This window comes from Hyperolius riggenbachi, chromosome 7 (assembly GCF_040937935.1).
Source record: "Hyperolius riggenbachi isolate aHypRig1 chromosome 7, aHypRig1.pri, whole genome shotgun sequence".
NCBI classification, from domain to species: domain Eukaryota; kingdom Metazoa; phylum Chordata; class Amphibia; order Anura; family Hyperoliidae; genus Hyperolius; species Hyperolius riggenbachi.
The window spans coordinates 237,385,587-237,507,482 of record NC_090652.1 but is presented as its reverse complement, the minus strand read 5'-3'; the positions used below and the strand labels follow the sequence as shown (position 1 = coordinate 237,507,482).

Genomic DNA, 121,896 nt, shown 5'->3' with positions numbered 1-121,896 from the left:
GCGGAAAACTAACACTGCACATCACTCTGAACACACCATCCCCACTGTCAAATATGGTGATGGTAGCATCATGCTCTGCGGGTTCTTCTCTTCAGCAGGGACAGGGAAGCTGGTCAGAGTTGATGGGAAGATGGATGGAGTCAAATACAGGGCAATCTTGGAAGAAAACCTCTTGGAGTCTGCAAAAGACTTGAGACTGGGGCGGAGGTTCACCTTCCAGCAGGGCAACGACCCTAAACATAAATCCAGGGCAACAATGGAATGGTTTAAAACAAAACGTATCCATGTGTTAGAATGGCCCAGTCAAAGTCCAGATCTAAATCCAATCAAGAATCTGTGGCAAGATCTGAAAAGTGCTGTTCACAAATGCTGTCCATCTAATCTGACTGAGCTGGAGCTGTTTTGCAAAGAAGAATCGGCAAGGATTTCAGCTCTTGATGTGCAAAGCTGGTAGAGACATACCCTAAAAGACTGGCAGCTGTAATTGCAGCAAAAGGTGGTTCTACAAAGTATTGACTCCGGGGGCTGAATAATTACGCACACCCCACTTTGCAGTAATTTTTTTTTCAAAATGTATGGAATCATGTATGATTTTCGTTCCACTTCTCACGTGTACACCACTTTGTATTGGTCTTTCATGTGGAATTCTAATAGAATTGATTCAGGTTTGTGGCAGTAATGTGACAAAATGTGGAAAACTTTCGGGGGCCGAATACTTTTGCAAACCACTGTATTTCAACCCCAATGACTACTGGCCACTGTATTACGCTATTTTTAGAAGTAAATGTCAAATGAACTTACCTAGCTGGCTGATGTCTGTGATTAACGGATGATTCAGATGCGTTAGTGTCAGTTAATACCAATTTGTTTGCCTTGTACGCTAGACAGCAAAGCTATTTGTCAAAACATCTGGGTATGCTAATAGTGGTAAGCTTGATATATATTAGCAGGATACTACTGAGCCTTCTCACTCTGTGAATTGTCGTGATCAAATATTAATGGTCCATCAGTAATGCTCAGAGGACGCTTATATTGCATTTGTGAGTACACCAACAGTAATGTACAGTTGATCTATCTGCTCCCCCCCCCCCCTCCTCTACATCCCAGGGCACTGGGCCATTCAAGGCTAGTGCTGCATTTTCAATTAGGCTCTGAGTGAATCCCTGGCATGTGCTGAAGCAAAACTGGTGCACAATTAGCTCATTGTTCCTTTGGCTTTGTGTGGAGAGGATCTGAAGGACTGGTGGGGAAAAAAACCTGAAGCCAGTTACAAGAACTGCTATTGATGTGGATTAAGGGAGTTGCTTATTTCATGCAGCAGCACTTGATAACAGTGAAACTACAGCTATCGTCAAATAGCGTGGAGACTCGCTTTAAAGGCGCGTGCCAGCAGCAAAACCTTTGGACTTCTTGGCTGTATTGGGGGTGTCTTTTTTTTTTTCCCGGCTGCTGTTAACGCAACATGGAACCAAACAGTCCCAAAAAGATACAATTTTCTGTTCCGTTATTTCAGAGCCAGCTGGACCCAGAAGCTTCAGAACAGGTAAAAAAAATCCCTAATTTTTTTTTAATATTTATTTTTATTTAGGAGTAAATAACACACACAAAAAAACATTGTGCTTACTGTAAATAACATTTTGTAGAACTCTACTACACTATGGTGATTTGTGTGCATTTATGTTTAATTCTACTCTTTTTATTTTGGAAGATTTTTGCGATTATAGGACACATGAGGATGCCAACCAGGTTGTTTATTAATAGAACTGTTTCCCTTTAGGGTTCTTTAACATTCTATCAGTTTCTACCAGTTGTAACTGAAAGGACAACTGATGAGCAGTCAGGTGTCTGTTTACCCATGGCCTCTTTCACACGATTTGCTTAAAATCTGAAGCCTTTCTCAATGTATTTGTATGGAAAAAGAAAATGCAACGCATTAAAAAGCATTGAGTGTAAAAGAGCTCTTAGGCTGCCCATTGACATGGCCATTTACAGGAATATAGGGTGCGAAAAATTGTTTCAAACATAAGAAGTGTATTCTTACTGGAGAATGTTCAAAAACTACTTGTAGGATAGTTAATGGTAAGATGATGCTGCAGGACTAGGAAAGGATTATGGGGATCATATAGGATCTTTTAAATGTTTCAAAATGGATACATGGGCGTAAAAAAAAATGTTCTTTGATCAAGAGAAATTCCGGTTCTACTTTTTCTGGTAATGTTAGTTTTAAAAGATGATTTTACGGAAGATATGATGGATAATCTTTCTCAAGCAGGCCACACATGTAACAATGTGATGGCCAAAATCTTACCAACATGTATGTAGTACGAGGCCACTCTTAATGAATCTATTGGAATTCTGTTTAATTGCTTCATCTTTATGGTACACATCATATGCTGTTTAGTAGGTGTAAATGTGGTTTACATTTCAGTCACTTCAAATCTGTTTCAGCTTTTTGTGAAATATGTGGTAGACATTTGAACAAATAGAATTACATTTAATAGAATGCCTAGACATAATCATATATTTTTCTTCTTTTTCTTTTCTTTGCACCATGCAGTGTAATTGTAAATGAATTGGGCTTTGAATAAGGTTCAAATCTGTCACGTTAAAAATGTTTTATCCTTAAAATGTTTTCCGCTGCAAGCATTTAACATCTCTCTGAATCCATGTGTCTAGCTAATTATCATTGGAATAAGTCAGAAATAATTGAAGAAACAGGTTGCTTGGTTAACAGCTCAAGAGATAATGTTATCTTTAAAAACAATAGAATAGTTGAGCTCTCCCTGTGAAGCTACGTACACACATGCGATAACCGTCTGCCAAAAGGGCAGATAATGACTGTTTCAGCCGACAATTGTTATGTGTGTACAGCAACAGCTGATCAATCTTGCACAGGCATCATTGAGGAACCATCCTGTCGGATCTTTAATGACCCTTCATGTCCGAGCATGATCGATCGCAATGCTATTTTCAACCCACAATGACATCTGAAGCCAATCTGTCCTCTACCGATTGTCATGCCTCCGCCCCTCTCTATAGCAATAGAACACACAGTTAGCCCAAGAGATTGTTTCCCGATAAGCGACAATTCTCGCATGTGTGTACTTAGCTTAAGAGACCAACACAAAGGGAGGTATAAAACACCTTCTAAAGTTTTCGAGCTGTTACATTCAACAATTAAAAGTTTTACCAATGTTTTCAAACAAGTGATAAAACTAGAACAGTAAATAATAAGAAATGGGTTGCAATGGCTTCACTTGGGATACATGCTTATTTAACAGATCTTAGAGTATCTCCATCAAAATCATTGGGTAACTTGAGAGCTTTAAAGCCCTCCACATACAAAGAATAAATGCCAAATGTGCAATTATAATCTATCTGCCTTTGAGAACACCAGTGTAGTAACATTGTTATTCTGTAATGCATCCATCTTCCATAGCACTGTACAGATTGCAAACACATACACGGATCATGTCAATTACAATACAAACATCCATCAATACAAGAAAATAATGCAAAGTATACAAAGAACCTCTAACAATACCAGCACATGTATCTGTAGAACCAGTACAGCAAAGGCCCGAATAGTAGAGTTGGAAATTTGAGATAAAGTGTGGAAAGAAAAAAGCTGTAACAGAAAAGGCAGAAGGTTCTTAGAAAGCGGGTGTAGGAGGAGAAAGAGAAAGATGAGTATAGATGTCTGAAGAGTCACTAGGACAGACTGTATGCTTGTTTTAAAAGATGCATTTTGAAGGTACACTTATAGGATTCAAGGTTTGAACTAAGACAGACTTGCTGAAGAAGAGACAAACCACAAAAATCCAATTCAAATTTGTGCTATTCTGTTAACATGAATGTTCAGCAAAGCCAAGCATTTTCTTGAAAGGGTAACTGCTCTCACAAAGGCCAGTTATCCAAAATACCTCCCTTTGCCTCCTGAATGACCCAAAATCCCACTATCTGTTTCCACCTCATCTTTACATGCAAGAACGTGGGGTCATGTGATCTGAAAAGCAAAGGATTTTTTTTTTATATACTGTATATCAAGCCACATGGTGGCACCGCTGAGCAGAAAACAGATCACCTTTCAACTAATTTCAATGGAAGGGAGGTCTATTTGTTACTACAAAGTAGACCTAGCAGCCAGGATAGAATGTTAGTTCTGGATGCAAACTAAGGAAGGCCTGGCAGTTCTGATCACCAGTTCTGATCATCGGCCACCAAGACCTGCAGATGTGGAAAAGAAGAGAGCAGGTACTAGCAGGCAGGGAGGGGGTGTTACTGAGAGTGACATTTCTGATAACCGAACTTTATATGTTAAATTATCTTTTAATGTGTAAAAAGTAGGAAGATGTGATTTTCAAACAATTTTTTGTCAACAGTCAACTCTTCATCCAGACGGTGTTTGTCAGTACATGTTAATTAATGGGCTTGTTCACATTTAAATGCTGCATGCGGGAAAAAAAACTTGCTACATGCACCATTTTCCTGCACACAACAGTCGTTATGCCTTTGACAATCATTATCTATGTTGTTTAACCATGCGCTTTCGAACAAAGTAAAAAAAAAGCATGTGCATGATTTCTGCATGTCATAAGTGTGAACCTTCATCACTGCATGCAATGCACGACATAAGTGTGAACCCTCATACTGCATGTGTGAGGAATACAGTGGCAGCTTTTTCTTACACCAATCCAAATAATATATAATTAATAATACAGCACGCTGGGGGAGGGGACTAGAACACGACACAGGAAAAGTCATTGGTGGCGAGGAGGGATTGCAATATGTATCTATGACTATAGCTATGTATAGACATCGGATGGTTTACTAACAAAGCATGATCCAACCAAAAGGAATAAGGGCCCTTTTACACTTAATCAGTTGCACTTAGTTAAAACTGAAAGAAAACTGATTTTCAAAGTAATGCCCATGTTTTTCTAAGGCACGGTTCACACTTTTTAACTGAAATCTTTTTCACAATGCACTGCTATGGAAAAAACACATACCAGCACATACTAATGCTTACCAACTGATTAAGTGTAAGTATCAGAGTTACATGAAACACAACGTGACTCACAAGTGAACTCCTCCTGACGCTGTCCTCTTGTTCATTGCTGAACAGCGTCAGTTGGGTGTATTCGGTTGTTCCAAATCGGCTATGCCGAATTTGATCACCAACACTACATATGAGCATACATGCCTTAAACAGCTAAATATTCAGCTCATACCTATAAAAAAGGAGCCCCTCTCTGCAACAGAATACAAAAGCGATCTACCACAAATATCCATTTAGAGTGCTCTCTTTTCTGTCAAATAGGGTCTGTCCAAAAATCCTAAAAATCTCTTTTATGCCTGATAAAGTTGGGGTGCTCCCCTGGGAAATGCGTCGCAATAAAGTTTTTAAACACAGACTTTGCATAGCATTGCGGCTAACACCGCCTTGCTTTGCTAGCTGTTTTTATCTCCTACTACACTCATGGCCAGGGAATCGGGCTTGTACCGGCTGAGCGCAGAAAACGTTTACACGCACCGTGTTCCAAATAACCACCGTGGAATCCTGGCCGGATCACCATCCAAGACCGTGAGGATATCCATGCAAAGGAGGTCCTAGGGATAAGAGGGACGCAAGCGGAACAGCTGGCAAACCTATATAGGGTTCTCCAGCCTCGACAACCAGGTGAAACCTTTCCTATAGGGCCTAGAGCCCTCACCTACTAGTATCACAGTGTGCGCTTTTTCTCCGTTTTGACTCCAAAAATCCTAAATGCGACCAAAACCACTATCTTGAAAGTCCCAAAACTAGATAATAAGGACTCAATTAAGTAAGATCCAGAAACCCTTTATTTGAGTAAAATGATGCGAACGTTCCATCATTTTTGGATGTGGCAAAATATGGGAGCCTCTAGAATTCCCCAGTCCAACTGAAGTGGAAATTTGAGTTAGATGTCTTAATTATGTCTACTCTGGTGTTGGTGCGTGTTACCCTGTCTTTTTTAAACTGCAGAAATCTGAGTTTTCAATATCCAGGTCTGATCTTCATAGCACACAGTTGTGGAAATGTGTTATGGCTCAAACACAGTAGATTTTTGAAGACCTCCAAAAAATAGGTATTGGTGGTCATTCCACTGAAAAAAAGCATAACAAGAAAGGGTTATACTCTGGGAACAGGACTCTAGGCTGATGGTTTAAGGCACCAAATTACGGTACTCTCTTGCGCTGGTGAATGTTAGTGTTTATGAGTCCTTCATCAGGAGAACACCGAACAATGGTGTACTTGGCATGGTTGCATAATGAACCCCATTGCTATCAACAAAAAAAACATTATTTTCCTGATAGAGTTAGCTAATACTTATGTGGATAATCAAGAATATCATGTGGATTGATTAATTAATAGCAGAGCTTTCTGGCCTAAATAAAAAAAAAAATTGATGGGCCAAAGACAATACTGCATTCCAGCATAAAACATGACAGGGCCAGTATCATGGCTTGCATGCTCAGGGCTATGGATCAGAACCTTATGGGACTCTGCATTTTGAATTGTATCAACACATTCTTCAAGAAAATTTCATAGTCTCCATCGGAGAAGCACACCTCAACAGAAACCGTTATGCAGGAAACGTTAAGCACTGGTCTAGCTACCAAGGAAATGTTAAAGAAGATGAAACCGTATGTTTTGGAGTGACTGAGCCTGACTGTAATCCTACAGAAATGTTGTGGAAATACCTGAATTGAGAAAGTAATGCAATGAAGTCCTTAATATCCCTAGGCTAAAGCGGTTCACTAAAGAGGAATGGGCAAAAATGCTGTACTGATTAATCACTCTTGGAAACCGTAGTTATGGTTATTCTTGCCCAAAAAGGGCACACCAGTTGCTGACAGCAAAGGCTTACACACTCTTGACATACACAGATCTGGAAGCTTAGATCCTTTTCCTCTTAAACAAACATAATGTTTTGAACATATTTCTTAAGTGAAGTTATTATTCAGCTTTCGGTCTTGCATAGAAAACAAACCTTGTTTTAGGCATATTCATGATGAAATAATGAAAAATAAAATGTTCTGACATTTTCTAACACCACTGTCTTTGCGTGTTTGCGTGCTTGCTTCTTTCTACATGCCAAAGACATAGTTTGTCTAGACCAGGGCTGCCCAACAGGTCGATCTCAATCTACCGGTAGATCGCGACCGCCTTCTCGGTAGATCGCGGCCTCATGGCCGCGTCTCATTAAATGTTGAGGCCGGCAGCTGTAGAACATGGCCGCTTGGCCGCGTCTCATCACATTTTGCTGACGGCCGCTGGCCAATAAGGATGCTGGTAGGTGAGAGGCGGCGAGGAGAGAGGGAGGAGAGAGGCGGCTCGGCTGCGACGTCATGGCTGGGGGGCGGCGTCGGGCACGTTTTAAACACTCTCGTCGCACGCTGCCCGCCGCCCCTTAACCCGCTAGAGCACTCCTGGACACACAGCCGCCGGAGGGCATGTTACTCGCATGCTGCCCGCTGCCCCTTAGCCCGCCAGAGCGCTCTTGAACCCGCAGTCGCCAGTGGGCACTTTACTCGCACGCTGCCCTGGACCCTCAGCTGCCGGATTGAGGTACTACCTCCTATACTGCAGGCACATATACCTGGCTAACCTATACTGCAGGCACATATACCTGGCTAACCTGTACTGCAGGCACATATACCTGGCTAACCTATACTGCAGGCACATATACCTGGCTAACCTATACTACAGGCACATATACCTGGCTAACCTATACTGTAGGCACATATACTTGGCTAACCTATACTGCAGGCACATATACCTGGCTAACCTGTACTGCAGGCACATATACCTGGCTAACTTATACTGCAGGCACATATACCTGGCTAACTTATACTGCAGGCACATATACTTGGCTAACCTATACTGCAGGCACATATACCTGGCTAACCTATACTGGAGCACATATACCTGGCTAACCTATACTGCAGGCACATATACCTGGCTAACTTATACTGCAGGCACAAATACCTGGCTAACTTATACTGCAGGCACATATACCTGGCTAGCCTATACTGCAGGCACATATACCTGGCTAACTTATACTGCAGGCACATATACCTGGCTAACCTATACTGCAGGCACATATACCTGGCTAACCTATACTGCAGGCACATATACCTGGCTAACCTATACTGCAGGCACATATACCTGGCTAACCTATACTGCAGGCACATATACCTGGCTAACCTATACTGTAGGTCCAATGAAGAAAAAATTCCCGGCAGGACTCGACCCTGGAGGCTTTACAGTCAGTGCAAGAAAAGATGAGAGGAGATGTAAGGGTTAAAAATGAGATGCTCATTTTTATCATGTCAATGTTGGAATTTTGTCTGACTCACTCTTATTTCAGATTTGGAGATTTGTTTTATCTGCAGACCCAGGGTGTGCCCATGGGGGCGCCTTATGCCCCTTCAGTAGCTAATATCGTCATGTCAGATTTTGAGAATACCCATATTTTGGGAGGTGACGCCCAGGGGCGCATCCTGGGGTACTGCAGATTTATTGATGACTTATTCTTTTGTTGGAGAGGGAGTGAGGAGGAGTTGTGCCAGTTCTTTCAGTCTTTAAATCATAGGCATCCTACATTAAAGTTTAAGATGGAATACGACACCCATAGATTGCATTTCTTGGATGTCGAAATCACGAAGGGGGAGAGTGAGGTGATAACAAATTTATACAGAAAGACAACTGATAAAAACTCTTTCCTGATGGCGGAGAGCTGTCATCCCCGTCCACTTATTCGGGGGCTCCCTAAGAGTCAATTTGTAAGGGCCAGGAGGATTACCTCCACCGATGAATTATATTTAGAACAGGCACAACTGCTCACACAGGATTTCATCACCAGAGGCTATAGTGAGAAGAGATGTAAAGAAATTGCAGCAGAGGTCTTAGCACTTGATAGGAGGTCATTGAGAGAATGCAAAGTTGACACCAATGCAGAGTCAGGAGAAATAAATTTTATCACTACTTATGGGAGTGGATCTAGGTTTCTCCGGGAAGCAGTCCACAAGTTTTGGCCAGTTATAGAGAGTGACCCCCAGCTTGTCCATATCTGTAAGACTCCACCGAGATTCGTGTATAGACGTGGTAAATCAATAAAGGACCATCTAGTGCGGGCAGATATAGGCCGCACGGGTGGTAAAAAACAAAGATTTTTAGGACCAGAAAAAACAGGGACATATCCTTGTTTAGGATGCCAACATTGTAATAGTATCATAAAAGGTCCCGTTGTACACCATCCTAGCTCAGGGATTTCTATCCCACTTAAACATTATGCCACATGTGATACCAAGGGGGTGGTGTACCTTATTAAATGTCCATGTGGCCTGGCCTATGTGGGCCAGACCACACGTGAGATAAAAACTAGGCTCAATGAGCATAAAAGTAACATACAAAACCCCCCCAAGGAGAAAAAAGGTGATTTACAAACGAAAAAAGAATCCCCACTGGCGCGCCATTTTATAGAATTGCGCCATAGAGTGACACAGTTAAGATGGCAGGTGCTGGAGGTGGTGCAGAATCGTGAAGGGATGGATCATAGGAATACCCTTTTAAGAAGGGAGGCTTGCTGGATGGACAGGCTGGGGACTCAGACACCAGGGGGGTTGAACGAGGATTTTAGCCTCAGATGTTTTTTGTAATTTTATTCAATAGGGTTGCTGCGCTTTCTTCTTGTTACCCAAATTAGGGACTTGTAACTTTAAGGACTGAGCCCACCCCCAAGAGGGGAGTGTGTTATTTTGAATGTTGTATAGGGTGTAACTTTAAGGATTGTGCCCACCCCCAAGAGGGGAGTGTGTCATTTAGAATGGTAATATAAGCTTGTGAAAAGGATGTGAACTTCAGCATTTGATAAAGGGCTCTTGCCCGAAACGTCATGCTGTTGCATTGCTGTTGTACGGCTGCCATTATAATGCAATAAATACTGATATGCACTTTAAAGGGTCGAGTCCTGCCGGGAATTTTTTCTTCATTGGATCAGACAGCTGAGGCGTGATGGACCTCTAACCTGGAGAGGACTCCCCATATATATAAAAAAACATATACCAGTTAATCCAGAGGCGGGCAGATATAATACAGATTGCGATTAACCTATACTGTAGGCACATATACCTGGCTAACCTATACTGTAGGCACATATACTTGGCTAACCTATACTGCAGGCACATATACCTGGCTAACCTATACTGTAGGCACATATACCTAGCTAACCTATACTGTAGGCACATATACCTGGCTAACCTATACTGCAGGCACATATACCTGGCTAACCTATACTGTAGGCACATATACCTAGCTAACCTATACTGTAGGCACATATACCTGGCTAACCTATACTGTAGGCACATATACCTGGCTAACCTATACTGCAGGCACATATACCTGGCTAACCTATACTGTAGGCACATATACCTGGCTAACCTATACTGCAGGCACATATACCTGGCTAACCTATACTGCAGGCACATATACCTGGCTAACCTATACTGCACATATACCTGGCTAACCTATACTGAAGGTACATATACCTAGCTAACCTATACTAAAGGCACATATACCTAGCTAACCTATACGGGGGGGGGGGGGGGGAGTGATAAGCTTAGCATTTGAATCGTTGGTAGATCTCCTGGCCTTTGCGAATTTTAAAGTAGCTCGCGAGACGAAGGGGCACCCCTGGTCTAGACATAAATCGCCTTCATTTTAAAGCAGACTAAAACTCTTGCACAGAAGACAAGGAAGACAGAGAAATCAACCCTATGGGCTGGTGCACACCAAAAACCGCTAGCAGATCCGCAAAATGCTAGCAGATTTTGAAACGCTTTTTGGCCTGGTGCACACCAAATCCGCTAGCAGATCCGCAAAATGCTAGCAGATTTTGAAACGCTTTTTCTTATTTTTCTGCAGCGTTTCAGCTAGCGTTTTGCGGTTTTGTGTAGCGTTTTTGGTGTAGTAGATTTCATGTATTGTTACAGTAAAGCTGTTACTGAACAGCTACTGTAACAAAAAACGCCTGGCAAACCGCTCTGAAGTGCCGTTTTTCAGAGCGGTTTGCGTTTTTCCTATACTTAACATTGAGGCAGAAACGCATCCGCAATCCAAAATCTGCTGCAGCCCGGGAGTATGCGTTTCTGCAAAACGCCACCCGCTCTGGTGTGCACCACCCCATTGAAATGCATTACCCTAGCAGATCCGCACCCGCAAGCAGATCGCAAACCGCAGCGGAAACGCTCCGGTGTGCACTAGGCCTTTCTTCTTTTTCTGTAGCGTTTCAGCTAGCGTTTTGCGGTTTTGTGTAGGGGTTTTGGTGTAGTAGATGTCATGTATTGTTACAGTAAAGCTGTTACTGAACAGCTACTGTAACAAAAAACGCCTGACAAACCGCTCTGAAGTGCCGTTTTTCAGAGCGGTTTGCGTTTTTCCTATACTTAACATTGAGGCAGAAACGCATCTGCAATCCAAAATCTGCTGCAGCCCGGGAGTATGCGTTTCTGCAAAACGCCTCCCGCTCTGGTGTGCACCAGCCCATTGAAATACATTACCCTAGCGGATCCGCACCCGCAGGCAGATCGCAAACCGCAGCAGAAACGCTCTGGTGTGCACTAGGCCTATGTGTGTTTGCAGAGAACAGTCTATCCTTTTCCTTATCAGCAAGTCAGCTGTCTGCTGAGTTATGTGCTAATATGTAAACACATATGTGCCCCCAGCAAACCTGCAAATCTCTTTTGTTTTTAAGAATGCAATATTATTTCTCATGACAAAAACTTCCTGAAAGTTTTTCATCACAGCAGTTCAGGCATTTGCACTGAGATGATTTATAGTCTCTGATCTGACACAAAGTGTTATATTTATGTTTCATGACTTGCATATCTCCTGGAATGTGCGATTCTGACATGACTTTTAAGAAAACTAAAATGAACTATGATCTGCTAAGAAGAGTCTCTGTCATTTTAACACTTGCGGTGGAATTTTTCCATACATACTGGTTTATTTGAAAGCACTTAGTATCTTATATTCCTCCTTATTGAGGATTTATGATCTGAACTTCACACTAAACACTTAAGGAGGAAATATATCAAGCAAGGTTCTGGTAGAGCTAATATTATTTTTGTATACTGTACATCCAGCAGTTTCTTATGTATGAAAGGACTGAATTGTTTCGGTACACCTGAAGTCTTGAGCAGTTGACTGAGGTGGTCTTAGAACCATCGACAAGTTATTTATCATTGTACTGTACTTTCAACAGTTTTTAACTTGAAGTGTTAGTGCGCGTAGTCATTAGTGTGCTCGAAATTGACCTGATACTTGTCAACTCTTTTAGGATACTGGAATGTCATCATTTAGTATGCAGTACTGTATATACAGGATAAGCTTTTACTCTCTGCTTACAGAGTACCAGATTAAAGCACATCCGAACTGAAAATAAACGTATGAGATGATTAACTGTAAAAGTATGAAGTTTACAAGCAGGATGTTTAACAGTAGATGTAGTGGGTAATGGTAAATAGGACCATCTTGTAATCTTAAAGTACACTTGAACCGAGAGGGATATAGAGATTGTCATATTTCTTTCCCTTTCAACAACACCAGTTGCTTGGCATCCTTCTGATCTCTTTGTCTGAATCACACACCTGAAACGAGCATCGGGCCAATCTAGTCACACTTCAGTCAGAAGCATCTGATCTGCATGCTTTTTCAGGCTCTATAGCTAAAATCAGGGGCGTAGCAATAGGATGTGCAAAGGTTGTGGCTGCATCGAGGCCCTTGGGCCAGAGGGGCCCCGTAGGGCCCACCCTCAACTTCAGTATTAGCTTTCTATTGGTCCCGTGCTCATAATAATCACTTCTATAGATATATAAAAAGATGGGTACGGGATATCAAAAACCTAAAATATAGCCTGTCTCACCCATAAAGGGACAATTGCACATAGAAAAGGTACAGGGAGCAAAAGGCTGGTTACAAAAAGTAATACAAATGTATTAAGTAGAAAAAGCACATCAAAAGTGATCACACATTCAACCCCCCCTTAAAAACAAGCAATTGAGCCTGACCGTGAGCCTATTAGGGAACCCACAGTCCCATCAGGAGTGCACTCCTATCAGAAAAAAACAGGACTGACATGTCAGAAACACTCTTCGGGCCCAATTTAGTGCATAGCCAGATAGTAGGTAATTCCCAGGAGCAGCGTTTTTCTTCTGTACAACGTATAGAAACTCCCACCCGTGTGCTGCAATGAACAGCACGCCTCTGTGTAAAATACACTTACGCCCTCATTACAGACACATTTATATATAGTGCCAAACCTCAACCCCTCATGCACATAAACCCCTTTTGTATGGGGCACCAGAGAACTCACGTATGCCAGGTTTGACCGCGATGCGGGTGTCACCAGCTAGGAGGAACCAACCGCTCTATTCCTGCGGCGTATCCAGAGTGCTTGGACCGGCCAGTATAGCTGCCATAGAGCGGCCACTTCGGCGTCTGGTGTGCGGAAGAGGGGGAGGAAGAGTGGCGGAGGCACGGGGAATGTTAGTGCGGCTAAGCTTCCGGGTATGACCTCACGTGACGTGTTTCGTCACTAACACGTGACTTCCTCAGACGTGACGTCAGCGTGGTTGCGTCCTTATATAGCCATAGCAACCACGCTGCAGGCTTGGATAATTGCCAAGAGGAACTTAGTTTAAAAACAAATCACAGACACGCCTTTACCTTAGCGACAGTCCAGAGATGCAATGAGGATAAAGGTGTCACAAGAACACTTTTAAGTTCAAGTCCTTGTTTAAGCCCTGTGGGGACAAACTACCACAACAGTCATATATGAATTTAGACTCTTTCAATAAAAGCTGTTTATCATAATCACCCCGCCGGGGGCTGATATTTAATTTACATATCCCCATGAAGCGTAGCCCAGATATATATTTCCGTTATGCACAGTTCTAAAGTGCTGGGATAACGGATTGAGTTTTTTCTTATCAATAGTGGTACTTTTGATATTGGCTATATGCTCTCCAATACGTGTATTTAACGATCTGTATGTTTTCCCAATATAGATTAGGTCACATGGACATCTGATATGGTAAATTACTCTGGTAGATGTGCAAGATATATAATCAGGGCTGCTCAAATCCGGATCCGGGAGACATCTGGATAGTTTTATCCAGATATCTCCCAGTTACCTGTGCAGGGTGGGCGGGGGTCAATCTCACCTGTCTGACATCATCTTCGGTCTGTCCCTCGGCGCCTCCCACGATGCGGTCCAAGCGGCAGTCAAGTGATTACAAAAACTTCCTCCTTCCGGGTTGAAGGAGGAAGTGTTTGTAATCACGTGACGCACGTGGAGCACATCGTGGGAGGCGCTGAGGGACGGACAAAGAAGACGTCAGACAGGTAAGATTGACACCCCCGCCCACCCTGCACAGGTTTACTGGGAGATATTCGGATAGCAATTATCCGGGTATCTCCCATCCCCGGATTTGAGCAGCCCTATATATAATCATTAATGGAGAAAGTTTTTGATTGATCGTGGTTAAAAAATCGGTTACCACTCTGTACGTATCTACATACATCACAGTCTAAACACTTGTGCATCCCGCTATTGAATTTCTTTTTGGGGATATAACATTTACCTGCTCCGTTGTTTCATCGTGTCTCCCCTTCTCCCTAGCAGCCACATGCTCTGTGCTGCCATCCTCCAGCTCCCAATGCATGTCACATGATCGGGAGCTGGATATGAGCCCTGATATTAACCATCATTTTACATTTCTGTAAAACAACAAAAAATATTTATAATATTAGTTTTGATTTTTATTCTATCTTTTATGCTCTTTTATTACTGCTAGATCAGAAAAAGAAGGCCTACACCAGCATCTCTGGTTATAATGAATGAACAGCCACCACCAGGTAGGTAAAATTAATTCATACGACTCCTGCATTTTTGCAATCTTAAAGACCACTACAATACAAACATGAATGTACTGTACAACTAAGGAAGGGATTAAGCCTGTTACACTCACTAGATGGTTCTCGACCAAAGTGGCTGTATGAGGCCATCTCTGCCAAGAATCTACTGTATGCACAATGGTTTCAACACTCTCTGCTGTGTCACCGAGATATCTGGAGTGCTGTATCATGGCAAGTGTTCCCCTACTCCTCCTGTGAGCTCTTCTGATGGACAGTTACTGAAAGAACTATGTACTTTGTGCTATGGAATAGTGCTTTATAAATACACAACAATAACTACTGTGCAAAGTTCATGGTTGGCTCTCCAGTTTACTTATGCAAGCTTATCATAATCTAAAAAAAGACATGAGGACACTTCCAGGGCCTACTATTTTAGTGATGCTTCTGAACAATGATTAATGTTTATCTAGTTGATAAAACCATGCTGATATTCTGTCTAAAGTTGGCCATACATCTCTTGACATGGCGGCCAATCGACCATCCAATTCGCGTGCCATGTAATATACTGGCGCTTTATAAATCAATAATAATAATAATTATTGAATCAGATGAAAATCTGTGCCGCCAAGAGCACACCGGATCCATGATTCGAGGCCGAAATTGACTGCATGTATCAATCAGACATGATGAAAAATCTTGGGTCAACATGCTGTTATCATTGATAACGGCGTACGATAATAGCAAAGAATGAACTTGGCTGAATCCTCCGCCCATGTCCCCCCAAATGTTACTTGGACCTCCTAGTGCCTGTGCATTAATACTTTACCAGTCAGGCCATAACCAGGTGGCACACCAATGAGGAAGAAGAGTGTGGACACAGTAGGGGACAGCTGACAGATAAAGTATTACAAATCTAACATTTCAGGGGATGAGGCCGGGGGAACGGAGGCAATGTCACGAGGCCAATTCCCAAAAGATTTCATAATGAAACCAATTGGGAATCCGCCTGCAGTTTATAGATGCCAACAAATCTCTCTCCAATCTGTCTCTAGGTCCATCGGCCACCAAAATCGCTAGATGTATGGGTACCTTTAGTAGGTGCCTTTTGCTGTTTTGTTATAGCATTTAGATATTCAAGTTCCAGATTCATGTATTTTTATTTTTTGCACTGGTAACTTCTGTATTGTTATAGAACCAGTGCTACTCACTCACATATGTACAATTGTATGAATTTTAGCTCTACAATACAGATTTTACACTAACTATATCGGCTGTGACGTATCTACTGGCCATGTAACAATGTTAATGTTGCTGTTCAACCTCCCCTTCCTGATTCACTATCAAATCATTGTGCACCTAAGCAATCATGGTCATTAATTGGCTGTGCTTTAGAGGAGTAAAGCCTCATCACCACTATACTCACTGCTGTGTGCATTTCATTATTGCAACACCCTGCTGCATGCATTTTTTGTCCATAACGCAGCCAGGCCTGGATTTGCATCCCATGAGCCTATAGGCACGGATCTCCCGGCACCCTAGACTCCACCCTTCATGAACCTACAAACACCCACCAAACTGCACCGCAACCGCAAGTGTGCTGGCTGGCCCAGCTGTCACTTCTCCCTTACTTCCCTTTCCTGGTGTAGGTGCCATTTAGTATTAGGTGGCCAAAGGTTCTCTCAGTATTAAGTAGCTAGAGGTGACCCAAAGTATTAGGTAGCTAGAGGTTCTCCAGTTGAAGGTAGATCTCATCAGTGGAATGCTGAGAGTCAGATGAGTAGCCTCTCATTTAAACTTGACTTGGGCCTCTGCACAGGGAAGAAGAGAGGGAGGCACTCAGGGAGAGGAGTGAGCCACCTTTCCATCATCAGGCGCCTGTAGGCATGTGCCTACAGTGCCTTATGGTGAATCCAGCCCTGAACGCTGTGTTATCTCATTCAGTATTACCTAATAGGATGAGCACTGCCTGTGGGGACAAGCTTAAAGGAAACCAGAGCTCCTGTAATAAAAAGTTTTATACATACCTGGGGCTTCCTCCAGCCCCATAAGTTCGGATCGCTAACATGCCGCTGTCCTCCACCTTCTGCAGCGCGCTGGTACCGGGTCCCGTCACTTCAGCCAGTCGGGGCCAGTCTACGCAGAAGTGCACCCTCTATGTATCTCTCCAGTGGCTGCTGGAGAGATACGCAAAGAGCCCACTTCTCTTACGTCAAACTGGCCGCGACTGACAAAAGTGACGGGATCTGGTACCGGAGCTGCAGAAGGTGGAGGACAGCGGCGTGGTAGCGATCCGAACTTATGGGGCTGGAGGAAGCCCCAGGTGCATATAAAACATTTTTGCACCTGGGGCTCCTATTTACAGGAGCTCTGGTACCCTTTAAGCCACTGTCTTCTCGGACAGCCTATAGTCATATAGCCAGTAACTGTGCACTATGCCTCAGATCAAGTAAATAAGTTGTGCTATCAGCTTAACTTTGCTCCTTGTATGTAATAGTATTGGTGGTTCTTATAGTCTGCTATGGTATTGCCATGCATGGTTTGCATGGTCGCAGTTAGTGATACTCATCCGGATTCCGGATACCCGAACTACCCAGATTATCCGAAGCCACTGCTGCTGCTACCTATTATGCCCAAAACACAATTGCTGTGTAATTTTTTTTGGAGGTGTCTGGGATGAAAACTGTGATGTCCCAGTTGTGCGCTGGATTTTGGACACAATGTGGGCTGCACGACTGCTGTCTGGAACCTGAATGTTAATTTACAGCCATTTTTTTTGTATTATACCTCCCCACACAAACAATTACTGTTTTTCTTTAAAAAAACAAAAACATGATGCTTCATGCATCATTTACTATAAAAGACGTTTTGGAAGAAATTTAAAGGCCACTTCCGGTTTTCAATTCGGATATCCGGATACACTCGGATTTACCCGGATAATGGGTTCGGATATCCGGATCTATTCGGATTTCCGAATGATTCGAATTCGGATATCCAAATTTATCCAGATAGTTTACTATCCGGATCTGGATCAACCCGGATAATAAAAAGGGGTATCCGAATAGCACTAGTCGCAGTTTCTATATTAGCATTAGAGATCATATAAAATACCGTTGGTGGTAACAACAATCTGTAATAGCATTTTTGGTCACATTTAGTATAACGGTGTAAATATAATGGCCCAAATGGTCACAGTGTCTGTCTTTTTGTCCCTCCGCCCTGCAGCTTCTGGAAACTTGCATGTAAATCAACCAACAGCACTTGATTAGATGTAGATGTGTGGGGTGTTTGCAGTGCGTAAGTCAGGTACTCACAGTGGCAGAGCCTGCAGGGAAGCTGTTAGATCATGTCTCCGCATGCCTCCTGAATACCCTGACTGGATAGGCTCCTGTAACTCCACTACAGGAAGGGACTTCACCAATCAGAGGATTGCACCTTAAAGATACTGCTACTTCCATCAGTATACACAGGGGGCCTCCTGCAGGCCAACACAGCTTTCCTCCAGGCTCAGTCCTGCATGTACTGTACTATATTATTCTTTAGTGATGCTGTACAGCTGGACTGTACTGTGGTGATAGACTGTTCAGTAACATGATAGTAATTTCATAATGATGGAGATTTTATGTTAAATGTATGGAAATGTATGCATTTCCCAATTGGACCAATCGAAAATCTTAATCTTTGGACTTTACTACTGTTGACTTATGCTGGGTAACCTTAGGAGGCACTCTGTTATCTCACCTGGGACTTTTTCACCTTTATGGCTTGCCGTCAAAATCATAACATGCAGCATTTCATTGTTCCAATTCTGAGCTTTGTAAATTTGCATCAAGTCAAAATTACTAGCCTCAAGTTGCCCATCTCTGGTAGTTATAGGTCTCTTTGGTTATAGGTCTCAATGCTCGTGCAATTTGAAAGACCGTAATGACAGAACAAAATGGATCAACTCGTTCAAAGTCCCCCACGTGTACTGATCTTTAACCTGTTGCCGACTGCTCCACGCCAATTGGCGTGAGCAGTGCGGCAGCCCCAGGACCGCTCCACGCCCATTGGCGTGAACGGCTGTCTATGTGGCTAGCAGGAGATTGCGCGCAGGCTGTGCGCGCATCTCCTGCTCGGGGATGGAGCTCCGCCACGCCTTCAGTCTCCGAGCGGCGATTGCCACTCGGGAGACTTATTACTAATTACTTTGTACAGCGATGTGATCTATAGCAGCGCTGTACTGGGGACAGCTGTGTGACACGGCTGTCCCCCTGGGACACTGGGAAGCGATCCGCTGTGATAGGCTGAAGCCTATCACAGCCGATTGCGCTAATAGGCTGGCGGGGGAGGGAGGGTTATAAAGTTAATTTAAAAAAGCAGCATTTTATTAAAAAATAATATAAATAAATATTTATAAAAAAACAAACAAACCCTGGGGGTGGGGCGATCAGAACCCACCAACAGAGGGCTTGGTTGGTGGGGAGAAAAGAAAGGGGGGGGGGGGGTAATCACTTGTGTGCTGTGTTGTACGGCCCTGCAGCTTGGCCTTAAAGCTGAAGTGGCGTATTTAACTAAAAATGGCCTGGTCATTAGGGGGGAGGGGGGTTAACCAGGCGGTCTTCAAGTGGTTAAAGTGGAATAAACTTTGACATAACATTTAATTAAAATTTGCTTTCCTACTTTTTATTAACCATTCAGTTACCATATTTGCTTTTGTGCGCAAGTAATATTGCCTATTTACAAATTACAAGGTCCTAAAGTACAGTTTATCTGCTCTGAAAGCTGACATTGCATTTTATTTACAGATTTTAATATATAAATACAGCAGCTATCTAGTGAAAATGTTTCATCTGTCTCTGCTTGTCAGCACAGTGCAGTTCCGGTTCAGTTCTGTGACTGGTTGTAACTAATTGTAACAAAAGAGGAAGGTAAACAAAAGAAATTGTTATCACCTCTTCGGATCACAAGCTGAAGAAGCTTTCCACTACAGGATAAATTTCTGAACTTAACTGTTTGAATGCAGTTTTGCTACAGTTTTTTTTGTGATAGTAGGTTTAAAGGGAACCAAAACTGAGAAGGATATGGATTTTTCCTTTCAAAATAATACCAGTTGCCTGACTCTCCTGCTGATCCTGTGTCTCTAATACTTTTACCCACAGCCCCTGAACAAGCATGCAGATCAGGTGCTCTGACTGAAGTCCGACTGGATTAGCTGCATGCTTGTTTCAGGTGTGTTATTCAGGTCCAGTCAAAAATGGCGCGTATGAAAAATGGTGCATGGTGATGCCGCTGTTTGTTTTGCCGCTTATCGTTATTTAACAATAAGCTATAAAAATTATTAAACGTTATTTAGCTATAAAAAAATGATAAGTTCTTCTCTGTGTTGCCTGCTGGTAATCTCATTTTTCATCTGTGCGCCATAATTAAACATTGATAGCACTAAATAACGTTACGGCTATGTTTTCAATGCAGCGCCATTTTTAAACATCGGTGCTGTGGGCCATTTTTCTCTGATCCCATGTGATTCAGCCACTACAGCCAAAGAGATCAGCAGCACTGACAAGCAACTGGTATTGTTTAAAAGGAAACAGCCATATGCCTCCTAGTTTTATGTTCCCTTTAACCTCCCTGGCGGTAAGCCCGAGCTGAGGTCGGGCTATGCCGCCGGGAGGCACCGCTCAGGCCCCGCTGGGCCGATTTGCATAATTTTTTTCTTGTTACACGCAGCTAGCACTTTGCTAGGTGCGTGTAACCTCCGATCGCTGCCGCTACCCGCCGATTTTGCCGCTATCCATCGCGCCGCAGCCGCCCCCCCCCCCCCCCAGACCCCGTGCGCTGCCTGGCCAATCAGTGCCAGGCAGCGCTGTGGGGTGGATCGGATTCCCCTTTGACGTCACGACGTCGATGACGTCGGTGACGTCATCCCGCCCCGTCGCCATGGATCTCTTGATCTCCAATCGCCGAAGGCGATCGTAGGGGCTGGGGGGATGCCGCTGAGCAGCGGCTATCATGAAAAAAATAAAAATAAAAAAAAACGTATTTGCTGCCCCCTGGCGGATTTTAATAAACCGCCAGGGAGGTTAAGGCTGTAAATAATCTTTTAGAGCAAAGAAGAAATGTTGAGTTTCAGACCACTTTAAACAATCTTTCTGCTAAAGTCTATGGAGCTTCCCCCTGAATCCTTCTTAGATTTACAATTCTGACATTCATAATCTTCTTGCGGTCTATTGCTGTTGTCCACATCCCATCGGTAAACATTTAGTAAAAAGATTGTGGAAACTTTGTTCATCTGTACTTTCCAGAGATTCAGTCTTGCAATGGATACTTGGCTTTAGCGGTCTTGAAACTTATTGTCAACATATTTTTGCAAATTCAACTAATGCACAGCTCCAACCAAATAATATCGGTTTCAATTTATTAGAAGATTAAAAAGCTCTTCAGGTTTTTATTGCAATTCTTAAAGGAAGCATCAGCCAAAATAATCTTCCCCCCGATCTACTTACCTGGGGCTTGCTCCAGCCCCTTGCTGCTGATACATCCAGTGCTGCAGCTTTGCTCCCAGCCGCCGACCCAGGTTCCCCGCCGGTGCAGAGGCCAACCTTGAGGTTGTCCTCTACTGTGCTCTTGCGCGAGCGCCGCTGTCAATCAAGTCCACATAGTCCGGATTGTACTGCGTCCGCCGGAGGCTGGAAGCAGGCCAGCGGCGCAGGACATATCAGCAGCAAAGGGTTTTAGGAAGCTCCAGGTAAGTAGATCGGGGAGAAGCTTATTTTGGCTGATGCTTCCTTTAAAGATGTTCTCTGGGGGGGTGTTGAAAATAAAAACAGACACTACCACCCCCCTGCAGCTGTAATGTCCCACGCCATCCTCCAACGATCTGGCATTCCCCACCGCCAGCCCGAGTCAAACGCGGCATCTCATCCAACTGCGGCTGTGAGGCCGTTGCCGTCATTGGAGGCTTACTGCGCAGGTGCAGTACAAGAAAACTTCATACCGTGCCTGCGCAGTAAGCTCCCGGTGACACAAGCAGGAGCGCGGATTATTCATCTTGTTAGACGAATAATTGCCCGGTGCCCGCGGCGGGGAACGGGTGATCGGAGGAGGACAGCACGGGACATGACAACTACAGGGGGCTGATAGAAGCCCCGGGTAATTGTCAGATTTTATTATTTTGCCCAGCAGTGAGCTAGATGGCAATAAGGAACACTTTGGCCTCAATTCACTAAGCATTACAGCATTCAGTAATGCAGAAAACAGATGATTTTACCAATCACCTGGCCAGATGCCAATTTGCTAAACATATTACCGCACTGAAAAGAAAAATTACCAACTAATGAGGTAAATTACTGACTTGTGCGTTAAATACCTCAAGAAATGTCAAGAACTCACCTTCAGCCACTTTAAAAGTGCCCTCAGCTCTCAACCCTCCGATACATATTGAGTGAGGTACCAGGCAGGGTTGCCCTCTGTCCCCGGCCCTATTCGCCCTGGTAATGGAGCCTTTAGCTAACACCATCCGATGCTCAATAGATATACAAGGCATAAAAATAGGACACCATAATTATAAAACTAGTCTTTTTGCAGACAATGTCGTTCTTACCCTCTCATCCCCACACACGTCCATCCCATCCCTATTATCTCTCATCAAATCATTTTCTATTATCTCTGGCCTCAAACTAAACCTAGATAAATCCGAATTACTATGCCCAAATATCCCCCAAACCACTTCTGAATCCCTTGCCAGTTCCCTAGGTCTTCAGCTCCGTACCACCTACATCAAGTACTTGGGTATTAACCTAACAAAGGACCCCTCCCAAAGTATAACTACCCTTCTTCTATACAGAAATTACAATCAGACCTAACTGAATGGTCCAAGTTTCCTTTATCTCTCACAGGTAGGATCCACTCTGTAAAAATTAATATACTACCAAGAATAAAGTACCTCTTCCGTGTTCTACCCATCCCAGTATGTATGACAGACATACACAACCTACAAAAGGCATGTCATAAATTTATTTGGGCAGGCAGGAGACCTAAATTCAAGCAATCAATCAATCCTAACTAGCCCCAGAGTGGAAGGCGGGCTCAACTCTCCCAAACTCACACTATATTATTATTCCTTGGACCAATTAGCTGGTATTAACGCATATTCACTAGCTCCACTCTGGGTACAGTTGGAATCTGATCTTTTAGAACCAGCCTCTCTGAGAGCACTTATGTGGAGTTCATTGAACTCTAAAAAACAGCCGCTGAAAGCCTCCCCTGTTACCAACCATGACCATCTGGGCCAGATATAGATTCTCACTACAGTTACAATCAGAATTATGCTTAATGAAGGATATCTTCCAAAACTCTGATTTCCCGCCAGGTCTCAACCCTTGTACCTTAAAATGGTGGACAGAACGGGGGCTCACTAAAGTGGGTAATTTTCTCTCAGCATTTCGTATCCTAACTCTACCCCAATTCAGGGAAACCCGCCATCTCCCCTCAATGGAATTTTTTTGCTCATGGCAAATATTCCATTTTCTTTCTACCTTCAAATCCCGTGACTCCAACATTGGCTACACTTGGTTTGAGACCTGGTGCAAATCCAAACCCCTAGAGGGAGGCCTTATTTCCATTGTATACCAATCCCTCCTCCCTCCCCCCTCCAGTGAACACAAAACTCATGGGTTTATCAGGAGATGGGAGGAAGACATTGGCTCTACCCTCTCAGCCTCTAGGTGGAATAACTGCTGCCTCACCCTCATCAAGGGAAGTCTACAATACTCAACACTTGAAACCTCAGTTCAAGTTCTATACAGAGCCTATTTTACACCTCTTCGCCTCTCCCAGATGGATTCATCACTTGGTCGTAGATTTTGCTGCTCCTAGAGGCAGGGCTAATAGACACAGCCCTGCCTCTCAGCGCCGTCTATCAGCGGCGGATCTCCGCCTCTCCCCGAACCCCTCTCAGTGAAGGAAGAGGGAGAGGGGTGGGCGAGAGGCGGAGATACGCGCTGACAGACGCGTGAGAGGTAGGGCTGCGGCCATTAGCCATGCCTCACCAGGAAGAGATCCCTGGCGAGGATGGAGGGGATTTGGGGGGTAAGGGACCCCCGTTGTGCGGCGCGATAGCGGCGGTTTAGCAGGGGCACACATGCCCCTGCTGAATATAAGAGAAGAAGCAAGTTTTATACTCGCTTCAGATTCTCTTTAAGTCCGGGAGTGCTGGGGAAGGAGACATTTTATAAGACTTTTCTGCATCCCTTTATATGTGAACATCTGTATGGTTTTATACAGAAGAACCCTCTCCTGTTGGCTGCAGCATATCTAACAGGATGCCGCACTAGACAAAAAAAACCCCATCCAAATAGACGTACAGTTTCTTGCTTGACCGCTAACCTACTCCACAGCTGGTAAGTGAGATTTACCCAGTAGGGCTTAGCGAATTGAAGCATGTTTGTTCGGTAAGTTACCAAACTTCTACCTCATGCTGAAAATCTTAGTGAATTTGGAAAATAAAGTGTAAAATACCGAATGCAGTATATTTTCGACCAAATTATTTTACCAAATTGCCCTTCGTGAATTGAGGTCATTATGTTTTCCATTTCGTTTTACAAAGTGGGGCAATAGCAGAGGTCACTATGTTTATTATGCCATTGTAAACTAATACCAAAAAGCAGGGCCAGATTCAGCATAAGGCATTGTAGGCATGTGCCTACAGGCGCCTGATGATGGAAAGGCGGCTCAATCCCCTCCTCGAGCGCCTCCTTCCCTATGCAGAATACCGAGCGAAGTGTAAATGCAAGGTTACTCAACCTGCTCTCAATATTTCACTGATGAGATCTCCCTTCTTTCGGGGGCACCACTACTTACTTAATACTGATGGTACCTCTGGCTCCCTAATACTAAGGGGCACCTGTAGCTACCTATGATGGGTAAGGGAAAAGTGACAGCTGGGCCAGCCAGCACACTTGCGGTGCAGTTTAGCGGGGGTTTGTAGGTTCATGGCGGGGCAACTCTAAGGTGGCAGGACATCTGTGCCTATAGGCTCCTGTGAGGTAAATCCTGGCCTGCCAAAAAGATTTGACAAGGCTTTAAGGACAGAATGAACTTGTAGAGCAATGTGAATGACTCACAGTCACAAGACAGAAATGCAAATGCCACTAGAAATCATATTGTTCATTTCTTTGTGTAACCTCCCCTGAGCTTTAGCAAAACACAAATGACATTGTAAAATCGTTTTTTGTTTTTTTTTCTTTAACTAACACTATGTCTAAAGCTGTCCAGGATGGACTAAATGGCCCGTCTGACCTGTTTGCTGTAAAAGATTTATATAAAAGTACAACAATGGAAAGACAGTTCTGACAGGTCATTTCAAACAAAGACAAAGGGTGTGCAGGCATCGCATGACACAACAAAGACGCTGGGTGGACTAGAGCCAAAATTTTCTGCCATGCTTAACAGCTTTGTGTCAGCCTAATATTACATTCGCTTCCTGCACAGGATGCAATCAGATCCTTGATATCAGTTCTGGGATAGTTTTTTAGTGTATGTCCTGACAGTTGTTGTCTCCATACTCATGTGACCATCATTGCTATTTGCCAAGAAGTCCACCACCACTGCATAAACTGATATGCTTTAGAATAAACAAGTAATAACTATACAGCACAATATAGTTCAAACTCGATTTCAAATATGTTAAGTTGGTTCAGGGGCGTTGAAATCACTGCCCTACCTCCTGCAAAACTTTAGATTGGATAGGACACTAGACTATGACTATGGCAGCCCACAGAGTGTAGTAGGTCCTTATGTAAACTGCTAGGAGTACCAGGAATGTAACTCGAAATCACAGGCCCCCCCTGAGCTTTCTGCACAGGTAAACCGAGAACCAACGTTATTCAGTTGGCTAGTGCAAACTTGAAGGTGTTTTCCTCATGCACCTAAAAACAGACAGCAGTGAAGCACTGCAGGCATTTCCTCTACCAATTACATTAGCTTCTGTGATAAAACATGCATGTTTTCACACATACAGACACACATGGTGTACAGAAAACTCATACATAAAATTGACAGGGGAGTGTGTTCCATAGTGATGCTCGGATAGTACTTTTTAAAATCCGAATTGACCCCAATCCGGATACCTAGATATCCGGATCCGGCTCGGATATCCGAATCCGGCCTTTTAGATATCCGCGTGAACGCGGATATCCGGTCGCATTATCCGCGGATATCTGGCCTATTCGGATATCTGGATAGAAAAACCGGAAGTGCCCTTTAAATAGCTTTAAAAGGGGTTTTGAGGGTAAATGAGGCATGTATCATCATTATTTTGCAAAGGGAAGCACTAATTGATGATGTGGGGACTTCGAATCCCCCCCCCCTCCCCCCCCCCCCCAAAAAATGACTGTCAATTAACATTAGGCCTAGATTCCAGGCAGCGGTCGTGCAGCCCACATTGTGTCTCCAAAGTCCAACCGCACAACTGGGACATGACAGTTTTCAGTCAAGACACCTCCAAAAATTGATGCTGCAATTTTGTTTTGGGTTAAATATAGGTGGTATCAGTGTCCTGTTGCACCCTGTCCTGGCGGTGGGAGCTGCACAGGCAGCAGGAGCAGGGCAATGCAGCAGCAGCAGGTGTAACGTGTGCCAGCCAGGAGCATGACGGACGTGGTACGTGACAAGTGTCACGTGACAAGTGCAGAGTGACAGACAGCAGAGGAGAAGACACTAACTGGTGCACACTAACACATTAATGAATTAACAATAGTGGAGTGATAGTGAAGGGGTTAATTACTGAGCTTATCACTGTGTACAGCCCTTGGCCCAGCAGCAGCACTGCAGCTGTGCAGCACACACTCTAACTGTCACACTATGAGACATCAGTCAAGCTAATTAACGATTACTATAGAGTAGTGAAGGGGTTAATCAATGAACAGCTTTAGGTTTATAACTGTGTACAGGCAGCCCCTGCTAGGCCACCAGCACTGCAGCATGTCTCTCAGGAAGCATTCAGCAAGCCATAACGATCTGTCTCATCATGGCAGCCCTCCTTATTATACAAGGGGGGCTGGCCAGTGTTCCTTTCTGTGATTGGGTGCCAGGGCTTAGGCTAGGAGGCCTCTGATTGGCTCAATGAGGTCAGGTGGGGCTGGCCAGGGTTCCCATCTGTGATTGGTTGCTAGGGCGTCTGCTGGGAGCCCTCTGATTGGCTCCAGGACGTCATCACCTTAGTTACAGTATTTTGGATCCGGATATCCGCGGATATCCGCAGATATCCGGGTCGTGCGTCAAACTATCCGCAGATAGCTATCCGGATATCTATAGCTATCCGGGATCCGGAGTCTGACCTGGATAGCGTAAAAAATGCTCGGATATCCGGGTTACTCGGATATCCGGGATCTAGATGAGCATCACTAGTGTTCCCAGCCTCAGCTTATTACACTTACTCTGTCCATCTCTGATGAAACAGAATTGACTCTGCAGACTTCTCCAGCATCACCACAGTACAGAGCACTTGGGGAGGGGTAGAGCGGTTGGGGGCTGGGCGTTGTAGTATACAACGTGCCCAGACTCCTCAAGCATCACTACCTTACACAGCACTTGGGGAGGGGTAGAGAGGCAGGGGGTATAACAGCACCGTACACAAGACCTTGCTGATCACTAAATTGACGCTGTCTACAAATCTTTGCCTGCAAAACTTTGTATGATTCCTTATCATTGGCTGAGCAGATGCAGTCATTAGAACAATTGTGCAGAGAACAGAAAGTTTTTTTCTCTCAATGCCCTTAGTTGTCAGTCTCTCAGGGCAGGGAAAAGAAACTTCTCCCCCCACGAGCCCCCTGCTGCTTCTGGGCCACCCTGCGGCTGCATCCCTTGCAGGGTCTATTGCTATAATGCTTTTCCCCTGATGTTGGTTTTATCTACAGACATGGCCTCAATTCACTAAGCTTATCTCCTGTCTTTAATAACTCTTCTAGAGTTGTTACCATGGTGATAAGGCATGTAGTATTCAGGAAACATTTTACCTCAGGCAAACCTAAAGTTAACTCTTCTGTCTTTAAATTAACTCTCCAATCCTTAAAATAACTCCAGAGTTAAAGACAGGCTGTTAATTAACTGCATGTGAAAATAACTACAGAGGAGGTAAATTAACTACAGAGGAGGTAAATTAACTACAGGAGAGGTAACTTAAGGAATGAAGAGATAAGATAACTCTCTTACTGTGTGGAGGTAAGTTTTCTCTTGCTTTATTATCTCTAGCATGATCTTAGTGAATTGAGGCCAATGACACATCAATAATGCAGCCTGGATAGGAGTGCAATGACTATTGTATATATTAGTTTACTGAAGAGTGCAGATGATTGATCACTCCGCAGTTGCAATGCTTCAGTCTTTGTGCAGTGCAGCTAACTAATGCCTGTTCTTCTCTTTTGGAAGAACATGTCCTTTACTAAAGTCACACTTTTTGGCTGATTTACAGATCCATAGAAATGCTTATATTTATCCATTATACATATGGGATATAGTTATATTATTGTTATGTCCAATCCATTACATTTTTCCCTTGCTTATTCTCAACTGCTAATATATAGGGATGTTTGGAATTGTTCAATCCTGAAACTTGAGTTTGCATTGTGAAATTGGAAAATTGGAAAATTGTAATTTATTGTGATTTTTATGATTATGGGTAGTGCGAATTTGTGTAAAAATATTCACAATAGGTTACAATTTCACCTTTTCTCATGTAAATTTTGCATATACTTTTCACATTCCTGTTCCTTGAGCATGCGCAGTAGATATTTCTTTGCTATTCATGAAATGCAGAAAAATTTAATTTTGAGTAACGTCTGGAATTTACACACCGTTATTCTATTAATTGTGACAGCCGGCGTCTGTGCACGTCGTTTACAACTGGGATCCACTGCATTCCACATTGAGATGAATGGCAGTGCAAATCTCATTGCATTTTATCATCAGTTGCGTTTATCGATCACATTTTCCAAGATGCTGTGTGTAGCTTCCAGTGTTGGCTGAGTTCACGATTTTGCTTCCCCTGGGGATAAAAGCATGATGCAAAGACGAATTGATAGGAAGCTATGTCCAAACACTTTTCTGCTCAGTGGCAGAAAAGCATTTGACATCGGCAAAACAAGCTACTGGCAGCTGGCCGTAGAAAAATGGTGAAATGGCACAGCATGGTGATGAAAGGTACATATAGCTTTATAAACACACTGGGAAGTGTGTGCAAAGGGTTAAATACTGGTTAAATGCACAGGGAGGAACTACAGCTGCTGTGCTGGCCACAAAGATGTTATTTCTTTCAGCACAGAGAGGAGCTGGGTGGAGTCAGGTGATCTGCTCTGTGCTGGAGAATAAACTTCTACTCTGCTGGCAAGAGGGAACTACAGGAACCAGAGACACAGTTATTTTAAATATAATCATTGCAAAAAGTACAAATGTGTATTGCAAAAACAATGCATTTTTAAATAATGTATGTGATTTTAAGGCTATTTATTCTATTAAAATATATAAATTATTCTATTCATGTTATTTGTAGTGAAGTATTTTAAGGATTAAATATATTATTGTATATATGTGTATAAGGGTGTTTGTGCAGTGGGGATGGTTAGGGTTAGGCACCACCAAGGGCATGGATAGGGTTAGGCACCACCAGGTGGGTGGTTAGGCACCACCAGGGGGGTGGTTAGGGTTAGGCACCACCATAGGGGGGTTAGAGTTCAGCACCACCAGGGGAGTGGTTAAGGCTGGGCACCACCGGGCGGGAGGGGGGGGGGTTAGGGTTGGGCACCACCAGGGGGGTTTTAGGGTTAGGTACCACCAGGGGAGTGTTTAGGGTTAGCCACCGCCAGGAGGGTGGTTAGGGTTAGGTACCACGAGGGGGTAGTTAGGATTAGGCACCACAAGAGGGGTTTTAGGGTTAGGCACTCCCAGGGGGGGTCTAGGGGTCAGGGATAGGTAGCGGGAGGGTTCTGTGTGAGAGTAGGGTTAGATATAGTTACAGTACAATATTTGTAATATATACAATTTATTAAATTATGTATATTCACAGTATGTAATATTATGTAAATTAAGGGGGGGGGTCTAGGGGTTAGGGATAGGGAGAGATCTGTGTGAGAGTACAGTTAGGTATAGTTGCAGTAAAATACCTGTAATATCTACAATTGTATTACTATGCTTAATACAAGTGTAAATATTGTTTTTTGTTATAGACGGTATTTTGCCTTTTCATTTCTGTTTATTCAACATATTTAGCACTTGATTTTCGTTTATAAGCTATAAAAGAAAAATATTGTTTTAGATAAAAACGTATAATTTCGGCTATATCCTGCGCCCTTTTTCCCAGGCGCCCTTTTTGTATGTACTTGGCAGGGTCAACCCGTGTTCTCAGGAAAAGTGCACCTAAGCAGGACCCAACATTGGCACAGGCCACACACTGTTACATGGTTAGCTTGGTTGAAAGACATTCGCCCATCAATTTCAATGCGGGAAAAATAAAAGGTCACCCACACATATCCCAGGTGATCCAGAGGAATGCAAAAAACTCTTATAAGGCTTGGGCCAATGAGACTTAAAAGGGGAAAAATCCCTTCCAATCCAACTCCAGGTGGCAGTCAGATAAATCCCTGGATCAACTCTTCCGGGAATTACTCAGTAATTATAGCCATGGATGCCCTTCAATGCAAGGAAAGCACCCTAGCTATCTTTAAATACGGATATAGAATTTGTTACAACTACTTTCCGTGGTAAGATATTCCAGATTTCAACCACTCTTACTGTAAAGGACCCCTTTCTAAATATATGGCAAAACCTTTTTCTTCCATACGCAGATGATGTCCCCTTGTCCTTTGCACAAGCCTAAAGGCAAAAAACGCATCTGGCAATCTTTTGTATTGCCCTCTGATAGATTTGTATGTTTTGTTTATTAGGTTGCCTCTCAGTTGTCTTTTTACTGGTAGGTGAGACCTTCCATCCCTGAAGGTCTCACCTAATTAACCCCTGATTAATTTAGTTGCCTGTCTTTCTACCTGTTCCAGTATGTCAAAGTCCTTTCTATAGTGTTGTGCCCAAAATTGCATCCCAAACCCTAGATGAGGCATCACAAGTGAATTATACAGAGGGGGTATGAGGGGCCGGGACCAGGTTCTCTAGCATCTTAAGCACAGATTCCAAAGTGAGCCCCCCTCAATTGTGTCCACCCCAATATAGTTAACCAGATGTTCCCCCAGTATTAGGTAGGCCCCTTCCCAGTATAGCTAGCCAGATGTGCCTGCAGCAGCCCCCCTCCCTAGTAATATCTGACCATATGTGCCCCCAGTATTCAGTATCCCCCTTCACAGTATAGATAGCCAGATATATCCCCTTAGGTAGCCTCCTCCCCACTATAGATAGCCAGATGTACTCAAGTGGCCCAACTCCCCAGTATAACTATCCAGATGTGCCTCTGGTAGTCCCCCCTCCTTTAGTATATCTAGCCAGATATGCCCTAAGTATTAGGTAATCTTCCCTGTACAGATAGCCAGATATGCTCCCAGTATTAGGTGGCCTCCTCCCCAGTATAGATAGCCAAATTTGCCCCATTAACCCCCTCCCCAGTATAGAAGGTTAGATGTGCCCTAAGTATTAGGTGGCCTCCTCACCAGTATAGCTAGCCAGAAGTGCCCCAAGTACTAGGTATCCCCCTTCCCAGTATAGATAGCCAGATATGCCCCCAGTATTAGGTAACCCCCTCCCCAGTATAGATACCCAGATATGCCCCTAGTATTAGGTCCTCAATGCTTTGCACCCAGATGCTGTTGGTGCATCTTGAGCCTCTGCCTTGTAGTATACTAGCATCTAGTGATTTTATTTCTTTTTTTGAAAGAAGAAAACTGAAGTTAGTGGGATATGGAAGGTCCTCAAAAATGATTTTATGATACTTGGAGATAAACTTAAAGCAAGGGGTATTGGGTGAGTAAAACACAAGAGGTCTGGGAGCCCAATCTGGTGCAATACGTTAGTTGGTATGGGAAGGTTGAGTAAATGCAACAAATTTTATACTTACAAGAGTACCGTCCCCACTCGGTCTCTGTTCTTGGTCGCTGCTCCAAAAAATAGATCTATCGGAAAAAATCCCGATATAGATCTTCCCCTAGGGCAAGGGGTTAGGGTAAGGTTGTAGAGAGAGTAGGAGGCGCCCGGTAGAACGGAAATAATATATTCACTCTATATGGTAGATGCCACATTCAATAGAAAATTGTTTAGTAGAAAAATGGTGTGATCCTACCTTCTAGCTGTCCCCTTTCGGGAAATAGACAAACTGGGATTTTTTTTGGCTTTAGTATATCGATTTTATTTTGCACAAGACAACGCGTTTCACGGTCAAAACCGCTTCCTCAGGTCAGTGGTAGTGCCTTTGTAGGATAGCTTCCAACCAAGTATCCGGGCGCCCCAAATTTAAAGGAATGACCTCCAAGGTAGTGTTCTCTGAAATACTGCCAGTGCCACGTGCTACATCTGATAGACAGAGGGAGCTTAGGGAGTTAAATAAGTGGCTGAGAAATCGGTGTAGGAAGGAGGGGTTTGGGTTCCTGGAGAACTGGGCAGACTTTGCAGTCGGCTAAAGGTTCTACAGCAGGGATGGGCTGCACCTTTATGGGGAGAGTGCAGCTGCATTGGGGGAGAAGATGGCTAAACGGTTGGAGGAGATTTTAAACTAGGATCTGGGGGGAGGCGGGAGGGTAAAGTCTCAATATGTAGACAAGATAAAGTAAAAAGACAGTGGGAGCCTAACATTATGGTGGGTGGAGAGGTGGGTGGAGACAGTGTAAAGAGTAAGGAGGTTGGTAAAACTTCAAGTAGCCCATTTCATGTTACCAAAATTGGAAAATGTGGTGGTAAAGACATAAAGTGCATGGTAACCAATGCTAGGAGCATTGCAAATAAAATGGACGAACTGGAGTTCATTCTGATTGACAAAGGCTATAACATTGTGGGAATAACCGAGACATGGATGGATGAAAGCCATGACTGGATAGCGGATTTAGAGGAATTTAATGTGTTTAGGAAGGATAGAACAGGGAAAAAAGGTGGAGGGGTTTGTCTCTTTGTTAAGAATTCTTTTACAGCTATCCTGAATAATGAGATGGAGAAAGATTGTGAAGATATGGAGTTTGTTTGGGTAAATATTCATGGTGGAAATAAAAGTTGCCAATTGCTTATTGGGGTATGCTACAAGCCACCACATATTCATGAAGCTGCAGAACTGCAATTACTACAGCAGATTGAAAAAGCTGCAATTAAAAATGAGGTCATAGTTATGGGTGACTTCAACTTTCCAGACATTGACTGGAGTATTGAGGCTACCCATTCTGGTAAAAGCAGCAGATTTCTGGCATCACTACAGGACAGTTGCTTGACTCAAATGGTAACGGAACCAACTAGGGGGAATGCATTAATGGATTTGATAATTTCTAATAGACCAGATAATGTATCAAATGTGCAGGTTCAAGAACATTTGGGAGATAGTGATCACAACATGATAACGTTTGATCTGGTGACTGGTAGGCCGCGGGGCAGCGGGACCACTAAAACTATGAATTTTAGAAAAGCAAAGTTCACTTAAATTAGGCAGGCACTAAGTTTGGTGAACTGGGATAATGTACTACAAGGGGAAGACACTGAAGGGAAATGGCAAGCTTTTAAACTTATACTCAATCAATACTGTAGTATGTATATCCCATATGGAAACAAAATGTCTAGGTATAAAAAAAGGCCTCTATGGATGAATAGAAAGGTTAAAGATAAAATGAAGAGGAAAAAAAATGGGCGTAGCCACAACCTGCGGCGTGCTTCGTGGCAAAAATGGGCGTGGTCATGACCGGATGAGGGCGGAGCTAACTGGAATTTAAAGTATTAGCTAGTATAGTTGCCCCAGTATAGCTAGTAGTTTCCCCCAGTATAGCTGCCCCCAGTGAAGGTAGTATAGTTGCCCCCAGTGAAACTAGTTGCCCCCAATGAAGTTAGTATAGTTGCCTCCAGTATAGCTAGTTTAGTTGCCCCCAGTATAGCTGGTTTAGTTGCCCCAGTATAGCTGGTTTAGTTGCCCCAGTATAGCTGGTTTAGTTGCCCCAGTATAGCTAGATTAGTTGTCCCAGTATAGCTAGTTTAGTTGCCCCCAGTATAGCTAGTTTAGTTGCCCCCAGTATAGCTAGTTTAGTTGCCCCCAGTATAGCTAGTATACCTGCCCCCAGTATAGCTGCCCCCAGTATAGCTAGTTTAGTTGCCCCCAGTATAGCTAGTTTAGTTGCCCCCAGTATAGCTGCCCCCAGTATAGTTGCCCCCAGTATAGCTGGTATAGTTGCCCCCAGTATAGCTGGTATAGTTGCCCCCAGTATAGCTAGTATAGTTGCCCCCAGTATAGCTAGTATAGTTGCCCCCAGTATAGCTAGTATAGTTGCCCCCAGTATAGCTAGTATAGTTGCCCCCAGTATAGCTGGTATAGTTGCCCCCAGTATAGCTGGTATAGTTGCCCCCAGTATAGCTGGTTTAGTTGCCCCCAGTATAGCTAGTTTAGTTGCCCCCAGTATAGCTAGTATAGTTGCCCCCCAGTATAGCTAGTTTAGTTGCCCCCCAGTATAGCTAGTTTAGTTGCCCCCAGTATAGCTGCCCCCAGTATAGCTAGTATAGTTGCCCCCACTATAGCTGGTATAGTTGCCCCCAGTATAGCTAGTTTAGTTGCCCCCAGTATAGTTGCCCCCAGTATAGCTGGTATAGTTGCCCCCAGTATAGCTAGTTTAGTTGCCCCCAGTATAGCTGCCCCCAGTATAGTTGCCCCCAGTATAGCTGGTAGTTGCCCCCAGTATAGCTAGTTTAGTTGCCCCCAGTATAGCTGCCCCCAGTATAGCTGCCCCCAGTATAGCTAGTACAGTTCCCCCCCCCCCAGTAAAGATGCCCAGGAGGGGGGGAAGCAGCGCTAGAAGAAGGGGCAGTGGGGGCAGTGGTGGGGAGGGGGGAAATATCCCCCCCTCCCTCACCTGGGACCCCTCCTTCTGCCTCTCTCTCCCCCTCCAGAATAGCTGCGACAAGTGCGGGGCGGCCGGAGGAGTATAGACAATTACTCACCTAATCTCCGCGTTCCCAGCGTCATGACGTTACAGGTCTCCGCCTCCAATGCCGCCCACTGTGCTTCCGCTAATCAGGAAGCACAGTGGGCGGCATTGAAGACGGAGACCTGTGAGGTCATGATGCTGCGCTCCACGCTTGGAACGCGGAAATCAGCTGAGTAATTGTTCATACTCCTCCGGCCGCCTGGCCCTGATGGCATGTATCCTCAGATCCTAAGGGAATTAAGTTCAGTTCTAGATAAACCCCTTTATCTTATGTTTTGTGACTCTCTTTCAACTGGCAGAGTCCCAGTGGATTGGCGTACAGCCCACATTTTCCCATTATTTAAGAAGGGCAAAAAATCAGATACAGGAAATTATAGACCTGTAAGCTTAAAGGGACACTTAAGTAAAAAAAAAAACACGAAGAATCACTCGCGTCCCCAGCCTGTCAGCTCCTGTCACCGAAACAGGAAGTGGCTGCCGGCGGGGCCAGGAGGATCGGAGGGAGACGGCGAGGGCACCGGACAGCTACAGAGGGCTATTGGAAGCCCTAGGTGAGTAAAACTCATTTTTTTTGTTTGACTTAAGTGTCCCTTTAACATCAGTTGTATGCAAACTATTTGAGGGGTTACTAAGAGATACTATACATGACTTCATAGTAGAAAATAATATTATTTCTCAGCATCAACATGGGTTTACTAAAGACAGGTCCTGTTTGACTAACATGCTCAGCTTTTATGAGGTAGTGAACGCTAATGTGGATATTGGAAATGCTGTAGATGTGATATACTTGGACTTTGCAAGGGCCTTCGACACTGTTCCACACAAAAGTCTGGTGCAAAAGTTGAGGATGCAAGGACTGGGGAAGAGTCTGTGTGCATGGATAGGGAACTGGCTAATGGACAGAAAACAAAGAGTTGTGGTCAATGGATCATACTCAAAATGGGTGACTGTTAGCAGTGGGGTCCCACTAGGGTCTGTATACTGGGTCCAGTGCTCTTCAATTTATTTATTAATGACCTAGTAGATGCAGTAGTAAGCAATGTTGCAATTTTTGCAGATGATACAAAATTGTGCAGAATCATCAACTCTCAGAAAGATAGGGACATATTGCAACAGGATCTGGATAGGATGACTATATGGGCACATAAATGGCAGATTAAATTCAATGTTGAAAAATGTAAAGTCATGCATTTTGGTCGTACCAATGGTCTAGCACCATACAAAACAAATGGGATACAGTTGGGGACATCAAACTTGGAGAAAGACTTAGGAACACTCATCGACAACAAGTTAAATAATCGTACTCAATGCCAAGCCGCTGCAGCTAAAGCTAAAAAATTTGGGGATACATTAAAAGGGAAATAAAAACTCGAGATGCTAGCATAATATTGCTCCTGTTTAACTCTCTAGTAAGGCCACATCTGGAATATGGAATTCAGTTCTGGGCACCACATTACAAAAAGATATTGCAGTTTTAGAGCAGGTGCAGAGACGAGCAACAAAATTGATACGTGGGATGGAAGGTCTCACTTACCAAGAAAGGTTAGATAAACTGGGTTTATTTAGTCTAGAGAAAAGACGCCTTAGAGGGGATCTAATTAACATGTATAAATACATCAGAGGGCAATATAAAAGCTTGGTGGATGAGCTTTTTGTACCTAGGCCTTCTCAAAGGACTAGAGGACATGATCTGTGCATGGAGGAAAAACGTTTTAGACATTTATTTAGGAAAGGGTTCTTTACAGTAAGAGTGATTAAGATGTGGAATGCATTGCCACAGGAAGTAGTTATAGCAAATTTTATACCTGCATTTAAGGGGGGCTTAGATGCTTTCCTTGCGTTGAAAGACATCCATGGCTACAATTACTAGGTAATGCCCAATGATGTTGATCCAGGGATTTTATCTGATTGCCATCTGGAGTCGGGAAGATAATTTTTTCCCTTTTGGGGCTAATTGGACCATGCCTTGTAAGGGTTTTTCGCCTTCCTCTGGATCAACAGGGATATGTGAGGGAGCAGGCTGGTGTTGTACTTTGTTCTCTGGTTGAACTTGATAGACGTATGTCTTTTTTCAACCCAAATAACTATGTAACTATTTAACCCACCAATGTGCTTTTTAGGATTTGGGTGGCCACAGAGTGCTCGGATGACTGTCATTGAATATAACTGTTTATTACGTTTAGAGATCTCCTACATTTCTGTCCATGTATTGCTGTCATTTCAAGTGTTCTTGCATGTTGTGTTACATTTTTGCAGCCTACAAAGCAAATAATGTATTATGCATCATTGTATGAATTTGTAAACATCAGTGTGTAACATAGGCATTCTTCTGTATGGGGGAGAAAAATATTCTAGACACTCAGCATATGTTAGTAGATTTGAAGCTGAACCTGTGGGTGTATTGCTGCCAGTACTTCCATCCATATGAATAAACCACTGTATTGCAAAGCAGCTTTGTTAGGCTTAAGGTGCACCTGTCACAAACCTAGACATCCAAAGCGGGCGAGCTTATAATGAAATAAATTGTATTGTGAAATTTTAGAGTAAACTAAGCCTCCCCTTCCTACCAATCATTTTGTGTTCGAAAACAGGAAATTAAGGTTGTCTTGTGTATAAACTGAAGGGTCCTTAGCTCCCCCATCATTCTTCCCACCAAGATGCTGGTAGTCCTATCAGTCCCGCCACCGCTCCTGTCCCCAACCTGATGTCCCACCATGTCGGTTAAGCTATCGTTGCCTCCCTCTGCTGCCAAAATTCTGATCATATTATACTGAGGTGTGTCAGACTAATATACTAAATTGTACCTCTGACCCTTTGTATATTTGCAGTATTATTTGAATGAGGTTACCTAATATGCAGTGATTTGATTTGTTAATCAGGTTTACTATGGTAGATGTATTTAGATCATTGCCCTTAAGCGGTTAACAAGACTTTGGACTCTGTGATGTCAGTGATCAGCTGCCTTGTCAGCTGACAAGATGAAGGTGGTCCAATCAAGGGTGTGGTGATTAGGAGTATGTATTTATTCACTGTGTGACATTCAATGAATGTACACCTGAGGAAGGGGCTATGCCCCGAAACATGTCGTGTATTACTGGGATTTGATAAAACGCAAGTTTGAAAGCCAATTGAGTACCTCCTTTGTATTTACTAATTTGATATTGTGTGTGAAGTGGTGACCCGCAGAGGGATTGCGCACCGGCAACTTAGACTACCAGGTCTAATTCCACAGGAACGCGCTGCAGATTGCTTGTTGTGCCCTTGTATATTAAGGCATGTCCTTGTTTCCCTGTGAACAGTGCACAGTAGTGGAATTTTTTCTACCTCCTTCCCCCAACCGGGGGCCATATGCAATTCACTTTTTCACCTGAGTTTTCTCCTATGCGATATTTTTAAATTTGTCAATAAAATTCACTTTAAAGGGACACCTAAGACATAAAAAAAAAAGAGTTTTACTCACCTGGGGCTTCTACCAGTCCCCTTCAGCAGTCCTGTGCCCTCGCAGCCACTCACTAATCCTCTGGTCCCCCGCTGCCAGCTAGTTTCGTTTTTGCCGACAGGCCTGTCAGGACTGGCCATGCGTAGCTTTTTCCGCATTCCCGACTGTAATTAGCGCTATTGCGGGCCGCAACGCGTTGCGTTGCATAGATATGCGGCAACGCGTATTTTTGTACGCGTTGCGGCCCGCAATAGCGCTAATTACAGACGGGAATGCGGAAAAAATGGCCAGTCCTGACGGGCCTGTCGGCAAAAACGAAACTAGCTGGCAGCAGGGGACCAGAGGATTAGTGAGTGGCTGCGAGGGCACAGGACTGCTGCAGGGGACTGGTAGAAGCCCCAGGTGAGTAAAACTCTTATTTTCTGGCTTAAGGTTCACTTTAAGCCATCAGCAAGCAAGAAAATACTCAAAATAATTTTGATAGTACTTTTTCAATTCCTTTTTGGTACTTTTTTAGTTGAAAAGTGCTGGAAAGTTGTTTTAAATAGAAGATGAAAAATTAACTCCTAGGAGAAAACTCAGGTGAAAAAGTGAATTGCATATGGGCCCTGGGACGTGTACTAGATGGTACATACATTGATATAACTAACAATGGTGAAATTCTACCCATTGTGCTTCCCCCTTCGGACACTGCCTTCTGCATCTTCTCCACTCCATCATTGCTATTGGGCCCTCTAGTTCTTCTCTCTGCCTCTGTATTTCTGTCTAAGCCTGGACCCGCTCTCTATTGCTCCACTGTTACTGTGCTTTAAGTGAGGTAGGGGGGATTCACCAATAACTTGGTGGAACCAATGAAGGCTAAAATTGATTTATTCCGTTGATTGCACCGGGTGAAAGATTTTTTTGTTCGGTGGCATCAGGAGCATGTTGCCAGCAATGTTCAAGTTCAGGCTGTCTGACGCAGCAGTAGAGCTATTCTGACCTATCCTCTGGTGCTTGCTCCCATGTCTTCACTCTGCCGCCGGGGTGTCTCCCTGTCTCTTCATTTCTAGAAGCAGTGTATCACATGACAAACACTAGAGGCTAAATACTAGAGGCACCTAGTGCCTTGGTGCTCCTATAGTTTGGCCTCTAACATTTAGTGACGGCACTCAGCTCCCCGGTAGTAAAGAGACAGGAAGAAGCCCCAGCGGTATAAAGAAGACACGGGAGGAAGTGCCGGCAGATAGGTTAGAGTAGCTCTGCTGCCCCTACACTCTGCACAGCCTGAGGGGGGACATAGAGGGGAGACCCGGCAGGCAGTGTACACAGATTTTCAATTAATGTCATGCTTAAACCAGATAGCTCCCTCTCTGATCAGATAATGAGCTGAGAAGGCTCTATCTGTTGGCCACATCGACCAGTGTAGGGCCACCTTCAACTTTTAAAAGTAAGTAAGAGTGACAAAGGGTTAGGGAGGGCTACAGTGAAAACAGGACTGATCAAATACAGTAAGCTGAAATTATGAAGTTCAGTCGAAGACACAAATATTGCATACACAGCATATATGCCAGTGTTTCTTTGCTAAGTGCCTCACATCTTCCCAGTGCTTGACTAACTGTGTGATAAATCTCACCAGGGATTGCACGTTCTCTTCCTCTTTTTAGGTTTCTTCGGTACCAGCAAGTCTTCTCAATTACAATTTTTGGCTCTCTTTAAACATCGTCTCAAAGTACGATGTGTGTAGCCTCTCTGACGTAGTGTATTATTTGTCACTTATGAGAACGAAGCTTGCCTCTGTAGAGCAAATTCTTTGCAACCTTAGGAATTGCCTGTAAGGGATATTGTCCTTCAGGTGACAGGAATGATGGCTGGTGGCAATTTCGTGGACTTTAAAAACTGTAGATCACAACCTCCCTTTGACTTCATTACAATCCATAAAGTGGTATAAATGTAAAATAATGTCACATTAAGAAAACAATGTTAAGCAAAGCATCTCAAATGTAAATTCAAAGATGACCTTCTTGCTATGATATGTCTATATTTCAGACACCAATTATATCAGATGAGCAGTCTAAAAGCCTTAACACATGCCAGTTATCTTTCCTATGAGGTAGAAAGATTGCATAACACACTTTACAAAACAGAAGCGGAACCACTCGTCTGTTTGTTGGCAGTGATCCATGAATAGGCTAAAAAGCCCATTCACTGATTCACTAAAGCGGAGGTGGCAAGTATGCTAGCAAACAACACTGAATTCTTTACAAAAACTTTGGCTTTCTGCTCCAGACAAGGCCTTCAATACTCGCCAACAAGTAGTTGGTGGTGTTGCTTTATGAATTTTGTGTCATAGTAAAAATGTATTAAAAACATCAGCGCAAACACCAATAAATACTATTTTAGTTTTTTTTATTATTATTATTTGAATTGGTAGGTTATCCACTAAGCTTACAAGCCCCACCCCCTGGCCAAAGACCCATGAGACGGATTCTTCCTCAACTCAGTATTTTTTAATAAATAAAGATTACAGCTTTCACATCCCACTCACTACAAGTTTTCTTATTTGAATACTTCTGTCTGGCCAGCAAGGTCGGATTTATACTTTTTGTGCCCTTAGGCCAAGTATGTTGGGGCTTCTCTTTTATGTGAAGCAGCGCCCTCTCATTCCGTGTGCTTTCCCTCTTCCATTTGTATCATCAATGTACTGTAGATGCTTGCTTTCATGAACAGCTTCCTTGGGCATCAGTTTATTTTTTATGTGTTGCCCCCTGTTTTTAGCCTTCAGCCTTCTTTAATTTGCAGTAAACTCTCCTTCATGTCCAGGTTCTCCTTTGAGCTGCAGCCACCCAAGGCCCGGGCCTTTGTGGCCTTTCCAGAAATCCAGCCCTGTTGGCCAATATTGTGAAGCAAGCAAACCTAACAATGCATGTAACAATCTATATGCACAGATTAACCCATCTATGTACAGAATAAAAAATAAAATAAAAAAACAACATTTCATGGCTTAGGTAGGTAGGTGTGTGTGTGTGTGTGTGTGTGTGTGTGTGTTTTTAGTAGCTAGAAATCCTGCCTTGGCATTTTGATCACATGATTAAAAGCGGTTTTGTGATTGAGTCAGATTTCATGCTCTGTGGGTGTGACTGCTTCTAGTGTTTAGACTGCATCACCTCTACTGTTCAGACTGGAGGGAGACCAGCACAGACTGAGTCTGTCTGTCAAGCCTGCAACCTACAGCACTGCCAGTCATCGGAGCAGAAAGTGGCCAGTTTCTGGTTGCTTTCCTAAACGGGTCATTTAAAGTTGATTTATTTTGGAATCAGCTCTTCAAGCAGCTTCTACAGAGACATAAAAAAGCTCTGCAACCCACATGGAACTAGAAAAACATTAGTTCCTGGACTGGTACTTTAAAATGTTGAATTAAACAAAATGGAACCCAGCCAGATATTAATATTTAATGTTGTTATTTGAATTTCAGCCTAAAATGTCCACAATGCATTTCAGCAGATACTGCGCGTTTATCGTTTATGAGAATGGAAAATGCTTTCTCACTGCCAATTGATTTCCAGTTAAATCCAAAGATACTTTCATCGTGACCGCCATCATTTTTGTGCATCTCCTACATCCTCTTGACATATTAAACATTAAATTATACTTTAAAGGAGAAATCTGGGGGAAAAACAAACTACAATTGCATGAAATACAAGTCACATTAGGTTAAGGGATATTCTACAGTATGAGAATAATATAACCTTAAGCCCCGCAGCTAATGTTAGCGCAATCCCTGAAGGCCGTGGAAAAGCATTACGTTGTGTGAGTTGGTTCTGTGCCAACCTCGGGGCTTTTATCCTCTGTGTTTACCTTCCTCTTAATTTTTAATGCGTGACAGTTGAATCTGATATCTTACTGTAACTCTAAAGAAGTGGACTTCTTCTAAATACACGGAGAGGAAATATAGCGAGCCCTCGCTATGGGAAAATATATATTTTTTCTTTCTTCTTTTAACTTTTCAGTTTCATTTGTAAATATTACAGTCTTCCCCAAAAATAATCCTCCCACTTAGCATCATGTCACAGTGATAAACAGGTTTCATTAAAGTTTAGTCGGCCAAAAAATTGATGCCCCAGTTGTTTGTAAAATGTTGACATATTAAATTACATTTCAAAAACCCTCCATGTAAACTCAGCCTTCTATGTTTGTTCCACTGCAAATGGAGATCACCGTTTTATGCATGCAGGAAGGGGGAAAGAGGCGCCCAGTGTGTATAAAATACTCTAAAAACAGTTAAAACAAGAAAAATGAGGTGGCTTACCTCAAGGACGACAATTTCATACAAGATGAATTGTCTATCAGTACAAACAACAGGCAATGCATTTCGTGAGAACTCGCCCACTTCCTCGGGCCAAATAAAGTGCCGCTGCAGTCTGATAGCCTCTCACCGTTTTATGCATGCCGCTAAATGATTTTGATTTGCACCTATTTAACAAGTGTGATTTTCTGTGCATTGAGGCACCATTTTTCTGTGCGGTTGTCAAGGTTTACGCAAGGCCAGATTTATACTTTTTCTACCCCAGGCCAAGTATATTGGGACTCCACTTCCATAAGCAGCAGCTTCCTCTTCCATGTGTAACATCCATGTAGTGCAGCCTCTTTCTTTCATGTACAGCTCCCTTGGGCATCAACTTCCATTTTTATGTGTTGTTCTCCATTTGTAGCCTTCTCTTTCATGTGTAGCAACCCCTCTTTCATGTAGCCACCCAATTCCTGGGCCTTTGTGGCCTTTATAGAAATTTGGCCCTGGGTTCACATTGAGACCGCGATTCTTCAATGGGGGGGAGGAGTTTGATGTCACATAGGAAAATTGCAAGAAAATTGCATTGTGTCATGTTTGCTATGCAATTTTTTTGCACTCCCATTGACTTAACACAAACACAGGAAAAAGCAGCATGCACTCCATTTGCGTTTCATAATCACCATGCCCTGCAATCAGCGTGCATGACCGCCTTGACACTTAAGGTGTGCACACACACCAGTGATTCAAGACATTCTTGGGCGGAGCTGGACAGATGCCAAGTCAGCCGTGTAGCTGATGATGTGTTCGGTTGCTATGCCGGAGGGACGACAGAGGAGTGCGTGAAGTCATGCGACGACCAGGGGAGTGGCGTGTACAATGGAGACGGCCTTTGCTCAGGTGGATTGATCCGCGGGGCAGATTACTTGCAGGTCACCAGTCGGTGGCTACTGTACACACGCCTGGTTATCTGCTGAGGCAGTTGTTATCAGCTGCCTCAGCTGACTTTAATCAAGCGTGTGTACAGGACTTAACAGTGAGATGAGAAGGGAAGCTCAGCTGTGAAAGCCCCTGCATGATATAGAGTAGCAGCATAAACAGATTTGTAGGACATAGACATGCTTTACAAGAATCACTGGGTATTTTAAGTAGATTCTGGTCTCTTTACTTTGCCCGGTGTGCCCCTGTGTGCCCAGCATGTCCCTTACAATGTCTTGCTTGGGCAATTTTTTTGGAACCCCTGTTCAGAATTGTGTTGCATCTATTATTGTTTACCAACATACAAAGTACAAAACAGACAACAGTTGTAAGCATAGATAGATGAGACACTCAAAACTCAATGTAAAATCAGGACAACCAACCAGCAACACGAGTACAGATAAATACAATTGATGTGTACTGTAGTTTGAGACAATACCAATACTGGTACAGCTGATAAAATACAACTGAAACAGGAAATTAAAACTAAAGCTAAAACAAATGATCAGCTTGTCTGAAGACCTCCACTGGTAACAGACCACCACAGGATTGTCCAAGCTGTTTTGCTAGGTGCCTAAGTGATCACAGATGTATCATTGGAGCTCAAGTGACTTTAGCCATAGCCCAACCAAACCACAAAAGCCTGAGTGATACCGCAGCATTTGATTGTTCCATCTTCAAATTACATACATTTTCATAAAATTAGCATGGCAACTTGCATCATCTAGGATTTTTTTGCATCTCATTGACCATCCTGAGTCACAACCAGGCTGCAGGAACTGCTGGAGGTGTTTAAATCAAAACTGAAAAGCCACCTGTTTAGTCTGGCATTCATGATCACATAACTCCCCCCCCCCCCCCCCCGTACACATCACTATGTACTGATCTGAGACAAGCTTATGCACTTTGGGTCCTCCAGGAGAAATGCGCTTTTCATATGTTTCATTGTTGTTGTAACCATGGAACATTGGTGACTGCAATCCTGTGACCATGTCACAGTGACCACAACCATTACACAGAGTCTATATGATTATGTCTGGCAACAGACATGATAGACCATTAAGTGACCACTGCTGGGTCACAGGAGGATTTGTGACGGCAGGTTTAGGATTATATATATATATATATATATATGTATATATATATATATATATATATAATACGTTATTTCCAGCACTTGGTTGATTCAGTATAAATGAGCAAGCTCTGGAAGAGGGGAGTTCATATATTAAAAGAGAATTCCACAAAATGTAACTGGAATGGGAATAACATGTGTATAATGGAAATAACCAACATTTGTAATTTATGTATTGTTTTTTTTTTTCTTCAACTGAGAGCAAAAATGAATAACATTTAGACTCTGTCTTTACTCACAGATCAAGCTGATGCCTGTGAATAATGTAGATACAGAAGTAGAGAATCAGATAGCTAGAATGACCAATCCAGAGATAATAGTCACTTAAAGGATACGTCTGAGGAAAAAAAAACAGGATCTACTTACTCAGGGCTTCCTCCAGCCCCTGGCAGCCTACCTGTCCCTTGCCGCAGCTCCAGTGTCCTGGGATCCCCTCCACTGCAAATGCCGACCTCGCCAGGTCGGCATTTACTGCGACAGCGAGAGTGCGTGGCCGCGCCATTTGCAAATGCGCTCAGGTCGCCGGAGCATTCTTTTTGCTAAGAATTATTTTATTCTAACTGCGTTTTAACGGGAATAATAAGAAAAAAAGTGTAAAAATTGATTATTTCTCAGTTTTTGGCCATTATAGTTTTAAAATAATACATGCTACCATTATAAAAACTCACACATTTTATTTGCCCATTTGTCCCGATTATTGCAACGTTTAAAAATTTTCCCTAGTATAACGTGTGCCACCAATATTTTATTTGGAATTAAAGGTGCATTTTTTCAGTTTTGCGTCCATGTCTAATTACAAGCCCATAATTTATGAAGTAACAGTAATATACCTCTTGACACACATATTAAAAAGGTTCAGTCCCTAAGGTAACTGTTTATGTATTTTTTTTATTTGTAAAAATATATATATATATTTTTTAATTTTGGGTCACTAATGGGGAGTGTGGGGGGTCAGGGTTAATTTTAAATGTAAAAAGTAAGGTAAAAATATGTCCTTTATTAAAAAAAAATGTAGATGTAATTTTACTATTTGGCCACAAGATGTCCTCGTAGCTAACTTCCGTATGCGTAGTATTACTACGCAAACAGGAAGCAATGCGTGGATGGTCTTTGTGAATGGCGGCGCCGACTCATAGATGGGTGCGGTCATTCACAAGGGGACTTAGATCAACGAATGGGAACTGTGTTCCCATTCATTGATGTAGCGCAGTGGTCCTCAAACTAAGGCCCGCGGGCCGAATGCGGCCCCCTGAGCCTCTTTCCCCCCCCCCCCCCCCCCCCACACAAAATGTATTACTTATAGATGCGGTCAGCTAGACAGCTACATCTTTAAATATTGGTGGTCCACAAATAAAATAGCAGTGCTGGCACCACCCATCCACATGGAAGCCAGAAAGCAGTAATTAGCTGGTTTCCAATCATATTCCACATCATGCTTCACTTTCTGGCCCGCAAAGACATCATTTTATGTATACTCCAGCCCCCCAGCAGTCTGAAGTATGTTGACCCGGCCCTCGACCCAAAATGTTTGGGGACCCCTGATCTAGCGGCTAACGATGGGCGGTGGTAACAACCGAGGGGGGAGGGGCGAGCGTAAATACGCTGCGGGAAGAGACATAGTAGCTACATCCCTGCACAGAGTTGTGGCATTTTGCAGGGACGTAGTTACTTGTCTCGGGGGAGGGGAAGTGGTTAAATAGCATGCAATTTTATTTGATTGTCCCACTTCCAAGATGTGAGCATTTGCATACAATGTACACAGAAGACAGAAAAAATAGTATCTCCTTGCTCCCAGCCCACAGGAAGAGACTGGCTGGTTCCTCCTCCAGGGTCTTCTACCTACTAAGGGTCTAACTACCTCAAGTATCAGAAACACAGAGGCGCCAAAAGGATAAAACAATGTTTGAATAAAAAATAGGGGAAGAGGTACTCACCTCCACATAGAAGATTCAAAAAGATAAACGTTTCACTGACTGAGGAAGTGGCCCGTGTCCCACGAAACATGTCGGATTTATTGGAGTACGTTATACTTTTACAGAATAAAAGTACAGAATACTTTTGAAATGTTTATTTGTTGAATCTTCTATGGGGAGGTGACTACCTCTTCCCCTATTTTTTATTCAAACATTGTTTTATCCTTCTAAGGATAGGAGACTGTTAGACAGTGAAACCGCCGTCTATTCACATGGTACAGCGTTGCGATCTACGGCAGCGCTGTACTGGGAGGCTCAGGAGCGATCCGCTGTCATAGGCTGATGTCTATGACAGCTGATCACTGTGATTGGCTGCTTGGAGGAGGGAGGGAGTAAAAAAAAATATATAAAAAGGACAAATTTATTTAAAATAAATTAACAAATAAATACATAAAAAATACACATACACATGCCCACCAACAGAAAGCTCTATTGGTGGGCAGAAAGGGGGGGATTTCACTTGTGTGTTGAGTTGTGCAGCCCTGCAGCGAGCCCTTAAAGCTGCAGTGGCCTGAATTGCAAAAAAATAGGCTAGTCACTAGGGGGGTGTAAGCCTACGGTCCTTAAGTGGTTATAAGGAAATAAATATGGCAGCCTCCATATTCTTCTCACTTCAGTTGTCCTTCAAAGGGAAACTGAAGAGAGAGGTATACGGAGGCTGCCATGTTCATTTCCTTTTAAGCAATTCCAGTTGCCTGGCAGCCCTGCTGATCCTCTGCCTCTAATACTATTAGCCATAGCCCCTGAACAAGCATGCAGCAGATCAGGTGTTTCAGACTTTAAAGTCAGATCTGACAATACTAACTGCATGCTTGTTTCTGGTGTTATTCAGATACTACTGCAGAGAAATAGACCAGCAGGGCTGCCAGGCAACTAGAATTGCTTAAAAGGAAATAAACATGGCAGCCTCCATATACCTCTCTCTTCAGTTCCCCTTTAACAGGATACAAATGGATACATACTGTATAAACTATCCCATGGAAAACAAATACTGGCTTCAACCCATCCATTTTGCTAAAGGGTTGGTTCACACTACAAGAGCTTTTTAAGCGCTAGTGACTTGAAAAGCTCTTGCTAATACAATGCTATGGGTGATTTTTATAAAATCACATGGCTCAGGTGAGAGCACACACATAGCATTACATGAGCAAGAGCTTTTAAAATCAAAAGCGCTCAGAACAGCTCTTGTAGTGTGAACCAGCCCTAACAGCCATAGAGGTTGTTTCAATAACCCCAATAAAATTCCCCTGTGCAGACAGTACACAGCAAGAGTTGGTAAATAAATCTAATAAATAACACACCTGACATATTTAGGATGCAATCAGGGCAGCTCATGTCCTGGGATGTTCATTTTGTGACTTTGTAGAGCGGCTCTTAAGGGAATATTATATTTAGCCAAGTATTAGGCAGCTTTCCAGCCCTGAGACACACAACCAAATCTCTGTAGCCAAAATTACCTGCGCTGGGGATGGATGTAATTATATCCTAATTAAAGCCAAGGACACTTTTCATGATCATTAAGTTCATCCAGGGACTGTGAAAAAGGTTATATACTAGGCTATTAACCACTTCAGCCTTAAGTCATTTTTCACAATCACCTTATGCATCTGAGCAATGTTCACCTCCCATTCATTCGCCGGTAACTTTATCACTAATTATCACAATGAATTGATCTATATTTTGTTTTTTCCACCACTAATTAGGCTTTCTTTGGGTGGTACATTTTGCTAAGAATTATTTTTTTCTAAATACGTTTTAACAGGAATATTAAGAAAAAATGGAAAAATAAATCATGATTTCTCAGTTTTCAGCCATTATAGCTTTAAAATAATACATGCTACGATAATTAAAACCCACGTATTTTATTTCCCCATTTGTCTCGGTTATTATTCCATTTAAATTATGTCCCTATCACAATGTATGGTGCCGATATTTTATTTGGAAATAAAGGTGCATTTTTACAGTCTTGCATCCATCACTATTTAAAAGCTTATCATTTAAAAAATAATAGTAATATTCCCTCTTCACGTGCATATTTAAAAAGTCCAGACCCTTAGGTAACTATTTATGTTTGTTGTTTTTTTTATTGTAATTTTTTTTTTCATCCCCCAAAAATTATTTGGGTATTTTTTGGAGGGTGGGGGTTTTTTCCTTTAGAAAGATCGGGGCTTCTAAAAGAAGCCCGTGGGTCTTTCTAACGGGGACTTTGATCAATGACCGGGCTAACGAGCGGCGGCATGGAGGCGCAATCGCGCGCAGGAGTAGCAGATGCAGACTTTTGGACATAATAGCAACGTCCAAAAGGTGAAAATGGTTAAGCTAATAATTCATTAATGGGTTTTTGGGACACTAAGCTCTGTTGCCAGCCATTTCATTCTACTAAAATATTATTATAGTAGCATGTTTTTTTACAGGTAAACACCAAATATCTTTAGTGTAATCCATTGACACGCAAATAGCCTCAGCAGTTGCAGCTGCCACATTGCTCTTAGTGATGCCTCCTGCCCTACTGTTATGTACAATAACTGAAGTCTATGGGACCTACATACAAAGAAGTAGTGATGTGCTGATAGACTGCCACTTTTTTGAACATGCACAAAAGGGGTAAGAGGCAACCAAAGAGTGCCTTATTACTTTGGCTTGTTAATCCTTTGGCACGGTAATTGACCTGAGGAAGTGGACTCAGACCCACGAAACGCATTGCCTGTGCTAATAAATGTCATTTTCTTATGAGACTATTGTTATTTAGGCAAGCCACCTCCCCCTTTTTCTTTTTATGTGTTTGTAACTCAGTTTAATCAATCTCTGAGTGCCTTTTACCCCTTTTGCACATATATATGCCCCCCACCCCCCTGGATGGAAGGGTACATCTGGCCTCATATGGTGTTCACCAATGTGAAGGCCACTGTCTTTTTACCAAGAGAGCAACTGCCTCCAATCCAGGTTGGACACCCCTAGTGGAGTCGGGTCATACCTCACCACCTGCTTCAAGTGGTCTGTTGCCCCTCATGCAACATATCTTTGTGAGTAACCTCTTGTCATAACATGTTATACCCCTCTTTTATAACATTTGGACTCCCCTCATTTCTGGGCTTTCTTTTTAAGGTGTCAAGTTACCCAACAATTTTATTTCTTTGAACACGTTTTTGAAAAATCAGAGTTTTTTAAAGTTTTTAAAATGTAGGTATTATGTAGTTACACGGTTATTGATGTTGAAAAAAAACATGTGTCCATCAAGTTCAACATTTGCAGCGTCATTATACCTCAGTACAGTGAGCCACAAGTGCAGAAACTCTCTGACTGGATCAAGGTATCACCTAACCAAACCTAGCACTCACATACAGTATGTCAATGTACTTCAGGACAAGGAATGTATCCAAACCCTTTTTAAATGGAAGTATAGAAGGTGCAAAAAATACTTCCTATGGTAAAATGTTCAACATCTTAGCCACTTTTACTGTGAAGAGCCCTTTTCTAAATACAGGAAGCACATTAAATAGCCCTCATTCCTCTTCAAGTTAGGCCAAAACTATGTTCCAACAGGGTCATGTAGGCCCCTTTCATCAAGGAAGTCAATATAGTTTAATGCCATGGGCCCTGTGTCCACAAACAATATATTAGATAATTAAATCAGAACATAAGAGGGCAAGAGTGCCTAACACAGGTACCTGTCAATACATAGGAGCATTTGCATGGAACAAACAAAAAGATCAAAAATAACTGATAGAGTGATGCCCCAAACCTCACAGCCACTGCACCCATTGAACAATTTATTTTTTGTATTTATAAAGCGCCAACATATTACGCAGTTCTGGACATTAGTTAAGGTTACAGACAACATTTAGAGATGACATACAGCAATAAGACAATACAGGAATACATGCAAACCAGATCACGCAGCACAGTATAAGTACAAGGTAATGCTTAGTCAGTCACTGAATGGGAGCATGGGAATTAGGCCAGTCAGGTTAACTCAGATCCATAGGATGGGTGTGTCACAGGAGCCCTAGTGGCCAGACTGCAAATTGCCTTCCAATCGGTTTCAACACACCAATCATGCAAGCTGTGGTCGTACTCGGTGCACGGAAATCGACGGAACTTGGGCAGCAGCCCGACCAGAAGGGAGCCTGTGAGGTACGGTAATTACAACTTTACACACACTATTTCAGGGTATAACTGCCACCACCTCTGTTTTCTGAGACAGAGGAACTCACTAACTGGTTATTTCTCGACCTGCAAATAAAAACGGTTAACACACTCTATTCTGTCCGGCTAATAACAACAATAGTAGCGTCTCTTCAGAAGTCTGAGTTCAGTTCCTGTGTATGCTGAATAATAGGGTAGCGGAACAGTGAATGACTTTGATAAAGTCTTTTATTCACGGGCAATATAAATAATTAATATATACAGACAATTATTAAAATCAACAATTATTAAAACAGTAATAGCCAGTATGAAAAATAAAAGCAAGGGAGAAAAATACTTAGTTTCTGGAAAGATGTCATTTTTTGTGGGAAGAATAATAAAGTCCTTGGTAAACTCCTTTGTTTCAGATCAAAGTTCAGAGTTCAGCAAGATGGCCGCCAACCATGTGTCCTCTGGTTGGCAGCAGACCGTTCTCATATAGATGGAATGCGGAGGACTAAATTGCCCGGGCAGCTCATTCACTTTTAATGGAGCTGAGTTCAGAGGCGGGCTTCCAGAGTCGGCCCCCGGGCCGGATTATGGTAATCACATCTGGGCAGGGGCTTTCACCAGCCCCATAACCATAACATGTTCCCTAGGCCGACCTACGCCGCCGGCACACAAATAATAATTACATATTATTGATCCCCAGAACCTACCGATTAATATGATACCTTGGATGCGGGTGTTAGGGCGTATGGTTACCGAGGGGCCCATAACTCCCTAACCGAACGAGGTATGATTATGATTTGTATACGAGACGTTGATTTGTATACCGAGACGTTGGTCCAATTTCAACGGATCCGAATATACTCTTCCCACCTCTGGGTGATACTCGGTCTTCCTTTAACCACTTGCCGACCGTGCACTCATACCGCGCGTCGGCAAAGTGGCAGCTGCAGGACCAGCGACGCAGTTCTGCGTCGCCGGCTGCAGGCTAATTAATCAGGAAGCAGCCGCTCGCGCGAGCGGCTGCTTCCTGTCAATTCACAGCGGGGGGCTCCGTGAATAGCCTGCGGGCCGCCGATCGCGGCTCGCAGGCTAAATGTAAACACAAGCGGAAATAATCCGCTTTGTTTACATTGTACGGCGCTGCTGCGCAGCAGCGCCGTAAGGCAGATCGGCGATCCCCGGCCAATCAGCGTCCGGGGATCGCCGCCATGTGACAGGGGACAGCCTGTCACTGGCTGCACAGGACGAATAGCGTCCTGTGCAGCCCAGATCACCAGGGGGGACAGGGAGGAGAGGGAGGGGGGGAATCTCGCCGCGGAGGGGGGCTTTGAGGTGCCTACCCCTGCAACACCCATCAGGCAGGAGCGATCAGACCCCCCCCAGCACATCATCCCCCTAGTGGGGAAAAAAGGGGGGCGATCTTGTCGCTCTGCCTGCACCCTGATCTGTGCTGGGGGCTGTAGAGCCCACCCAGCACAGATCAGCTAAAACAGCGTTGGTCCTTAAGGGGGGGTAAAGGGTGGGTCCTCAAGAGGTTAATAAGCAGAAATCATAATTCACATGCTTCATCATTTTAACTCCTGAAGACAGTTTGTCTGGTGAGCAGGAGGAAGCCCCATTTGCTAGTCAATTCACACTGAGGTGTGAGCTGTGGGCTCATCCTGTCTTCCCCAAAGGCAGGACACTGGCCTTGTGGTTCTTAATTAGCATCTGAGTGAGATCAGCTTGGTCAAACTGAGTTTTACACCTCTGGTTAAATTAGCAAGTCACAGGGCCAGTTTCCATGAAAAGACTCTGCTAACTATCTCCTATGAAGACAGCAGAGACCCCCCAGGCTGGACTGCGTGTTATCCACAGACATGAGATTCTGATTTGGCAGCGCAATGACAATCGAGGCAGGAAACCGATTGCGGTTGCGTTTTCGTTGCTCACGGCTGTTCCGTGACACCTCCCCTTCCTGATGCTGTGTAGGGGGTTCCCTGCTAAGTGGCTGTGGACCTAAGGGAACCCCGCGGGAATCCCTGCACCTTCCCTGCTCCTGACAGATGGCACATGCTTTGCAGTATTTGGCTACATCCCTGTTCATCCTGGGCCAATAAAACTGTTTTCGAATACAGGCAAGTGTCTTGCGGACTCCTGAGTGCCCTGTCAGAGGATTAGCATGTGCGGATTTCAGCACATGTCCCATGAACGCACTCGGGACCACAAGTCATTTGGTATTCTCATGTAATCTACCGGTAGGGGGCTGTACAGACTTGCTGTACAGTCTCCCACCTTCCCAGTACACCTTGAAAGCAGCCCCGTCTGCGAGGGGCTCAGAGGCTTGCTGCATGAGCACCTCCAGGCTTGGGTCCCTTTGTAGAGCTGCTGTGAATACGCTGTCAGTTTCAGCCACCAGGCTCATGTCACACGAGGCCAGTGGCTGAAAGGTCTCATCCCTATGGTCAGAGGAGGGGGAGGAGGCCGGAACCCCCTCCACCTGTTCTGAGCTCAGGTTCTGAGCAGTACAGCTGCGCGGTACTGCTAGCACAGGTGTACCTTCAGAATGGTACAGACTGGCATTACTCAAATAATCGTTGCATGCATTAATGACAGTGACAGGCATAGACACATTTCCATTACAGAGAGTTGGTACATTAAACACAGGTACAGTTACATCATCATGACAGTTTGTGCATCAAATTCAGGTGCCTTTGAAGCAGGCACTATTGAACCTGGTACCCTTGAACTGGGCACATTCAACCCACCTCCCCCTGGTGCTCCCCCAAGTGTATAAAGTACCTGGTGGTGGGTGGAGAGTCTGTCTCCTTCCGTGAGCGACAAGGCGGTCGTGGCAGGTTCGTAGTAGGACACAAGCTTGCCCAAATCAGTCCCCAGCAACACAGGGACTGGGAGATCCTTCACAACCCCAACAACCCTTTCTTGGGCTCCTACTCCCCAGTCGAGCTTCACTCTCGCGTGGGCTATGTGTAAAAGGGTGCCCTCTACTCCAGTAAGGGCAAGGGATCGGCTGGAGCTGATGCTCTCCTTTGGCACAAGGTGTTAGTGAACTAACGTGATGTCAGCTCCGGTGTCTCGGAATCTGGTGACAACTTTGCCGTTCACTCTAACAGGCTGCTGCTGGTCGGTTCAGTCGCGGATTTCCTTTCCGCGGGCAAACAGAACAAAATCTGATGATCCAGGCTGTGGTTCGCTGGCGGGTTGCCTCTGCTGTGTGTGGGGTACTGGTGATACAGGTGCTGCAGGTGCTGGTGGTGTCTGTCTCCGCTCTGGACAGTCGAATTTCATGTGTCCGGGCTGGCGGCAGTAGTGACAGGTGACCTCTCCAGGGGCTGCAGGCCTGGGTGCAGCAGCTGCGCTGGGTGGCCTCTGTGGCTGACGGCTCACAGGGGCAGGAGAGTCTGCCGGGGTATTGGGCTGACCTCCTCTCCAGCTGGATGGGACAGTTCTGCGTGTATCAGACACCCAGATAGTTGTAAAGGTTTCAGCGAGGTCTGCAGCGACAGTTGCTGACGCAGGCTTGCGCTCTAGCACAAACTGTAGTACATCAGCAGGGCAAATGTTCAGAAATTGTTCCAGGACTATCAAGTCCTCCAGGACACCATAAGACCCTTTGGTGAGGCCTAGAGTCCACTGGCGGAGTGTGGTGAGCAAGCTGCTGACCACATCTCGGTACGAATCAGAAGACTTTTTCTGCCAGGCCCTGAACTTTTTGCGATAGGCTTCTGGCGTCAGCTGGTATTTAGTAATGATAGCGTCTTTTATAGCAGCATAATCATTATCCTTTTCCACAGGTAACTCTGCAAAAGCATCAAGCGCTTTGTAGCGCAGCAAAGGTGTCAGATGTCTGGCCCACTGGTCTTGGGACAGACGATACTGACGGCACGCTTTTTCAAAAGATCGCAAAAACAAGTCAATGTCTGTGTCTTTTTTCAATATTAGCAAATTTAAATTTTGCACTTACGGGTGATGCAGCTCCTTCAGCAGAGAGGCTGGGCGGAGAACTCCGGCTGGCCTGTTGAACTTTTGCCATGTTTAGCTCATGCTGTCGTTGGTGCTCCCGTTCTCGCTCATCGGCATCCCTCTCCGCGTGGAGTTCTGCAGCAGCAGCCTTGCGTTCTGCAGATTGGCGTTCCTCTCGCTTTTGCTTCACCATGTACTACAGGTACTTGTCCAGGTCAGTCTCCATCAGCTGTCGTAATGCCTGCTGCATTAGCGGATCAGTACAAACGGACAGTCCAGTACTGGTCGGTTCCAGGCGAGTACTTTTAGAAACTCTGGGATTGGGGTCCACACTGACAGCCTCTTGCGTAACTGTTGCCGCATTGCCCGCAGGTTGCTCAACCTCCGTACGCCTAGGATCTTCAGCCTCTGGCTCCCCTTGACTTGAGTCAGGTGGGTCGGCGTCTACCTCAGCAAACACATCCAGTTCCCGCGGTTGCTGGGCATCCCATTGAAACAAGTCCGTTACCAGGTCCTGGTGTTTCTTGCGGCCGACATCAATGCCTCTCGCTTGGCAAAAAGTTTGCAGGTCTGCCACGCACATTTGCTTGTAGTTCCCGGACATTTTCATGCCAAATAAAATAAAACTTTTGGGGAGGGGTACTGGCTACACAGTCTCTCTGTATATATAAAAAATATATTGCCTTCCAGCTACACCAACGAATTAGTTCATTTCTTGATAGCGCTAGTGCTATCTTAGATACTTTCAGCACAACACAGGTCCCAACCGCTGCCAAACACACAGGAGCCCTAGTGGTCAGACCGCAAATTGCCTTCCAATCGGTTTCAGCACACCAATCATGCAAGCTGTGGTCGCACTCGGTGTACGGAAATCGACGGAACTTGGGCAGCAGCCCGACCAGAAGGAAGCCTGTGAGGTACGGTAATTACAACATTACACACACTATTTCAGGGTATAACTGCCACCACCTCTGTTTTCTGAGACAGAGGAGCTCACTAACTGGTTATTTCTTGACCTGCAAATAAAAACGGTTAACACACTCTATTCTGTCCGGCTAATAACAACAATAGTAGCGTATCTTCAGAAGTCTGAGTTCAGTTCCTGTGTATGCTGAATAATAGGGTAGCGGAACAGTGAATGACTTTGATAAAGTCTTTTACTCACGGGCAATATAAATAATTAATATATCCAGACAATTATTAAAATCAACAATTATTAAAACAGTAATAGCCAGTATGAAAAATAAAAGCAAGGGAGAAAAATACTTAGTTTCTGGAAAGATGTCCTTTTTGTGGGAAGAATAATAAAGTCCTTGGTAAACTCCTTTGTTTCAGATCAAACTTCAGAGTTCAGCAAGATGGCCGCCAACCATGTGTCCTCTGGCTGGCAGCAGACCGTTCTCATATAGATGGAATGTGGAGGACTAAATTGCCCGGGCAGCTCATTCACTTTTAATGGAGCTGAGTTCAGAGACGAGCTTCCAGAGTCGGCCCCTGGGCCGGATTATGGTAATCACATCTGGGCAGGGGCTTTCACCAGCCCCATAACCATGACATGTTCCCTAGGCCGACCTACGCGGCCGGCACACAAATAATAATTACATATTATCGATCCCCAGAACCTACCCATTAATATGATACCTTGGATGCGGGTGTTAGGGCGTATGGTTACCGAGGGGCCCATAACTCCCTAACTGAATGAGGTATGATTATGATTTGTATACCGAGACGTTGGTCCAATTTCAACGGATCCGAATACACTCCTCCCACCTCTGGGTGATACTCGGTTTTCCTTTAATAAGCAGAAATCATAATTTACATGCTTCATAATTTTAACTCCTGGAGACAGTTTGTCTGGTGAGCAGGAGGAAGCCCCATTTGCTAGTCAATTCACATTGAGGTGTGAGCTCAGCTGTGGGCTCATCCTGTCTTCCCCAAAGGCAGGACACTGGCCTTGTGGTTCTTAATTAGCATCTGAGTGAGATCAGCTTGGTCAAACTGAGTTTTACACCTCTGGCTAAATTAGCAAGTCATAGGGCCAGTTTCCATGAAAAGACTCTGCTAACTATCTCCTATGAAGACAGCAGAGACACCCCAGGCTGGACTGCCTGTTATCCACAGACATGAGATTCTGATTTGGCAGCGCAACGACAATCGAGGCAGGAAACCGATTGCGGTTGCGTTTTCGTTTCTCACGTCTGTTCCGTGACAGGGTGTACGGTCAGGAAGGAGACATAAGGGGAGGACCCTGCCCAAAGGCTTACAATCTAGAGGAAGAGGTCGGGAACAATTGACCATTACTGGTTAAGAGTGTGGTATCTAACCTTAAGACTGATGTTTATAGATAAATGGTATCTTATGCATCCTAGAATTTTATGTGCTATAGCTGCTGCTGCTTGGCATTGAAATCCAATATTTCCAAATCTTTATACAAGTTGGATTTCCACAACCGTATGCCATTTATTTTTTATGGTGCTTTGCCGTTGGCACATCTAAAATACATGACCTTACATTTATCAACATTACATTTCATCTGCTACATGCCTGGCCATTTAGCCTTGATGTCAATAATATTCTGTAGTACGTCACTATCCTGTGAATTGTCTATAACTACGTAATTTTGTATCTGCAAAGATAGCAATATCACGTTGTATTACATCCTCTAGGTCATTCATAAATAAGTACTTTGATCGCCTACTATAATCACTCCAAGGCCAGAAACCCACTAGGAGTGATTTCTAATCACTAATGATTTGAAAAAGCTCTTGCTAATGCAATGCTATGGGGGATTTTTAAAAAATCAAATCCCTCAAGTGGGATCACACCCATAGCATTACATTAGCAAGAGCTTTCACATCACAAATTGCTCAGAAAATCACTCCTAGTGGGTTTCTGGCCTAAATGTTGAATGATTTGCAGCTCCATTCACTTGAATGGAAGCTCAGCTCACAAGCAGCAAATGTTCGCCACTTTTTCAAAGTAGCAATAATAAAAAAAAAAAAAGTCTGAAAACGGAGAACTCCATTGGCTTCAGTGGAACAAACTGGAATACATGGTATTTTTTTTTTTACTAAGCAAAGGTGAAACAAATCTATACAGAATTACCTATGCTGGTTGTGCAGTTTGGCTAAATCAAAGCTTACACCAGGGATGTCAAACTCTGATACAAAGTGGCCCAAAACTGGGAGCAAGTCATTGACCAACCTAAATGTCTTGTGGCCACCTCCCACACTTATAAAAGTTCCCTGGTGTCTAATAGCCCTTCTCCTTCCCCTCAACAGTTCCCTGGCGTCTAGTGACCTCCCTCCCCTATACAGTTCCCTAGTATCTAGTGCTTTCATCTTCCCTACCCCATCTGGCTTCCCTGGTGCACTAGTGCTTAAACCCTTATATAGCTATACTGGAGGTCTCCAGTGGGCCAAACATAATGCAAAATGGGAAAACTAAATGTGGGCCAAATCTGATGGCATGGCGGGCCAGATTTGGCCCGTGTGCCGGATCTTGACATGTATGTTTTAGACTGTATTGGATAAAATCTCCTTTGGCTAATAAGACTGTATTCAGCGTGTGTATTTATCTGTGTGCCTTTAATTCAGGATTGTGTGTTTATATCAGCTACCCTTCACTAGTGTATAGATTATAAAGTTTGTAAATATCAATGTAGCATACCTTTCATGTCAATATTTTTTCTGTCACCTAGAAATAAATGATAATAGGACAACCAGCACACATGAAGAGGTAAGTGGACAGCCATTACATGGAATATCTCTCTTCCTATTCATATATTTATTATGATCATTATAAAGCAAATCATTTTCAAATTGCTCAGAAATGAAGGAAACACGTAGAATCTGCATTTCAGACTGTGTACTCAGATATCCGTTTATCTAGGCCGAGACCAGTTCTAGACTTTTTGCTGCCTGAAGCAAACTTGTGAGGATGTGCCCCCACCCACTGATTTGAAATGATCGCGCGGCACTCAACAATTTACTCTGCTTCATTTAATGTTCTCACATGACATGCTGCAGCTTGAAGGATACCCGAACTGAAATGTGACATAATGAGATAGACATGTGTATGTACAGTGCCTAGCACACAAATAACTACAGTAGGCTGTGTTCCTTTTTTTCTTTCTCTGCCTGAAAGAGTTAAATATAAAGTATGCAAGTGGCTGACTCAGTCCTGACTCAGACAGGAAGTGACTACAGTGTGACCCTCACTGATAAGAAATTCCAACTATAAAACACTTTCCTAGCAGAAAATGGCTTCTGAGAGCAAGAAAGAGGTAAAAAAGGGGAATTTCTTATCAGTGAGGGTCACACTGTAGTCACTTCCTGTCTGAGTCAGGACTAAGTCAGCCACTTACATACCTGATATTTTTACTCTTTCCGGCAGAGAAAGAAAAAAAGGAACACAGCATAGTTATTTGTGTGCTAGGCACTGTACATACACATGTCTATCTCATTATGTCACATTTCAGTTCGGGTATCCTTTAAAGGACTTACGAGCTGAAATATAAAAAAAAAAAAAAAGTTAATTACCTTAGTGCACTGTTAGACCTCTGTGTAGACGATCAGTGCCTCCCTTGTACTTTCCAGACCCCCTGTTATCTTAATCCTCTTATCATTATATGGTCCCGACCCAGCCCAGGGTCGCCTTATCTCTGTGTACTATAATCGCCGCTTTAAAATCCCTCTGCCTGCTTAGTTCAAATAGACGTGGCTGCGTAGGATAACAGCCCTGCCAGCAGCTCATCGTCACTCCGTACACTGAGTCATAAGTCATGTGGGCGTCACCACATGACCTCCCACATGACTGACTTCACTTCAAGCCAGCCGTGCCCCCTCAGCATAGAACAGAAGCGCTGAGAGAGGAAGAAGGTAACCTAGTAACAGCATTTGTTTACAGGAGATTTGCAGTGTAAGTAATTGAATTCAAAATCATTTAGAACTGATGGGGGACACTTTTATTATCATGTAAAATAGCGTGGCAACATTTATTTTTTTTTACATTTTTTTTTTCATAAAAAAATGTTGCCACGCTATTTTACATGATGATAAAAGTGTCCCCCATCAGTTATAAATGATTTTGAATTCAATTACTTACACTGCAAATCTCCTGTAAACAAATGCTGTTACTAGGTTACCTTCTTCCTCTCTCAGCGCTTCTGTTCTATGCTGAGGGGGCACGGCTGGCTTGAAGTGAAGTCAGTCATGTGGGAGGTCATGTGGTGACGCCCACATGACTTATGACTGTACGGAGTGCCGATGAGCTGCTGGCAGGTCTGTTATCCTACGCAGCCACGTCTATTTGAACTAAGCAGGCAGAGGGATTTTAAAGCGGCGATTATAGTACACAGAGATAAGGCGACCCTGGGCTGGGTCGGGACCATATAATGATAAGAGGATTAAGATAACAGGGGGTCTGGAAAGTACAAGGGAGGCACTGATCGTCTACACAGAGGTCTAACAGTGCACTAAGGTAATTAATTTTTTTTTTTTCATTTCAGCTCGTAAGTCCTTTAACACAACACACTGGCTGGCTGTGAGTCTGTGACAAACAAACTGCTCACCCTCAGCCACTCTATTCCTCCTCAGGAAGGTACACACAGTACAAAAATGCTGCCCATGAAATCTTTGCATCTGATGCAAATATTTCACCTTGCTTCATGAGAGAACCGGCTCTGATCCAGGCCAGTGAGAAGGGTACTTTGGACTCCCTATCAGTTCACTATCCAAAGTGATAAGCTGGCCATATATTACTCTACACAGTACAGTATGGCCAGATCGACTATTAGATAGATGCATGCACCTCTGATCAAAGCTGATCAGAGAGGTATCTATTGCCTGCCCACACACTGCACAGCGTCCTAGTGCCACTGCCTGATAAGAGTATAATTGTTTCCCTCCCCCCTTGGCCATGCTTAGTGTTAAAAGCTCACCTCTCTGCCAGCGTGGCTCGCGGCTCCCCCCTCCTCCCGTGTTCGACATCACCACAAGCCCTTGTACCACGTGACTCTCACTCAGTGCTTGTAGAGACGTCACAACATGCACCTGTGTCACATGGAACAGGTGCTCGTGGTGACAGGGAAGGAGGCCAGGAGTAGGCTGGTGGATAGGCCTTTCAAACTGCACTCAGGCACGGGGGGACACTAATATACTTGGTGGGACACTGGCAGGGGGGTCCATCGGTCGTTGTGATTTAAAATGCGATTACCACCATGCAGCTGATCGAGCCCTTGTAACAGAGATTTTCCAACACTTCTGATTGATCCCCCTGAAAACCAATCGGAAGATTGATCGGGAGGCCATATTGTGGTACCAATTCTCTTTCAATTAGATACAATTATGGAATTAGAATGTCACAGAACATTTATATAGTGCTTTTCTCCTGGTGGACTCAAATCATCAGAGCTGCAGCCACCAAGGTGTGCTCTATAAGCAGTAGCAGTGTTAGGGAGCCTTGCCCAAGGTCTCCTCACTAAATAGGTGCTGGCTTACTGAACAGGAAGAGCCGAAATTTGAAACCTGGTCTCCTGTGTCAGGGGCAGATCCCCTAACCAGTACACTATTCAGGCACTGAATGGCCCACAATATCAAGTAGATTGAAATGCTTACATTTCATACTTTTCCTTGGATTACAAATCAGAATGAACAGATCCCTGCCTCGTTAGTTTATGTTCACGTGTTAAAATCACCTGAAAAAATCCATCACAGTTTTGGAACATGAAATAAGGCCAGTATTTCAGTTCAGACTGTTTTAGGCCTCTTGCACACTGCACGCGATTCCGATTCAGATTCCGCTTTTTAATCAGTTTTTACATCCGATTCAGATTCCGATTTGCAGTTTGCTCCCTGCACACTGCAAATCGGAATCTGAATCAGATGTAAAAACTGATTAAAAAGCGGAATCTGAATCGGAATCGCGTGCAGTGTGCAAGAGGCCTTAGATCATTTGCGGTTGATAATCCTGTAATGCATATTTTTGTAACTGTAGAAAATAACGTAACATATGTAACCATATTTTTATCTTTATAAAACATAGAATGTTTCTCCCAAGCAGAGGAAGCAGAGTGTCTATTCCGCCCCTTCCATGAAAGGTACTGTCCAGGTACTGTTCAGTGTTCTAACCTATTAATTCCTATTTGTATCTTAACAAAATATGCTTTTGTACTGTTCTGATATCTTGTGACTGTTGCTTTCTTACTTTAACATTTATTAATAGTCAGGGTAGATTCCAGCGAACTTATGTGAAAATCAGAGACATAGCAATAGAGGATACAGATGTGTCTGCACTAGACCCCTGGACCAGATTTCCCACTTGGAGTACTCTTCCAGCAGCCCCAATAGCTAGCTTCTTTATTAGCTCTGTAATTGTAACAATCACCTCTCTGTATGCTTTGAATATTAGTGATTAGGATGGGACCGGTCCTATAAATGGCAAAAAGCATGTCAGACCATTCTGAAAAACCAAAGCATCAGCAGGGGTCCCCTATGCTTGGTCAGTAATTTTGGCATGGCAATCGGAAGGCATTTAATCTGCTCAGTGGTTATTTTGGTGCCCTAACAAACATAGTAACCAATCGGCTACTAGATAGGAATTAATAGTTGTAGCTGATTGCCTATCACTAGCAGTCAATTTGGGCACTTGGATTAGGAGGTTAATGTTAGGTTCTTACAGGGGAAATGGAGGGGGGGGGGGGGGGTGTTCAGTCCAGGGCAGGTTTGTACTTTCCATTGGCCAAGCACCGCTGCCACCAACTGCCACCCCCTCCTTCCACCCAACAGTATTCTGTCTAATACCCTGACTAGTGATCACTGGTTTGCAGAAGGAGTACTACTACTGGATTCTATAAACAGATATTTCAGTCTGTTTTAGCGATGTGTGTATGTGTGTATGTTTTCTTTCAGCTGACAAATGATTGTATTTCCTGCCAGAGCAGTGAATCCCTCAATAGTGAAGTAGCAGAGCAGCGTTCATCTCCCTCTCTGCTCTGCTGTAATCAAACACCTGTTGCTCAGCTATCAAAAGGCATCAGTAAGCTGATAAAAAAATATACACTTTTAATTGCCCTCCATATGAGGCTGAAGTACTGCATAGGTTCTTTTCAGCAAGATGCTCCTTTCCTGTTTTCATCTCTCTTTTTTTTTTACCTATTAACATGGTATGTTCCATTACAGTCTGGTAGTCAAATCTACTGTTAATGACCTGATAGCACTGGAGTTTAGCAAGGCTATTAAGTTTCGAAGAAAAAAAAAAAGGATTAACTCATGCCTATTGAAATGCTGCTCTTATTGCTATGCCTTTACAAAACTGACCTTAAATTTGTGAAAGTGTTAATTTAAAATAAAGATGTTTTGATTCAGGATCAACCATTTATTGGCTAATTTAAAAGAAAATAAGTACGTTTTCAGGAGTAATCTATTACTGATACTTTTTTTTTGTACTGATGGCTAACATGGAAAAATATTCTGCTGATACCTTTAAAGTGAGCCAGCAAATCTTTCAAAAAAGTGAGCCAGCAAGGGGTCTTGCTTAAGCATAGAGGGTGCTACCATAAGTTTTTTAGGGGGGAAAATGTGTCTCTTTCTGTTTAAGATTTTTGAGGTGGTGGTGGGGGGGTGGGGGGTGGGGGGAGCAATGGAGGGCTGACAGTGACTGACAGCTGGAGTTCTAAAGTGGAGCCGAGAGCCCGATGAATGTGTTCTGTTCAGGAAAACTTCTTACCACATGAGGAGTTCTGCTTTCTATAATACTGGCACTAATCACTAAAGCTTGCATGTCCTGGAATCATTCAGGAGATAGCAGATGCAGCAGAGCAAGCTGTGACTGTCTCATCGCATACCAGGAAGTAAGGAAGTTGCACAGAGCTCTGGAATTCAGGCTGTGTGTACAGCAAAGCAGGGTGCTTCGAAACCAGAAGAGATGATTTACTTTGAAATGTGACCTGTTATTATTATATCTCCTGAGTCCTGCCGCCCTTTTTGCTTATTCAGCATCGAAGGCCGTGGCCTTTGCGGCCTTTCTAGAAATACGGCCCTGGGTTAGACATTTGGTGGTGGGGGGTCGTTTTAGGCTTTTGGAGGGGTCAGGGTTAGGAATCAAGTTGGGGGTTTCTTTTTGAGCACTTTATCGATGCTTCTGCCTTCACAGTCGAACTTCCGCTTGTGAAGACAGAAGTGTCGGGAAGATGGAGTGAGGCAGGGAGTGCATCAGCTAGAGGCAGCAACATATGCATGCTAACCCCTTCTGCCATACACCATGCCCTCCTACATGCATTTTTACAAACTGTTCCCCCTTGTCCCTAAGTGTAAAAGTCATTCCATAGGAGGCCAGGAACACATGACATAAAGCCTCCCCCTTAAATCTTAAACCTGCTTTTATTGACACAGATATTTCTTTTCTTATAAAAGATGCAAAAGTACACCTTAGTATTTTCCTTTCAAGACACTAAATGATGTGTAATATTAATCAGCTCCTTAACATTTTATAACTAATTGCTGATTTGCGTCCGTGTTTTTGTGCTAAGTGATTTTTGAAACATAAGCACTGTTTTAATAGTTGCTGACTATGGCATGTAAAATAATTTTTTATTTAAGTTTGATTGCACTTGCACTACTTCTATTTGATTACAGGTTAATATTCTAGAAATTCTACTGCAAGAAGTACAGAGGTGTAAAGTTACTGACTTCATTATGATTAGAAACACATATCTTCCCACTTTCCTAATTCTACAGTATATTTTAGATCTTGCTTTTGTGGCTGGTTAGTATACTGGTTAAGGTCACCACCTCTGACATAGGAGACCAGGGTTAAAAGCCAGTTCAGTTTAGGAGTCCTTGGGCAAGACTCCCTAACACTGCAGGAAAAAAAACACATATATCCAGGCACAATCGCCTCTAGTTAGGACATTAAATAAGTTATTAAGGAAAGGGAGGTGCTGAAGGGGGTGTGGCCAGAAAACAGCAAAAATCTATTAACCCTTCACACTCTCGCATGCAAATGTTCAAACAAATGCATTCACAGATTCACTCATCCAGGCACAACTGTTATCCCTACAGCTAAGTTAAAAGTTGGGGTCTTAGTTCACAGAAGAAGAAAAATTCTTATGCTTAGTCACCTGCAGGGTGGCTTACTGAGTGTGCCCTTAGTGGCTGCAGTTCTGAAGCACTTTGATCCCGACAGGAGAAAAGCACTATAATACAAGTGCTTTTATAATACATTAATACATATTAGTAATACAATGTATTTATAATACAATATAATACATTAACATTATTTAAAAACTTTGTTCACATGACAGAAGAAACTAAACTGATGTAGTAGAAGTAGCACTACAGTGATTGGCAGTATATTGAATGGGGGGTAGATAATATACCCACTCTGGGTCTTTAATATGCAGATTCAGTGTGCTCTGGCAGAGTTAGGCATTTATGCTGCAGAGAAAGGAAAGGGGATAAGCCGCCACTGCTGTTACTTGCTTTATTCCAATACGTGTTAACAGGTTTGTCACAAGATGCATAAAACATATGCTATTGCAGAAGTAAACATACCGGTACAAGGTGGTTATCGGTAATGGTGGGGGCCGGGCACTGAAGCCTGACAGCCGTTTGCACAACAAGACAAACTCCGTAGAAGCGCAGTTGTGCGCAAAATGGCTGCCAGGCTTTAATGCCCGGTACCAGCAGTTTTTAGTGTTGGGTCCCTGGATGCCAGTAATTCCCGGATGCCAGATGGGGATTACCACATACTAATGCGGTAATCCCCAAAGGCCTGTTTTTGGTGGTGTGGTGCGGCCCCCGCTAATCAGTAGCACAGCCAGGCAACTGGTGTGTTTAAAGGGGCACTATAGCAAAATGTAGGCTTTTGGGATTTCCCTAGTAACATGTTTCTATTACAAAGAGCAACCTATATTACATAGTGCTGTTGTTTACAAAAGTCATCTGGATAAAAAGCCCCTTTCTCCTAATGCAAGTTCAGTCAGCAGCAAGTACTGTGATATGGAATGTCTCAGGTAAATAAACCTAACATCTTTCACAGCATTAGGAGAACAGGGCTTTGGGCTCACAGAGAGGCCAGAGATAGCTGTTATCACACAGCCTAACTGAGCACTAACAGCCCACAGAGTACATCATTTCCCTTGCCTTAGGGCCCATTCACACTTGAAATAGGCAAAACGGTAGTGCTGATCGTGATCGTCGGGAATCGCATGCTAATCACGGTAAAATCACTGGATACTCTCCTGATTCCCGACTATCACGATCAGCGCTTGTTTAAGCACTGTACCACGATTGCCCGAGTACACATTTTGCGTTTGTCGTTAATTGTGAAACACCCGCGATCAGCAGCAATCATGGCAGTGAAATCGCTGTCATAGGGTTATAATTGCGCTAGCACTTTAAAAAGCACTAGCGCTTCGGTGATTAGCGGGAATTGCCCGCTAATCGCCGTGGTGTAAATGGACCCTCATTAGGCACTTAGCAACGTGAGGATCTGTATGTGAGATATAAATCCTTTCCAGGTGAGCTTTGTAAACAACAGCACTATGTAATATATGCTGCTCTTGCTAATAGCTAATATATAAACATGCAACTAGGGAAATCCCAGTAGTCTAAATTTTTGCTGTAGTTCCCCTTTAAAAGGAGACAAATATGGCAGCCTTCATATCCCTCCCACTTCAGTTGTCCTTTAACCATATAAAGAAACATAATCCAAAAAGCTGGAAATTTCTGTTTGGCCCCCAAAAAAAGCACATTTAAAAAGTCCAGATAATTTATATAAACTGCACAAATCAAAGTACAAAAGACTCCTTATGCAAGCCATGGGGTTGAAATATTGACTTCCCCCCAAAAATCTCACTTTCTGGCAAAAATGCTTCACAACACATGACTGCACCTATACTAAGGGTGACATTTTTTGGTGCTGTGCGATCATTCCAAATCCGGGGGGGGGGGGGGGGGGGGGTTGCGGGAGACAGCCTCACAAGTTTGCCTCAGGCAGCAAAAAGTCTAGAACCCGCTCTGTGCTCAAAAAACCACTACGGTGATCAGAGCTTTCCTGTATCAGAAGCTTTCATATATTTCCACGGATTTCCTACTGGCACATTTAAACACTAAATTCTAATCTGAAATTAAAGAGTCTACTTAAAACAAACAACCTATTTATCTTGAATGACAGACTTGTAGTTACATAATTTCTAGGTTTCCAGCTGTACACTGTGCACAATGCAGGCTCATGACATGCTCCCCTGTACAGAAGAGCACTGTACAGACACTATGTCACTATCATGTCCCTCTCCCAAGTTCACATCATTTGTAATCTTAGCTGATCTGAGTGTTTTTTGTTTGTATTTTTATTGAATGCATTGCACTATTTATGGTCATTCAGAGAAGAGTGGAGTCTAGCTGTTATTGCCTTCCCTTTTCCTTTCTGGACAGAGTTCTGCCTTTAGCCCCATCTGCTGCTGAATACCCTGACCTGTACAATACCCAATGGGCACAGAATTGCTATGTATTCATTTGTTTTCATAATTTGCTTGCTTGTTGTATTTTATCGTATTATTTGCTATGGCTTACTTTTGTTTGAATTTGCTTATTTGCTTTGTTGCATGTGCAGGCAGCAATGAGCAGACAAAACCTTTAATTTCTAATGATGATAGACACCAGTCCACCAGCATGTCTAATGAGCAAACTGTGACAGAGAGTACCAGGCTGCTTGCAAAACCAAGACGGAAAGACACTCCCTATCATCTTGACTTGCCTCTCTTTCCAGGTAGGGTCCTTACATGGGTAGGATATATTGATGATAAACTATCGGTTTAGCAGGGGTATATGGACTAGGGGGTTGGTAGTTGCCCCTCAATGCTCATGGTGAGTTTATACCTCGTTTTCATCATGTTCCAGCACTGTTTATTAGCTCTTGAGTTTATGAGTTCTCCTGACTCTGATGTGGAGATACAGATTGGGAGCCCCTTGGCATTCACTTCTTGGTGGACACCAATGCAGGACTTATACACTTTCTCTTTACCTACCAGGTTAAACTGTTGCATTCTCTCTCCATGTCTTTGGATCTGTATATGATATTTATACATTGTCAGCCACCAAGACTTGTATTTCTAACAGTTTGAAAAACATTTATCATCTACGGTATTCACAAGAGGAAAACATGATGGAAAGTTTTATGGAGTCCTCCAAGATGCATTTTTTTTCCTGACTCAATAAATTATAGTTTTATTAGTGTACCTTTGATACTACATATATATATATATATATATATATATATATATATATATATATATATATATATATACATTATGACATTACACCAAACATGTTTGTGTCATTGGTTCATTAATTGTTTGAGATAAGTGAACTGCTTTTGACCTCAGCCGGCAGAGCTTGTTGTGCTGTAAATTCTTGGAATGCTTTGATGTCTCTCCGCTAGCAGAGGATGTAGAAACTGAAAGCAAAGTTGTTTTTGTCTCACATTGCCCCCTAGTGACAAGTGGCCATACATACACATTACAGCAGTACTAATTAGTAACAAGGAAATGTAACAAATAAGAAATAAAATATGTGCTTAAATAAATTGGCTATTAAAGCGGAATATAACCCTGCATTTCAACTTTGCTCTAAAACATTATTTACAGCATATTATATGCAACCAGCATTTTTTTTTTACTAGACCAGCATTGGAAGGGTTACACAGAGCTTTCAAGTTCCTGGAGATTTCTGCAGACGCATCCGAAGCTGATATAGATACATTTTGTTTACGTAAATGTATCTAAGTGTTGAATGTGACTCATCTCTCTCACTGAGAAGAAGTTGGAGGACAGCCAAAGAGTGTGTAACATTTATCAATAGATACATTTAAGTAAATAGAATGTATTTATCTGAACTTCTGCATATCTCTCCACGGAACTTTAAACCTCTGTGTTTAACTCTTCCAATGCTGGTCTAGTAAAAAAAAAAATGCTGGTTGCATATAATATGCTGTAAATAATGTTTTAGAGCAAAGTTGAAATGCAGGGTTATATTCCGCTTTAAAGTGTTAAACATAGCGGGAAATTACATTTCAGACAACCCCTGCACTGTCTTTAGCTTTTACCAATAAGTCTGTCTTATGACGATAGAGGGGACTATGCTTCCTGTTAGTAGCTCACTTCACTTCCTTGAATTGGACGATACAATCCATATTTCACTGTCTCTAGGTTTTATCCTGACCTGAATAGTGATGGGTGAACTTCTCACGGTGTGGTTCACTAGGCAACGGCAAACGTGCACAGAAGCATTCAAGAATGGGGGCGATAGTGACCGTGCAAATTGGTAAACACAAATTCACGTACGTGTTCAACTGGGCGAACGCAAATGCTATTGGCCATTCCAAACTAGCTGACCTTAGTTTAATGGTAATGCTGAGTATTATGAGAAAAACATTTGCTATCCACAAACACACAAATCCCAAAAGCAAACATTGTGAACTGCCATCGCTAATCTTAATTACTCCACACTTGACACTTCATGTTAGCAGCTCTGCAATACAAACCAGGCAACTGTAATAATATTTACCAATGTGAATATTTCATGGTACCTTCTCCAAAGGTTCCACCCTCTTTCCTCCATGACCTCTTACATATGAACATCAAGTGTTGCCTCCCTCACAACAAGTGCTGCCACGATTCCCCCCAAAACAAGTGTGGCTACAACAACTCTACATCAGAATCAGAATAATTTTTTCACCAAGTACAAACGGGGGGTTGTACCCAGAATTGGTTTTAGATCATACAGGTTCGGGAAGGATGAGAGGGGTTAATGTCTGAATGTCAAGAGCCGAGGCTGCCATACTATGGCACCACCAGTTGCTCTTGGCAATCATCTGTTATGAGGGGGGGGGGGGGTGCAGAGGGAGGCGAAGGTTCAGCAGCGATGACCCAGTTTTTCATAAAAACCTGCTGTGATGGCTGACACTGCTGAGGATCCCATCCCCCACATAATAAGTGCAGCCAGTATAGGACTCCTTCTCCCTCAGCAAGTGTGGCTGGCAGGACACCCCTCCCCAAATCTTCCAGCAAACTTGGCCAATACAACCCCCCTTCACCACTTAGCAAGTTAAATACCCGATAGGTACAACCTCCTTGTACTGCAGATGACCAATAATATTTATCTGCTTCTAGAACTGGTCAGGACCTCTTATTTTTGCTGCTGCCGGTAACTGTGCTTGACTCCTCTGCCCAGCTCCTTATAGTTCTGACATGTCACATGACCTGCATTAGGAGCTGCATGGTTAGTAGGCTCCTGACTGCAGTGAAGTGAAAAGGACCCCGATGACCAGCACTGAAAGCGGGTAAATATTACTCTGCTCCCTTGCTTTACTTTGCAGAGTACAATAATAGAGGGAGGAAAGTGATAGCAGCGGGTCCCGTAGCCCTGGGTTTCCTCATGCTTACCCGGGTCTGTTGTTATTCTCATGCTTGCAATGTGTTTAGCTACCCTGCTGAGAGCCAATTTCACTGTTTGTAAGTGGAATTACATTTTTAAAAATGCCATCAATGTTCAATATATAACAGAAAACAAGTAGGAGTGTGGTGGAATCTTCTTCTATTTATTTTGGTTCATTTTGCTAGGAACGCTCGGCATATTTACTAAAACACAGCAGTCATTCAGGATAGAAAATAAAAACATATTCTAGAAGGAACAGGGTGGTAATTGCAGTGTAACAATCGTTAGCGACACATTATGGTAATTATTATTATTATGCATTTCTGTAGCACTGACCCATTTTCCATGGTGTTTACAGAATTCATCAAACAATTCATGTCACTGAATGTGTCTTGGCAGTCAAATGTCCACAGTCTGGGGCTAAGCTGAGCAGTCCAACTAGCCAGAGGAAGCCTACAGCAGAACATGCAATTGCCACGCAGATAACTTCCTGGCTACAAACCTGGAACTCTAATTGCTACAGTGCTTCCCACAAGGCCAATGCCAGGGGTGTAACTAGGGGTAGCAGCACCTGTAACTCCAGGGGACCCCAGAGGAGGGGGGGGGGAGGACAAAACTACTAACCTTACCGTTCCTTGATACTCCAGAGCAGGTTTTTTGGTGGCTACACATGTTATGGGTGTGAAGATCCTGATGGCCACACTTGTTTTATAAGCCTTTTAAGATGGGCTCTCAGGCTATGAGGGTCACCAAGAAGAGGCAAAGGAAGGGTTGTGAACATTAACCACTTAAAGGAGTCATCAGGCAGTATTAAAGAAAATAAGGGCTACTTACTGGGGACTTCCTCCAGCCCCTAGCTCCCAGCACGTCCCACGGCGCAGCTCTCCCCGCAGCCGTTCGCCGCAGCTCCGTCCCGGTCCCCGGTGATGACGTCAGTGCAACCTCCAGCTCGGCCTGTACTGCGCCTGCGCGAGCGGCGCTGTCAATCACCACCACATGGGCCGGAGCGGACTGCGCAGGCACAGAACTACTGCGGCGAATGGCTGAAGGGAGAGCTGCGGCAAGGGACGTGCTGGGAGCTTGGGGCTGGAAGAAGCACTCGGTAAGTAGCACTTATTTTCTTTAATACTGCCTGATGACTCCTTTAAGTACCAGCGGTCTCTGCCCCCTTAAGGACCAGAGACCGCTGGTATAAGAAACGGCGGAAATAAAGGCGAATACCAACGAATTGCTGCACATACCGCATATCGGGATCCAGGGCCACCCACTCTGCTGTCTCCATGACGGCAGAGTTCCTGTGAGGAGCCGCTTTTATTGGCTCCTGACCCTGCCTATCAATGTAAGCCAATAGGAGCTGCTTACATTTATAGACAGGGTCAGGAGCCAATGAAATCGGCTCCTGACCCGCTCACAGGGCTCTGCCATTATAGAGACGGCAGAGCAAGTGAGCTGCAGCAGAGAGACAGCAGCGAGATCATCGGGAGCAACGAAAGCGGCGAGAATGCGCAGAGTCATTGTATTGGAATCTATGCGCTGGTAGCCAGATAGCCATCAAAACAGGGCGTAGATTTTAATTAGCGTTGTCCTAAAGTAGTTAAGGGGCCCCATCAAAGTTTTGCAGGGGGGCCCTGTGATTTGTAGTTATGCCCCTGCCCATTGCGTGGCTAAGTACAATAAAGAATACAGTATTTTTACTTTTATCAGGAAAATGAATGGTGACCGTTCTACTTTTGTATATAAACTGATGTAGTTTATCATCTGATCATCATTTTTAAGGGCCCTTTTCCACTAGCGCGTTTGCGCTAGCTGAATCGCAAAACCGCAAACCGCTAGCGATTTTACAATCGCTATGGTTTGCTTTTTAACATAGGAATCGCGGTAGGTCATTTCCACTACCGCGATTCATTTTTTAATTGATCGCGATCGCGCCGCGGAGCGACTTTTGCCGCGATTTTGCTATGCAGTGCATAGCATAGCAAAATCGCGGCCGCAAACGTCGGGAAAACGGCGGAATTGCGATTCAGCAATCGCTAGCGTTCAGCGCGAACGCTAGCGACTGCTAGTGGAAAAGGGCCCTAAAGGCCTAATGGAAGATGATTTTAATGCATATGATAAAAAAATCATATTAATTTGCATGTCTATACTTTTTTTTGCAATAAATATAGTTGAAGTGCCCAGCTGCTTGCTCCTTGGTCCTCTAGGTCAGCGGTCCTCATCCTTTTTTTGGCACGAGGACTGTTATTATTTATTTTTCCCTGGACCTTGGAGGGTGGGGGGAATAGGTTTGGAGAGGATAACAAAAGGTGGGATTCACTTAGGAAACTATGGGGCCCCTAATCACACACAAACACATTTAAAGTGGGACGGGGTCTCCCACAGCAGCCCCCCTCCAGTAGTTGGGGGCCACTCACAGTTTGGGCCCTCTGCACTCGCACAGGCTGCTCTCTTATAATTACACACCTGCTTGTATATTTTCCCAGAAAAATTAAAATCGGCAAGTTGAAAAGTGAAATCGTCCCAGAGAATGTTTTTAGAATAACTTTTCAAAGAGACCATTGTCATTATATAAAAATCACATGCATTAACCAAAGCTGGCCTGATAATTAAACAAAATAAGGACTTATTGGCTTGCATTTGTATCCCAAGATTTTCATGTAGCAACTACTCCTTCAATACTTTAAAATTCAAACCAATCCGACAGAGATGAATTAATGAAGCCCCTTTCCATGATCTGAATGGGAACTGATCCTTCCTGTACCCCTTGGTCCAGTGGCATAACTACAAATCATGCCCCCCAGCAAAACTTGAATCCCCCCCCCCCCCCCCAGTGTTCCCACCCTTCACCACTGCCTACCCCTGGTGAGCCTCACAGCCTGAGGGCCAATCTTGCAAGGGTCATAACCACAAGTGTGGCCATTCTGATCTACACACCCATAACAAGTGTAACCACACTACACCTCATCTGAATGATGGACCCTTTACCAAATGAAGTGAAGTAGTAGTTGGGGCCCCTCACAGCTCTGGGACCCCTGCATTCAGGGCCGGGCAGAGGCGAGAGAGGCTCCAGCCTCCGGGCGCAGTGTAGGAGGTGGCGCACAACTTATTCAGCTATCATTCCCCTTTTGTGTGAGAATTTCACACCAGACAGAATTGTTTTCTTTTAAATTGCAAAGCGCTGCATCTAGCATTTTTGGAGTGATTGCGATTCTGTAACAAGTATAGAAAAGCAAATCACTTTTGAAAAATCTCTATAATATCACTCCAAAATAACTAGCACTATTAGGTGTGAAGCAGCTTTTACTCTAACCTTCTTCCACCATGCTGACAACTGATCTACAGACCCTGTCCACCCTGAGCCTAGCTATGACTGTTAACTCTTCCCCTGGCGTTTAACTCTAACCACCTCACTTCTCAAACTTAGACACCTCCCCCAGGCACCTGACCTCTAAAAAACACTTCCTCCAGTGCCTAACCCTAAACCTTCCCCAGTTCAAAACCCTAACTTCCTTTGCGTGTGACTTAATTCTAGTGCGTGGACACACAAACAACTCAGCGCTCAAACCTATCTTCCCCATTGGTGCCCAAGCCCCACCCCAACTCTAAACTTTTTTTCTCTTTGTTCTTCTTAGCTCTAACCAATGCTTCTACTACCTGACCCTCCCCCTAATGGCTACCCCTAAGACCCCCCAAAAATCTCTAAATTCTTACTAAAGGCAGAAGTCCTAGCTACTGCCCTTATAGCTGTCATAGCTACAGCCCTCCTGTTCTAGCTTACATTGGACCATTTTCCACAAAGCTCATTTTTCAATTCTAAAACAGCCCAATCAGGCCAACTAAAATGAATTCATTGTTTTGACTCAACAACTTGGTAGCAGGCTCGGAAAATACAATTTTTATCCAAACATCTTATTAAAACTTCATTAATTCAGGGTGGCAATCATAGTGTAAAGCTATGTACAGATACTAGATTAAGGCCTCTTTCACAGTGCAACATTAAAGTCACACGTTAGAAAATGTTTAAACGCAGACTAACGCACAGCAATAATAAGTCTGTGCGACATTCACAGTGCACACGTTGCGTTTGTGTGTAACGTGTAGCGTTATTAGATAGTGCTGCATGCTGTGCATTATACACGTTAGTAGCTGCGTTGGACTGTTTGCACATGCTCAGTAATGACTTGGAAACATACTTTTCGTTGCCTGTATGCTCTACTGTATGCAATGATAACAAGACATTAAGTTGCGTTGCGACTTTTTGGCGGCGTTGCGTTGTAATTTGCGTTGCGACTTTAATGTCGCATCAAAACGCAACGTTCTACTGTGAAAGAGGCCTTAGAGAAACAGGGTAATGTTTATCTGTACCAGAAGATAAAAACATACAGAGAGGGAACCTTGTATAGTGTACTTTATCAAAGTGGGGAAGAATTAAATTAGAAGAAGGATTCTGACAAACCTGGGTTGCTAGTTCAGCAACTACTGTATAGCGCCTGTGTAGAAACCCGCTTTCACTCGGATGGTTTTGAGTCCAGTCCACTCTCCAAATAAAGAAACATGTAGAGCAGTGTGCTTATGAGAGCTACTGTATCTGCTGGACTTCATCTGATGAGGACCATATGAAACTGGATCTGGAGGAGGCTAAAGTAATACATTCTTAAAACCATAAACAAAGGTAAGAAAAAACAAGCTTATCTCAAGGTGGCACTAAAAATTATATTTATTATAAATACAATTGAATCTTTAATAAATATCCTTTTTATTGTCACCTTGAGGTAAGCTTGTTTTTCTTACTTTTTTTTTACTAAATCATTTTATTACACTATAGGTGCCTCCTCCCCCATCCAGATGCTAGATTCATGTCACTTCAATCGTATGGGATCTGGTGCACGTTTAGTGACAGTAAGGGTGTCCCACAAAGTCGTTGATGATGTCATTAGCGTTTTACCAGGTCAGATCTCTAATCACAGATCCCTATTAATATATATTGTTTGACACACTTGTTATGTTATTCCTGGCAGTTGGCCTCCTGGGCTTTGGGATCTCCAGGGGGGAAGGGTTAAGAACGCTGGGAAGTTTACAATCAAAGTTTGTGCTAGGTGGCATGAATAGTAGTTATACCTGTGCGTTCCTACATGCAATGATCTGTCCTTCCCACAAAGTGCATAGAAAAATAAACTAAACTTCGAGGATGAGGATGTCCTCATACAGAGGTCTAGCCACTGACGCCTAATGTTGCAGGAGGTAAGCAGGATATGTCAACGAGTTTTGATGAATAATCAGAAAAATAATTTGATCTGCATGTCTCTTTACAGGGGTTACACAGATGAGAAAACAGAAGGACTGTGTATTTACTGAGGAAGATGAAGAAAACGAGGAGTGTGACCACTAAACACGTTACCATTTTTTATTGACCTATATGAACTACGTCCTTTGACCATTTTGTCACCTTACAGAATTCCAGGGGCCATTTTACCTCTCAGCTATGCAGTCAGGCAGTTTTGGGAACAATCTTTTCAATGAACTGTAGAACGCCAACGCACAAAATCACCATGATCAGACACAGAATGAGCATACTAAAACAAAAAAAAGAAAAGAAAGAAAAGATCAACTCATTCATATTTCCCACATTACTGGTTTCTCTATTCCCTTATTGTTACTAACTTGCTAAATGGTGTTGAGAAGACAATCGTGTAAATAGTGCAAATATTAATAACTGCTATATAAATAAATGTTTGGAAAAAAACAAGACTGTTTCATAATCACTACTTATCTCAAAGAGGCAAACTTGCACGAAGGTCTCCTTGTTTAAAAATGTTATCGTTAACATGATACCTATGCAAGACACATCCACTTTTACCATTGATTGTAGGGAGAGAAAAAAAGGGAACAATCGAGAGCCCCCAATAGTGTATTATTGTAAATCAGTTAGCGTCAAAATAATAATAGTAGAATTATACTCACAAGTGTGGGTTGCCACGTTCAGGCAACCACTTGTAACACAGATGGGGAAATTAGGCCTGTCCCCGCTCAGGCTAAAAGTCGCTCTCTGTACAGAAGAAAAAGGTGTCCACACCCATCCACCAGGTGGATAATCACGTAATGAAGGAACCAGAGGCGCCAATAGAATAAAAATGATGCCAATAAAAACCAATTAAAATGTGGGCGGCAACGGTGGATTTGCCTACCCTACAAAAACCAAAGACCACTATGTATGGTAAAAGGATATAAATTTTAATCAATTTTAAAACTCCCAAAAAAAACAATTGGTCTGCAACGCGTTTCACGGGACACAAGCCCGCTTCCTCAGGCAAAACACATAAAAGCAGGAGCAACCAGAGGCGCCACACTAGTACTGACCACTACTTGGTTGCTCCTGCTTTTATGTGTTTTGCCTGAGGAAGCGGGCTTGTGTCCCGTGAAACGCGTTGCAGACCAATTGTTTTTTTGGGAGTTTTAAAATTGATTAAAATGTATATCCTTTTACCATACATAGTGGTCTTTGGTTTTTGTAGGGTAGGCAAATCCACGATTGCCGCCCACATTTTAATTGGTTTTTATTGGCATCATTTTTATCCTATTGGCGCCTCTGTTTCCTTCATTACCATTGATTGTAGCTGAGATGGCCAATCAATCAATGAACAATAGCCCCTGCAACCTTGCAGTTGCTTAGGGGCCTGGGAGCGGGAGCAGTCTTGTAGAGCAGCACTTGCAAACTTACCAGGAAGTGAAGAGGGACTTGCTGCTGGGGGCAAGTAATATATAACGCTCTGTTCCGCTGCAGCTCTGCATAGTGTACAGGACCGGCCCCCATGGTTGAGGTTAGGTAGGCCAACAGTTCTCTAAATATGTGCTGTAGTTGTTCCCTAAATAGACATAATACTGTGAAGATAAACGACAGACTACAGGGATGCCCTTTCCCCTGCCTGCTGACTCACCTTGCATGGGAGAGAGGATGATGTCACCACGTGGGACATGCCAGTGCAGAGAGCGCTGGATGGGTTGGCTACATGGGCAGTGTATAGGAGAGCAACACTTTGTTTCCCTGAGGTACTGGTAAACAGAGTGCTGCTCTCCTACACACCATCCATCCAGCTCTCTCTGCTCCCTCTGCAGTGACGTCATCACATCTCCCTTGGTAGGTGAAAAAGTGAGCTGAGGAAGAGAGGGCTAAGTGATGACTGAGGATGGGCAAACTTGTGGTGTGGTTCTGTGAGCTAACAATAAGTTTACACTAGGACTTTCAGGTTGTTAGCTCTTGGGTGCCAAATTGCAATACAAGAAATTCACAAATCAAGTTTGATTGCCAGGGACGGATCTAGGGGGAAGGGGGGGGGCAGGCGGGTATCTTGCCCCAGGCGCAGTTTGTTGAATTCTTAAAAAGGCAGCAAAATGAATGGCAGTTTAGGCACCAAAAACCTGACCTTTAGGTGCCAAAACCTGACCTTGCCCCAGGCGCAACTTGGTCTAGATCCGTCCCTGTCGATTGCTGAACCACACCACACGAACCTGTGCCCATCACTACAAATATTCCTTTGTAACTGAACTTTTGAAAATGAAAAATCCTCCTTGTAGATCTGCTTGCTAGTGCTACAGCTGTGTACATATCCATACAAACCTAAGACCTCTCCAGACTGTTATTTCCTATTAGCAGAGCTAAGGTCTAAGCTAATTGCTCACACATACTTTCTGTGAAATACAGAGCCATGCAGACACATCATTTCTACTGTAATGCAGGGATTTGGGGAAATGTAGTCTGGTGTCTATTGCTATTCCCACTTTGTGTGTCACATGATTGACCTTGATTGACCCACCCAGCAGCTGAGCATGGAATGGACACAAAGCAAGGTTGCAAATGCACTTCTAAACACATTTATCCCAAAAGTTTTCTCTTTTACTTATCATCCTGACCACTTTTAAAATTTGCTTTGTTCAAGTTTGGTTAAGTTTGACTTTAATATCCTGTATATCCTTGCACTTATGTGAAGACAGATATAGTGGCACAAGATCAGACAAATTATACCTTTATTGTGGTCCTACGGGTACAGACAACGTGGTATGCCGTGGGGGTGGGAGGAACCTGACAGTCGTTTCGCGGTGGCACGCTTCTTCAGAGGCTAAAGCATGCTTTAGCCTCTGAAGAAGTGGGCAACTGCAAAACAGCTGTCAGGGTTCTCCCACCCTCACTGCATATCACATTGTCTGTACCCGTAGGACCACAATCAGGCCCCATTCACACTAGAAATGGCGTTTTTTCCTAATGATTTCCCAGCAATTCTTCACTGTATAGAAAGCGTTTTTCCAGCGTTTTTTCAGTGATTAGCGTTTTGCGATTTCTAGTTCAATATAAGCCTGCAGAATCGCTCCAAAATCGCTCAGAAAATGCTGCAGGCTACGAGTTTGCGTTTCAGCAGATCGCAAATTGCTTAGATGAGAACACTACAATATGCTTTCATTGTACACAAGTTTTTCAAAATGCTAGCAATTTCCAGCGATGCTAAAATCGCCTGAAAAGTGTGAATGGGGCCTCAACGTACCATTTTTATGTATCAGTGCCACTATATCTGTCTTCACATACATGGATGTCCTTTCTAGTGTGCACGTTTCAGGAGTACTAGTGGCTCTGGGCCACATTGCCAGCGTCTCTCCTCTACCTGTATCCATGCACTTATATTACATTTAATAACACATCTGTAATGATCGCTGCTGCAGCAGCTATTGCTGGAAGTAGTGCTGCAGCTCAGGCAGTTCTGATGTCTTTCCATGCAAGCTGCATAGCCTTGTCTGTCTTTCCCTGCTGTCAGCTTGTGACTGATTATCATTCACCTGTGTGGGAATCTGCATGTCTGCTCCCATTGGATGACCTCAGTATAAAGATCTGCTTCCTGCAGGGTTTCCTTGGGTTTTCATAGCTTCAGCCTAAGCCTGTCTTGCTGTCGCTTTAGCCCCCGATCGTGTTTCTTGTTATAAAGATACTTTGCTGGTCTTTGCATCATATATTGGTTCATTGCCAATATATATGCATACCAGCACGTTTATTATTTTCCTTGTATTTGTGTTACGTTAATACATCAGTGTCGCTGATGTATACGTACACGAACTGTTTATATCCTGTGTGCAGTTAGTCAGCTTTCCAGCACGTTTTGGTAGGTTGCGCGTACCGTGACCACCCGTGCTGAGGTAGTTACCCTGCTCCTGGTTCTGTTTGTGGATTGCGTTCATCTCTGCGAAGAGATAACGAATCCTTCTGAATCCTGTTCTGTTACCGTTTGTGGATTGCGTTCATCTCTGCGAAGAGATAACGAATCCTTCTGAATCCTGTTCTGTTACCGTTTGTGGATTGCGTTCATCTCTGCGAAGAGATAGCGAATCCTTCTGAGTCCTGTTCCCTGTGTTACTCCATTCCTAGTCAGCGTTCCTGCTTATGTCATATATCGGTTCATTGCCGATATATACATATGTTAGTCAGACGTAACAAATAGTTTCATTGATAGCTGTAATTGTAATACGCTAGGAAAACATACTTATTGTATATTTATCTGTGTTACGTTCTTCTATCTCAATCCTGCTATTTTCTGACTATCCTGTCCTGTCTTTGTGAGGCACGCCATCGCCGCATCGCATTGGCTGCCTCATTCCAGTCTGTCTGGTTTTGGACGCTTGCTGTCGCTAAGTAGCCGCTAGCTAGCAAGCGTTCATTCTGACTACCTGTCCTGATCTCCTCAGTTCTGGTTTATGCGCTCAGCGCTACTTTGCGCTGAGACGTTATAACGAAAGCATTGTTTGTGGCTGTCAGATCTGCACTGGCTCTGTGCGCCACAATCTCCTATTGGAGTCAGTCCTCCCCTCCACTATACTAGGGATAGCCTGTTTCCTGGTGCTAGTGTGTGTACCTCCTCCACGCCAGCTCATGCGTTGCATGCTGACTGTGGAGAATACACCACCAAGCCTTACATTATGAAAACCCCATTACCAATCCCCATTGTGGGGGGGATTCCCAGAAAGTATGACACTGTTAATTATGGTTCCTGTTCCTTTAAGAAATTTGAAGAACTTAGCTCTGAAACAGAAAATGAGTTTTTCTCTGAATGTGCCAGGTTCCTGACCAATCCTGATCTCCAAGCGACTCCTGTTTCAACCTGGGCACTCCAACTAAGTTATATTTTGTTTAAAGGGGAATTATTCCAGTGGGCATTTGATGTTCTCAATCATTCCGATTTGAAAGAGAGACCACTGGAATTTCTAGCGTTTGTGATCCATAACTGGTTGCGCATAGATCCATTGCCTTTTCCTCTTAATGAACTCCTGGCAGCAGGCCAATCAGCTGCTCCTTCAATTGCTTGCAAGAATGAGCAGCAAGCAGAAAGTGTTACTGATAATTTTCCTGCAGCTTTGAATAAATCACCAAAAACCGCAAGGTCAAAGGCAAAACGCAAACGTTCTAAGAAACGTGTCCAATCTGCAGAATCGTTATCCTTAGCGACTGAGACCTATAATGAGATTCTGCCATTAACAGATAATGAAATGCAATTGTCTTTCAGGGGAGTTAAATGGACTTATGAAACTACTAATGAACTTTCCTCCCTGGCTAGGGAAAATAAAGATTTTTGTTTAAAAGAATTATCTGAGTATGATTATGATGAGATATTACAGAGTATTGAACAAATCAACTTATTTGTGAACCAAGGGAAGTTTGCATACACTACAGTTCAACACTTGCTACAGGTATTGGATATTCTTAAGAATAAGGAATCTGCCAATCACCTGCTAATTAACCCTATACATGTGCCTGCCACAATCATATCTGCAAACCATGATCTGCCTGTTAAGTATGCTTGGAATCCTCCATTTGAGAAAGGAGAGATGGAAGCTCTGGTCAATGAATGGAAGAATGATTCAAGTTCATTTTGTCAATTTTACAGTGCAAAAAGTGAATTGGTATTGAATGCATGCATTAAGTCTGCCTATAACCTAATAAAAACTGGTGTGTGTGAGTATGACTTTGTGGCTCCATTGATTGATGTGTAGGAACTGATTTTGGATGATTTTTTTGTGACTCCGAATTCGCAAATTTGGCGTTCTGACCCGCCTGCTTCAGCACCTTTGGCTGATTCAGCAGGTGATTCGGAGCTCTTTTTGTGTGAAATTGAAGTTCCTGCAATTCCACCCTGTACCATGGATAACTCAGTGTTACTTCCCAGTAAAACAGAAGCCACTGATACATTCTTAACCTTGCCCTGCGCAAATTTCTCAGCAGAGAATCCAGAGGTCCTGCTGACTTCCGAGTCCAGCCTAGCCAGTACTCATGACTCTTTGTTTAGTGAAACAGACACCAGAAAAATCTTGCCTGTCTCTGCAAACACTTCTGCAGAAATTACCTGTGTTAATAAAGTTCAACTCCTGTCTGATCCAGCAGATGCGCAAACATTGTGTCTTGATCTTCCTGTTTCTACACCTTGCTCTAGTTTCGTGAATAGCTCAGAGCATCTGCTATGTGAACCTGAAATCGCAGAATTATTACCTTGTTCAGAAAATTTTCCAATAAATTTGCCCTGTACCATGAATTGTGCAGTAGATCTCTCCAATGAAACTCAGGTCACAGAATCATTATGCTGTCCAGCAGGTGCTTCCATGGTTTTGCCCTGCAATATGGACTGTTCAGTGATCCTGTCCAGTGAAGCTGTGGTCGCAGAGTCTTATGCTTCACCCAGTACTTTGGATACTTTAAACCCTCTAGCAGAGGAGGCTGAAGCACTGCTTACCTCAGTTGGTGTTGCAGTAATATTCACTTGTCTAGCAGCTGTTTTGGAATTACAGTCTGCTCTAATAAAACTTGATGAATTTCTGCCCAGCAAAGCAGAAGCCATTGAAATATTGTCCTCGTCAGCAAGTGTGTCAGATACCTTGTCCTGTACACAGTCTGATTTAACCAATGTTGTTGAGTCCCTCTCCAGTGTTGTAACAGCCGAGGAACTCCAGCCCTGTCCTCTGAATGTTTCAGAAGTCTTGCCCTGTAACATGGATAATTCTGATTCTCTGGTCAAAATAATAGAAATCTCAGAATTTCAGTCCGGTCTGATGAGTGTTCCTGAAACCCAGCCCTGTATCCTGAAAGATTCTGGTTCTCTGGCCGCTGTGGCAGAGGTTCCAGAGTCCCCTTCCTGTCCAGGGAATTCCTCAGTTTTGCCTAGTCCAGTGGGGGCTGCTGCAATACTGACTTGTTCTGCAGCGCCTCATGAGCTCCAATCCAGTGTATTAAATGAGTCTCTGTCCAGTCCAGAGGTAGTTGTGGAGTCCCTGTCTGGTTCAGTGCATACATCAGAAGATTTGTCCTGTCTTGTTAGTGCCCCTGAATCTGATTTGTTACTGACTTTGCTGGAATCAGCGACATCTAAGTCTGATCCAGCATTCTCGTGTAAAAGTCCAGTAGTTGCGAAGTTTAGTCATGATGATTTTTTTTTGGCCAGTCCTGGTTTTGGTCCTGTCTTGGCTGACCCTGAGGCTCACAGTTCCTCGACATGCCCAGAGGTTTCTCTTGTGCCGGTGTGCCCAGATGTTCTTTGTGTGCCAGAATGCCCAAGTGTGTCTAAGGTGTTAGCGTGCTCTGATGCTTCCTTAGTGGGAACACGTTCTGATATTGCCAGTCTGCCTGCATGCCCAGAGATGGTTCTGGTCCCTGAAAGCCCTGATATTGATGTTTGTCCTTGTGGCCCTGACTCGGGAATTGCCCTAGGTTCCATAGGGGTTCTTGATGGTTCTCCATGTGAGCCTAAGGGGCATTCTGACCTATGGAGATCTCTTTGGAGCTTCAAGGTGTTCTGGGAGGTCTCTGAGAAAACTTGTCCTGGTGCCTTGGACTGGTTCAACAGTGGGTTTTGTGTTGGTAAAGACAGTACCGGTGGGCATTGCAAAGGCTTTGTCGTTTCTGAACGGTTCCTGGAAGGCGGTGGGTATCGCTCAGGGAGTTTCGGAGGGCTTTCTTCTGGAAATCATGGTTCTGATGGGTGTCACACTGGGGCTTGTAGTACTGATGGGCATGGTTCTGTAGGTTCTGGTTCTGATGGGTCCAGTCTTGTGGGGACTGATTCTGGAATTCGGTCTTGCCGGGCTGTCCCGGTCATCATGAATTATCAGTCAGACTGTTTTGTTGGAAATTTCAGTTTTGAAAAGCGTCTGGAATCCACTTTTAAAGGCGGGGGTACTGTAATGATCGCTGCTGCAGCAGCTATTGCTGGAAGTAGTGCTGCAGCTCAGGCAGTTCTGATGTCTTTCCATGCAAGCTGCATAGCCTTGTCTCTTTCCCTGCTGTCAGCTTGTGACTGATTATCATTCACCTGTGTGGGAATCTGCATGTCTGCTCCCATTGGATGACCTCAGTATAAAGATCTGCTTCCTGCAGGGTTTCCTTGGGTTTTCATAGCTTCAGCCTAAGCCTGTCTTGCTGTCGCTTTAGCCCCCGATCGTGTTTCTTGTTATAAAGATACTTTGCTGGTCTTTGCATCATATATTGGTTCATTGCCAATATATATGCATACCAGCACGTTTATTATTTTCCTTGTATTTGTGTTACGTTAATACATCAGTGTCGCTGATGTATACGTACACGAACTGTTTATATCCTGTGTGCAGTTAGTCAGCTTTCCAGCACGTTTTGGTAGGTTGCGCGTACCGTGACCACCCGTGCTGAGGTAGTTACCCTGCTCCTGGTTCTGTTTGTGGATTGCGTTCATCTCTGCGAAGAGATAACGAATCCTTCTGAATCCTGTTCTGTTACCGTTTGTGGATTGCGTTCATCTCTGCGAAGAGATAACGAATCCTTCTGAATCCTGTTCTGTTACCGTTTGTGGATTGCGTTCATCTCTGCGAAGAGATAGCGAATCCTTCTGAGTCCTGTTCCCTGTGTTACTCCATTCCTAGTCAGCGTTCCTGCTTATGTCATATATCGGTTCATTGCCGATATATACATATGTTAGTCAGACGTAACAAATAGTTTCATTGATAGCTGTAATTGTAATACGCTAGGAAAACATACTTATTGTATATTTATCTGTGTTACGTTCTTCTATCTCAATCCTGCTATTTTCTGACTATCCTGTCCTGTCTTTGTGAGGCACGCCATCGCCGCATCGCATTGGCTGCCTCATTCCAGTCTGTCTGGTTTTGGACGCTTGCTGTCGCTAAGTAGCCGCTAGCTAGCAAGCGTTCATTCTGACTACCTGTCCTGATCTCCTCAGTTCTGGTTTATGCGCTCAGCGCTACTTTGCGCTGAGACGTTATAACGAAAGCATTGTTTGTGGCTGTCAGATCTGCACTGGCTCTGTGCGCCACAATCTCCTATTGGAGTCAGTCCTCCCCTCCACTATACTAGGGATAGCCTGTTTCCTGGTGCTAGTGTGTGTACCTCCTCCACGCCAGCTCATGCGTTGCATGCTGACTGTGGAGAATACACCACCAAGCCTTACAACATCATCCAGTTTCAGAATAATTAGGGCAATAAAATAGGTTTAGTTCCCGCAGGATGTCGCGTAATGCTGAGGGCTTCTTGCCAGAACCAGAAAATGGGCTTGTTCTATTCTTGTTTTCAGAAAGAGAGGTGAATATGCTGCTAGGAGAAGGTGGCAATAGTTGTTCTATGGAAATAGGGAGAGTCTTCCTGTATAACTATCAGATATATCATTTTCCAGCTCTTCGTCAGTCTCAGAATAATATATGGTTATGTTTGTGTTTGCTGCTGGCCAAACAATATTAATTCTTCATAGAGCTGAAAGCTTTTGTTAAACCAGTAAAGCCCAGATTTTATTGCCTTACATCGAGATATGGAACTACGCTATGCCAGAATGTGATTTCTAATGGAGAAAAGCTTTCTAAAACCCTCAATAACCCATAAAAGTCCCTAATTCAAATCTGTGATCAATGCCCATGCATAATGAATGCTCACAGTGATTTATTTATATGATGATACTGTAGAGTTAGCGACTACAACTCACTGTCCTCAAGTGTGCTTAGAAACTGAATATGGGCATTCTTTCAACCTGTGAAATAAATATTGTGCATGAAATTAGAATGTTTTATGCCGATAAACAAACGATTATCTGTGAACTGCCATGTTTTGTGTAATTCTATTGAGAGCTCTGATACATGTACTGTCACCATCAGCACTACAAGAAATCATGTCTTAACCTCTTGAGGACCGCAGTGTTAAACCCCCCTCGTGACCAGGTTATTTTTTGCTGAATTGGCCACTGCAGCTTTGAGGCCTTGCTGCAGGGCCGCACAACTCAGCACACAAGTGACTCCCCCCCCCCCCCTTCTCCCCACCAACTGCTGTCTGATCGCTCCTCAAATGTTTATTTTATTTTTTTAAAATTCTTTTTTTATTTTTAAATAAATGTACTTGTTTTTGTTATTTTTATCCTGATCCCTTCATCAGCCTATCAACGCGATCGGCTGTAATAGGCTTTTGATCGGCTGTAAGATCGCTTTTATGCCTCTGTAAAGCCGAGTGACACGGCTGTCCCCTGTAGAGCGCTGCCTTGGATCACAGCGCTGTACCTAGTAAATAGACAGAGGTTTCGCCGTCTAACAGTCTCCCAGCGCCGATGGCTGCTGGCAGACTGAAGGCGGAGCAGAGCTCCTCCATCCAAGCAGGGATGCGCAAGCCAATTGATCAGCACGCGCAATCTCCTACAAACTACGCCCCAAGGACCTTCAGCCGATCAGCGTTAGGCGGTCCTGGGGCTGCAGCCGCATCCACACCCATCGTCGTGATGCGGTTGGCAAGTGGTTAAAGTGGACCTGAACTCAGAACGTCCTCTCTGCTCTAAAAGATACACAACAGCATAATAACCTTTAAAGAAAAAAACATTTCTTTGTCCTACAATAAATCTGCAGTTTTTCTACTTCCTGCTTTCACGGAAGTAGAAAGCTTGCAAATGCTGCAGTGAAGGAAGATCAAGCTCTGCTGCTAGCCACCTTGCTCTCTGTGCACATTTGCATTGTGGCCGGTGGCTATGGACTTGGGCAGCATTGGAGGCGAGAAGGAAGAGGAAGCTTCTGCACTGGAGATGAGTGGAGAAATGAGTGACACTGATGGCTGCTGCGGTGTGAAGGCGAGCAGGCTACCTATACTGAAAGGGGGGAAGTGGGAAAAGGAGGGATTAAGATGGTCATCTGGCTACCTATACTGGAGGGAAAGGGGGGGGGGCATCTGGCTACCTATACTTGAGGGAAGGGGGAAGGGGTCATCTGGCTACCTATACTGGAGGGAAGTGGGGAGGGGTCATCTGGCTACCTATACTGGAGGGAAGGGGGGAGGAGTCATCTGGCTACCTATACTGAAGGGAAGCGGCTGGTGACAGTGGCCTAGGGTGGTAAAGAGTACAAATCCGGCCCTGCATATATATGCATAACATTGTCATTGATTAGCAATGCACAAAGTCCTGTGTATTGTACAATTGTAGTTTCTGCAATAAGTACATTTAAGGCTACTTTCACACTCACTGCATTTCATAGCATTGCAGTGCTCTCCCTCACTGCAGCTCGTCGCAAGTACGCCTATGGAGAGTTACATACTATGGCGACATGATGCGGCGGAAGAAGTGAAATTGACGCAAGCCCACTGCAAACTGCAGTGTGTTGCCACATGATCCATGCCCACCACACGGATTTTTCAGCAATGCAAGTCTATGGCGGCACATGGCAATGCGGTGTGTAAGTGTGCATACGGAAGCGGTAAGGCGTGCATGCACAGAGTGATGGTAATCCAGTGACGTACTTCCTGTCCAGCAGGGAGTATGTCAATGAGTGAGGGGCCGCGATACGCATATTACCCTGTCAGCGCTCTCAGCGGAAGGGTATTATGCATGGGAGAATGGTGCGGTGAGATTGTCCTGACCTGGGCTCTCCTGCCGCAGGATGATTGCACTGCACAAATGTGAAATTAGCCTCAAGCAAACTGATGGGAAAAAGTTAGATACTTACCTAGGTAGAGAAAGCCTCTGCATAGTCTCCTGTCCTCGTCCGTATTACCTTCGCTGGATGAGACCCTCTGATAGTTTGCAGCCAATGTTCCCCTACCTTCTTCTTATGAGAGTTACATTCTTTGAGGACAATGAGGAGCTATAGCTGCAGTGTTGGCTACAGTGAGGTTATCAGTTCTGTGCTGGAGAAGGAACTCCTACTCTGCTGACAAGAGGGAATTTTTGGAGCCAGACAAACATCATTGATCAGGTATTTTAAGTATATTTATTGTAAAAAAAAAAAAAAACCACCAAAAAATTGTGTGCAAATTTACTGTCCCGAGTATTTAGAAAGTGGAAACTGAACTGGGACTTTAAAGGACAACTGAAGTGAGAGGAATATGGAGGCTGCCATATTTATTTACTTTTAAACACTACCAGTTGCCTGGCTGCCCTGCTGATCTATGTGGCTGCAGTACTGTCTGAATAACGCCAGAAACAAGCATGCAGCTAATCTTGTCAGATTTGACAATAATGTCAGAAACACCTGATCTGCTGCATGCTTGTTCAGGGTCTATGGCTAAAAGTATTAGAGGCAGAGGATCAGCAGGACAGCCAGGTAACTGGTATTGCTTAAAAGGAAATAAACATGGCAGCCTCCACATACCTCTCGCTACAATTCTCCTTTAAATCATATTTTGCTTTGTTAACAGTCCTTCTTTGAACCTTCTGATAGATATCTGTAATGTACACAAAGGTGTTTTGTCCAGTCCACCATAGGATGTCATTCTGTAGATATTTGTAGGCCATAAACTGTATAGGTAAACCCAAGGCACTCACTATTTTCACAGTAACCTTATGTTTTCACAAAGCAGACAAAAACAAAGAAAAATTAAAATTAGCCAATTTTTATTAACAGTCTGAAAAAGTGAAAATATGAATCCACAAGGGAACAACAGAGAAAAACATACTGATTTTCCTAGTGTCAAAGACTCTTTCTTTTGAAAGTACCTAAGGATATGTGTGCATAGGTCAACAAACTATTTACACGGCTCTGATATTTACATGCTTTACTTGTGTATATGTGATCGGTTCATAAATAAAATAGTAAATCCCATCATACCGCTGCAGGTACCATGCCTGGAATGAAATCCCAGTCTGCTAACCATTGCTGGGAATCTAATTCTGAAGTTAAATGAAGTTCTCTCCAGTGTTCTAGCAATACCATGTCATCAACAAGAGCCAGATGAAGAAATTGCATGTTGTCCACTTTGGCCAGATCCTCAGGTGTTATCCTTAAAGGGCACATCGGTCTTTCCCTCCGATTACCAGCGTACCACCAGTTCTCTTCTCTATAGTCCATCCACTTTTTCTTCTTTAATTCAGGTTTCCCTGACACTTTCTTCATTGCTCTTAACTGATTTTAAGTTCCTTTCTGTGTAGAAGAAAAAAAAGAAAAAAGTACATTACTGACATATTTACCATCATTAGAAAAATGGACATCATTATGACTCATGTAAAGTAGTAGTAAATATTTAGGATATTTGTATTTTTTTTGGTTTCACAATGCTCACAACAGGGGTGTAACTAAGGAGCTGTGGGCCCCGATGCAACTTTTACATGGGGCCCCTCCAAGCACTCTATACATAACAATTGATACGGCGCATCAAAACCTGCCAATGGCAACTACAGTGTCAGAGGTGCAAGAAGGGGATGGGGAACAGTCTGTTAATGATTACTACTATTCAACACATCTATAGAAGTGATGGTTAACAGCACAGGGCCAATAATGAGTTAATGCTGCGTTTGTGGGAGGGCCCCTCTGGCCTAAGGGCCCGTGTGCAGTCGCAACCTCTGCCACTGGCTCACGGCTTGAAAGAGTCCTTTGTCACTGTCACAGGTACAATTAACATAGTTACGAAGTTAATTACATAGTAGTAACTATGTTAATTAATATAGTAGTGGCCATGCAAGTGAAGTATCACGGTCGCGATACTTCACAGCAGCGGCTGGTATTTAAAGGAGCGCGTGTTGCTATGGAAGCAACGGTCGTAACTAAGTAAGGTACGCTACGCTGCAAGGAGTGAGCGTAGCCTGCATTGTGGCCACTAGCCATAAGGGCTGCTGAAACAGCACTCATTTGTGAATCAACCCCTTGTGTTTTGGCTAATAAGGTTTAACAAGTTATACCTTTTTTTGAATGCTCTTTCCAATGTCTATCTTTAGTCAGTTGTATGACCTAAACCAGACATCCTCATTACTCACTTAACATACTCATGCATTTTTTGTGTAAATTCTCTTTTTATCCTTTTTATTATGCAAAATATTAAATCCAAGCCTTTTACAGCATGCCGGTTATATAGTGGCACATAGTGGCAATGAACATAACTCTGCACATTGTATAATATGAATGTTAGAATCAGGGGTGTAACTACAGATCATGTCGCCCCCTGGGAAGCCTCCACAACGGTTGATCACCTGATCCCCAACTGGGAGGGAGCCTTAACTTCTTCCTTTCCTTTTCCACCTGGGCCCCCATGCCATGCACCTCTGGCTGTCACCACTTACCCCTCTTTAAAAGATCTCCAATTCAGCTCAGAGGTAGTGCTTGGGCAGGGTAGTTTCTAGGCTAAATTGCACCCTCCCCCATGGAGCCAGGTAATAGTTCCCCCCAGCATAGGTAGCCAGGCATAGGTGCCCCAGTATAGATAGCCAGAATAATTGCCCCAGTATAGATTAGCCAGGTAGGTGCTTCCAGTATAAGTAGCCAGTAGAGTTGTCCCCAGTATAGGTTAGATAGGCAGGTGCCCCGGTATAGGTTAGGTAGGTAGGCGCCACCAGTACAGGTTAGCTATGTGGATGCCTCCAATATAGGTAGCCAGTATAGTTGCCCCAGCATAGGTTAGATAGGTACGTGCCGCCAGTATAGGTTAGATAGGTAGGTGCCCGCATTATATGTTAGATAAGTAGGTGCCTGCATTATAAGTTAGATAAGTAGGTGCCTGCATTATAAGTTAGATAGGTAGGTTCCCACAGTATAAGTTAGGTAGGTGCCCCCAGTATAGGTTAGATATGTAGGAGCCCCCAGTATATGTTAGATAGGTAGGTGCCCCCAGTATAGATTAGGTGCCCGCTGTATAGGTTAAATAGGTAGGAGCCCCCAGTATATGTTAGAAAGGTAGGTGCCCCCAGTATAGATTAGATAGGTAGGTACTTGCAGTATAGTTTAGATAGGTAGGAGCCCCAAGTATATGTTAGATAGGTAGGTGGCGCCCGCAATATAGGTTAGATAGGTAGGTGGCGCCCGCAATATAGGTTAGATAGGTAGGAGCCCCTAGTATATGTTAGATAGGTAGGTCCCCCCCATAGATGATGGAGGGGAGAGCTGTGGCCTCACAAGGACTCAACTGCGGGGAGGGAGGCCCGCCCTGAGTGCTGAGGGGGGCGGGGGGTGCAGTAATGGAGACGGAACCGCGGCTGTGGGGAGGCCAGCTCGACTTCTCCCTCCCTTCCTCCCCCTGGGGCTGCTCTCCGTGCTCCACCCTCCACTGCACAGTTAGCACAGGGAAGCCTGGTATAGAGCAGCTCACCTTCCTGCCTTTCCAGTCGCCGCTCACTTGCCGCTAGCCTCCTCCTCTGCATAGCCACTGATACATGCTCTACTTCCTGACTAACAGAAAATAGAGCGTGTATCAGCGGCTATGCAGAGGTGGAGACAAGCGGCAAGTGAGTGGCGATTGAAACGGCAGGCAGGTGAGTTGCTCTATACAAGAAGGTACCCTGCGCTTACTCTGCAGAAGAGGGAGGGGGGGAGCATGGAGGGCGACCCCGGGGAGAGGAAGGGAGAGAGAAGTCAAGCCGTCCTCCCCACAGCCGTGGCTCCCCCCCCCCCAGCACTCAGGGTGGCTGCACGCCTGGCACGGCTCAAAAAACGGGGCTGTGCTTGGCCTTACCTCTTCCAGCATCAGGAACCCGCCTAGCTCCTGCTGCAGCCACTAGGTCTCCTCTGCTTCCATCATGAAAGAAATCTCTCTGTTTATGTCAATTGCTGAGGGATTACCCTCATTTGCTCATATAAGAATGCAAAATTTCCAGCTTCTCAGTGTCACCAGACGTGTTGTACCAACATCAGCTATAGGCTGATTTTTAGTGTGGGTTTTCAAATTCGGGAGAATTACAGTAATTTGGAAACCTGAATTCTCTCACGTACCACACTTCAGCATCCGAAGCAGTGGACAGGGTCAGGAGGGTTCACTCACTTCACACTGTGCTTCACGTAACCCCGATGCTTGCTCCTTCCGACTTGTAAGTGCGGCGTGAACCGCAAGCGAGTGAACTCCCCGTTATCCTGTCCACTGCTTTGGATGCTGAAGTGTGGTGTTCAGGAGAATTCAGAATGCCAAATTAATTCTCCAGAATTTGAACACCAACACTTTACCAATTAATTACACTCGGAAGGGCTGGTTCACTCTGTGAGTGACTGTGCTTAGTTTGCTAATCACCAAATATCAGCAAAGCACTCCAGAAGTGTCACCCTATGAGGGTGTTTTCACTGCAGCGTTTTTGTTTTTGAGAAAACTGAAAACATTCTCCCTGTACCATTTTTAGAGCGATTTTTCTTAAAGTGGACCCAAAGCAAACATTTTTTTTAATTCAAAATATTTAGTAGCACCACTCTGACACATACAAAGATAAACAGTCCTTTAAGCCTATGATCATTTCAGAGCATGCTTTTCACCCTTCTCTTTTTCTTAACTATGGTTATACAGGTGGCAGCCATTACCTCTGAGATTAGTAGGAGGTTTTAGATCATGGGTGTGTTTGTCATCAGCTACCCTGCCTCACAGGGGCATCGTCTATGTGAAATCTCACACAAGCGGAGATCACCTCTTCTGTGACATTATTATTATTATTATTATTTAGTATTTATATAGCACTGACATATTACGCAGCGCTGTACAGTGTATATATATAATGTCACTAACTGTCCCTCAAAGGAGCTCACAATCTAATCCCTACCATTGCCATATGTCTATATTATGTAGTGTAAGTACTGTAGTCTAGGGCCAATTTTTTAGGGGGAGCCAATTAACTTATCCGTATGTTTTTTGAATGTGGGAGGAAACCGGAGTGCCCGGAGGAAACCCACGCAGACACGGAGAGAACATACAAACTCTATGCAGATAGTGCCCTGGCTGGGATTCGAACCAGGGACCCAGCGCTGCAAGACGAGAGAGCTAACCACTACGCCACCGTGCTGCCCATACGCCACCGTGCTGCCCATCAGTAGAAGCCTGTGTTTTGTTTTTTATCTCCACTACTTTGCCGGAAAAATCCCGGCAATATGAAAGTAAGGGGAGGGGTTCCTCCAATAAATGTAAAATATTTTATATTTGTCATCATGCAGCTGAAAAAAGGCTGCTATTTATTATTATAATTTAGAAAATAGATTTTATTTCTGAAATCTTGTATTTTTAATTTGGGTCCACTTTAAAGGAATGTGCAAAAACGCACATTCCTTTAAAAATTGCTTTGCAAAATTCAGTCACAATGGCTAACCACTTAACGATTTGCATTTTGTAGTGTGAACTAGGCCAAAGAGAGCGCATACATGTACTGCCACTGCCTGCTAACATACTGTCAGCTGAAATGATTAGAAATTTTTGTTTTGGCTGTCGAATGTCATATGTTTGCGCGGGTCTTGGAGTTTTATTTTTAACAGCAAAGATTAATTTCAATGGAATTATTGTGTATAATAAGGCTAAGACTACATACTTGAATATTTCCAAACCCATTCAGTAGTTTCCGAGAAACTGAGGAAGAAATTGAGGTTCTAATATACAGCACGTCTTGAATCAAAGCTAAGTGAAGCCATCATCTCTGGGTAATTAGACTGTGTGCTTGGTGCGCGAAACATTAACGTTCTACAGCCCACATTCATTTCAGTAGAAACCGCTGTCATTATCTTCCTTTATTAATGAAACTCCGTTCCCCGGATTGCTTATTTATTTATTTTTAGCAATTTTCCATTTAACATCTCAATTCACTCTCTTCCTAAAAAAATCAAACAATCATTTTCAGATCACATCATTTGCAACAGCCCAGAACTAAAAATGGCCATGACGTCAGTGCTATTTTCCACTCTTGGTCAGAGCTTTACGTCTGAGTAAAATATATTTCCCTTTGATTCAGCAATAGAATTCGGCTCACAGAAGGTAAGAGGTAACCTGACTCCTTATCAATCATATCAGTGAGTATTCCTCAAGCACTAATGGACTGTAGATGGCTTTTTGTCTCCTTGATAATTGCAGCAGACCACATTAGCCTATAAGTTTAAATGCCAAAGAGTCTCTTCAAAGAGATTTGCACTTTTCCAGCCTGGCCTCGTAGCATTGATGGTTTCTCGTTACTGTCTCCCCTTCTGCTTAAATTCTAGGATGTGCATGTCTAATCAGGCTAATTATAGTGCCATATGTTACTTTTATAGTTTCTCCTTTATGTTTGAATGGGAATTATATCAGTGATATATCTTTTGTTTATGGGCTGAGCTGAAATGTGATCGGAGATCATTGGTATGTATTGTTATGGATAAAACCTTTGCACTTTAGTCTGTTGAAGCGTAGACTCATTTACTAGGAAGGAGGTGACGGGCTTTGGGCCCATCAGCAGCCAAGTCTGATGACTTACAGGCAACATGACTGTAGTCTGTGTTTGGAGAGAAACTTGCTGATTGCTATACCCTGAGAGGAGGGATGTAGGGAGGGGTTTGTGGGCAAGGCATTACAACAGAGGAGATAAGGTCAAATATCGGTCTAAAGGACTTTAAAGGGAACCTTAACTGTGGAGGAAAAAAAATCACCCTACCTGGGCTTTCCCAAGCTTCCTGCAGCCGTCCTGTGCCCGCGCTGGTCCTTCGGTGCCCTCCGGTCTCCCTCCGCGGCTAAGTTTCGTTTTCGGCCGACTGCCAGTCATCCTCCGGCAAAGCGTCCTCTTCTTCCACATTCCTCATCGCAAAGAGCCGTAAAGCGCGTCCGCATGACGCAAAACGCGTCATGCGGACGCACTTTACGGCTCTTTACGACGGGGAATGTGGAAGAAGAGAAAAGTAAAGGGAAAGTAAGAAATGGACTGGGGAGCACTAAGATTAGCATGAGGTGTAATTAATTCCAAGTAAATATATGTAATCGATATTCAGAAAATTGGGTCATCTGACACACTGATGCAGTTGTGTCCGCTTTTCAGTTGCACATCCATGTTACAAATGCTGAACAGCGGACAGAAACGTTACAACTGCGTCAGTGGGCTCAGGCCCTAATTCAACCACTGTAAAAGCTGGTGGAGAGATTATCTTGTCTCCAGTTTGGGTGATCAGGCCTTGCTAGAGATCCCAGCCCAGGTGGCTGCCCCAAGACAGCTAAAACTAAGAAACTCCAAAATGGATAAAACTAGGGCCTACATTTAAAGGTGCCCAAAAAGTGCATAAGGAATTAAAATTTAAAGGAGTGTAATAAATGACCAATATAGGCTTAATTAAACTTTTAACAAAGTACCACACAGCACGCATTTCAGTCACATTCAACAATTTACGAACTGCTCTACCAACACTCCTTTTTAAATTTTAACTTGTTTTATTCTGCTTGGGCACCACCAAACCGATACTCACATTTAGAAAACAGAAGCTGGTTGGTTGCCAATTTTTTGAAATGGCATAATTTACAAATTGCTGAGCACTGGTTGTTGATATTAAAATGGCAAGCACACCCAAAGTATATAACTTGTATGCTGTAAACATTATTTACGAAGTCCCAAAAGAATAAGGTGCAATTCCTCAGTTTGTATTTGTAGGGTATTGCCTTTGACCCCAGTAAGCAATTTTATTTATTAAGATATTTTCACTACAGATCCTCTTTAACCCATTAGCAGCTTCAATAGCGTTATTTTGTTTGAGATAAGGGCACTGCTTTTGACCTCCGTTGGCAGAATTTGTTGTGCTGTAAATTCTTAAATTCTTGGAATACTTTGATCTCTCTTTACTAGCAGAAAATATAGAAACTGAAAGCAGAACTCCTGTTATTGTCTCACACTGCCCCCTAGTGACAAGTAGCCATAAATACACATTACGGCAGTACAAATCAGAAGCAAGGAAATGTAACAAAGAAGAAATAAAAAAGTGCTGAAATAAATTGGCCTGGAGCACTTGCAAACCTCTAAATAAATTGGCTGCTGAAGGGTTAAATTAAAAAAATAATTAGTCCTTGCAGCTTTCCATGGATGTCCAAAGAAGTGACAAGTGACAATGGGATCTCAGGTTTTATAGCTATAGGTAATACTTCTTTTCTAGTGGGTGAAGTAGAAAATCCATTTAAATTGTGCTAGGAACTCCTCCTCCCCTTTTACTTCTTCCCTGGTCTTTAAACATAGATTGAGCAGATTTTTATTTATTTGTTGTCATATAGAACATTGCATTGTTGTGGGAGGGTGAACAGTGCATACCAGAGCCTGACTTTCCTCATGACCTTGAGATCTTAAAGAGAACCCGTAACCAAGAATTTAACTTCATCCCAATCAGTAGCTGATACTCCCTTTTACATGAGAAATCTATTCCTTTTCGCAAATGGATCATCAGGGGGCTCTGCATGGCTGACATTGTAGTGAACCCCCTCCCACAGGAAACTATGAGGACCATGGTCCTGGCAGTTTCCTGTCTGTGAACCTTGTTGCATTGTGGGAAATAACTGTTTACAGCCGTTTCCAACTGCCAAAAAAGCAAGCTGCAGCTACTTCCAGTGATATCACCTGCCAGCAGTAAAAATGTCACCATGTAATAATTTAAATGAAGAGAAGGGTCCTGATGACGCGCCACGCTTTATAGGCGCGAAACGGCTGTTGACCTTCTCTCTGCCTGCACCTCTCTACATGTTGATTTTGCCTATGGAATACTTTTAATGGCTCTCGAATAAAAGCTACGTTTTAGCCTGATGTGCACGACCGCTTTCTCTTCTTTTTAAGTGCAGTGAGTATCCCTGGGGAGTTGCACTCAAGCTGTCTAGCCACAGTCCTGTGCACTAATTTCTTCTTATACATTGGATCACCATGTGATAATTGTCAGAATGTAAATCAGGGAGAGGAAAGATTTTTCAATGGGCAAACTAAATCATTTATACATAATTATTGTAAAAAATGAAGCACTTTTTTTTAATACATTGTTTTCATTGGAGTTCCTCTTTAATAACGAGTAGAATTTGGGTGAGCTTGTATGGGCAAAGCTCTCTTCCCTCTTTCACCTCAATATCCCTGCATCTGCAAGTTGTCCCCTCTATGGCTGTACATTTTACAAGATGTGCTATACAATGGTTTATCTTTACTGCCATTGTGTATCCAATGTTTGTACGATAGGTTATTTATTTTTATAACACCACAAAGTTATTAGTGTTATATAAATTAGTCTGAAAAAGGATGCTTGGCCAGGGAGTACAAGGGGAGGGCTGTGTCCTCGCTCCCGCTGACGTCACCAGGAGCGTATTGTACAGGCCCAGTACGGTCTGTGCCTGTGCAGTACGCTCCTGGTGATGTCAGCGGGAGCGAGGACACGGCAACGCAGGCGCAGTTGTTTTCAGACCTTAAAGGGAACCAGAGATGTTGGGGGAAAGCTGTTATACATACCTGGTGCTTCCTCCAGCCCCATACGCACGGATCGCTCCCACGCCGCCGTCATTATTTACCGCCAGTCGGGCGGCAGACGCGGCCAATTGTCCGCATCACAGGGGGCTCCCTCCATATAAGTACCCGTGAGGCTGCATACTGCGCAGCCGCATGCGTACGGGTATGGAGGGAACCCCTGTGATGCTGACAATTGGCTGCATCCGCCGGAAGTGACGGGACCCTGTACCGCCGATACAGGAAGCGGTGGACGGCGGCGTGGGAGCGATCCGTGTGTATGGGGCTGGAAGAAGCTCCAGGTATGTATAAAAGCTTTTTCTGTTTTTAACGAGCGTTCCTCTCTGGTTTCCTTTAAAGAGAATCTGTATTGTTAAAATCGCACAAAAGTAAACATACCAGTGCGTTAGGGGACATCTCCTATTACCCTCTGACACAATTTTGCCGCTCCTCGCCACATTAAAAGTGGTTAAAAACAGTTTTAAAAAGTTTGTTTATAAACAAACAAAATGGCCACCAAAACAGGAAGTAGGTTGATGTACAGTATGTCCACACATAGAAAATACATCCATACACAATCAGGCTGTATACACCCTTCCTTTTGAATCTCAAGAGATCATTGTTTGTTTCTTTCTCCCTGCAGTTCTCATGCACTGAAGTTTCAGGCTGCTTGTTTTTCTCCTGCAAATAGCTTTGCCCTTGTCTGTAATTCTTCAGTATGTGAAAGCCCAGCCAGCTCAGAGGACGATTTATCCAGCTTGTAAAAGATAAGAGAGAAGAGAGAAGCTGCTCTAATCTAAATAATACACAGGCAGTGTGCATAAAGGGGCCTGGAAAGGTGAGTTCATAGCAGAACCACAACACTGAAGAACTTGGCAGTCTTCCAGACACAGGCCGACAAGTCTGACAGGGGAAAAATACATTGATTTATTACAGAGATAGTGATAGCAGAAAGTGCTGCAGTAAAGCAGAACACATTAGAATAGCTTTTGGAACTAGTAGGATGATAAAAAACAGGATGCAATTTTTGTTACGGAGTCTCTTTAAAGTCAGAAATTCCAGAAGTGAACCAGAGGCGGGGCCGGAGCATCGGTGAGTGGCTGCGCGGGCACAGGATGCCTGCGGGGGACCATGAGAAGCCCCGGGTAAGTTCAACTAATTTTCCCCCGACCCGCATACAGTATTCCTTTAATATTTCTATGCTTACTTTTTTGAGAAAAGAGATCCTGACCCCAGCCATAGACAAGGTGCAGTCTATAAGTGTAATCATACAGACACGGTATTGATTGCTGTCATATTTAATATAAACTGCAATCACATCCTGGTCACTGAGGCAGGGTGTGTGCAGTTGGAGTCCTTAGTGCTTCCTGAGGTTTTATGGTCATCATATAGTTTATTGATGTTGTTATGTTTGCTGAATGTGAACTCACTTATGGGTTTAATCATTGGAATATCTGTTCTCAGGCATGGCCATTTTATGGCTGCTATGTGAGCTGTCATGGAAAAATCTCATAAGGCATTGTACACAAACATCGTAATAAAGTCAATGTTTTCTATGGACACACACACAAATAGGTATAAAAAAAAATCCCCAGTTGAGGCAGATTTTACATAGGTTAGAACAATGATTAAAGCCCGGTACACACTTTCAGTTGCTGCACACTTTCAATTATGACTGGCCAATCTCTGACCAATTTTACCACTTTCATGCGATATGAGAGTTTACCGACACAATCTACTCATAGTATTCAAAATCTGCTAGCCCTCAAACCACAGAGGTGGTAAAAGTGGTCGAAGATTGGCCAATCATAACTGACATAAATCATAAGTCTATACCAGGCTTTAGCATAGTAAAATTCATCCAGACCCAGTTAAGCCTGTTTCGGTAGCCATACATCAGGCAACTTGGCTGCCAATCAACCATTCAATTCAATTACTGTAATTGAATCGGATGAAAATCGGTGCAGCCAAGTGCATGCCTGAAAGACAATGCGACCAATTTTAGGACTAAATTGGTCGCATAAGTTGATCGCGCATGCTGCAAGATGTTGGGCTGACTTGCTCGAGCGGGTGCGTGGCATTAACAGCGTGCAATTTCGGGAAAATCAACGAACGCGACGAAACCCCCGGCACTGTCCCCCCTAATGTTAATAATCCCTTCCCGGTGCCCAGTGCAGGTTATACATTACGTTTCCGCTGCCTCCACTTGTCCCCCATAGATCCGCATGCATAAACGATTACCGCATGTGTTATTGCCAAAGCGGTAAATTACCGCATGGTATGTTGTTGATAGTGGATTCATAAAGTTTTACGCCTGTTTTTACGCATGTTTTACCGCATGCGGTAATAGTGCGCTAATGAAAACGTTGTTTGTGTCGGTAAACTGAATCAAGTGAATTCATGAAAAAAAAGGGGGAGTGAGGAAGTGATAAATAACGTATTGTTATCGCCAACAAAGACCTGGTGAGTTTGTTCTACTCAGTAGCATTTTAGGTGACAAATGGAGCCCTTTCAACTTAATGTTATGAAATGTTTAAGGATACAGAGGAGGAAGGGTGGTTGTAATATTACCCAGGTTTTTAGAAATTGTACAGAGTTAGATGAATAAATATATATATATATATATATATATATATATATATATATATATATATATATATATATATATATATATATATATATATTATAATTAATAAGTCACGTGCGTCTAAAACTGCATTAGGAAAACAGCGGCAAACTACTGCACTCAGCAAATTATACCGAGAGCTTTCCGCACCATACCGCACACTTAGGCCCCGTTCACACTGCATGCGTTTCCAGCCGCGTTTTGGAAATGCGTGCAGGTAGCCGACACGCACGACATCAGACATTGCATAGAGTGCAATGTCTGATGTTCACACTGCATGCGTTCCGGACCTGTGCGGTCCGGAAACGCATGCTGCACGCATTTTTTGTAAAAACGTGTGGCTGTCCCATTCACTTTTCAGTGATGGGATCAGCCACGCAACGCACACAAACGCGGATAGCGTGCATTCGCATGCGTTGCGTTCCGCATGCGTGGCCATCCGCGTTTGTGATGTGAACGGGGTCTAACTGAATACTTACTGACTGCTACCGCAATCACCTCGCACTCAGAATTTGTTTTATGAATTCACTGCAAAACCCTCATTTACCGCTAGCGGTAATTTCCCACCCTTCTCTGAACTACCACACTCACTTTTATGAATCGAGGCCAATATGGGGTTTGCAACTTTTTAGATTAATGCAGGTGTGCTTTAACCAGTGACTGATTAAGAAACGTTTGCACTGCTACTTCTACTTTGCAGATTGTTAATAATCACTCAAATTGTAAGGGACTGTAGGGGCAAACCCAGGATTTTCAAGGAGGGGATTCCTGAAAGGTCTCCCTCAGCCCCGCACAATATAATAATATGGTAGGACATCATGCTGGGTACACATCATGCAATTTCCTGTCCGACTGACAGGATCTGACAATTATATCCTAAGTGTCCGATCTGCTCCCGATCGACAACGAAATCAATCAGGAGTAGTTTGGATACAGATAATAATGAGGACAGGCAACATTGCGAATTAAGGGGAAAGTGAAGCATTCACACAGCAAGGCACAGGGCTGTGCTCATACCTGACTCTGTTAAGTTCCCCAAGGGGGTAGTGCTGAGAGCTGCAGGATACCTGCAAATATTCTGGTGTCTCAACCTGTGCCTGTCCCCAGACACTACACCAGCCCTTGACTGAGGCGGGAATTCTGGGCAGCTGTAATCCCCTCCCCCCCCCCTGCGTTTGCCTATGGACTGGCATCCATCAAGTCAATCATCCAGCTGACTAACTTAATTTTTTAAAGGGAATCTGAAGTGAAATAAACCTATGTTATAATGATTTTCTTGTGTAGTACAGCTAAGAAATAGAACATTAGTAGCAAAGGTATGAGTCTCATATTGTTTCCAGTACAGGAAGAGTTAAGAAACTTCATTTGTTATCTATGCAAAAGAGCTTCCCTGAGCTCTCCGACCAAGCTTGGTCAGCTACAATGCTGTTTTCTGAAGCACTTATCTCAACCTGTCTCTCACTGTTTCTTACTTGTTCTAGGTTTTACCGCAGGAAAGTTCAAAGGGTCATTAGCTCTGCCCTGTTTCATAGTTTAAAATACAGAGTGTTGTTTGTAAATTGCAAATATAAGAGAATGATGCAATGCTATATATAAAAAAACTATATAGCTGAAAATAAAAATATGAGACTCTTTTCTTTGCTACTAATGTTCTGTGAATTATCCCTACTACACATACAATTTATTATATCGCAAGTTTTTTTTGTCGCTTCAGTGTCACATTCATAACATAAAAATTGATTGAAACTGTTATATTCATGACAACCATTGCATTTTCTGTGACCGTTCTGTTTCTCTATAATGTTCATTTCTATCTTGTATATTTCATTATGTATATTTTTGTATTACAGATAGTCTAAAGGTCCCAGTTTAAGAATTTAATTTGAAGAAAGTGCAAATATATTTTGAATTGTGTACTCAATTTTTGCCTAGAGTGCTTTAAAGGAATACTTAAGTCTAAAAAAAAATATTTACTCACCCGGGGCATCCCTCAGCCCCCTGAAGCTGGATGGTGCCCTCGCAGCCAGGGCCGGGCCGAGGCATAGGCTGGAGAGGCTCCAGCCTCAGGGCGCAGTGTAGGAGGGGGCGCAGAATTCATTCAGCTGTCATTCCTAATTGTGTTTGAAGCAGAAAGAAATAAGAAAAGGGGATACATGGCAGTGACTGCAAGCCAGATAACTAGATATTAAGGTGTTGGGGAGGTTGTGGGCCCATGGGGGCCTCTTAGTCTAATAGCAATCAGGGTGTGACGGCTGGGGAGGCAGGGATGGAGGGGCGCACTTTGGTGTCTCAGCCTTGGGTGCTGGAGGACCTTGTCCCGGCTCTGCTCGCAGCCCCGCTCCGATTGTCCTGTCCCCACCGGCGGCTACTTCCGGGTTCGGCGACAGCCACCGACAGGCTGGGAATGCGAGTGATTTTCCGCGTTCCCAGTCGCTATACCACCCTCTATGCTGCTATAGCATTTTGCTAAGAGCCACTTTACTGTAAATGCATTTTAACAGGAAGAATAAGAAAAAAAACGGAAAAAATCATTATTTCTCAGTTTTCAGCCATTATAGTTTTAAAATAATACATGCCTCCATAATTAAAACCCATGTATTGTATTTGCCCATTGGTCCCGGTTATAACACCATTTAAATTATGTCCCTATCACAATGTATGGCGACAATATTTTATTTGGAAATAAAAGTGCATTTTTTCCGTTTTGCATCCATCACTATTTACAAGCTTTTAATAAAAAATAAATAGAAATATTTCATCTTTACATAGATATTTAAAAAGTTTAGACCCTTAGGTAAATATTTATGTGTTTTTTTTATTTATTATTGTAATGTTTTTTTTAATTATTATTATACATTTTATTTGGGTATTTTTGGGAGGGTGGGATGTAAAAAGTAATTTTTTTAAATGTAAATATATGTTTGTTTTATTTTTTTTTGTATGTAGCTGTAGTTTTACTTTTTGGCCACAAGAAGTAACACGTACACTTAGAGGGACGTAGGGAGACATAAGAGTCAGAAAAAGCGAAGCTTCCGAGAGAAGCTGTCGCTTTTTCTGCGGGGAAGAGGAATCAGTGATCGGGCACCATAGCCCGATTCACTGATTGCCTGGCTAACGAACCGCGGGCCAGGAGCGCGCGTGCATGCGCGAGATCGGCCGCCGGAGCGCGCGCATGTGCACATGGCCTCCTGGACGTACAGGAGGCGAAAGTAGTTAAAGAGACACTGGAGCGAAAAAAAAATTATGATATAATGAATTGGTTGTGTAGTATGGATAATTACTAGAACATTAATAGCAAAGAAAATATTCTCATATTTTATTTTCAGTTACATAGTGTTGTTTTTTTTTTTTTATAACATTGCATCATTCTCTAATATTTGCAGTTTACACACTACTCAGCATTCTAAACCATTCTACATAGTAGGTAAGTGAACTTTTGAACCCTTCTCTGCAGAGAAAAAGAAAATACAGTGCCAGACACTTGAGATAACAAGCTTCAGAAGACAGAGCTCTCTGCAACTTTGAAAGTCGTGGAGCTCAATGCCTCATTTGCATAGATAACAACTGGAGTTTCTTAACTCTCCATGTCCTGGAAACAATATTAGACTCTGCTTCTAATGTTTTATTCCTTAGCTGTACTACACATACAAATCATTATATCATTTTTTTTTCACTTCAGTTTCTCTTTAAACACAGGAAGCGGATCCGCTTCCACTTGTGAGAAACACGAATTGTACACAGATCTGTGTGCCGCGGAATGCAAGACAGAATGCAAAATCACAACTTGGCACATTTTTCCTGGACCGGACGGGAAAATGTGTCCAAATAACCCCTAAAGGGGTTCTGTGGATAGTAAAAAAAAAACAAAAACAGACAGTTACCTGGGGCTTCTATCAGGCCCCTGTAGCTGTCATGTTCCGCACCGTCCTCCTACAATCCTCCATTCCACGCCGCCGGTCCCGGTCTAATTATTCCTCTAGCGCGACTGGCGGCTGTGGCCACGCACGTGCTCGCTCCTGGTCGCGTCTCCGGGAGCTTACTGCGTACTGTGTCTGCGCAGTAAGCTCCCGGAGACGCGAGTGGGAGCGCGCACTATTCGTCGTATTAGACAAATGATTGACCTGTGCCGGCAGCGGGGAACGGTGGATCGTAGGAGGTCGGCGTGGAACACAACAGCTACATGGGACCGATAGAAGCCCCAGGTAAGTGTCAGTTTTTGTTTCTTTTTACTATCCAAAAGAACCCCTTTAATTAAAGAAATCCACTTGAGCAGGCACCGTCACGATATAAATAAGCTCTTTATTGATCACATGGGTTAAAAAGCAGTTAACCCATGTGATCAATAAAGAGCTTACGCGTCACGCGTACCCTCGTATGCGCCATCACGTAGAGGACGTGAGGTCAGAGAAAGGGCGGAAGTACCACAAGGGTACTACCGCTGAACCGCCCGCTGCCCGGCCTCAACGCGTCTCCTAGTAGTCACTGCCAGCCAGCCACAGCAGGTACTATTAACTTTCCGCAAACTTTACAGCAGGTACTATTAACTTTCCGCAAACTTTTTTTTATGGGGAAGCGGGCAGAGGGGGGGAGCGCTAGCGGAGGGGGTGGGGGGAATTTCCGACCCCCCCCCCACAATCGGGGCATGCTCCCCCCTTATGCCTGCGACCCCATAGGGCCCCCAAAAGCGGCATGTTCGGGGGTCCCATTGACTTCCATTGAGTTCGGGGTTCGGGCCGAACATGCCGAACATCTGGCCCATGTTCGGCAGAACGGACCCGAACCCGAACATCCAGGTGTTCGCCCAACACTAGTGCTGTTCTCTTCCTTTTTATATTCAGAGGATCTGTGAGTGGCAATGGCGGGGGCATTAGGAGAGGGGAAGCCTCTGCACTATCCAGACGCTTCCCTCTACCTAGGTAAAAATCTCTTTATTTATTTATTTTTGTCGGGCCACCTTTGGTTCACTTTTTAAAGAGGAACTGTAGTGAAGTGAAAATAACAACATTAATAAAATTGCTTATTTTTTAACAATATTTATTTACAGATTATTTATTTAGTCAGTGTTTGCCCATTGTAAAATCTTTCCTCTTCCTGATTTACATTCTGGAGATTTTGCACATTATTTCCCACAATGCAATGAGGTTCACAGACAGCAAACTGTCAGGACCATGGTCATGACATCACACTGTGGAAGGGGTTTCTCCACAATATCAGCCCTACAGATCCCTGATGAGGGATTCCCCTATTCGAGAAAAGGTAAAGATTTATCGTAGGAAAGGGGGTATTAGCCACTGATTGGAATAGAGTTCAATCCTTTAAGTTCTTCTTTAAATATAGAGTTTCAATCTTTTGTGAATCATTGTATTCTTTTTACTTACATTTTACACAGCATCCCAGTTTTTTTTCTATGAAAATGAGGTTGGGGTCTTTATGAAGCTTGCCTAACCTGCATATGTTTTCGCTTTTGCAACCCCCATTTGTTGGGCATCAGATAATGTACCCCCAGTCATACCTTGTACTGCCAGTTCTTTCCATCGTTCCTTGTTCTGCTGTATGATTTCAACCAAATTCTTTTTGAATGTTTGTAAGTCCACAGTTACCAAAGAGTATTCCGTTACTGACCCTCCATCAGTCTGCGAGGTCCGAACGCAAGGTTTCCTTTGAGTGTCCGTACCACGTCCAGCTTCAGTATTATTCAAACTACAAAATAAATAGGTTTTTATAGCTTTTTTTTATAGCTATACAAGTAAACGTTGCAATATAATCTGTTATTGGTGAACTTGAGCCTGCAGCAGAATACTTCCAGCGCCGGCGCTGCCATTAAGGCAAAGGGCCCCCGACCGATGCCAGGTCCCTCCAAGCTGCAAGACCTCCCCCCCAGGTGGTCTCCCCCGACTGCTCCCGAGTCCCCGGGGCTCCTACACAAGGTGTAGCTGCATTGTAATAGCTCACCTGTGCCGGCGTGCTGCTCTGTCCATGTTTTATCTTCATCCCCGCTGCCTGCCTTTTCTCCATGATCCGTTGCAGGTTATTTACACATAACATTTGCCTAATGGAGAAGAGGCAGGCAGTGGGCCTTAAGACCAAGTACCTGTTGGGAAAAGTGAGTTAATACAATGCAGCTACACATCGTGCAGGGGCCCCAGGGAGTGGACTAGCGGAGAGCACGGGGGAGTGCAGTAGCCATTCCGAGGGCCGCTAGCCATTCCTAGCGATCGCCACGAGGAGACTGTTAGACGGCGATGCCATCTGTTTACAAGGTACTGTCTTTCTGCTACCTGCCTTGACAAAGGGTACCCTTAGTGGCCCGAAACGATCGACTGCAGGCTGGACACGTATTGCACATGTATGTGACGGAACACTAAACTGATCACTGGTTGTTCCATCAAGTCTGTGTGCGGACTTTTTCTTCATACTTTGTATTTACATGGTACAGCGCTGCAATCTAAGGCAGCACTGTACTGAAGACCCCCTGAGACACTCAGGAGTGATCCGCTATCATAGGCTGAAGCCTATGACAGCCGAGTGTGGGGGTTTAAGCCCTAGTCCTTAAGTGGTTAAAGTGATTGGACCCACAGGGGCTTACGGCAGAACGAGTGGAGCTCTCGTCATTTAGCAGGCATAAGTTCAACAGCGCTCACTATGCTACTCTGATAAAACACTCTAACGCTGATGAGGCATGTTAACTCTAATAAGACACGCTATTTGTTATAGTGAATTAACCCCATTATGTCTTATATATTGGTGGGCCAAGAGCAATCATCACTGCTTCTGATGCCACATTGTCGCACGTGCATCTGAAAAATAAGAACTAAAAGGTAGATAAAAACTAAAAAAAAGCATAGCAATGTACTAAATAAGCATTGTTTGGTAGATATAAGTGTTACGTTTAATATATTACCAGTAGCAGGCACAATCTAATGGCATTATAGTTATTTTTTTTAATAGCAGAGTTTTGATACATTACCCTTTAAGCTATAATATCAAGCGCCAGGTCTTCACTAATAATCAGGGCTGTTTCTATCTAGTGAAAATGGGGCCATGGGGCAAAATTAACCCCACCCCCCCATAAACATCATTAGTGTAGAGGCCCCTTTATTTGTGGTAAATCCCTCTATGGTCCCCCGAATCAGCTGCCAGGCCCCTTTATGTCTCAGGTCTTCAACTATATAGTGATCCCCAGGGCCCCCACAGTTTTCGGCAGCATAGCAACTCACCTGTCCGGGCTGCCATGCTCTTCCATTACTCCATGCACCACCATCTTCATCCTCACAGGGGCGCCTCTCCTCCGTAACCCGATGCATGTTGTTACATCATAAAATACTGCGGCCAGGTCACTGAGAAGATGCAGCCAGTGGGGATGAAGACGAAAATACACAACAGTGGAGTGCACCAGCAAAGACAGGTGAGTCGCTATGCTGCCAAAAAGTGTGCAGGGACCCTGGGGACCACTATATAGTTGGGGCAGGGCCGGATTTCTGGCAAGGCCACCTAGGCCATGGCCTAGGGCACCAGAAATTTAGGGTCGGCTCAGTGAGGGGCAGTAAAGCTGTTCTATGGAGCCATCCCTATCTACAAGGACAGATTTACCCTTTGAACTCTCTGTCCTGTACTTTTGCCATCCATGTAAGACCTGTAAGCTCTATCCTGCAGGTACACATCAGCTTAACTCTCATGGTGACACAATGGGTCCATCATTAAAGAGATGGCAAACATAACATAAAAGTTCTTAAGGAAAACATAACTTATCTATACGCATATTACTAAAATAGTTATTGTCTGTGGCATCCAATGATGGAGAGTAAGGATAATTCTCATTGGGACACACAGAGATAACAACCATACAGACGGTATAGTTGGCCTTGGGCGGTAAAAAGTACAAATCCGGCCCTGAGTTGGGGTAGACCTGGGTGGCCCAGCAGCGTTCAAGGGCCCTGGGGAAATTGCCCAGGTTGCCCCTATGGAAGCGCTGGCCCTGCTTATGATTATGAACTAGTAAGTTGTGCAGAGAAATAGGTGTTAGAACCCCTTCTACAACCTGTGATTCTACAATCTCCATTTCTCAGTCCATTTCTGTAACATGAGTTCATTTAATTAGTAGAATTTGTTTTAGCATCTTGTTAAACAATCTGCAAGTCGTTACATCTTGGATCTGAAGAAGAGATTTTATCTTTTTATCTTATCTGAAACATCACTGGTTCATAAATAAAAAAAGCATCAATGCTGAACGTATATATTGGCGCCATGAGTGCAAAAAAAATCCACATCTAATTTTGTGAAATAAAAAAAAAAAAGTAGAAAAACTATACGAGATCCAGAAAGATCAACAAGAATGAACAAACAGCTAGTGGAGCAAAATTTAAATTCACTCAAGTATTCACAGCCAATACGTTTCAAAACTGCACATTGTAATTACAACCGGTTACCACTAGATGTCAGGACTGCCTAAGAAAGAGTACATGAAAAAAAAAAAAAAAAAGGAAAACCTTTGTGCTGAAAAAAATCAAAAATAAAACAATGATAGGCAAAAAAATAAAAACACTAACATCCTTATTAGCTAGGATTGTGATTTGAAAGCTGGGGCTAGCCAATCACTGAATAAGTGAGCTGCTGGCTAAACGGGTTTGTTTTGCTCATCCCAACTTCTGCTTCCTGGATGGGGCTAATTAACTATTTGACAGAATGTTTGCTCCATTACAAAAAAAAAAAAGTTATTTAATTTTGACATACGGTACCTGGATTTCTCAAAGATGGGAAGGTCAGATTTTCCAGCTTCCTCTATAAGAGGAATAACAATTCTTTCTGTGGAGTCCGTTAGAAGTGTGAATGTTGGCTCCACTATGAAGTCTATGAACCCTAAAAAATATATATAGCAAGATATTTTCAGTAAAATAAATATACAAAATATCCACGGATTTCAACTTGTGATATAAAAAGTACTGTAAAAGTTCAGTGCTAGGCCCCTTCCCCACTTGTTGTGTGTTGCTGATCGCATTTTCAGCAACACACAGTGTGTGCGATATGCAAGACATCAGAAGTGTAAAAACTGTACTGTCTGCTGTTTCACACCATGCGTTGAGCTTCAGCGCTGTAACGCAACCCAACGTCGCATGCAAGTTTGTGAAAAACCAGTGCAATTCCATTCATTATAAATTTACGTGATACCATTCTTTGGTCGATTGGAAAAGGAAAAACTATCAACCCGAAAGTTCTATTTTATGATCAGATTTAAGAATGTAAAACCTTCTTAGATCTTTCCGTTAATGGGAACAATCAATAATTGACTTTCGATTAGTTATGATTGTTCAAATTGCGTCGAAAGATCGCATTTGATGAAACAAATTGTACCCTTAATGGGCACCTTAAGACAGAGAAGGTTAGGGTTAGCCACAAGGGAGAAGTTAGGCTAAAGTTAGGTGAGGCAAGGGAGCTAGGGAAGCATTAGGCTAGCTGAAGTAGCATGCTAATGTAAAAAGTGAAATTCCTCATCTTAGCTGTGGTCAAATGTAACCAGCTTAGCACTAGAACTGGTGCAATTTTCTTCCAAAGTAAGTTACAGTGGTTTGCAAAAGTATTCGGCCCCCTTGAAGTTTTCCACATTTTGTCATATTACTGCCACAAACATGCATTAATTTTATTGGAATTCCACGTGAAAGACCAATACAAAGTGGTGTACATGTGAGAAGTGGAATGAAAATCATACATGATTCCAAACATTTAAAAAAAAAAAAAAGTAACTGCAAAGTGGGGTGTGCGTAATTATTCAGCCCCCTTTGGTCTGAGTGCAGTCAGTTGCCCATAGACATTGCCTGATGAGTTCTAATGACTAAATAGAGTGCACCTGTGTGTAATCTAATACAGCTACCCTGTGACAGCCTCAAAGGTTGTCTAAGAGAATATTGGGAGCAACAACACCATGGAGTCCGAAGAACACACCATATTGTGATCTATGCTTCTTCTGAGCAGGGTGTTTGTAGCATGCTGGCTTGTTACAATTATTATTAACCCCACCTCCCATTCTTCTCTGCCATGAACTGATTAAAGAATCATTAACCTGAGGCGAGAATGATATGGAAGCTGAAATATTTATTTCCTTTTAAACAATGCAAGTTGCCTGGCTGTCCCCCGATCATGTGTCTCTAATACTTTTAGCCATAGACCCTGAACAAACATACAGATTCGGTGCCCCAAATGACTGTATTAGCCACATGCTTGTTTCAGGGTTGTGGGACTAATGATGCCAAAAGATGAACAGGACTGCCAGGCAACTGATATTGTTTAAAAGGAAATTATGGAAGTCTCTACATCACTCTCACTTCAGGTACACTTTAAGTACATAATCTAATTTTTAGGTTGATGCTATATTAACCCTTGGCAAGTAATCACTTTTGGTCTCATGACTCAGTTAATTTGAACAATCCTTGGTTGTCAGTGCCAAGCTAAAAATGTGTCAGTTGATTTGCCCATATCATTAACATTTCTGGTTCCTGTAACATCAAAATTTAGATACTCCATTACTTTTTTGCCAATTATTGTTGGTTGTTAAATGCTACTGCGCTTAGAAAATGTAATTTGCAGCTCACTTCATTCAGGTGTAAAACAGCAATACTTTCTTCCCATCTGTCCAAAGAAGGAAGGAGTGGCTCACCTATTTGCGACTGCGCCACCAGGGTAGATTTTCTATCGCAGAGAGGAGAGAATGGAAGCCCTAATTCAGCCTCTTTGTCTCCCTGTAATAAAATATACCTGTTGTAAATATTGGTGCTCAGGGTTCTTTAACTGAAGATTTTGTAAACACAATCAGATGAGATCATAGATATTGATAGCAGGACACACCTCTTCTGTGATATGCAAAGAGTAGACAAGAATACAGAGCGTAACACTTCTGTTGTATATAATGGTAAATGAACAGCAACTTTGAGATCTAACGAAAACCATTATGTACAAAAAGGAGGAAGTTCGATTAGAGCTTTGCCCTGTCTTTTTTTTTTTTTGTGCTGAATGGAGTTGCCATTTTATAGCTTTTTCACCTACAAGTAATTTTTTAGATTTTTTGCAGCTGGAGAGCTGGATCATTACTTAGCTTTTTATTTACCAAGGCAAGGTCTTAACTCTCTGCACCTGATTTACAAGTATTCTTACTTCTTCTATCTTTTCCCTAGATGATTATGTTTAAAGTGGTATGATACATTGCTAACATTTCAGTATCTACTCTCAGCTGCATAAAAGAACATTTGAAAGGATTCCTTAAAGTGAATTCTGTAACAAATGACAGAAATGTATGAAACTTTCAGCTGTATTGCCTTCTTCATAAAAATGAAATAAACAATCCGTTAGAAGGTGGCGCTTCACAGCTTTAAGTCAAAGCAAAGTTTCAAAATGCAATCTATGAGCATTCAGATCTTGTGATGTAGTTATATTGTATAATTGTGGACTGAAGAATATGGCTTAACCTCCACCACACCCGATAGTTTGGCACTCGCCAAATGGATAGACCCAGTAAGGTCTGCATGCATTTTGGGACACTTAATGCCAACTCCCCTTCCCTCCAACCCCTCTGAATCTACAGCGAGAATGCCAGACACACTCTCCTCTTCACTATTGATACCCTTTTCCTCAGCAGTCAGGCGCAAGATATATATAGGTTCAAGATATATCTTGCACTTGACTGCTGATGAAAAGGGAGAGTGTGTCTTGGATTCTTGTTGCGGATCTGGAGAGGTGTGTGCGTGTGGGGGGGGGGGGGGGGGCGTCATTAAGTGTCCTAACGTGCATACAGATCTGGCTGGGTCTGTCCATTCTGGCAAGCCCCAAACTACTGGGTGTGGTGGAGGCTACGCATTTTTGGTCAATATTTTTGCAAAAGGTGTGTGTGGGAACCAGGGGCGTAACTAGAAATTACTGGGGCCCCCTGCAAAACCTTGGATGGAGCCCCCTCCCCCTGCACACTGAGTAGGGACTATCTACAAATCTTTGTCGACAAAACTTTGTATGATTCGTTATCAATGGCTGAGTAGATGCAGTCGTTAGAACAATTGTGCAGAGTGCAGAAAGTGTTTTCTCTCCTTGCCCTTAGTTGTCAGTCTCTCATGACAGGGCCCCCTGTATCTTCTGGGCCCCCATGCGGCTGCATCCCTTGCAGGGTGTATTGCTAATGGACTGGGAACTACATTCCAAGAGCTGGATGCTCATTGATTGCATTTTGGAGCTTGATTATATATTTCACACAATAAGCAATAAGTAGAAAAAAAGTTCATTTGGGCTTTACGAAGGCAATGCTTTACACAATTATTGCTTACTTTAGAGGATGTACTGAACAGAGCAGTATATGGATCAGTAACGGTCCATTATAAAGAATATTTCCATGTTCATCAAAAACTATTGTACAGGCAGTCCCCTACTTACAATCTACTGAAGTCACAACAAGGCTGATTCACAGTGGTGTAGCTAAGGAGCTGTGGGCCCCAATGCAAGTTTTACAATGTGGCCCCCATGCACTCTATACACAACAATTTATACGGCGCACCAAAACCTGCCAATGGCAACTACAGTGTCAGAGAGAAGAAGGGGATGGGGAACAGTTTGTTAATGATTCCCACTATTCAAAGTATCTATAGAAGTGATTATTATGAGCAAAGGATCAATAGAGAGCTAATACTATAGTTGAGGGAGGGCCCTTTTGCGGTCGCTACCTCTGCAACCCCTATTGCTACACCCCTGCTGATTCACTAATAGTCCTTAATATTACACATTACCACAGCATTGCTCACATGACCCACTCTGCTGGCATGAGCTCCGGTAATATTGCCACACACTTTCTGCACACAGCAATATTAGCGGCTATAAGTTAAACAACCTCAACATTTAATACATCCGAAAAACGTTGTCTCCATGTACAAAATATACAGTACTGTTGTTATGACATATTTTTATTGTTCTGTGCAGGGCTGTGGAGTCGGTACAAAAATCATCCGACTCTGACTCCTCAGTTTATAAAAACATTGAATCCAGGTACCTAAAATTCCTCTGACATCCGACTCCTCAACTCTGACACCTTAGTCCAATACTTACCAGGGCTGTGGAGTTGGTACAAAAATCATCCGACTCCGACTCCTCTGTTTATGAAATCACTGACTCCAGGTACCAAAAATTGCTTTGACTCCGACCACTTGACTCTGACTCCTAGTCTAATACTTACCAGAGCTGTGAGTTGGTACAAAAATCATCCGACTCCTCAGATAATGAAACCACTCCGACTACAATTCCAGGTACCCAAAAGTTCTGAAACCTTGGCTCCGACTCCACATTCCTGGTTGCATGTCACAGTATTGTATAAACTGTTGTAGCTTTAAACCAATTAAAAGCACATTGAAAACAACAACAAAACATTATTTATGCCAAATTTCCAAATCCAGAATTGTCTGAAACTAAATTATTCATCAATGTTTCCCATGACCCGGCTTACAAACAACCTCCCGGAATGGAACCTGTTTGTAAGTAGGGGCCGTCTGTAATCATACTGTATAGTTAGCCCAACCTTCCTTATTCCACTGAATAATCATGTTGTGAATGGAATATTGAACTAGCACCTGTCGGAAGAACTCCTCCATCAGTAAGTCTGTCCACTTCTGATGCATGTCCCATATTTTGGCTGGATGGCTGATGTCTGCAGCGTGAAGAATCAAGGACATGGCTTTCGATTTGTCAATTCTGTCAGGTAAACAACACAGTAGCATTATTCTGTGAAGGGAGGATTTGGCAATGAAAGAAAATATACAAGGGCACGTCAGGTCTGCTTTGTCTGCTGCTAAATAGTACAATGAGCTGCCATAACCAGTACTGAGAGAGAAAGACCTTCACGTGTAACTGATATTTGCACGGTACTATCTGTTGCTAACATTTATGTAATTTTTTTGGCTTATGAAGTTAAATAATAATTTTAGCAAGGCTTCTCCACAAGGATGTCTGAGCTGTTACCTAATCCAGATGGAAACTTCTCACACAATGTAATTAATGGCTGCTGAATTTATTACAGCGGTGCTGCATTCCTCCCAACTTTTTGAGTTAAGAAAGAGGGACACTTAAGCCACGCCCCTGCCACACCCCTAATCACGCCCCCTGCACACCCATAGTCATGCATACCATAAAGGTTTTATCAAAAAACTGGTCCTTTCTATACTGGTTATATCGATTTAAAGCATGTTGTTTAGCGTCAATCAGGAGCGTAACTAGACATCACTGGGCCCCCCCGCGAAACTTTGGATGGGGCCCCCCCACCCCCTCGCTTTCTGTACAGGAAAACTGAGGACCAATGTGTTTTCCCCATGCAGATAAAAACACCTAGACTTAAAGGAAACATCAGGCAATCTATGCTACCCCCAGATCTACTTACACGGGGCTTCCTCCAGCCCCTTGCAGCTGACAAGTCCCTCGTTGCAGCTCTGCTCCCAGTACATACATACACACACAGCCGTATTATTTTACTACATGAGCGCACATGCTATATGGAGGAACAACAATGACATGCTGAACAGAAGATATAGTATTCATTCACTGTAACTTTGGCAAAACATTCACAATGTCACTGATTGATACTGTTATTACGGGATCTTGGAATTCATTGAGACAACAAGCTCTCAATGAAGCAGCAACAGACAAGAAGCTCTCAATGAAGCAGCAAGACATCAATCTCCACTCCACTGTGTTGTAAAAGTAATTAGAGGCCACAAGGTCATTAGCCCTGTGTGTGATAAGAATCTAGGAATCCTTTTGAAGTAATTACTGAAAAGGAAAAGTCTACAACTTTTTTTCAAAATGTGACTCTTTTGTTTTTTAGGTTGTACATAGAGACATCAGAACTTAGCTGCAGTGTGAGACAGATGTTTTTTACGAACCCTAGGGAGCAGGGACAGTGTACAAATTCCAAAGTGTGTATGAGTCCTTATTTGTGTGGTGGACACATGAAGTCAATATAACAATGGTGCGAGAGATGAATACGTTTTTTCACTCCATGCCCTTAGCTGTCAGCCTCTCAAACTTTTCCCCCCATGGGCCCCCTGTGGCTTCTGGGCCCCCCTGCGGAGGCATCCCTTGCAGGGTCTATTGTTACGCCCCTGGCATCAATTAAAAACATTTTTCAGTACAAAAAATACATATATTTACATTGATCTGTACATGAGTCCTGAAAGGGACAGATGAGAAAAAAAAGGACACAGGGACTGGGTTCCCAAAGAGGGACTGTTCCTCCAAAAGAGGGACAGTTGGGAGTTATGGTGCTAGATTTGCTACTGTAACATTGCAGAATATGATGGAAGCAGCTGAGTATCTGGAGCGCATCAAATCTTTTTCCCCTTTAGTCTCATTTAAGGCTCCTTTTCAACTTAGTTTTTTACGCTCCCTACTGCCTCTCCCTTACTTTTCCCCTTCCCTCACCCCAAGCACATTAGGCCACAGTAGTGTAATAAGATATGCGACTAAGTTACAAAAATGTAAAGTGGTTAGAAATTCAGTAAGGTTTTCTACGTGTTGGTTCCCAAGTGATGATTCTTGCAAAGGACAGATTACTTTTCTGAGTTAGACTATCAAGAACTCGGACGGCATATCTGCTGTAAAGTGGGTGGTTAGTTCAGCTCTCCTTATTGGTTTATGTTTCATATTAGGTATGTTTATTTGTATTTTGCTCACCACTGTATATTCTCTTATGGTTGTTGATTCTTGAATGCTGCTGAAGCCTATATGTGTATTCTTAATATGTTTGTAAACTATAAACCTTTTTTTGAATAAAAACTATTATACACAAAAAAAAAAAGACAAAGAAAGAAAGAAAGGAATTCTGTAAGGTATTTGTTTTTGGCTTTGTCCCTGTCAAGTAAAATTCCTGTCATGCAATTTCCCCCGACCATATGTGATTCAAGCGGACATGAAAGCAGTATCCTCAGAGGGAACACAACAAATTTAATGGCAGTTGTGACATTGGCATCACTACAAATCAAGGGGCCCCCAATGATCACAGCTCCTCCCTTGTCTACCCTTGGTGCCCTTTATAGTCTTGGGGCCCATCTCTCAGGGGTCATAAAACAAGTGTGGCCATCAGGATCTTCACACCCATAAAACAGGTAGTTACAAAAAGACCCTGTATTGGAGGAAGGGGAGGTTAGTAGTTGGGGCCTCCCACAGCTCTAGGCTCCGCTGCCTTCCCTGCTTGCAGGTGTTGCTCTCCTTAAGTTACGCTCCCGAAATTGTGGCCATGTGTGTGAGATTTACTTCATTTCATGTCAAAAATTAGCTTGTGGAGGAACAAAAAGTGGAGAGTCCCTCTGACAAACCGCTTACCCTTCAGGCTGCTGTAGTGTATTCCTCATAGTTTTTATTTGCTGGAAGTGTGCAGACATATCTGTAGATAAAACCATCTCAATGACCAATGATCTCAAGTCTCTGTAAATTGGAATGCAGAAAATAATAATATCAATGAATAACCGCCCCTTAAAAACATTTATATAATTTTTACTGTTCTGGTAGTAGAAATGAGTGAAGCTAAACATGTTTGCGTGTAATACACTTTTAAAAAAATAAAATGAATTTTTATTTACGGTAACCTCTTCCCGGCCACTTAACGCCAATAGGCATCGGGAAGGTGGCAGCCCCAGGACCGCACCGAAAGGTGTAAAGTCCTGGGGCGGGGTTTAGCAGGGGATCGCGCACGCCGGTGCACGCGCATCCCCGCTTGAATGACAGAGCCGCTAGGAGACTGTTAGATGGCGAAACCGAACAGAAAAACAAAACAAAAAGGTTAAAAATGGCCAGAGGGCAAAAACCACTGTGGCCCTGCGACAAGGAAGGGCGGGAGATTGTAAGCCTTATGCCGGATCAATACATATGACTGCCTTTCCTGATTGATTTTTAATTGATATTTCAATAGCTTATAGCTTCAGTGAAACCCCGCCCTGTTGTATTTAATGGAATACAACTATTTGATGGGCTATAGCTAACTTTACTATTTTACATTATAAGGCCATGATGTTTGTCTTCCTGGAAGACCCTCCTGCCCTCCCTTCCCAAAACAAACAGGGGCAGCTCAGTCTTCAAAACTTCTCTCACATATGTGCTCCTCATCTATAGGGATCATGTGATATCACCCCTGCCACTTCAGCAAAACACACTGTTTCTCCTCATGCCAGGCCTCCTCCATTCCAGGCGACCACTCTCTCCAACAGGGAAGAACAGTAAAGAAACTTACAGGTAAATAGTGCACACTTAAATATTAGTGTGTGTGTGTGTGTGTGTGTGTGTGTGTGTGTGTGTGTGTGTGTGTGTGTGTGTGTGTGTGTGTGTGTGTGTGTGTGTGTGTGTGTGTGTGTGTGTGTGTGTGTGTGTGTGTGTGTGTGTGTGTGTGTGTGTGTGTGTGTGTGTGTGTGTGTGTGTGTGTGTGTGTGTGTGTGTGTGTGTGTGTGTGTGTGTGTGTGTATCTTTACCTCCAGTCATCTTTGGATAAATTTGCTAAAATATTCATGTCATCCTCTTGCATAATACGATAGGCAGCACTTACATGATGGTTTTCTAGTACAGAACGATCATTGTACAGTATTGCAGCATCTGACCTGAATAGAGTAAACAGAAGTAAGTTAACAATTCTTTTAACCTCAACTGCACAAAAGAAAATAAAGTAATGTTTCCGGGTTTGTAGCACTGTCTCTTTCCCCACTGCGGAGATTTTCCATTACTTCCTGTCTTTAAGATTGAAATGGTCCTCAGTCAAATAAAACGTCTGATGGTCTCAAGGACATGAAAGTCTGTACTAAAAACGTGATGGCAGTTGTAAGGCCCATATCTACTAATTAATGTTTTAAACAACCTAAACATATTAAAGGGAAGGTTCAAGCAAAATAAAAAAAATGAGTTTCACTTACCTGGGGCTTCTACCAGCCCCATGCAGCCATCCTATGCCCTTGTAGTCACTCACTGCTGCTCCAGTCCCCCGCTGGCAGCTTGCTGACCTCGGAGGTCGGCTGGCCGCATTCCGTACATTTTTATGCATTCCCGCTAGTGCAGGAACATTAACACATACATTTTTATGCGTTACTGGTTCAATGCGTAAATTTTTACACATTGAACCAGTAATGCGTAAAAATGTATGTGTTAATGTTCCTGCACTAGCGGGAATGCGTAAAAATGTACGCAATGCGTCCCGCCGACCTCCGAGGTCGGCAAGCTGCCAGCGGGGGGACTGGAGAAGCAGTGAGTGACTACGAGGGCAGAGGATGGCTGCATGGGACTGGTAGAAGCCCCAGGTAAGTGAAACTCATTTTTTTATTTTGCTTGGACATTCCCTTTAAGGCTTAGTTAACACAGATGATTAAAATGGTGGGCATTTTACCTTCCTCCTGGCTGCAAAGTGTTGTCTGTTCCTGTGGCTGTCAGTGATTACAGACAGCTTTTAAGCTATCTCATACCACTACCCCTTCCAAGGCCAATGTAAAAATTGGAGCTAATCTAACTGGGGTGACCCAACAGGAAACCTCATAGACCTATGGCTGCTTCCTGCTTGTGACAATTTGGTCACAACCACACCTTTTTTGAAAAAGGAGACCCAATGGGAAACACTAAAATTGCACACTAGAAGACCTTTGCCCACCAAGTGCCAATTGAGTTGGTGGAAGGGATAGTTTTCCCTGCTAGGTGCCCTATTTCTTGCAAATAAGGGCCTGTGGCCAAGTTGCCGAAAACATAGAGTGGCCGTTGGTCTATGAGGTTTCCTGCAAATAAAACAAATACAAATCACCATAGCCTCATGCACACATGTACCCCAGTGTGGGTGGTGGCCACTTTCAGCCTCTGCTTTGATAGTTGTTTTTTTTTTCAAACATACACAACCACACTTGCACTCCTACCACTGTTGGAGCAGTTAAAGTTTACTTTACACTGACCCTCTCTTCACTGACTATGATAATCTACCTACACCTAACCCATGACTTTGTGTAAGGTAAAAATCTTTTTGGGAAAGTGTTTGTGTTTTTTCACTTAAGAACCTGTCCACACAGTTTTGATGGTGGTAAACCACTGTTTTTAACCTCCAGTGGTTTACCACCATCAAAATTGTGTGAACAGGTTCTTAAGTGAAAAAACAAACACTTTCAAAAAAAGATTTTTACTCCACACAAAGTCATGGGTGGGGTTAGGAGTAGGTCGATTATCATAATCAGTGAAGAGGGGGTCATCACTGGATCCTAAAGGGGAGGTCACCTCATCCTAACCTTCTGCAGCCATTGGTAGAGCTTCCATTCCACTTCAGCTTTCTACACATCCTACTGGTCCATCTAGTGTCTTTACTATAAACTCTACAGTCTACTGACTGGTTGGTCCAGAAGGGAGCATAAAAAGTATGGCTGAAACATAAGCAGAATTCTCAAGGATCCAGCAAGGGGCTTCTCTTTGGTGACATTCATACTCATTCTAACATTCATCTACTGCATTATATGGTGCTGGGTGGAGGCTTCCTATAAGCAGATGATTTTTTTACAGCATTCTCCCGTGTGCACATTTTAAACATCGTTATCATTTGTGACGCATGGAAGGTTAAATCCACTCTGCAGACTTATGAAAACTGTGCAGAAATAAACAGCACAGTAGGAGGCCTGGGTGCAGTGAGTTTATGAAATTACTAGAAGACACCTTCGTTGCTCCCAGGGCAGGCAGAGAGGCGAGAGAGGCTCTGGCCTTGGGGCGTAGTGTAGGAGGGGGCACACAGTTCACTCAGCTATAATTCCTCTATTGTGATTGAAGCAGAGAGAAATAAGAAAAATGGATACATGGCAATGACTGCAAACCAGATAACTATAGATTAAGGTGTTGGGGGGGGGGGGGGGGGGGCTTGGGGCCCTGGGGTGCCTCTTAGTCTAATAGCAATCAGCGTGTGATGGCTAGGGTGGGAGGGATGGAGGGGAGCACTTTGGTGTTTCAGCTTGAGTGCTGGAGGACCTGGTTCACTGCAACTGGAAGAGCTATCATGAGAGTCCCCCAGCTTTGTAACTATATGACTGACTTTGGTCTCACACATGTAGGCAGCTTTATATTACCTTGTCTGTATGTGGAAGTTATTTGTGGTCCCAGTGTGCTCATAGTCATGGACAGCAGCAGCTAATATCATTGCCAAAATTTCCAGTTCTGTCAGCCAGTGCTGTCAAGATTAAAACAATATATTATCAAGACATAATTTTATAAAATCACAACATGATAAGCCTTATGAAAAAAAAGACGTCTTTGTTACAATTTATGGAAATCCTAAAACAAGAAGTTTAACTTGTTTTCACTTTTGCATAGGGCACTGAAAGGGTTAAGCCTCCGTGTTCACAGTATGAGAGCTGCCTGGACAGAGATCCAGGAAGAATTCCTGCAGTCTATTCACAGCTGCTGACTAAATAAGCACAAAGTACAGAGATAAGTACTGTATATTCATTTAGCATTAATTTATGGAATAAAGAATTTTCATTGCGTGCTATGCAAGAGTTCTGGCTCGCTTTAAATATATTATTATTATTACCAATACTTTAGTATATACTGCAACTAACATATCTGGAAATTTGGAAAGAACAATTACTATCTTATTTAGCAGACTGAGGTGATAACACAGAAAATGTCTATTGGGAGTTTGATGTCCTATTGTGGCTTTCTATTGCATTCAAAGCAGACCAAAATGATTTTACCTCTGCATGGTTCTAAATTTAAAAACAGCCAACTGTTCAGTGTTCACAGATCGGTTAAGGGAAAATGAGGCTTTTTGGCAGAATGAAGACCCTAGGTACTACCTGATATGTTAATGATCCTATGATAACTCTGGGCACCAGTAAGTCACCTTTTACTGGGGGAAATTCAGAAATTCAGGGCTTATTTCATTAAAGTGTACCAGAGACGATAAAATAAAGGAATAGAGGAAGCCCCAGGTATGTATAAAATGTTTATTTTTACCATCTCTGGTTTCCTTTAAGCTAAATCTCTTTCCACCACATGCAAGGCCCACACTATCAAACGAGAAACCTCTGCAACTGCCCCAGTGCCCCTGAGTGCTGCCACCCCCAGGTCTCCCCCCAACTTTATAGTGGTCCCTTGAAAAGTTTTCAGTAGCATAATGACGCCCCTGTCCCACCTGGCATGTGACCAAGCTAAAGTTATTACATAATATCATGTGTGGGGTAATGTAGGAGAGCTATCCCTGTAAGGATAATTACGGGAATGCACAGATCAATAGAAATGGCCCGAACGGTTTGAACGTGAACTGTACGAGTTTGCGTTCATGTCGAAACGCGAACATTTACCGAGTTCGACCCGCCCCCTATACTACATCATTTGGCTAAACTTTAACCCTCTAGAGTCTACATCACAGTCAGCAGACACATGGCAGCCAATCAGGCTGCACTCCCTCCTGGACCCCCCACCCTCTAAAAAAGGCAGCAGCATCGGCCATTTTCTCACTCTGTCTGCTGCTGCTATTAGTCACTTCATCCCCCCCAATATGGACAAAACAACAGGCAGAGGCAGAGCCAGAGGTAGGCCACCCGGCAGGTCTGTTTGAGGTCGTGCTGACGTGATTTCGTGCGGCCCTGGACCAAAGTACAGTGTTCAGAAGGCACGTGCCATCAACCCCCAAGATTGTCAGGACATAGTTGACTATTTAACACAGAGCACCTCATCTTCCTCAGCTTCTTCCTCAGCCCGACCATATGGGCTTGAAAACCGCCATCGCCTGCACTCTCGCCATGGTGCGCACCAGTCCAGCACGGCCATCACTACATAAACAGCTGTTTGCTGCATGTTACACAGTGAGTTTGGTCTGTCAGTGTGAAGCAGTACACTCCATGTCTACACACGGAAGATGTTTTAAAGCACTTTAGGCCTCCAATTTAGGAATACAATGTGATTTCTGCCCTTTAGGGATTATAACCCTTCTCTGCATCAAATCCGTAATTTCCCCAGGGACTTTTGGCGTGTATCCCACTCCGTCATGCCCCCCTCCAGGTGTTAGACCCCTTGAAACATCTTTTCCATCACTTTTGTGGCCAGAAACAGTGTTTGTAGTTTTTAAAAATCACCTGCCCATTGAAGTCTATTGCGGATTGCATGGTTCGCAAAAGTTCACGTTCGTGGTTTGCGAACTCAAAATCGGAGGTTCGAGCCATCTCTACGGATCAATGGAGGAGGATGGCAGCTGTGTCAGGTGAGTTGCTATGCTGCCGAAAACTTTGCAGGGGCCCTGAGGATGACTATAAAGTTGAGGCAAGACCGAATAGGTGGGAGAGGTTGGCAGCTAGCCCAGGTCTGTT

The 121,896-nt window shown here is 43.4% G+C and overlaps 2 protein-coding genes across 5 annotated transcripts in view; one reads left to right on the top strand and one right to left on the bottom strand.

The window, feature by feature from the left end:
- The first annotated feature begins 880 nt into the window (after positions 1-880).
- PPP1R1C (protein phosphatase 1 regulatory inhibitor subunit 1C) lies at positions 881-76,056 on the top strand. 3 transcript variants are annotated; one of them, XM_068247002.1, is made up of 6 exons: positions 881-927; positions 14,884-14,944; positions 58,612-58,649; positions 61,956-62,010; positions 67,527-67,682; positions 75,658-76,056. In XM_068247002.1, exons 1-6 carry the CDS (start codon positions 916-918, stop codon positions 75,732-75,734), a joined length of 399 nt encoding a protein of 132 aa, XP_068103103.1. In that variant the 5' UTR covers positions 881-915; the 3' UTR covers positions 75,735-76,056. The 3 variants fall into 3 exon arrangements, with proteins under 3 accessions (XP_068103103.1, XP_068103101.1, XP_068103102.1); XM_068247000.1 differs by lacking the exon at positions 881-927 and adding an exon at positions 1,196-1,543; XM_068247001.1 differs by lacking the exon at positions 881-927 and adding an exon at positions 4,175-4,254.
- Positions 76,057-88,192: 12,136 nt separating this feature from the next.
- PDE1A (phosphodiesterase 1A) overlaps positions 88,193-121,896 on the bottom strand; it is a 355,852-nt gene continuing 322,148 nt past the window's right edge. For both annotated transcript variants that reach the window (XM_068246998.1, XM_068246999.1), the window contains exons 7-14: positions 119,656-119,756; positions 117,055-117,180; positions 115,916-116,017; positions 113,173-113,293; positions 110,232-110,313; positions 108,319-108,439; positions 105,096-105,283; positions 88,193-88,735 (exon numbers count right to left, since the gene is read on the bottom strand). In XM_068246998.1, coding sequence (XP_068103099.1) covers positions 88,683-88,735; positions 105,096-105,283; positions 108,319-108,439; positions 110,232-110,313; positions 113,173-113,293; positions 115,916-116,017; positions 117,055-117,180; positions 119,656-119,756 — 894 coding nt within the window. In that variant the 3' untranslated portion in view covers positions 88,193-88,682. The remainder of the gene's footprint in view (positions 88,736-105,095; positions 105,284-108,318; positions 108,440-110,231; positions 110,314-113,172; positions 113,294-115,915; positions 116,018-117,054; positions 117,181-119,655; positions 119,757-121,896) is intronic.

Bases quoted from the DNA above. Each gene is read 5' to 3' on its own strand.
- PPP1R1C (XM_068247000.1), top strand. From the start codon at position 1,463: ATGGAACCAAACAGTCCCAAAAAGATACAATTTTCTGTTCCGTTATTT. The intron at 58,650-61,955 runs GTAAGTGGACAG...TATAAAACATAG, and splicing joins CAACCAGCACACATGAAGAG to AATGTTTCTCCCAAGCAGAG. The intron at 62,011-67,526 runs GTACTGTCCAGG...TTGCATGTGCAG, and splicing joins TTCCGCCCCTTCCATGAAAG to GCAGCAATGAGCAGACAAAA.